This window comes from Capricornis sumatraensis, chromosome 3 (genome assembly GCF_032405125.1).
Source record: "Capricornis sumatraensis isolate serow.1 chromosome 3, serow.2, whole genome shotgun sequence".
In the NCBI taxonomy this organism is placed as follows: domain Eukaryota; kingdom Metazoa; phylum Chordata; class Mammalia; order Artiodactyla; family Bovidae; genus Capricornis; species Capricornis sumatraensis.
Genome location: NC_091071.1, coordinates 71515548 through 71659726, shown reverse-complemented (window position 1 = coordinate 71659726; position 144179 = coordinate 71515548). Strand labels below are relative to the sequence as shown.

General features: G+C 40.2%; 2 protein-coding genes across 3 annotated transcripts; one reads left to right on the top strand and one right to left on the bottom strand.

Moving 5' to 3' along the window:
* Positions 1 to 4838: 4838 nt before the first annotated feature.
* Positions 4839 to 11455, top strand: G6PC2 (glucose-6-phosphatase catalytic subunit 2). Its single transcript, XM_068969456.1, has 5 exons — positions 4839 to 5056; positions 5630 to 5739; positions 7672 to 7783; positions 9734 to 9849; positions 10944 to 11455. The coding sequence occupies exons 1-5, from the start codon at positions 4839 to 4841 to the stop codon at positions 11453 to 11455; spliced, it is 1068 nt and encodes a 355-aa protein (XP_068825557.1).
* A 14249-nt stretch (positions 11456 to 25704) lies between these two features.
* Positions 25705 to 110284, bottom strand: ABCB11 (ATP binding cassette subfamily B member 11). 2 transcript variants are annotated; one of them, XM_068967338.1, is made up of 27 exons: positions 110209 to 110284; positions 108738 to 108759; positions 105472 to 105523; positions 104455 to 104693; positions 97256 to 97343; positions 95878 to 96011; positions 92859 to 93030; positions 88506 to 88630; positions 86157 to 86331; positions 79006 to 79119; positions 75457 to 75567; positions 72745 to 72870; positions 70818 to 71021; positions 68605 to 68775; positions 67921 to 68122; positions 66626 to 66695; positions 62067 to 62169; positions 54130 to 54294; positions 46901 to 47005; positions 46652 to 46813; positions 43116 to 43319; positions 39829 to 40070; positions 36546 to 36702; positions 35225 to 35422; positions 30815 to 31025; positions 28938 to 29083; positions 25705 to 28098 (listed from the first exon to the last, which is right to left on the bottom strand). In XM_068967338.1, the coding sequence occupies exons 1-27, from the start codon at positions 110282 to 110284 to the stop codon at positions 27898 to 27900; spliced, it is 3975 nt and encodes a 1324-aa protein (XP_068823439.1). In that variant the 3' UTR covers positions 25705 to 27897. The 2 variants fall into 2 exon arrangements, with proteins under 2 accessions (XP_068823439.1, XP_068823437.1); XM_068967336.1 differs by having other exon boundaries at positions 28938 to 29084; positions 30819 to 31025.
* Between the last annotated feature and the right edge of the window lie 33895 nt (positions 110285 to 144179).

Sequence of the window (144179 nt, the reverse complement as noted above, 5' to 3'; positions counted from 1 at the left end):
TCTGATACTGCATATATTAGCCCTAGCAGAGGAATAAAATCCCTAAAAGAAAAGAGTGTCGGAGAGAAAGCACTATTACAGGAAGGAGGGAGCTGGTTGGAGAAGTCAACGCCGAGAATGTATATATAAGCTAAAATAGGAAAAGGTGAAAAATGATGAACTATGGGAAAGAAACAGATTTAGCAGTTGCTGTTGAGAGGCAAAAGAAATCAAGGTGTTTTGCTGTGGTTAATTATCCCACAGTCTACAGAAGCAGAGAGTCCTCAGGAGACAGTCTTTCTAAATTATCCACCTAAGATGAAAAGCTAATGTGCAACCAACTTCCTCACAGTCCACAGACTCTGAAGTACTAAATGAGTAAGAAGTTAAATTTTTAACTGTAAGACAAAATGTATTTGATGTCATTCACATTATAATTTAAGGAAGTTTCTGAAGAAAGAATATGATAAAATATATGGCTCAAACACATCTTAGAAAAAGAATAAAGCAAAGTAATGTCTTTCTTCATGGTTCATTAAAGAGATTATGGAAATTATAGAACCTGATTATGCAAAAACAAAAAGGCCAAGAGTACAGACCCTGATTAGTCAAGGCCGATGCCTCACAGAGTCATGATATACCTGAATAAATTGATTTGTCCTTGGCAAGCAAGCACATATCCTCATTTTAACTCAATTAATAGTAAGAATTATAGGGACTTCCCTGGGGGTCCAGTGGCTAGAACTTTGCACTCTCAATGCAGGGGGCCCAGGTTCCATCATTGCTCAAGGAACTAGATCCCACAGGATGCAACTAAGTTTGCAACTAAGAATTTCACATATCACAACTAATGATCCTCCAAACTGCAACAAAGATAGAAGATCCCAACTACCGCAACTGAGACCCAGCGCAGCCAAATAAATAAATGTTAATAAATAAGAATTATAGACTCAGAATCACAGGGAGTCCCTTATTTCTTGGTGGGATGCTGCATAAATTGCTTCTGACATATGCTTATTCAATTTGTCTTGTGAAAGACAGAGTATACAAACAGGAAATGGCCAGACCAAATATAACAACAGAACTCTGATCCACAACATCTGAAGCAAAATGTCCATAGTGCTCAGAACTTGGTCAATGACTGCCCGTTTTTTTGCCCCTGCCTTCAACTCAGGACCAACCAGAGAAAACCAAATGGTTTCCCAAACTGAGCACCTAAGATGCTCTGCTTCTAGAAGCTCATCTCCAGATTACACATGCCACCAACCACCTTTTATCAGAGCAACCCTGAGGCCTTCCTTCCTTTTTTTTAATAAAGTGTTTCCAATCCTCTGTCCACTTTTGTGTTTTTGTCAGATGCATGAGATGGTGGCTGGCCCTTGCTATAGCAAGCAGAATAAATAAGCTCCGTTTGCTCTCATCTGAGTAAATTTAATTTATTTGGTGGTGCTAGTCTTAAAGACAGAGAAGGCAATGGCATCCCACTCCAGTACTCTTGCCTGGAAAATCCCATGGACAGAGGAGCCTGGTAGGCTGTGGTCCATGGGGTCACTAAGAGTCGGACACGACTGAGCGACTTCACTTTCATGCATTGGAGAAGGAAATGGCAACCCACTCCAGTGTTCTTGCCTGGAGAATCCCAGGGATGGGGGAGCCTGGTGGGCTGCCATCTCTGGGGTCGCACAGAGTCAGACATAACTGAAGTGACTTAGCAGTCTTAAAGAACCTGCCTGGCAATGCAGGAGACATAAAAGATACAGGTTTGATTCCTGGGTCAGAAAGATCCCCTGGAGATGGAAATGGCAACCCACTCCAATATTCTTGCCTGGAGAGTCCCATGGACAGTGGAGCCTCGCAGGCTGTGGTCCACAGGGTCACAAAGAGTCAGACACAACTGAAGCAACTTAGCACAGCACAATTTATTTCCATACATGATTATTCTCAGAGAAGAAAACATATGCTGGGTCCCAGGGCCATCAGCAGCAGATGAGCATCAGAGCTCCCCATAAGCTCTGGAGGGACCCATCTTTGTCCCACTTTATATTTCCTCCAGGGAAGATGTCAGCAACTGGAAGTTAACAGTAGCCGCTGAGTACCCACAACAACTGTGTCCCTGTTGTCAAATGATGGGATGAGCCATCCAACAATTCCAAGTGGTGACTGTATCTGTGAAGTCCTCTTAGTGATCAAGCAGCTGACCAGATGTGGTTCAGTGTCAACCAATCACAATACAGGGAAACTGGAGGTCTGGGTGGTTAAAAACATTTGAAACAAGCTGTTAATCTCATCAATATTGGCCTTAAGCAGCCAAGACAAGGCTTAGATCGAGAAAAATCATTGCTCTGGAAACAAAATTTCATTTCCAAGCAGCCTCCCATACTAAAAAAATGACCTGGGCAGTTACTTGTTCATTTCCTCATCCTGAAAATGAAGACCTCGGTGAAGTTAAAATTGGTAATAAGGTGGAGTGTTTTTTTAAATTTTTTTATTAATTTGGCTGTGCCAGGTCTTAGTTGCAGCATGTGGGATCTAGTTCACTGACCAGAGATTGAACCCAGTCCCCCTGCATCAGGAGCACAGAGTCTTAGAGACTGGACCACCAGCAAAGTCCCAAGATGGAGTATTTTTAAAGGTAAATAACTGGCAGACCATAAATGCAAGACATTCTAAAGCACAACTGAGTTTTCAGCACAATTAATTTTATCCCAAACATCCCTCAGATCAGATTAGCACAGTAGTAGGAGAATGAGAGTGAATATAATTCATAGTCTGTAGTCTGCCCAAGGGGAGAGCAAAACCTGGGGAGAGCCAGTGTTGGCTGACTGCTTCCTGGCTCTCCTCCCACCGCAGTAAAAATAATATAGGAGACTGTGAGGTTCTCACCATGGACAGAGATTAATACTCATTTCCTGGAAGACATTTAAAGACACTTTCTGAGAAATGATCTGATGCCATTTGTAGTCCTACTTAGTGACTGTCAGACCCATAGAAGCCAGGCAGTATTTTAAGCTCTTTTTGGGAGAGAATCACAGAAAACTCAGTGAGCAAAGTTGCCATCACTATGCCCTATTTTATGAGAAGTGCACTTCAATTACCTCCACTGCTTTACCTCTTCTGGAGATCAGGGTTTTCTTTCATTCTAGAGATAGAGTCTCCAAAGACTTGACAACAAGATGCATCACTTAGTGCAAAAATCGAATGTAATGGGAAATCCAATTAAGCCCAATAGTTGACATATAAATGCCAGTAAAGCTTCTTTTAGGTAGACTTTTGACAGAGGGAGGGGTTTAAGGCCAAAAGGAGAACAAGCTATGTATGAATTGCTTTATATCAATGATTTCAACCTTAACTGCACATTGCAATCATTTGGAAAGTATTTTTTAAATGCTAATGCCTAACTTCCATAACCAGAAATTTAATATATCTGGGAAAGGCATAGCATTCTTTTAAAAAGCACCCCAAAAACTGGTCAGTCAAAACATTTCCTCCAAGAGAAGCAAAGAGCCTGGGGAGGTACCTATAGACACTGGATCCCCATAATAAGGTGCCATTAAATGATGGGGCCAGTCCCGTGGCCACGCTAAGTTTTCTAAATTTGCTGGTATACTGAGTGCTTATTTAACTTTTATGCAGAGTTGCTGCTGCTAATTCACTGCAGTCATGTCTGACTCTGTGCAACCCCATAGGTGGCAGCCCACCACGCTCCCCCGTCCCTAGGATTCTCCAGGCAAGAACACTGGAGTAGGTTGCCATTTCCTTCTCCAATGCATGAAAGTGAAAAGTGTTCTGGCCTGGAGAATTCCATAGACTATATAGTCCATGGGGTCGTAAAGAGTCGGACACAACTGAGCAACTTTCACTTTCACTTTTCAGATATGCAGATGACACCATCCTTATGGCAGAAAGTGAAGAGGAACTAAAGAGCCTCTTCATGAAGGTAAAAGAGGGGAGTGAAAAAGCTGGATTAAAACTCAACATTCAAAAAACTAAAATCATGGCATGCAGTCCCATCACTTCATGGCAAATAGATGGGAAAACAATGGAAACAGTGACTGACTTAATTTTCTTGGGCTCTCTCACATGAGCAACTCTCCCATGCTCTCAATTGTTTTTGCTAGCCAATAAAAATATGCCTCATTCCTAACAGTTCTACCATCTAGTAGACCTACTACTCAGTAATCTCCATATCTGCTTTCTGGCCTCACAGTCGAAAAATAACACATTTCCTTCCAGATTTCATATACTCCATGTATTTTCTTCTCTGTTCCACATCTCTCATATTATTCTCTTTGCTGATAAGGAAATACCAAAATATTTTTAACATCTGCAATCAGAAAATACTGTCATATCATATATATTTTTCATGCCTAGATATTTACTCATCCGTTTTCCTGAAAGATCCAATAAAATAGTCAAAGAGCCACAGTCTATTTTAAATTAAAATGCATTGCTTTAAGGGCTATTTGACATGCAGTAATTATTTACATAGTCTTCTAGTGAAGCACAGAAATTGCTAATGTCTCTGCCCTTGAAGGAAATGAACCGTACAAAAATTTCAAGCAAACATGATCCAACTGTTCACACAAAAGACAGACTGCATAAGAAATGCATTGTGTCTCTACCCAAATTTCCCCTCGACTTGCCACAGATCAGCATGTACTTCACCTCTTTTAGCATCAATTAAAATCATAAAGCAGAGGAACTTTTCAGCAGAGGATAGACATGCCCTCTCCACAGATGGTCAGTATCACATGTCACAGTAATGGCTGGACACGCCGAGAGAGTAACGTATAAAAATGGTAGAACTCAGAGCACTTCAGCTCCACTCACTCTGTGTTTAGAACTGCCTCTCTTTCAAGATGGATTTCCTTCATAGGAATGGAGTGCTCGCTATTCAGCATTTGCAGAAGGACTACCGAGCTTACTACAGTTTTCTAAATTTTATGTCCAGTGTTGGAGATCCCCGGAATATCTTTGCCATTTATTTTCCACTTTGGTTTCAACTTAATCAGACAGTTGGAACTAAGATGATATGGGTAGCAGTCATTGGGGATTGGTTCAATCTTATTTTTAAATGGTAAGCCTTCTGTTTTGTTTCATTCTTCATAAAGCTTCTTCTTAAATTTGTAGCTTTGGCTTAATGATCACATTTCAGATGTGTATAATTTTACTTGGAAAATCTTTCAAACATACCGGTTAACTTGAAACACCTATTCGTAAACAGAACTTACAAAAAAGCATAGGAGTCTATACTTTATCTGACTTAGAAGTAAATTCCAAAAGCCTATAACAAATATGGTATGATAAACCAAGAAGTGAGTTAAACAAATTGCACCATAATGAAAAGATTAATAATTCCAAGGACCACTTTGATATTTTCAGTCTAAGTATCCAAAGCACCGAAAGACTTTCCTTGCAAGGGAAAAAGTCCCTGTTTTTATTGGAAACTAGGATGCCAAAACTCCGTGTGACTCCTCCTCTATAATGAGAGACAGAGCAGAACTTAAATTCTTTCACAGTCTCTCAATAATGAGCTTTCCTCATCAACAGTCTGCTTGAGTCATTTTTATAGGAGAGAATAGCTAGTCTCCAATTAAGTAACAACTGTGTGCTTAAACATACATGCATATTTATATTTCTTTAAATACAGGATATTATTTGGTCATCGGCCTTACTGGTGGGTCCAAGAAACTCAGATTTACCCAAATCACTCAAGTCCATGCCTTGAACAGTTCCCCACTACATGCGAAACAGGTCCAGGTAAGCTATTAAAGCAGCCTCAGGTTTCTAAAGATATTCCAACAGATAGCCATTGTACATGATTACCACCTAATAACTGTACAATATCATAGAGGGTTTTAAAGAAAACAGCATGGGTGAGGATGCTAAAAGTTTATAAACAAAAATTGCTAGTGAAAAGGGTAAAACTTATTTATGAGTAAGAAAATTTCATTTTTTAAAAATTTGTAAAAGGATAAGTTAAGAAAATACTCCCCAAATGATTTTATTCTTGACATTTTTTTTTGGAAGAAGGTCATGGTTTGATATAGAAACAAACAAAAGACAATTAACTAGAACACATTTTTTAAAAACTATATTAAAATACTGGAAATGCTGATTTATCTGCTGCTGTGCACCTTTCAAAGTTATTACAGATCCTCTGAGAATCACATAAATGAGACAATAGACAGGGTTTCTGTAAGAAAGGTAAGGACTTCCTGGTATTACTATTGCCTGCTGAAATTCTCTCTAATTGTAGAGTTATTTCTTCCCACTTTGCTTTTTCTCTTGTGTATACAGTGTATAAGTAGACTTCTTGGTCCACTCTCTCATAAGTAAGATTTTGCATGAGTATAAAATCTTTACTATGAGAATTGAGTTTAAGACTATAAAAATTTTAAATATATATATAAAAGGTAAATTGCATATTGTTTTAATTTGTAAGATTGTGTTATATTGTACCTCCACACAGTTTGTTACATAGCATAAAATTCTTGGCATTTGACATCCTGAGACTAACTTTGAAAACAGCGAATGTGTAAGTTCCTAATAAGTTTTTGGATTTTTTTTTTTTTTTTGCTACCAAAAAAGTAGGCATCCATCTGTTAAAATACTATATAACAGTACTATATAGTACTATACTATTAGTTATTTAATATCTGACTCCTTCAATAGACTGTGCATTCCATCATGTCAGGGACAGTATGTATTTTATCTTTGTGAAAACAATGCAAGATGGATGGATGGATGGTAGTATTTGGGACAATTGAAATACTACTTTGGTTTATCCCAGAACTTCCCAGCACATGCTCTGTCTTACGAGACATTTTCTGGAAAAGAAGAAAAAAAATACTACATTTTACACTCACTCCTTGAAGTTTTCCAACACATGAAACATATAAAAAGCCCTGACAATTTCTGTTTAAGAAATCGATTTGAAAGAAAGAGATCCATAAATCATAGATCTGTCTTTATTTAACTTGGTGTTTTTCAAAGAGACTGATGTTTAAGCTCAGTGAATCTCCACTTGGTAAAAACTCAAGGAGTACATCAAAACCAAGTGATTTTTTAAAAAAAGATCTAGCGGCATGGGAAAGACATTCTGGGAGTAGAAAGGCTTCCTGTCTGCAGATTTATTCTGCCAGGATTGATGCCACTTTGTAGCTTCCCTTTTCCTTTTAATGACAAAGACTCCTAGCGCAGCAACCAGTCACAAGATGGGCATAGGGGTAGCTAGTACATAGCAGTTAGTTGGGAAATCAGACACAGCAGTGATAGCTTTAAGATGTTTGACTTTTCAGCCCAAGGAAAATAAGCTGATTCAAGATTCAATCTGAGTACTTCAATTTTGTCATCATCAGTTAAAAACAATTGCATATGAAGAATGACTAAGGATGTGGCAGATTTTTTGATGCAACAGCCTGAGTTCTTAATTAGACTTGAACATTTTGATTTCTGGACTTCAACGAACTTGGATAACCTGGGGACATTTTTTGAAATAGTATTTGACTCAATTTTGATTCAATTTTCTTTATTTCTACCCATTACTAAACATTACGTATAGACTATGTCCTATGGCTTTTTTCTGAGCTATTTGTAAAATTCATGGCTAATATGCTATTCTATTGTCCACTTCTGATGGTTGTACTCTATTAACCACCTTTCCAACGGACTGCCACTTTCTTGTTGCAGGAAGCCCATCTGGCCATGCGATGGGTTCATCATGTGTCTGGTATGTCATGGTGACAGCAGCCCTGAGCCACATCGTCAGTCAGATGGATAAGTCTTTTATCACTCTGCACAGGTCAGCTTTGCTCCAATCTCTGTGGCACTGGAACATGACAGTTTTAAACACAGAAAGTCTTTTTAAAAATTCAGTTTAGTGCATTTTTAGTTATTGAAATGTGCTTATTCAATTCTATCATAGCCAATATAGCAAAATGAATAGAAGTTAATATTTTGCTTTAAGATAATACCCTAATTAGCTCACAATGATTACCACATTACAGGGTTGGAAATGTTTAATTGATTAATGACTTTTTAAGTGTGCCTTTGGGGTTCCCATAATACTATACTCACTTTAGTAGTTCATAAATAATTCATCTAAAATTATATAAGGAAGTATTTTTGCAATTTTTGAGAAGCCTCATTCCCCTCTAATGCATTGGTTACTTTAGTATAATTATGCTTTCTTCTTTGAATAACTAATGATTTTGACATAAATAACTTACAGTCTAGCTTTAAATATTATGCAATCTTTTAATTAAAAACATCCAGAAGCAAACTTAAATTCTAATATTAGTAGATTCATAACATTCTGAAAGGCTTAGACCTTTAAATTATTCAAAATTTTTATACTTTTTCCTTCTTTTCTTCCCTGATATACTTTAACTATCATTAAAACAATTTTGAGCATCACTTCAATCATAAATCATTAGGCAGTCTGAGATAAGATTCTCCAGTTAATTGCATAAAAGATGCTATAAAATACACCATTACATGGAAGTTCTCTATAATAAAGAATTTCCAAGGTCCATCTCATATTCCACTTTTTAGAGTAATATTGGGTAATATACAAAACAAATAACCAAAGGAATTTGGGCATCTTTAAAGTTTATCCTAATGAGACTGTGACCTGTATGCCTTAAGATATTCATTATCCAATCCAAAACAACAATGGTAAAAACATGTAATTTTTAAAAATTAGCATTTTCTATCCATAAACAATTTTTCAAAGTAAGAATCTAGATAAGCCCTGCCTTTTCTCTGTAGTTCATTTTCTCCTCCAGTTCTCAAACCTGGAAAATTATTTGATTCTTCTAAAAAAAATTCTCGCTTCTTCTTTGATTCTTATAACTGCATCATTTTGTTGATCCATCAAAATGTACTGAGTGCCCACACCTTGCCTAAATATTACCACATCCTGTTGATCCTTCTTCCATGTGCATAATCCCTGCTTACTTTCTCTTAGAAAGTCTTGTTTCTCTCTATTCCTTAACTTTTCAATATCCAAAATTTAGTCCAATTATCAGGGACAAATCATTCAGAACCACGAAGGATTCCTAGAACTCATTATTGCTAATATTTTTTATTAAAATGATGAAGATTGCTTGGACTTAAATATTTTTATAAGTTTTCTGCATACTACTGCTTCTAATTCAACATATATAACCCATAGGTCACTTTCTGTTTCTTATTTTCTACGTGTCAAAAACCAAGGAACCAGGACTCTTGAGAGCTTGAGAGTCTTGAAATTAAACCCAATGAAAACGTGCCCTTGATGGAATGCCTGTGTGCTTTTCATCAGATTGGCAGCTGCCTCTTCTGTGAGTTTTCTTCAAGCAAAGAGACGTTGAGAGAGGAAAGAGGAAGCACATATGACAGGGAGTAAAAATATATATAATTTATTCTAGATCACTGTAGATATTAATAATTCCCTCAAACTTGAATCTCCCTTCATTAGAATAATTATCAGGATGCCAAGTTGGTTTCTTTTTACAGCATTTATTAAAGTTTCACAATATAGCCTAGCACTGGTTCAGTTCAATGCATCGATAAATATAGAAACATCTGTTAAAACATTTGAAATCCTATGGAGTGCAAAAAAATATTGAAAGACCCTGTAGAATTATGATGTTACATCACAGCTAGAAGATTCCTTTATGAAAGATCATCTGGTGTCAACCCCTCACCCATTTTTATGAGTGATATTATTCCTTTGCTTTTTATGCTTTTCTCTATTTTTCCATCGTAGACTGACTTGGTCATTTCTTTGGAGTCTTTTTTGGTTGATTCAAATCAGTGTCTGCATCTCCAGAGTATTCATAGCAACACATTTTCCTCATCAAGTTATTCTTGGAGTAATTGGTGGTAAATATGATCACTTACCTTTTATTGTATCATTGAAAGCTTTAGTGTCCTTTGTTTTATGTTGTCAGATTCTCCCTGCTAATTGATTTCCCCAAACTCAGGTAATTCTATCAAGCCACTGATACTTAATGCTGCCCTAGGAGCTTAAGTGGTTCTTCCTATCTCTCAAATTCTCCATACAGGCAATGGCACATTCTCACTCAAAAGCAGAAGTGCATAACCTCTTGGTGACACGGTTGGGCTTCTCTAAAGTATGACTAGTGCTGAGTCCAACTCCGGAACCACCACAAAGGACAGTGTGCTTGTGTCTTGGTTTGGGAGACTTAATAATGGCCTTCCAACCTGCACACCATGTTACTGTCTCGGAAACACCTGCAGTGATTATTACCTAACTGTGGACTTCATTCAGCAGCTGCTTTGTATTTCTACCAGCATTCTCAATGATCGAGTTTCCGCTTTTCAACTCCACATATCTTTCAAAGGCTGTCTACATGAACTGGCTGTGGCAATTGAAATATTAATTGCAAGCACCTAGATCAGTTCTCTGGAGAAGGTAATGGCAACCCACTCCAGTACTCTTGCCTGGAAAATCCCATGGGTGGAGGAGCCTGGTAGGCTGCAGTCCATGGGGTCGCTAGGAGTCGGACATGACTGAGCGACTTCACTTTCACTTTTACTTTCATGCACTGGAGAAGGAAATGGCAACCCACTCCAATGTTCTTGCCTGGAGAATCCCAGGGACGGCGGAGCCTGGTGGGCTGCCGTCTCTGGGGTCGCACAGAGTTGGACACGACTGAAGCGACTTCGCAGCAGCAGCAGCAGATCAGTGCTCTGCCTATAAAGTGGGTTGTCACTCAGTGCCCTGGACTCCTGAAAGATCCCCCCTGTGCTAATGTGGATGGGTAAAAGACCATGGGAAAAGTGAGATTTCAGTTACTGCCTTAAAAAACAGGCTTTGGAAAATGGATAGAACCTAGGTTTCTATAGCCCTTTATCATTGAAAACTGTGGCTAAATTCTTTAATGCAGAGAGGAATGATTCCTGAGAGTCTCAAAGGCACACAGTTCTGTTCAGTGTTGCTTTCCAATCCCCAGGCGTCCTGGTAGCGGAGGTCTTTGAATACACTCCAGGTATCCAAACAGCCAGCCTGAGCACATACCTGAAGACCAACCTGTTCCTCTTCTTGTTTGCACTTGGCTTTTACCTGCTTCTCAGACTTCTTGACATTGACCTGCTGTGGTCTGTGCCCGTAGCCAAGAAGTGGTGCGCCAACCCCGACTGGATCCACATTGACACCACACCTTTTGCCGGACTTGTGAGAAACCTCGGAGTCCTCTTTGGCTTGGGCTTTGCAATTAACTCAGAGATGTTCCTCAGGAGCTGTCGAGGAGAAAACGGCTACAGGCTGGGCTTCCGGCTGCTCTGTGCCCTGGCCTCGTTGACCACCCTGCAGCTCTACCATTTCATCAAGATCCCCACTGACACCGAGTATTTGTTTTACGTGCTGTCTTTCTGTAAGAGTGCGTCCATCCCACTGACTGTGGTTGCCCTGATTCCCTACTGTATTCATATGTTAATGAAACCAAGTGCAAAAAAGCTTAATTAGAATTGTGTGGAGGGCTAATGCCTGTGGCCCCAGGATGACGCTACCCCATCCTCACAGAGGACCAACAGGGCAGAGAGAAACTGGAGGCTTCCAGTTAGAGGTCACAAATGGCAGCCACAAGACCCAGTCCATTCACATATATGTTTAGTTTGGCCTTCAGAGTTTCCTGTGTTCCCCCGTCTTTTAGAGAGTATGTTAGTCAACCATTCCTGTTTGACTTTTTGTGACCCCTAGGGATGGTAGCCTGCTAGGCTCCTCTGTCCATGGAATTCTTCAGGCAAGAATACTGGAGTGGGTAGCCATTCCCTTCTCCAGGGGATCTTCCCCACCTAGGGTTTGAACCCTGGAACTCCTGCATTGCAGGCAGATTCTTTACCCCTGAGCCCCCAGAGAAGCCCTAGTTTTAGATTAGCTGCCAATATTTTAAAACCAGGATATTTGACATAAAAGTTTGAATTTCTGTATTTTCCTGAGTAATCTGACTGTGTGGTCACACAGGGCCTGCATTCCCACCTGGAGACAATCCACTGTAGCTGACTGTCACCAGAAGGAGACAGGCACTCTGCGTGCTGTTGCTGTTTTCAGTACCTTAGAGAACCACCAGCATCAGAAAACTTTATCATCTTAAAGTCAGGTTGCTTCTGGCTCCTGTGGGCATTTTAATGGCAGTCAGATCTGGTCCCCTCAGTGATTAGATAAGGAAATGGAGGTTTATTCAGGTGAAAAAACTCACTGTTATCACACCACCATCAGAACATTAGAACCCAATCTTCTGACACATATTTACATGACACTGTATTTTGTTTCTTCAAGAGGTAAAAATCTATAGGAATGAATGCTTTTACATAAGTTCTATGATGTTTGCCATGTAAGTCGGTAACTTTTCCAGAAATGACCTTAAAATATCATATCCTGTTTGACTACATCAGGTAGGCTGGGTACGGATGGGGCCAGCAGTAGCTCTAGTTATGGTTACATATCCACAGGGAAGAAAATAGGCTGGGTTACTTTCTGGACTTGAATCTCTTCTTAACTCTTGGTCTCTGTTATATGGTAGTGTTTTCCAACGTTTTAATAAACTCTTCTGAAGACTCTCTGCTTAGAACATGATTTACTCCACCCCAAAGGTTTATCTCTTCATTATGTCATCCTTATATGTTATTTTTAGGAGCTAATCTTTCAAAACCAGGGAAATTGAGTGCCTTCCTGTAGGTCATGCTCTAACCCAGGAAAATTGTGAAATGCTTATATTTATTAGTTGAGTTCTGCGTATACTGAACTGTGATGAAAATATACAGCTTTACTTTAGAAAGTTATTATTGGTGGAGTGCTAACATACTAAAAGTTTTTCAGTAAATTTCTTTCCCCTTCATTGGACCTAGTAATTCTAAACTTTAAGTTGATAACTATTTCATTTCAATCAAGTACATTCTGAGTCAGATTTTGCCACATATTGTAGTGACCTGTGATCTGCCACAATGCTTTATGTAACTCTTCTGAAGAATACCAATTTACGAATTATTTTAGATATTGTATTAAATAATCCATAAATATGTATAAAAACACCAGTTCTAGCAAGTGCTATTTGACAAAATATTAGTTGAGGCTAACAAAACCTCTCAAAATCAAAGTAATTATTTGTCCCTTTCCAAGTGTACTAAGTATAAGCTGTTACTTTTACAAAACACAATTTGTGATAGCTTTTGTTTAACAAGGTAACTGAACTTGGTTTTGGAGGTTGAGTGATTCCTAAGCAAGAAGGTGAGGATGATGAATGATTATGTTAAGAATGAAATTTTTCTCAAGTCAATGGGGGCTTTGGGTGAAAGAGAGCCATATGATAGTGAAGATGTTGCCCCTTGTTCATTAGTTCAATCACTCCCACCTCACCCTACTCTTGGTCAGTAGAAAGTCACACCAATCCTTTAATCCTTCATGAAGCACAGGTTCAATCCCTGGGTCAGTAAGATTCCCTGGAGAAGGAATTGGCAACCGACTCCAATATTCTTGCCTGGAGAATCTCATGGGCAGAGGAGCCTGGCAGACTGCAGTCCATGGGCAGCACAGAGTCAGACACGACTGAAGTGCCTAAGCACACATGCCTCATTACATACACCTCTGCACATGTCAGAGATCGCACTCCTGTCTGAGAGCCCTTTATCAAAGTTTCACTTGAAATAGTAACGTTTGTTTTGAAGAGCCACCCATCCCGACACAGCATCAGCCTGCCGTCACCAAGGCCTGAGGAAAGTGGGATGCTGAAACCCAGTGGGATTCTGCTACAATGTTTGACTCCACCATAAATCCCTTCTTGATTCTCACAGAGATGTTCTCTTCAGCCACCACATTGCAAGTCCTGTCTGTGGGGTGATGCATGATCCTCAGAAGGGGAATAGGATGAGGTATGGGCTCATTTTCTATAATTAATCCCCAACAACTCAAACCCCATCTGCCATAAAGTCCTAAAGTCCCCATGTGATAAAATTCCCCTCTTTGCTCTAGTTGAAGTCTCCTGGAGGGATTCATATGGTGGCGAGCTGCTTTTGCAAATTGAAACTGCTTAGACAGCTAGAGGAAGAGCTTTTCACTGCCTTGGAGAAAATGCCTGCCTTTAATCCTGATGGAAAAGACTCCACTGGTTCCAAATTATTTGCCAAAAGTAAGGGAAATTGAGCTCATTTGACTTACTGTAACTTAACCATATATTCAAAATGTCTACATAGCTACATATTCAGAAGAAAAGTGTCAATACGAGTTTTCAAGATGAGAAATCTAGACAGGGGACTTGAGAAACTGTCTAATCAAGCATACATTTGAAAGGAATGCAAATTAATTTATTATTGCTGAAACTAGCTACCAAGAAGAGTGTTGAATCTCTTTCCTTTGACAACCCATTGAAAGGATATCTGCCTCATAGGGTTAAGTTGGTACATTCTCTATGCCTATTTCAGTATAACAGAAGGATGATTTTTAAAATTCTTATAAGATGCCCTTGAAGCTCAAAGTTGTATCTCTCAATGCTTTATGTTTATTCATACCTTGTAAATAAATTTGGTGCATACAAAAAAAAAACACCTTGATATAAGAGAAAGTCAAAAGACTAGTTTTTTAAGAAGTTATTCATTTCTTAAGGATATGAAGTCTGTATATTCCATATTCCAGCACTTCAATTGAACTTTATACAGTAATGGAAATGTTCTATGCCTGTGCTGTCCAATGTTGTAGCCACTAGCCATGTATGGCTATTAAAATGCATTTCATTACTTTCTTGAAATGCAGCTAACACAACTGAGGAATTGCATTTTTAAATTTTATTTATTTTTAATTAAAGTTAAATAGTTGTGTGCATCTGTAGCTACTGAATTGGATAGCACAGATCAAATCACACAGTGCTTTTCCCTGAAAAAAAATTTTGTTTTCTCTTTTTATTTTTTAATTGAAGGATAGTTGCTTTACAGAATTTTGTTGTTCTCTGTCAAACCTCAGCATGAATCAGCCATAGATATAAATATATCCCCTCCCTTTTGAACCTCCCTCCCATCTCCCTCCCCAACCCATTCCTCTAGGTTGATAGAAGGTCCCTGTTTGAGTTTCCTGAGCCATACAGCAAATTCCCATTGGCTATCTATTTTATATGTGGTAATGTAAGTTTCCATGTTACTCTTTCCATAAATCTCACCCTTTCCTCCCCTCTCCCCATGTCCATAAGTCTATTCTCTATGTCTGTTTCTCCATTGCTGCCCTAGAAATAAGTTCTTCAGCACCATTCTTCTAGATTCCATATATATGTGTTAGAATATGATATTTACCTTTCTCTTTCTCACTCGCTTCATTCTGTATAATAGGTTCTAGGTTCATCCACCTCATCAGAACTGACTCAAAGGCATTCCTTTTTTTGGCCTAGTAATATTCCATTGTGTATATGTATCACAATTTCTTTATCCATTCATCTGTCGATGGACATCTAGGTTGCGTCCATGTTCTAGCTATTGTAAACAGTGCTGCAATGAACAATGGGATACATGTGTCCTTTTCAATTTTGGTTTCCTCAGGGTATACTCATAGGAGTGGGATTGCTGGGTCATATGGTGGTTTTATTCCTAGTTTTTAAAGGAATCTCCATACCATCTTCCATAGTGGCTGTATCAATTTACATTCCCACCAGCAGTGCAAGAGTGTTCCCTTTTCTCCACAGCCTCTCCAGCATTTATTGTTTGTAGACATTTTGATGATGGCTATTCTGACTGGTGTGAGGTGATATCTCATTTTGGTTTTGATTTGCCTTTCTCTAATAATGAGCGAGGTTGAGCATCTTTTCATATGTTTGTTAGCCATCTGTATGTCTTCTTTGGAAAAATGTCTGTTCAGGTCTTTTTCCCACTTTTTGATGGGTTGTTTGTTTTCCTGGCGTTGAGTTGTATGAACTGCTTGTGTATTTTGGAAATTAATCCTTTGTCAGTTGTTTCATTTGCTATTATTTTCTCCTAGTCCAAGGGTTGTCTTTTCACCTTGCTTATAGTTTCCTTTGCTGTGAAGAAGCTTTTAAGTTTAATCAGGTCCCACTTATTTACTTTTGTTTTTATTTCTGTTGCTCTAAGAGGTAGCTCATAGGGGATCTTGCTTTGATTTATGTCATCGAGAGTTCTGCCTAGGTTTTCCTCTAAGAGTTTTGTAGTTTCAGGTCTTACATTTAGGTCTTTAATCCATTCTGAGTTTATCTTTGTGTATGGTGTTGGGAAGTGTTCTAAATTCATTGTTTTACATGTAGCTGTCCAGTTTTCCCAGCACCATTTATTGAAGAGGCTGCCTTTGCCCCATTGTATATTCTTGCCTCCTTTGTCAAAAATAAGGTACCCATAGGTGCATGGGTTTATTTCTGGGCTTTCTATCTTGTTCCATTGGTCTATATTTCTGTTTTTGTGCCAGTACCATACTGTCTTGATGACTGTAGCTTTGTAGTATAATCTGAAATCAGGAAGGTTGATTCCTCTAGCTCCATTCTTCTTTCTCAGGACTACTTTGGCTATTCAGGGTCTTTTGTGTTTCCATATGAATTGTGAAATTTTTTTGTTCTAGTTCTGTGAAAGATGCCATTGGTAATTTGACAGAGATCACAATGAATCTGTAGATTGCATTTGGTAGTACAGTCATTTTCATAATATTGATTCTTCCTACCCAGGAACATGGAATATCTCTCCATCTGTTTATGTCATCTTTGATTTCTTTCATTAGTGTCTTATAATTTTCTGTGTACAGTTCTTTTGTCTCCTTAGGTAAGTTTATTCCTAGATATTTAATTTTTTTTGTTGCAATGGTGAATGGGATTAATTCCTTAACTTTTCTTTCTGATTTTTCATTGTTAGTGTATAGAAATGCAAGTGATTTCTATGTATTGATTGTGTATCCTGCAACTTTGCTAAATTCACTGATTAGCTCTAATAATTTTCTGATACTATCTTTAGGATTTTCTATGTACAGTGTCATGTCATCTGCAAACAGTGAGAGCTTTACTTCTTCTTTTCCGATTTGGATTCCTTTCATTTCTTTTTCTTCTCTGATTGCTGTATCTAGGACTTCCAAAACTATGTTGAATATTAGTGGTGAAAGTGGACACACTTGTCTTGTTCCTGATGTCAGGGGGAATGCTTTCAGTTTTTTGCCATTGAGAATAATGTTTGCTGTAGGCTTTATCATATATGGCCTTTACTATGTTGAGGTAAGTTTCTTCTTGTTTCTTTTGGCAGCACAGAAGTGACTGCCCTCAAAGAGGAAAGAAACTCAAAGATTGAGGTTATAAAGGTTAATGTAAGACCGATTAATTATTTTCTGTTTGAATTTTTTAATTTCTTCGAATCTTTTTTTGAAGATTTTGCCACAAAATTTCTGAATTTGTCTTCAGCTCAAAACCTGTGATACTTCCCCTGAAGACCACTGTGTTCTAAAGAAGCTGCTGGGGACCAGAGAGGGTAAGGAGAGAAGGGTAGCAGCTGTGTTCTGCCTACTGGTGTTTGTGGCACAGACCAGGGGCTGCCCCCAGGAGCAATCAGTACCACCCACCTCTGCCCATCTCCAGTGCTGGCGCACGTGGGAACAGCAACCTCTGCCCTGGGACAGCCTGGGCACTCTTCAGGAGGAGCAGGCTCATGTGTGTCTGGGAAAGAAACCCAAAGCTGGTTAAGATGAAGAGCTTCCTTTCTCCTCCAGCTCCCCCCTGCCTTTCATATCAAGTAGGCCAATTACACCCCAACTTCTGATCAAGGACTTGAATTCTCCTTGGATTCAGTCTGTATCTTAGGAGCAGTACAGGCCAGACTGTGATGTCGCCTCACATACCCTGCCGTTGATGGAAGAGGTTTTCTAAAGGCGCACATTGCATTCACCCATCACTGCCTTTCTCAGACACCACCATTGCCCTCAAGCTCAACAACTGTGCATTGAAAGCATCTGATCCTTGAGATCTTTTTCTTCAGAATCATTCCAAACTCTGCCTTTTTATAATTTTTTTGAGTGAAAGAAATCATAGAGGCCTTGCTGTCTTTATATTTAAAGATTGCATTGACTTAACAAGGGGGAAGTAAGTATTCCTGAGTTTATTAAATTTTTGTGTGAGTCTAACTTTTTTAGCATTGAGGTGTTGATGCCCTGCTCATGCTGGCCAATCAAAAAGTGGTACCACATATCCTTGTATAGATCCCCAAAGGTGTCAGAACTCAAGGGGGCAGGTGTTAGCAGATTCACAGACAGATATATGTACGAAAGACTTTGTGGAGCTTGGCAGCAAGTACCCTGGATCGAGTCCTTTGATAGGTTCTAACGTGTCTCTGTGTTTAACTCCTGGGATGCTGGGAGTCCTTTTAATGTTGGTGGATTCAGTTGACCAGTTTCTCAAATGAGAGACTTAAAATGGACTTAGGATGAAAGATTGCTTCTAGCTCTGAAATTCTGCAACTCTAAGGATCTAATTCCATAAAACTGGAAGAAGAGCCAATTACATTAAATGCTGTGTGTGTTATCGCTAAGTCGTATCCAACTTTTTGTGGCCCCATGGTAGTCCACCAGGCTCCTCTGTCCGTGGAATTTTCCAGGCAAGGGTACTGGAGTAGGTTGCCATTTCCTGCTCTAGGACATCTTCCCAATACAAGGATTACCTGCATCTCCTGAGTTACAGGCAGATTCTTTACCACTGAGCCACATGGGAAGCCATCACAATAAGTTTTACTTACTTGCAATGAACAAGGCTGTAAATTCTAAAGTGTGCTCCATTTTGTAATATGATACTTTAATAAAGAGGTTTAGATTTATATAATACATTCAGTTCTTTAAAACACCCTATTCCAATTAGAATCTGAATTGTATCACTATGAAAAGAGATGCATCAGTTCAGTTCAGTCGCTCAATCGTGTCCGACTCTTTACGACCCAAAGGAATCGCAGCACGCCAGGCCTCCCTGTCCATCACCAACTCCCAGAGTTCACTCAAACTCATGTCCATCGAGTCAGTGATGCCATCCAGCCATCTCATCCTCTGTCATCCCCTTCTCCTCCTGCCCCCAATCCCTCCCAGCATCAGAGTCTTTTCCAATGAGTCAACTCTTCATATGAGGTGGCCAAAGCACTGGAGTTTCAGCTTTAGCATCATTCCTTCCAAAGAAATCCCAGGGCTGACCTCCTTCAGAATGGACTGGCTGGATTGCCTTGCAGTCCAAGGGACTCTCAAGACTCTTCTCCAACACCACAGTTCAAAAGCATCAATTCTTTGGCGCTCAGCCTTCTTCACAGTCCAACTCTCACATCCATACATGACCACAGGAAAAACCATAGCCTTCAACAAACGGACCTTTGTTGGCAAAGTAATGTCTCTGCTTTTGAATATACTATTTAGGTTGGTCATAACTTTCCTTCCAAGGAGTAAGCGTCTTTTAATTTCATGGCTGCAGTCACCATCTGCAGTGATTTTGGAGCCCCAAAAGATTAAGTCTGACACTGTTTTCACTGTTTCCCCATCTATTTCCCATGAAGTGATGGGACCAGATGCCATGATCTTCATTTTCTGAATGTTGAGCTTTAAGCCAACTTTTTCACTCTCCTCTTTCACTTTCATCAAGAGCTTTTAAGTTCCTCTTCACTTTCTGCCATAAGGGTGGTGTCATCTGCATATCTGCGGTTATTGATATTTCTCCCGGCAATCTTGATTCCAGCTTGGGCTTCTTCCAGCCCAGCGTTTCTCATGATGTACTCTGCATATAAGTTAAATAAGCAGGGTGACAATATACAGCCTTGACATACTCCTTTTGCTATTTGGAACCAGTCTGTTGTTCCATGTCCAGTTCTAACTGTTGCTTCCTGACCTGCATATAGGTTTCTCAAGAGGCAGGTCAGATGGTCTGGTATTCCCATCTCTTTCAGAATTTTCCACAGTTTATTGTGATCCACGGAGAAGGCGATGGCACCCCACTCCAGTACTCTTGCCTAGAAAATCTCATGGACAGAGGAGCCTGGTGGGCTGCAGTCCATGGGGTTGCGAAGAGTCAGACACGACTGAGCGATTTCACTTTCATTTTTTACTTTCATGCATTGGAGAAGGAAATGGCAACCCACTCGAGTGTTCTTGCCTGGAGAATCCCAGGGACGGGGGAGCCTGGCGGGCTGCCGTCTATGGGGTCACACAGAGTCAGACACGACTGAAGCGACTTAGCAGCAGCAGCAGCAGCATTGTGATCCACACAGTCAAAGGCTTTGGCATAGTCAATAAAGCAGAAATAGATGTTTTTCTGGAACTCTCTTGCTTTTTCCATGATCCAGTGGATGTTGGCAATTTGATCTCTGGTTCCTCAGCCTTTTGTAAAACCATCTTGAACATCTGGAAGTTCACAGTTCACATACTGCTGAAGCCTGGCTTGGAGAATTTTGAGCATTACTTTACTAGTGTCTGAGATGAGTGCAATTGTGTGGTAGTTTGAGCATTCTTTGGCATTGCCTTTCTTTGGGATTGGAATGAAAGCTGACCTTTTCTAGTCCTGTGGCCACTGCTGAGTTTTCCAGATTTGCTGGCATATCGAGTGCAGCACTTTCACAGCATCATCTTTCAGGATCTGAAATAGCTCCACTTGAATTCCATCACCTCCACTAGCTTTGTTTGTAGTGATGCTTTCTAAGGCCCACTTGACTTCAGATTCCAGGATGTCTGGCTCTAGGTGAGTGATCACACCATCATGATTATCTTGGTCATGAAGATCTTTTTTGTACAGTTCTTCTGTGTATTCTTGCCACCTCTTCTTAGTATCTTCTGCTTCTGTTAGGTCCATACCATTTCTGTCCTTTATCGAGCCCGTCTTTGCATGAAATGTTCCCTTGGTATCTCTAATTTTCTTGAAGAGATCTCTAGTCTTTCCCATTCTGTTGTTTTCCTCTATTTCTTTGCATTGATCGTTGAGGAAGGCTTTCTTATCTCTCCTTGCTATTCTTCGGAACTCTACATTCAGATGCTTATATCTTTCCTTTTCTCCTTTGCTTTTCGCTTCTCTTCTTTTCACAGCTATTTGTAAGGCCTCCCCAGACAGCCATTTTGGTTTTTTTTTTGCATTTCTTTTCTATGAAGATGGTCTTGATCCCTGTCTCCTGTACAATGTCACAAACCTCAGTCCATAGTTCATCAGGCACTCTATCTATCAGATCTAGTCCCTTAAATCTATTTCTCACTTCCACTGTATAATCATAAGGGATTTGATTTAGGTCATACCTGAATGGTCTAGTGGTTTTCCCTACTTTCTTCAATTTGAGTCTGAATTTGGCAATAAGGAGTTCATGATCTAAGCCACAGTTAGCTCCCAGTCTTGTTTTTGCTGACTGTATAGAGCTTCTCCATCTTTGGCTGCAAAGAATGTAATCAATCTGATTTCGGTGTTGACCATCTGGTGATGTCCATGTGTAGAGTCTTCTCTTGTGTTGTTGGAAGAGGGTGTTTGCTATGACCAGTGCGTTCTCTTGGCAAAATTCTATTAGTCTTTTCCCTGCTTCATTCCATATTCCAAGGCCAAATTTTCCTGTTGCTCCAGGTGTTTCTTGACTTCCTACTTTTGCATTCCAGTCCCCTACAATGAAAAGGACATCGTTTTTGGGTGTTAGTTCTAAAAGGTCTTGTAGGTGTTCATAGAACCATTCAACTTCAGCTTCTTCAGTGTTACTGGTTGGGGCATAGACTTGGATTACTGTGATATTGAATGGTTTCCCTTGGAGACGAACAGAGATCATTCTGTCGTTTTTGAGATTGCATCCAAGTCCTGCATTTCGGACTCTTGTTGACCATGATGACGACTCCATTTCTTCTAAGGGATTCGTGCCTGCAGTAGTAGATATAATGGTCATCTGAGTTAAATTCACCCATTCCAGTCCATTTTAGTTCACTGGTTCCTAGAATATTGATGTTCACTCTTGCCGTCTCCTGTTTGACCACTTCCAATTTGCCTTGATTCATGGAGATATGAAATAATGTAACATGTTTGAGGCCAAAAATAGTCACATGAAAATTTTCACAGACTTCCTACTTGCTTATCTTACATAAGGAAGAAAGTATTAGTCTCTCAGTCCTGTCTGACTCTCTGTGACCCCATGGACTGTAACCCACCAGGCTCCTCTGTCCATGGAATTCTCCGGGCATGAATACTGGAATGGGTAGCCATTCCCTTCTCCAGGGGATCTTCCCAACCCAGGGATCAAACCTGGGTCTCCTTCATTGTAGGCAGATTTGTTACCATCTGAACCACCAGGAAAGCCCCTGTCTCTCTGTATCAACCTAGTGGGGTAGGATGGGGAGAGAGATGGGAGGGAGGGCAAAAGGGAGGGGATATATGTACACCTATGGCTGATTCATCTTGAGGTTTGACAGAAAACAACAAAATTCTGCAAAGCAATTATCCTTCAATAAAAAAAAATAGTTAATTAACAAAAAAGAAAAAAAAAAAACAAGAAAGACCCTGTCTTACAAAAGAGATTCTGTAACTAAATCACCAGTCCATTTCCCTTTCCTTAACATCCTAAAGAGGATATTCTTCTTGCTGGAAGAAATACTAATGGGATATGTATGGTAACAGGCTGACTGAGAAGAAGGGGAAAGACAAAAGTTTCCTTTGCGTGAAGAAGGCTTGGAGGTACTTAACCAACCCTGCTATATGAGGGAAGTGATTAGAACTTTGAAATAGCATTTTAGTAAGTTTGTTGTGAACTAATTACGGATCTCTCAAAGACATAACGGGCTTCCCTGGTAACTCAGCTGGTGAAAAATCCACCTGTAAAGCAGGAGACCCTGGTTTGATTCCTGGGTCAGAAAGTTTCCCTGAAGAAGGGATAGGCTACCCACTCCAGTATTCTTGGGATTCCCTGGTGGCTCAAATGGTAAAGAATCCACCTGCAATAGAGGAGGCCTGGGTTCGAACCCTGGGTTGGGAAGATCCCCTGGAGGAGGGCATGGCAACTTACCCCAGTATTCTTGCCTGGAGAATCCCCACGGACAGAGGAGCCTGGTGGGCTCCAGTCCATAGGCTGAGACCGATGACTGAGCAACTAAGAGTCAGAGGACTAAGCGACTAAGCACAGCATAAAGACATAACGATAATGTTTACTTTATAATTCTTATGGCTGTTGAAATGTACTTCTTGACTACAACACAACTCTAACATCAAATTATATGATGCCAAGACTTTTGAGGATGACCACGCTAAATTAAATTAGAGGTTCAGTTCCCCATAGCTCCAAAAATCTTCTCAGGCTCAAACAGGGCCCCTTCTGTCTTTTTTTCTTTTTTTTCCTCTCTAACTTCTCCACCCTCCCCAAACACCTGAGAAACACTTATTAAATTCCTTTCGGTGATAGAGATACAAGGTTGAGTTCAATATATCCCTTTGGTCCAGGCTCTGGATAGCCTGGATTATCTCCAGCCTGTGGGCTTGGAAGAATTGGGTTGAGACTGTCTCCAGCTGCAAATTAGCTGGTGACTTGATTCCCCATCTATTCTTCCATTCTGTTTCAAATTCATCCTCTTCTTGAATCACTTTCTTTTCAAGTCTGTCTATAACCCGCCCGTGGAAGCCAGGCCATTCCCAGTCTGGCACCAATTTTATATTAATAATGTGAGAGGATGAGAAAGCATAGTCACAAAGCACCAAGTGTTTAAGTAAATGTCTCCTTTGCTTAAAGCATAATGAAGCAGGGTACGTGAAATGCTTCTAGAAAACAACTAGAATGAGCTGCAAAGGACATCCATCCAGTGACATTTCCTTCTCATAGCAGTGACATTTGCAAAAAGACATATTAATTCTTTCTTTCACTTAATGTTTGTGGAATACCTCTGGATTTAAAGGTCATATTTTGAGGTCATCTGTGAATACATCAATATTTCAACATTGCTTTATTATCTTTATGTTTCAACATTTTTTATTAATAAAAATCTTTATCTACTGAGTGTGTTAATCTATAATTAACAACAATTACAACTGTAACAAACCACTTCAGTGCTTAAACAAGTGAAAGGTGTTTTGTATGTGTTTAACAGGATGGCTGGGGGTAGGCAGTCCAGGCTGCAATAGCTGCTCAACGGTGTCCAAGAATCAGGCTCAGTCTGTCTTCCTGCTCTGCCATCCACAGTGGATGGCTTCTGTCCAAGTGGCCACAGCATGGTCACTGTGCATCCAGGAAAGAAGAAAGGGGGAAAGCAAATGTGTTTTCTTCAACCCAGGCTTTATTCCAGAAGGGAAAGCCTCCACAGAGACTTGTGCCTGTATTTCACTGACCACAGTAGTCACATGACCTCCTCTAGCTGCAAGAGTCTGGGAAGGTATTTTACTTTCCGACCTCTGAAACAGAAGCATGCAAGGGGAGAGGGTGTAGGATTGGGTGACAACTTAACTCCTTATGTATATAACAATGAATGCAACTTAGAGCTGCCTTCCTCCTCTGCAAACTACGAAATGGTTTCACAATAAAAATTGTGACGGCAAAGTGGCTTCTAAATTATGAAATGCTTTGTGAATGTTACTACAGGGTATATTTAAATGATCCACTGAATTTTCAACTTCTAAGGAATTTTATGAAAACATTGTTCATCTGTTACTTTGATTCCATACTTGATCTATCAGAAATATATACTCTCATACCTATGCCTGATTCATGTTGATGTCTGGCAGAAATCAACAAAATTACATAAAGCAATTATCCTTCAGTTAAAAAATAAATAAGTTTTATAAGAAGAAAAGAAATATATACTCTTAACCAATAAGATAGCACAATTTTCTTTCTTGTCTATAATCATTCTTAATTATTACAGATACTCATTTTGGGTCACCTTGAGTGAACAGTTCCCTTTCTATTCCCAGCTGCTCTGTTGCCCTCACATTTATCTCTTTGTCTCTGAGAGTAGGAGCTATCCTTGTATTATAGGAAGAAAGAAATTGTCAACTCACTGTCTGGCTGTGTATTCTTCCGTTTCCTACCATGCATTCTGTCTTAGTGATGGTTTATTGAGTTTAGTAGCTGCATTCAGACAGCTACATGCCAGTCACGTGTACCCTGATTACTCATTATGAGCCTTAGGATCCCATACAACTCACTAATGAGCACATTATAATGCTGGCCAGTGCTAATTAGATGATAATCATGTGCATTGCTTTATTTACAGTCTATCCATTTAAATTAATTGGGTATTTAACTGAACACAGTGTGAAAGAAATTGGAATTGGATTTCAGTTAATTTCACCTGCCATCTCTTATAGGCAGGTGAGACTGTTCACTTGACCTGGAAATTTAAGCAATACAAATGGACATAATGCTTCTTTTATAATGGTACACATGCATATGTAAATTTATCTCAAAATAAGTTTGGAAAGAGCAGCCAAATTTGCAATTTTTTATCCCCACTAATATCCTTATTGATCTGATTGCAGAGAGATTCTACATGCATAAGACATATTAATAAATTCAACTCATTAGTTGGAAATATAACGTGGGATCCTAAAACAGACTGATGAGAAAATTCTGATATTTTCTTAGGATAGGAAACTTACCTTTAACGCATTAAAAAAATGTGTAGTGAACTATATCTAATTATGACCCTATGTATTTTCCTCTTTAAGGACATAACATCAAAATATTACTGGATTTACAGTTTTAAACGAGTGTACAGTTGCCAAAAATTGTATGTGTGACTGCATCATTAAATTCAAAGTATCTTTTTATTGAAATAATTTCCCAAGAGCACAGGTAGAATAGACCTAGAGTAACTACATGAAAAAGTGTTTCTAGACAAAAAGTTGGAGGTCAGTTCTTCTATTTTTTTTCTCAAATAGTAACATTTCTGGTTTATAGGCACCTGCTTCCACACAATTTTGAAACTCTTACACAGCAGAATTTCTTTAGGCATCTCTCATTCTTGAGAATAGTTTGCTGGGAATAAAATTCCAGAACAGAAATAATTTTTCCCTCAGAATTCTGAAGGCAAATCTTTAGGTCTTCTGACTTTCAGTGTCACAGCCAAGAGGTCCTATGTCATGCTTCTTCATTATTCATTCCCCTTCTCTTGGAAGCTTTGAGTATCTTCTCCTTTGCCTTAGTTTTCCAAAACTGCATAATGGTGTGCCCAGGTAAGATCTTTATTTATTATATTTGACAATTTGTGAACTCTTTCAAGTTGGAAATTCATATCCTTCAACTATGGGACATATTCTTGGACTATTTAATCATGTTTCCCCTCAGTTTTCTCTGAATTTTCTTTCCAGAACTGCTGTTAGCTAACTATTGCATCTCCTGAATTGTTCCTCTAAGTCTTTTTCTACTTTTCAGGTCTTTTTGTCCTACCCTCAGAAAAATTTATCTTCCAATCCTTGTATTTTTTTCTTCCACAAAGTTTTATTAACTGGGGTTATGGAAAGAGGTTGAACACAACAGAACCCATCCTGAAAACGTTAGAAATTACAGAAAGACTTGAGATAATGTCAGTCACAACAGATTAAGCAAGTCTTTCCATCACCTGAGACACAATAATGCAAAATTGTAGAAACCAAATCTTCACAAGTGGTACAGGATATAAGACAAAAATGAAGACATTGGCAGTCCCTGACATTGTAAAATAAACTTGCAACTTTATTTACTTCTGTATTTTTGAAGTTGTAATTCAAATGTTTTCCCAAATCATTTCAAACTCTCTCCAGTCAAGTTCTTCCCTCTCATCAAAAACTTTGAAGTATCTTATTTAAAAATAATTTAATCATCCAGTCTATTCCAGGAAACTGGCAGCCTCCTAGCACATAGCTTATGTTCTTCTTCTGAAACAAAAACTTAAAACAAATGGATGTTGGTCTTTCTTCTTCAGTATTACAGGATAAGCACGTGCTTCCTACAAAGCTTAATTCCTTCTTGAAGGCATCTTTATTCTGCAACTTATCCCTGCCGTTTGTCATAAGTAGAATGCTGCCCTCTACCCTCTCCCTTTCTGACTTCACAACCATCCGTTCTTCTGTTGTAACTAGTTAGCCTGCTAAACCACCTGCGTGGTTATTCACCAGGAAACACTAGACCCGAGACATAAATAATATACCTCGACATAATAGCTCAGGCTTCCTTTGTAGGCAGAATTTCTTTTGTTGGCCATGGGAAGAAAACACTTACACAAGGTAAAGTCCACTATTTTCACTTCATGCTGGGCCTTGGGGAAACAAAGGACAGCAACCCATGTGAACAGGGGTGAAGAGGAGTACAAGACCCAGGATGGAGCCCCCTGCTCCAGCCACGTGGCAGAACCTAGTCCAGTAGTTGAGGACTTCACCACCCACGTACTACACCTTGACTCTATAAATCAACATTCCTGACTGGTAAACCCTTTTTAACACCTGCCTTTTTCTGCCCCTTTCAGTCTGAGAGTGTCCAAAGTATAAGTCCTCCTTTCTCTCCTCATCCTTCGAGATGGATGAATCTGCTTTCACATGCAAGAAAACTTCAATCAGAAAACAGCCAGTCTTCAGTCCTTCTGTTCTTCTGCATATGACCTTGGTGCAGCTCAGTAGATATTTGTCAAGTGTCTAGTCTAGACCAGGCTCTGTGTACCTCAAGTGTTCAAAATGCAAGGGATGTTTCTCTGCCCCTGGTGAACTGCAAGTCTTATTTCCTCCACATCACGATGTCTCGCTAATTCCCATGGAATAACTGGGGCTGGTGAAAGCACTGGATGATGGCTGCTTAACACTGGATTCTTACTGCCGATGACCCTGGTTTCTTTCATTTTCTATATACAGACATTTAAAACTAAATTATTATTGAAGGTCAACTAGCTCAGGTCCAATGTATGTCTGTAAAAGTAAAATATCATTATTTCTGCTTAAAGAAAAACAAAAAACATAAAACAGTCCTTGGCACTCCTGTAGTTGGTGTACCATCTGTGCATGAATCTCACAAGTCAGGTCAACTGATGGGGGCGCCTGTGGTAACAAGTTTGTAATAGGCCCCTTTCTGAGCCATCAGTTCTTCATGGGTCCCCTTTTCAATCACTGTCCCCTGTGACATGACGGCAATAATATCTGAGTTCCGGATGGTGGACAAACGATGAGCAATGACAATGCAGGTTCGACCTTCTCTGGCTTTGTCCAGGGCCACTTGCACTGTCTACAAAGAGAAGATGGAAAGTTGGTGCAAAGACATATGTTTGTTCCCTAGTCTGCTATTGCCTGAGTTCTGCTTCATGCCACCTGAGTAACATCACTATATTCAGGGCTTGATACAAGAGAGAGGTCTAAAAAAATACTTGCTGAATGCAATGCATCAATGATTTAAATGGCAGTCCACAGGCTGAAAAATTTCACTGAACCTGTAATGAACCAAACTATGAGACCATGAAGTAAGTTTACATTACTCAATGGTCTAGTTCAATATTAATAAAATAAAACCAGGAAAACAATGTAAGGTAGCCGTTAGGTGGTCATTCCCTACCATTCTTCATTGAGGACAATTTAGCTGTCTCCAAAACAGAATCCTAATTTTTAAGGAGTTAATTATAAATGGTAAATTTCATAATTGTGTTTTGCCCAATTGCATTTACTTTTATGCAAAATGCATGTCAGAAACCACCTCTTTGTTTTGTATGCTTCCCATCTTCTCTGCAGCAGAACTTTAGAACTGTAAAATATGAAATGCCTAACAGATGGCCAGGATTATTTTATTTTACTTAAGATAGCTAATCATTTGCCCTTGAAAAAAATGTCACCTAACCTAAACAATTTTAAAAACAATTTTAAAAACAATTCTTATTTTAAACTTAAATTTTTTTTTATTTGAAGCAATCCTATTTTAAATTCTTTCTCTAAACTATTGTCTCTTGGTTCTGCAAAGGAGTAGCCATTTCTACTGTGAATCAGAAAATTAACAATACTATCATTTTATAAGGACAAATATTACAGCAAGAGACTAATTTACGATGGTCTAAGGCTTAGAAAATCAATAACTACCTTTTCACTTTCTGTGTCTAAGGCAGAAGTAGCTTCATCTAGCAGCAAGATTTTCGGATCCCGTACGATAGCCCGAGCAATAGCAATGCGTTGTTTCTCTCCTCGAGACAGTTGAGACCCCTGGGACCCAACATTAGTTTCATATTTCTGGAAAACATATGGTAAATTTCAGAACCAGAAGCATGCTCCTGTGCTTTATGGAGCCCCCATCAATGACTCCTCAGGATTTAAACAATTTGTTGTTTTTTGAAATTGTGAATTATTTCTATAAAGGACTTCAAATCCATCTAGGATCTTAAAAAAATATGGCATTTGTGACCTTTCATGCTGGAAAACAAGGGGACTTTGCATCCTTTTCTCTGTATTTATTTTTTGATCTCTTTCTCCTTAGTATGAGATCTTCCCTGATATAAGATTCCCTGATTTCCAATCTCCTGTCTGGAAGATCTTTCCAAGACAGAATGGTCCTAGAATGTCAGGACCTTTGGGAGATCTTCTCATCCATTTCCTTGTTGAGGTGGCATTGTTCTGGAATGCAAGCCTTCTGTGATCATGAACAAATTATTAAAATTTCTGTGAGCTGAAAACTCATCTGAAAATTCAGATATTAATAACTAGTTCACATATTTGTCATTTTTATGAAATTATGGAAGAGAATCCCTTGATGAAGGCTTGTGTAAAATAAGTTACATTCACAGAGTATTTACTGTGCATCAGGTATGGTACTAACTACTCTAGTCAGATTATCATTTAATGTTCACAGAAATAATTTCCTCCTTATTACCTATTTTTCAGTTTCTTTTTTGAAAATTTTTTAGTTTTCATGTTTTCATTTTCTTTGTGATTGAACACCAAGAAAGAGCATTGGTGGATCGAAAAATTTAGGGTCAATGTTACACTGCATTCAGACTTGGCTCTGGGAAAGTGAGACTTACTCCAAACCAAGTGCAGCTTACTCTACATGTATAATAGTTGCTGCCAAGTAATGGAATGACAATGACAGTAATAACAGAAGCAGCTTTCTTTTTTGTGGCTATTTTGTATACTCTTTCATTCTAAGTTATCTTTTACCTTTTTGTAGATGACTGAGTCTCAGAAAAGAAAAGTAGCTGTCCCAAAGTTACAGAAGTAACTTTACACTAGAAAGTGACCTCACTTGGATTCAAATCAACGTCTGCTCCAAATCTCAGGATTTTTTTTTTTTTTTCCATTATGCTAAGCTGATACTCACAGCTTCCCTAGTGGTTCAGACTGTAAAGAATCTGTCTGCAGTGCAGGAGATCTGGGTTCAATCCCTGGGTCAGAAAGATCCCCTGGAGAAGGGAACAGCCACTCACTCCAGTATTCTTGCCTGAGGAATCCCATGAACAGAGCCTGGAAGTCTACAGTCCATGGAGTCACAAAGAGCTGGACATAACCGAGTGACTAAGCACACACAGGCAAGCTGATGCTTAATGTGGTATTACTTTTTGTACAACAAGTTCTATAACATACCTTGCACTGGATAATATAATACTGTTCAAAACTAACGATTAGGGACTTTCCTGGCAATTCAGTGGTTAAGACTTCATTTTGCAATACAGAGATTGTGGGTTCGGTCAAAGTAAAAAAGCCAGAACACAAACAACAGAAGCAATATTGTAACAAATTTAATAAAGACTTTAAAAATGGTCCACATCAAAAAAAATTTTATAAAGCCCTAAAGATTATGTTGATGAAGGACATTTATTTTGCTTAAAAGGCTGAGACAATCCCAGGGCACTGGGGAATAAGTTGTGTTGCCTTTGACCTTCTCCTTGAGCTACAGTCATAATGACTTTCTGGTTGTTTTTCTGCTCTCTCCCTGTCTCCCATCAGGAACGACTCTGACTGTGCACCTACCTCTGGGAGGGACATTACAAAGTCATGCAGCTGAGCCTGCTTCGCAGCTTCTATAACCTTTTCCATAGGGATTTCTTTGGTGTTGTCTCCATACTTGATGTTGTCCATTATGCTACAGGCAAACAACACTGGTTCCTGGGAAACGATTCCAATGTTTGAGCGGAGGAACTGGATGTTTACGTTTTTGCTGTCATGCCCATCTATCATCTGCCAACAGAAACGACAACCAGAGCCCTGAGTTTTAGAATTCCAGCAGTGAGGAAAGCTCAAGTCCTAGAGTTAGTGTTATGCAAGTGCGTGCTTTGCTTAAGAGACAACAAGCTCAGGATTCTTGGAAATAAATTATGTTGCCTTTGACCTCTGGAGGTGGTGTCTGCCAGAAGCGGTGTCAAAGTTGTGATCAGACACGGTTTTGTTTGTTCGTTTCCCAAACTCTAGCTCTACAGGTGATATCAAACAAGAAAGGCACATTATCTAGTTCAGAAAACAGAAACTTCCCTTATCTTCGGGTGTAGCACATCCTCTCCAAGTACACATAATTGCTCAATTTTGAGACTCCATGGGTTATGAAATGGGGTTTCCTATGTAAAGCTATTGGACAATATAAGACTCAAACCCATTGATTTCAATGATACTAACCTCTGAATGATTGAAGATAATGAATCCCAGTAAGAAAGTATATTTATTCACTTGGTCAACCAACAGATATATACAGAATAACCTGCCACAAAGGTACCATGCTAGGCAGTCTTTGGTATAATATAGAAAAAAAAAATCTCTATTTTCTAGGAACTCATGATCTATTTTTATGATTGAATAGCATCATGGACTCAATGGACATAAACTTGGGCAAACTCCAGGAGATAATGAGGGGCAGGGAGGCCTGGTGAGCTGCAGTTCATGTGGTTGCAAAGAGTAGGACACAACCTAGTGACTGAACAACAACGACAACAACACGATTTATTTAGGCAGTTGAGCACAGGAATTCAAATATCTACCATTTGTGCTCTTTCACTTAAAAGACCTAGGACAGCAAAAGGATAGTATGTCTAACATACTACTATAAAGTATTTAGCCCCATGATTTCAGAAAAAGATTATGTTAAGTAGTATGGATATACTATATTTTAGATAATATGTTGGCAGCATAAAACACAAACACTACTAGAAAAAGTATATGGCATTCCCCAACAATTAGCCCTTGCTCCTCTTCGTTTATGCATTTTCCATAGTACTTACACACTGCAAAGCACTAATACTTAATTAAGTACTGGAACTGTTTGCTGATTGTTGTCTATATGAGAGTATTCTGAGAGTAAGCTCCCAGAAAACAGAAGACATGGTTCATGTTCCTTAGAATTTCCCACAGGAACTAATCTGGGCACATCATCAGTTCAGTTCGGTTCAGTCGCTCAGTCGTGTCTGACTCTTTGGGACCCCATGAACTGCAGCACGCCAGGCCTCCCTGTCCATCACCAACTCCCGGAGTTCAGGCAAACTCATGTCCATCGAGTCCGTGATGCCATCCAGCCATCTCATCCTGTCGTCCCCTTCTCCTCCTGCCCCCAATCCCTCCCAGCATCAGAGTCCTTTCCAATGAGTCAACTCTTCGCATGAGGTGGCCAAAGTACTGGAGCTTCAGCTTTAGCATCATTCCTTCCAAAGAACACCCAGGGCTGACCTCCTTTAGAATGGACTGGTTGGATCTCCTTGCAGTCCAAGGGACTCTCAAGAGTCTTCTCCAACACCACAGTTCAAAAGCATTAATTCTTCAGCACTCAGCTTTCTTCACAGTCCAACTCTCACATCCATACATGACCACTGGAAAAACCACAGCCTTGACTAGACAGACCTTTGTTGGCAAAGTAATGTCTCTGCTTTTCAATATGCTATCTAGCTTGGTCATAACTTTCCTTCCAAGGAGTAAGTGTCTTTTAATTTCATGGCTGCAGTCACCATCTGCAGTGATTTTGGAGCTCCAAAAAATAAAGTCTGACATGCTGCTAAGTCACTGCAGTCGTGTCCGACTCTGTGCGACCACATAGATGGCAGCCCACCAGGCTCCCCCGTCCCTGGGATTCTCCAGGCAAGAACACTGGAGTGGGTTGCCATTTCCTTCTCCAACAAATCTGACATAGGCACCCAATTAAATGCTAAAAATGTTGAATGCCTGCATTTGTTAGCTTCCATAAGAGCAAAGAGAATTTTTAAAAATTGCATTAAAGGTGGTATTTTTCTAAATGAAAAATGTCTGTAAGAAAGTTTTACAATGATGTAATAAAATACATTGTGTCTATGAAATGCAAGGAAACATACTGATATTTTTCATGGGCATTGCTTTCTATCTGTGACCAGAACATTCGCTGAGTACATTCAGAGAAATATGCTTAATATGCAAGTTAATGTTAAAGAAGTTGAACATGAAGGATGCGAATTCCTGCCTGTCATGTAGTTAGTTCACTGTCTACCCAGGTGACAGTCATGAAAGATCTGACGTTTGGTTAAACTGGATCCTCTCCTTTGGAGAGATCAGACCCCCAGTGCCATGGACTTCCTAGAGTCATCAATCACCAAATAATTTCAAACAAATAAAATCCCTATACCTAAAATTAATAAAAGAAGTGACTATAATCTTCAGAAAATCAACTCTTACTCCTTATTTTCATAATTTCCTGGATTTTACCACTATCAGTTTGCTTGTTTCCCTGTTTTGCTTTATGCAAAGGAAACTTTAGTTACCTCTTTCAAATTTCCCTTAGCATTTCTCTTCATCATGTTTTCTATCCTCATTGTAATGACAATTACATTATTCAGGGGTATCAGAAAGTCCTTTTTCAAAATATGTGGATTCAATCAGACCCACACCTCTGAATCATTTCTTAGAAAACTACTTACAGATGCACTCCAACAAAATAAGAGGGGAAACCAAAGAAAGAGGAAAATACATGAACTAGGAAATAATGGACCGAATCCAAAAGATACTGTGGGAAACTCATAGACTGACAATTGCTGAACAGATATAGGATGCAATTAGTCCAGGTTGTGGCAGAAATAAAGGAAAGAAGCAGGCTCCTCAGAATAAGTATCAATGTAGAACATGGGAAGAACCTAAAGATTTTATAAAGGCAGAGATTACAAGAAAGAAAGAAAGTCTTTCAGGAAAGCAAGAAAAGAAACTGTGATGCTAATGTACCTCACTCCTTAACTGTGAGATGAACATTTCCATAGCCATAAGAAAAGTTAATAGATTTTCAACTTTTAGAATCAGCCTAGAGGAAAAGCTGTAAATAGTATAAACAAAATGCAAGCATTTTATATTCTTGATAAAATAAAAGTGTAGCTATTAGGGATTGAGAGGCAAAAAAAAAAAAAAAAAAGGGAGGGGGAGAAAAAAGTGAAAATAGAGGTAGAATTGCTAATCTCATCTTAGAAAATGAGAATTCAAGAAATGTTATCTGCAGGTGATGGGAAAGAAACAAAACTGTATTAATTAAATTTTCAAAAAGAAGAGCTTTTAAAAGTAGTATAACCATATTGGGAGGAGGTGGGTCAAAGGAGGTGAGAGGAGGAAGGGAAGCTAAATTCCATCTCTTGCAAATAAATCAACAGAGGGTCTAAATTTGTTAAATCAAGAAATAGCAACATGAGCATATTATTTAGGGACACTGAGGTAATTGTTGGGAGATCTAAAAACATCAAGTGATTAAAAATAGTTACCTTTGAGCAGAAAAAGGGGGGTGGGGTGGAAATGGTGGAATAAAAGGCTGGTTTTGTTTTGTTTTGCTTTGTTTTTACAAATATTTCTTATTTTACTTTGTACTCCTCTGCAGATATTATTTGGAAAGATAGAAAGGAAAAAGAAAAGAAGAGAAAGAAATTCTGTAGAAAATAAGCAACAAAACAAGCCACCAATTTTTCAAATATCTTTACCAAAGATTTAAGGCACATGACTACCAATTTGAGACCCTTATATTATTTAGACTTTAGCTTCTTGAACCAGGATTGTCTCGGATTTTTCATATTAAATTCCCTTTCTTACTCATTTATCATTGTGTTTCTCATCATCCCCCACTTTTTCTGTTCCCAGTCATTAGTTTCTTGATTAGTCTGCACTTTCTGCCCCATTTACAGGTAAGTGAATGCTTCTATTAAATACATTCATCTCCAGCTTTGCAGTTTTCTTTGCCTATCTGGTCAGGAGACCATCTGGAACTGGGAAGAATGAATCTAACATTAGAAATTGTGAGGTAGAATCAGGTCAAGCAGCAAATGACTGGAACTGGAGAATATTGCCCGAGGCAAGCGCTTCAGAATGAGTCTGGTAAGGCACAACCTTGAAGACCCCCTTTAAGAAGTTGGAGATCCTCTGCAGAAAGCTAAATTTTCAAAGGCATTTGCATTGCTTACCACCTTCCCTTGGTCAGGATCATAGAAACGTTCCAACAGCTGAACGCTGGTGCTTTTACCACATCCGCTGCTCCCAACAAATGCCAGGGTTTTCCCTGGACCAACAGACACTGAAAGACCATTCAGAACTTGTACATCAGGGCGGGAAGGATATGTAAATTTACAGTCAACAAAGTCAATCTGTCCCCGGAAGTTGTCCTGTGGATGAAAAGATTAGAATTATATATTCTCCTACTAGTGTCTAGACTGTTGAGAATGCACCTGAGTTTTAAATCCTTGCTTAAGATACCTTCAACAACAAGCTGCCAAAATGCAAAGTATAAGGACAGCAACTTAATGAAACAGCATTCTATTCCCTATTTTAACAGATGTAGAATAAACGGAGGGTGGGGCATTGAGTTTAAAGATATTTGATCAGATCAAATATTCCCATTATAACCTAAGGGGACTTCCTTGTCAGTCATTCTGCATGGAAGAGAAGAAAAGAGATGATTACATCACAGAAGCCAGTAACTATGCAAACTCCTATAGTTTTGTTTCCCCAAATATTTAAAATAATAACTTTACACTTGAAATGACCTCCACAGAAAGTTACTTGAACTCTGAATTGCAAAGGTGAAAACCTTCAGTTGCACTATCTGACATGTGAACTCTAGAAAGGGATAGACATTTAATAAACCACACAGAGACTTGCCTTTTACTGAACTAAAGGAGAAATGGGGCATTTGACCAATTTTAAGACTTCTGAATTTAGTTAACTTTACTAGAGTTTAGGTTGTTTTGCTCTCTTGAACATACTGGGATATTAAAAATCAAGCAAGGAAGACCTAAAAAGACACCTGTAGGAACTATTAATCAGAAAAAGTGATATTTCATTGAGATCAAATTGATTTTCTGAGCGTCCACATGAAGGTACGTGGAACTGAGATAAACATGAAATAAGTCAGTATTACAGGACAGGAGAAACTGGTTTTTCTACATTCCATAGCAGAACATCAGTAAAATCACAGTGATTGTGCAAGTCTCAAAGACTTATAGCCTCATTCATTCTCGAATTAAGTGTGTTTTATAGTGACTGTGTATTATAAAACAAGTATTCACTGGATAGAATTGCCTTATTCAAACGCCAGCTTTATGAATAATTTTAATGCTAATGTACTTCATTCCTTTACATTAATAAATCTACTATCTGCTCATTCTGAGTGCATATGAATGCACCCATCTACTACACAATTTCAGAGCTAAGTGGTCTTAAATAAGCAGCCCCAATGCTGTCCAGCAGACACACACTGCACTCCTTACCCCCACCTCCAATACTTACCCATCTTTCACCTGCACTGCTATACACATTGATTGCGGGTCGTCGGTCCAGCAGTTGGAAAAAGCGTGCAGCTGAGATTTTAGCTTTGGCATAACTTGGTGTGTAAGAGGAGGCTCTCCCAAGAGCTGTCGCACTCAGTACAACTGAAGAGATCACCCTGCAATCAGACAGACACCCAGCTAGAAAGGGGGCAGTGTGGTTGGTGTGGTGGCCTAAGAGGCCAGAGTTTGGGGGGTCTAGCCTTGGAAAGGACTAAGCAGCCTTGAACAGGTCTCTTTAGACTTATCTGGGAATGGGAAGATGGGGAGATGAATGGTGTTTAAGTTGTGTTCTAACAAGAAAGGGTGAGGGGAGGATTGCACAAGGGAGTTCAAACTTCCAAACCCAGCTTCAAGTAGAGCAGCTTTTAAAAAAAAGTTGTTTGAGAAAAAGACTTCTTGGGGGAAAAAAAAGAGTAGTTGAAAGATCACCAGATTGCCTTGGACTTTTTTATTAGGGGCAATGAAAAAGTTCATTGGAACTTTTTCAAAGTTGTTATGGAAAAACCAAAATGAACATTTTGGTCAATCCAATACAATGTTAACATTCTATGAATCTATGATCAGTGTGTGAAAATGATTGGTGATATAAGCATCAATTCTGTGCCAAGCAAGCATGTAATTCATTCTTCAGACAGCATGAGAAAGATGTGATTGCCTGAATCCTTCTGCGCATCCCAGCTTATGCACATTGTGTGTGCTTGTGCTTAGTTGCTTAGTCGCTCAGTTGCGTCCAACTCTTTGTATGTTTTACTGCTCAGTTTATAAGCAGAAACGGTTTTAGGGCAGATCTGCAAACTCAAACATCTCTAGGATCCCAGTTCAAAGCTTAAAGCAATGATAAGCACCTGGAATAAAACAGGAAGTGATGGGAGGTCATCTTTCAGTTTTTAAAGCGAAGGCAGAAATCAGGAGTTTTCTATTGTCTCTGATTTTTACATGTTGGCAAATAATTCTTCAAAAATCTTATCTAAACTAAATAAGTCAACAGTTTGTGATTTCCAATTTGGCGTTAGTAGCTCTAAATACACAAAAATTTAGAAAAGATACTTTCTGGTGGGTGGGGGGTGTAGTGGGACAGGAGAAAAGTTTTCTTTTATTTCTAGGAGAAGATAGAAGGCAAGAAGACAGAACTGGTTCATGACTCGAGAGCAGACTTTTACTAGGACTGATTTTCCTAATGTCCTCCAGGGTTTTCTCAGACCATCTCCCCCTCATTCTTTCGAGGTCCCCCACCCCATCACATCACACTCATATGCATGTACACCCAGTTCCTTGGTACCCTGACACCCTCAGGCTCTGGAAATGTGAGAAACTGGACTCAAAGCTAATCTTCTTAGAAGAGCAGACCCCAGCTATAAGAAAGGAACATGAATCCCCTGACTGGGTCTTTGCTCTCTCTACCTAGGAAGAGTCAGCTGGAGACGTGCCTTCTTAGCAAGAAGTAGAGTTCAAATAAAGTAGATCTATGAACCGTCTTATTTTAGGCTTCTAGGCTTTCTCAGCATTAACCCATATGGTAGACTGTGAAAATGCTTAATTAATCTTATTACTCTATACACATTCCTTTGCAATGTGACTTTTTACTCCTCTGATATTGGGACTTCTAGTAAGAAATATATATTTGGTCTTCTGTCAGTTTCTGGCTTTGAGCTCCTAAACCTGTGGAATTTCCCCAATTTTGAGAGGATCAATGTGTCTTTTGTTACATTAAGGAACTGGCTTTTCTGAAAACTCTGGATAACCTAAGGATGGGTTTCCCAGGTGGCACCGGGGAAAAGAATCCACCTGCCAATGCAGGAGATGCAAAAGACGTGGGCAAGAGATTCAGGTTCGATCCCTGGGTCAGGAAAATCCCCCGGAGTAGGAAATGGCAGTACATTCCAGTATTCTTTCCAGGAAAATTCCATGGACAGAGGCACGTGACAGGATACAGCCCATGGGGTCCCAAAGAGTCAGACACGACTGAGTGACTAAGTACACACACACAACCTAAGGATGGGGCCTGGTTGCCAGGAGAGTCAACCATGTGATCAGAGACATGGAACTTCAGTCCCTTCTCAGACCTCAGGGAAGGGAACAGGCTGGATATTGACTTTGACTGATGGTCAATGATTTAACTAATCAGGTCTAACAAGATGGAGCCTCCATAAAAAACCCCAAAGACAGAGTTCATAGAGCCTCTGGTTTGGAGAAGATGTGGAGATCTTGGGAGAGTGGCGTTCCTGGAGAGAGTATGAAAGCTCCAAGCCCTTCCCACACAGCACACCCTCTGGGTCTCTTCCATCTGGCTGTTTCTGAGCTGTGTGCTGTGTGTGTTCAGTCATGTCGGACTCTTTGTGGCCCTGTGAGCCTGCCAGGCTCCTCTGTCCATGGAATTTTCTAGGCAAAAATACTGGAGTTGCATGCCATTTCCTACTCCAGGGGATCTTCCCACCTAGGTATTGAACCCACATCTCTTGCATCTTCCTGCATTGGCAGGCAGATTCTTTATGACTACGCCACCCGGGAAGCCCAATGAACTGGTAATCTAGGAAGTAAAGTGTTCCTCTGAGTTCTATGAAACACTCTAGCATATAAATCAAAGCTGAAGAGGATGTCATGGGAACCCTGGGTCTCTAGCTGGTTGGTGAGAAGCACAGGAGGTGACCTAGGCTTGCGTTGGTATGGAGGACTGAGGGAGAGGCAGTCCTGTAGCACCAAGTCCTTAACCTGCGAGAGGATCCCATGCTACCTCCAGGTAAACAGTGTCAGCATAAACTGAACTGTAGGACGTCCACCCAGTGTCAGAGCTGTGTGAGAGCAGCATGGGCAGAAAGGAGAAACATTTATCAGACCCTCTCATCAAAAGATGGGTTACATTCCTCTTTCCTTTGAATCTGGGCTTTGTCATATTGAACTTTCTTTGGCTAAAGAGATGTTAGAAAATGTGATGCATGCAGAGACTTGGCAAGCACGTGCACACTGGGGCTGGCAATCTTCTGTCTTCCAAGAGCACAAAGCAAAGAAAACAGGCTGCTAACAGGCCACATGGAGACAGAAGGCCACTCAGGAGCCTAACTGAATCAGCACAGTCCAGAACTATTACCACCCTGAAAACCCACAGAATCTTTAAGAAATAATAAATCTCAGCTGTTTAAGACACCAAGTTTGGGATGGTTTAAATGGCAGCCACTAACAAATCGGACCAGACTATTCCTCCCTTGAATGTTGATCTTTTATGATTTTAGCCAGACATTCCTCACCTGAACACATAGCTGAAATGGAGCCCTTCATTGGGAATTAAGTAACCTCCATATCTGTAGGAGGCAGAATTAGCAACAAACACGATGCACTGGGAAAAACCAAAGCAGAGTCCGTAAATATTCGCTTTTCGGAGGGCTGTCTTGTATGGCTTCTCCAGTTCTGCCTCAAACGCTTCTATAAACTGCCTCTCCTTTCCAATCCCAGCCACAGTACGGATATTACTGAGGGCTTCATTTGTAATCTGAAGAAGGAAAAAGAGCTTTAGAAATAAAAGAGCAGAGGTAACTACTTTCATGACATTTTCAGTGGTTACATGGATTAGATCCAGTGCAAATGGCAGAAGGTGATACACATCACATCTTCTGGGAACACAAAGAGGTTGCTGGAAATCAACTTGACTAGACCCTGAGACATCCTATCAGTTCAAGTTCTACTCACTACTAACAAAGGTCCGTCTAGTCAAGGCTATGGTTTTTCCTGTAGTCATGTATGAATGTGACAGTTGGACTGTGAAGAAAGCTGAGTGCCGAAGAATTGATGCTTTTGAACTGTGGTGTTGGAGAAGACTCTTGAGAGTCCCTTGGACTGCAAGGAGATCCAACCAGTCCATCCTAAAGCAGATCAGTCCTGGGTGTTCATTGGAAGGAATGATGCTGAAGCTGAAACTCCAGTACTTTGGCCACTTGATGCGAAGAGCTGACTCATTGGAAAAGACCCTGATGCTGGGACAGATTGAGTGCAGGAGGAGAAGGGGACGACAGGGGATAGGGTGGTTGGATGGCATCACCGACTCAATGGACATGGGTTTGGATAGACTCCAGCAGTTGGTGATGGACAGGGAGGCCTGGCGGGCTGTGGTTCATGGGGTCACAAAGAGTCAGACATGACTGAGTGACTGAACTGAACTGAAGAGAACATGGCTTCATTGCCTCTAATTGTTGAGGAAGAGAGGAGAGGGAGAAAAATGGTACGGAAGGCTCTCTTTATGAATTCATTTGAAATGTCCAAAATGGTTTCTTTAGATGTGTCTGAGACAGAAGATTGTTTACATAATATAAATTTGAAATATTAGATTTTATTTCTTAAAATTATCCTGACAAAATATTATGTAAGAAAAGTTAAGTATAAAGCTTATTTTTCAGTCTATACTATGAATTTGTATTTGTTTCAGTCCCTCAGTTCAGTTCAGTTGCTCAGTCGTGTCCGACTCTTTGCGACCCCAGGAATCACAGCACACCAGGCCTCCCTGGCCATCACCATCTCCTAGAGTTCACTCAAACTCATGTCCATCGAGTTGGTGATGCCATCCAGCCATCTCATCCTCTGTCGTCCCCTTCTCCTCCTGCCCCCAATCCCTCCCAGCATCAGAGTCTTTTCCGATGAGTCAACTCTTCTCATGAGGTGGCCAAAGTACTGGAGTTTCAGCTTTAGCATCATTCCTTCCAAAGAAATCCCAGGGCTGATCGCCTTCTAAATGGACTGGTTGGATCTCCTTGCAGTCCAAGGGACTCTCAAGAGTCTTCTCCAACACCACAGTTCAAAAGCAGCAATTCTTCGGGGCTCAGCTTTCTTCACAGTCCAACTCTCACATCCATACATGACCACAGGAAAAACCATAGCCTTGACTAGACGGACCTTTGTTGGCAAAGTAATGTCTCTGCTTTTGAATATGCCATCTAGGTTGGTCATAACTTTCTTTCTAAGGAGTAAGCATCTTTTAATTTCATGGCTGCAGTCACCATCTGCAGTGATTTTGGAACCCCCCAAAATAAAGTCTGACACTGTTTTCACTGTTTCCCCATCTATTTCCCATGAAGTGATGGGACCAGATGCCATGATCTTCATTTTCTGAATGTTGAGCTTTAAGCCAACTTTTTCACTCTCCTCTTTCACTTTCATCAAGAGGCTTTTAAGTTCCTCTTCACTTTCTGCCATAAGGGTGGTGTCATCTGCATATTTGAGGTTATTGATATTTCTCCCGGCAATCTTGATTCCAGTTTGTGCTTCTTCCAGCCCAGTGTTTCTCATGATGTTCTCTGCATAGAAGTTAAAAAAGCAGGGTGACAATATACAGCCTTGATGTACTCCTTTTCCTATTTTCCAGTCTGTTGTTCCATGTCCAATTCTAACTGTTGCTTCCTGACCTGCATATAGGTTTCTCAAGAGGCAGGTCAGGTGGTTTGGTATTCCCATCTCTTTCAGAATTTTCCACAGTTTAATGTGATCCACTCAATCAAAGGCTTTGGCATAGTCAATGAAGCAGAAATAGCTGTTTTTCTGGAACTCTCTTGCTTTTTCAATGATCCAGTGGATGTTGGCAATTTGATCTGTGTTTCTTCTGCCTTTTCTAAAACCAGCTTGAACATCTGGAAGTTCACGGTTCACATATTGCTGAAGCCTGGCTTGGAGAATTTTGAACATTACTTTACTAGCATGTGAGAGGAGTGCAGTTGTGCGGAAGTTTGAACATTCTTTGGCATTGCCTTTCTTTAGAATTGGAATGAAAACTCTAGGGTAAATAATTACTATTTCTGAATTAGGGTCCTATCCCAAAAAAGGTACAAAAGTGGACTACCTTCTATCACTGGCATACAAAATTCTTTTGGCTTCTGCCTACTTGGGCTATGTTAACTTTTCCTCTTCAAAGAGACAAACCTTAGTTGATAGTAAATTTATTAAAAGGGGAGGGTGTATTTATGTGTCTGTGGATGATTTCTTGTCCCTGATAAATGTCTATGCCATCATCTCTTCACTTATCTCTGATAACCAGATTTAATTAGAACAGTCTTAAAAGTGCATAGCTGCAGCCTAAGTGTACAGGATCTAAGCTGTATGTATCTCATGGTTCTCTTTGGGAAAGATATTTGCCACAAGTCTAGCAGATACTGAAGTGTGAAAGTTAAAAGTGTGTGCCAAAAAGATGGTAATTCCTTTCTGTGTTGGTAGTATGACCTGCAGAAACCATTAAGCGAAAAAAAAAAAGAAGAACAGACAATAAAGGTAACCATCCACTCCCGCAAAGGAGGATACTATGCCAAATTGGGATGTGGGGAAAGATAACTGTATGGGAGTAAACTGAACATGTAACCTCTGTGTTTGCCCCACTATTTCTCCACATCTGCTCGATCTCATAGCATCAGAGGCATATATGATAAAGGCTAATGGGAAGTTTCTAACCATGAGTGATTGCAGGCTAACAGCTTCCTTAGGCCTATTTGTACTATTCCTTAGCAGTTTGATAGCCATGCAGCCATAAGCAGCCTGAACAGTCGGTGTAGGAGATTACCTGTCCCGCTACTTCCAGGGACTCCTTGTCATGAGTGGCAAATCCCATCAACATTCTGGTCTGTATGGCTCCCGATAAAGCCAAGAAAGGGAAGAAGCACACTATAACCAGGCTTAGCTTCCAGCTAAAGAAGAAGGCAATGATCATAGCCACAGCGATGTTAGTGAAGGCATTGACCATCATCCCAATCTGAGAGCCGGTAGCCTGCAAACCAAAAGCAATCGAACAACCTCAGATATGCAGTCTCTGATTAAACATTATGAGAAGGTTGTTTTATAGCAAAAAGATAGATTGTTTAAATTATTATGATAAAATTGTAATATATAATATATATAAAACATAATGTTTATCATTTTAGCCATTCCTAAAAGTATAAACCAGTTGTATTAAATACCTTCACAATGTCATGTAACCATTACCATATTTATTCCCAAAGCGTCTTCATCGTCTAACAAAAACTGTATACCCAATCAATATTAACACCCCTTCCTCCCTCTCTCCAGCTCCTGTTAACCTCTATCCTATTTTCTGTCTCTGTGACTTCGTCAATCCTAGGTACCACATACAAATGAAACCATACAACATTTATCCCTCTATGTCTAGCTGATTTTACTAAGCATAATATTTTCAAGGTTCATCCATGTTAGAGCAGGTATCAGAATTTTATTTATTTTAAAGTTGAACAATATTCCATAGTGAGTATATTTTGTTTATTTATTGCTGTTGATAAACACTTGAGTTGCTTTCAGCTTTTGACCATAATGAATAATGGTGATATGAACATGGGTGTACAAGTATTTGTTTGTGTCCCTGCTTTCAATTCTTTCAGGTATATATACTTCAGAATGAAATCGCTGATCATATAGTAGTAGTTCTATGTTTAAAAAAGGGAGAATCTTCTACATAATGATACCCCCGTAGAGCATTTGAACGCCGGATTAATAAAAGTATTTCATCTTATTCACAGCTTCTTGGGAGCTCATCTATTGACTAATCTCATTTCATGGGTATCAGAGCTAGAGCAGTCAGTGAGAGATTAATTCTAGTGATAATGAATAACCTATAAAACTCCTTGAAGATTGAAGGTTGCAAAAATAGTAGAAATGAGCTTATGGCTTATTTATTTAGTCTAAGGTCAAGAATAAGGTGAACTAGATACCAGAAAACTCAGATGGTAGGAGTAAAATTGGTATAAACTATTTAAGCAGCAAGATAATGCATATTAAAACCTTTCAAAATGATTATACATTTTGATCCAATGATTATATTTTAAGAACTAAAAAAATAATCAAGAATATGCCAAGCCTGATGTAAAATGATATAAATTACTTACAAGGAGGAGACTTAAATGGGAAATTCTTTAAGAAATTGTGATATATAAAAATAATGAATTATATAGTCATTAAAAATTCATCATAGAAGAATGCTACTGCTGCTAAGTCACTTCAGTCGTGTCCAACTCTGTGCGACCCCATAGAGAGCAGCCAACCAGGCTCCCCCGTCCCTGGGATTCTCCAGGCAAGAACACTGGAGTGGGTTGGCATTTCCTTCTCCCATAGAAGAATATATAAGGGCAAAAATATGCTCACATTAGGTTGCTTGACAGAAAAAAAAGAAAGATTACTAAATAATACACAGAGTGTAACCCAAAGACTGTGAGAAACACATTTCCACAGAAAAAACCTATGTAAGCATGTGTTAGTCGCTCAGTCATGTTCAGCTGTTTGCAATCCCATGGCCTGTAGCCTGCCAGTCTCCTCTGTCCATGGAATTTTCCAAGCAAGGATACTGCAGTGGGTAGCCATTCCCTTCTCCAGGGAATCTTCCTGACCCAGGGATCAAACCTGGGTTTCCTGCATTTCAGACAGATTCTTTATTGTCTGAGTCACCAGGGAAGTCCCAGAGAAAAAGCCTAGAAGGATCAACACAAAAATTTTACAGGGACTTTCCTCTCAGTAAAAGGATTCTATATTCCTTTGAAAATCTCCATGTCGTTGTCCATATTGTTGGTTGAACTGGTAGGAGTTGAGAAATACATACAGTAAGGCACTGGCAATCCAGCAAGTTTTTTCTTCCAGAAAGAGCCTCACAGGCAAACCATGACTTTTTTCCTCTTTGCCTTTTTATAATGGAAAGTGAGTAGAAGTGTTGGGAGGCAAGGTGAGTTCTCACCACTTTAGTCCAAATGCTTGATTTCATAAAGGTGTAGCCTCACCTTGTACATGTGGGTACGTCTCCTGAACAAGGCAACAGGTTCTGGGGTTAAGAAACCACAGCTGAGTCTCCATTACTCAGATACACAGGCTTTGGAATGTGTCAGGATTCTAGATAGCGATCATTTCCATCTTTCCCTTGATTTCCTGAGCTGCTCAGAACAACTTCTCTTTTCCTAAAACTAATTTATAACCCCAAGCACCTGTGGAAGAAGGCTTTTACCTATACACCCTCTGGGGGGCGCTATTAAGTCCCATGGAATCCGAGCCTCTGGGCCTAAAAATAATCTGAGAAAGGAGACTTGGAAAAGTTCTCAGTTACTAAACTTGCAGGAAATCCGAAACCCTGACAGATTTCGATTCATGCTATAGCACTGATTCTCGGCACTGCTGAGGAGACAGTTTGCTTTCACTGCTGTTTGTCAGCTTTGGAAACAAGAGAAAATGTGGCTCTGGGGTACCCTAGTCCCACGAGTTCCCATTTCATATGAAATACCTACGTAATTCTAAAAGAACCTCTTGAAAGTGAAAGAGAGGGGAAAAGCTGGCTTAAAACTCAACATTCAAAAAACTAAAATCATACCATCCAGTCCCATCACTTCTTGGCAAATAGATGGGGAAAGGATGGAAACAGTGACAGACTTTATTTTCTTGGGCTCCAAAATCACTGTAGATGGTGACTACAGCCATGAAATTAAAAGATGCTTGCTCCTTGGAAGAAAAGCTATGACAAATCTTGACAGTGTATTAAAAAAACAGAGACATTACTTTGCCAGCAAAGGTTCGTATAGTCAAAGCTATGGTTTTTCCAGTAGTCGTATATGGATGTGAGAGTTGGACCATATAGAAGGCTGAGTACTGAAGAATTGATGCTTTTGAGCTGTGGTGTTGGAGAAGACTCTTCAGAGTCCCTTGGACTGCAAGAAGATCAAACTAGTCAATCCTAAGGGGAATCAGTCCTGAATATTCATTGGAAGGACTGATGCTGAAGCTGAAACTCCAGTACTTCAGCCATGTGATGCAAACAGCTGACTCATTAGAAAAGACCCTGATGCTGGGAAAGATTGAAGGTGGGAGGAGAAGGAGACCACAGAGGATGAGATGGTTGAAGGGCATCACCAACTCAATGGACATGAGTTTGAGCAAGGTCTGGGAGATGGTGAAGGACAGGAAAGCCTGGTGTGCTGCTATCCATGGGGTTGCAAAGAGTTCAGACATGACTGAGTGACTGAACAACAATTACAACGTATGTAATTATCAGAATACGCAAAGGAAAGAAAGTCTCCTCCAGTTGCGACATCCCTGGTTTCCCCCATGGCTTACCCCTTGAACTTGGGAAGCATCTGTAGCAAGCCTTGTTGTCAGGGCTCCGGGGCTATTTCTGAGGTCATCGAACCAGCCGATATCTTGCCCTAACATTGCTCTGAAACCCAATTTACGTAGCCTTTTTGTCAGAAGTTCCCCAGACTTGGCAAAAGCATATCCCTAAAACATAAAGGAATCTTTAGTGATATTTTAACTTGTAATGGCAGAAAATAGCTGAATTGCTTGCTGAAAAATAAAATTCCTTACCTGCAAAAACTGAGTGCAAAGAGAGAGACAGCCTATTGCCACAAAGAGCAGGCACACACCATGGATCTGCGATCTTTGTTCTTCTTTATCAGGAATTGAGAAAGTCTTTGCAAGACAGTAAGCAAGGGGGTCACTTTATTATTACAAACAACAGCAAAAGAAATAAATTCAAATATGTTTAAAAAAAATTTCTCTTAGGCATTGGGTTAAAAACAAGTTCACTATAAACATACTAGTATTAAACCAAAGTTAACTCTGAATATGTGTACTTTATCTGTGGCGAAGGAAGGCTGGTGAATGGAAACCACTAGTTGTGATTTAAAGAATTTTTACCTTGCTTCTTTGCCTGCTGTAGGCAGTTTTATTGACTTTTCTTTGATATAGATGAAAAATATGATGAATGCTTCAAATTCTTTACATAATAAGGTAAGGGAAAAAGAAAAGAAGAAAGGAAAGAAGTGGGGAAGTTACTTGAGAATCTAAGAATATTCTCTCCTAGTATCAGTTTTATAGTATTTATATATATATACAAATAATAGCATCATTAAAAAAGCAGCTGGCATGCACCCACACCAAAGCAACTAGCTATCAAGGCATTGACTGGGATTGGGTAGGACAGAAAAGCTTTCGTCCATCAGAGGCTGAAGTTGCTCCCTCTAAATCATCCGAAGTTGAAAACATCCCCCTCAAAAAAATACTATGGAAATTATGAGTGGCTTTTTTTCCAGTCTATAATAAGTGGCAAACTATATTCATAGGTATATTCTGAACTTAGAGGCACATGTTCATGTAACTAACAATAGCCCAAGCTGTTGCAACAAGAAAATGTGAAGAACAGCTGCATACTCTTAATAACATCGCCTTACAATAGGTTTTAGGTACAACAAAACCTTCCTAATTCAGACTACATGAGGGAGCTGTGAGAGTTCAGAAAGACTATTCATTAGAGAACTGCACAATAAATCTTTATTGATTGCTCTGCATTAATTTGAATAACTAGAACAATGCCAGCAAGCAGTTGCTCAAAGCAAACCATTTATTCAATAAATATTCGAGTGCCTGCTGTATGCCAAATAAATCTCCTGAAAGCAATGTTTACTTCTCCATTAACAAGCCCTTTTTTGTGAAGCAGAAGTAACCCATTGAAATCATCACAAATTTAGAAATGGGAGGAGGTGTTCTAAATTAATGAGATGTATTGTTTCCAGGACAGAGTTTCTGGGGCCTTTATAGCTCTTACTAATAAAAGATATATTCATTCTTAATGAATGAAGTGGGTTCACAGATGCCACAGTCATTCATCCCAGCACAGAATAACTCATGTAAGTTTATTTTACAGTTTATAAATAAAAGAACTTATATTTCAGTTTGGTTTTAAAAAACATTGTACAAATCCCCCCAAACCCTAAACTGTGATGCCATAATTCTCATTCCTCCCTAAGGTTCTCTATTATAATCATGGACTATAGCACTACAGATTAACCATTTTAACTTTTATTTTGCAGATGGGACACTAAAGCCCACAAGCTCAAGTCCTCTGTCCAGGTTTATTTGCTGCTGCTGCTGCTAAGTTGCTTCGGTTGTGTCCGACTCTGTGCGACCCCATAGACGGCAGCCCATCAGGCTCCTCTGTCCCTGGGATTCTCTAGGCAAGAACACTAGAGTGGGTTGCCATTTCCTTCTCCAACGCATGAAAGTGAAAAGTGAAAGTGAAGTCACTCAGTCGTGTCCAACTCTCAGCAGTCCCATGGACTGCAGCCTATCAGGCTCCTCCATCATGGGATTTTCCAGGCAAGAGTACTGGAGTGGCGTGCCATTGCCTTCTCAGCCAGGTTTGTTTAGCTGGTGGTTATTGCTCTGTTCTGTTCTGTTCAGTCACTGAGTCACATTCAACTCTTTGCAACCCCATGGACTGCAGCACACCAGGCTTCCCAGTCCATCACCAACTCCTGGAGCTCGTTCAAACTCATGTCAATCGAGTCAGTGATGCCATCCAACCATCTCATCCTCTGTCGTCCCCTTCTCCTCCCACCTTCAATCTTTCCCAGCATCAGGGTCTTTTCAAATGGGTCAGCCTCGAAATATTGGAGTTTCAGCTTCGGCATCAGTCCCTCCAATGAATATTTAGGACTGATCTCCTTTAGGATGGACTGGTTGAATCTCTTTGTTGTCCAAGAGACTCTCAAGAGTCTTCTCCAGCATCATAGTTCAAAAGCATCAATTCTTCAGTGCTCAGGCTTCTTTATAGTCCAACTCACATCCATACATGACCACTGGAAAAAGCATAGCTTTGACTAGATGGACCTTTGTTGGCAAAGTAATGTCTCTGCTTTTCAATATGCTGTGTAGGTTGGTCATAACTTTACTTCCAAGGAGCAAGTGTCCTTTAATTTCATGGCTGCAGTCACCATCTGCAGTGATTTTGGAGCCCCCCAAAATAGTCTCTCACTGTTTCCATTGTTTCCCCATCTATTTGCCATGAAGTGATGGGACCTGATGCCATGCTTTTAGATTTTTGAATGCTGAGTTTTAAACCAGCTTTTCACTCTCCTCTTTCACTTTCATCAAGAGGCTTTTTAGTTCTTCTTCACTGTCTACCATAAGGGTGGTGTCATCTGCATATCTGAGGTATTGATACTTCTTGCAATCTTGATTCCAGCTTGTGCTTCTTCCAGCCCAGCGTTTCTCATGATGTACTCTGCATATAAGTTAAATAAGCAGGGTGACAATATACAGCCTTGACATACTCCTTTCCCAATTTGGAACCAGTCCATTGTTCCATATCTGGTTCTAACAGTTGCTTCTTGACCTGCATACAGATTTCTCAAGAGGCAGGTCAGGTGGTCTGGTATTCCCATCTCTGTAAGAATTTTCCCCAGTTTGTTGTGATCCACACAGTCAAAGGCTTTGGCATAGTCAATAAAGCAGAAATAGATGTTTTTCTGGAACTCTCTTGCTTTTCCAATGATCCAGCAGATGTTGGCAATTTGATCTCTGGTTTCTCTACCTTTTCTAAATCCAGGTTGACCATCTGGAAGTTCACGGTTCACATACTGTTGTAGCCTGGCTTGGAGAATTTTGAGCATTACTTTGCTAGCATGTGAGATGAGTACCATTATGTGGTAGTTTGAACATTCTTTGGCATTGCCTTTCTTTGGGATTGGAATGAAAACTGACCTTTTCCAGTCCTGTGGCCACTGCTGAGTTTCCCAAACTTGTTGGCCTATTGAGTGCAGCACTTTCACAGCATCATCTTTTAAGATTTGAAATAGCTCAACTGGAATTCCATCACCTCCACTAGCTTTGTTTGTAGTGATGATTCCTAAGACCGACTTGACTTTGCATTCTAGTATGTCTGACTCTTGGTGAGTGATCAAACCATCATGGTTATCTCTGTCATGACGCCCTTTTTTGTATAGCTCTTCTGTGTATTCTTGCCACCTCTACTTAATATCTTCTGCTTCTGTTAGGTCCCTACCATTTCTTTCCTTTATTGTGCCCATCTTTACATGAAATATTACCTTGGTATCTCTAATTTTCTTGAAGAGATCTCTAGTCTTTCCCATTCTATTGTTTTCCTCTATTTCTTTGCATTGATCACTGAAGAAGACTTTCTTATTTCTCCTTGCTATTCTTTGGAACTCTGCATTCAGATGGGTTTATCTTTCTTTTTCTCCTTTGCCTTTCACTTCTCTTCTTTTTTCAGCTATTTGTAAGGTCTGCTCAGATAACCACTTTGTCTTTTTGCAGTTCTTTATCTTGGGGATAGTCTTGATCACCAGCTCCTGTACAATGTTACGAACATCCATTCATAATTCTTCAAGGCACTCTGAAGGAGATGCCTGTTTTCCAGATTCTAGTGCAATGTTTTTTTTTTTCCTGGGCACAACTCTGTTGGTTCTGGGTAATACCCATCTTCTCAGTATTAAAAAAAAGAATGTTTGGCTAATATTAAATTCAAGATTGCACATCATCTATCTGTAACCTTTACCCCTAAACTCTACTGTGTGAGTCCTTTGTACATTCTTCCTGAAAGGCACCCCAAAGGGCTGCCCATCCATAGGTTTCTCTGTTTTTAGACCAGCTATAGTTTGCACACACATCTACACCATCTTATAAGGTGAGTTTAGGGAGAAAATGAAATTTCATTAGATTCTTGCTATTTACTAGATACAAATATATTACTTAATCTACTTTAATTTAAATGAGGATTTCCTTAAAATTGAGATTCTTAAAACAACCCAGTGAGGTAGCTTTTCTTGTCCCATATTACAGCTAAGGAAACGAAGACTCATCAAGAAGAAGCCACTTGCCTAAACACACACAAACAGTACAGGACAGAGAATGCAGCAAATCCAAGGCTGGCTGACTCCAACATTCAAGCTTTTCCCCAGCATGGGTGTGTGCTGCGCGCTAAGTCGCTTCAGGTGTGTCTGACCCTCTGTGACCCTATGCAGCCTGCCAGGCTCCTCTGTCCATGGGATTCTCCAGGCAAGAATACTGGAGTGGGTTGCCATGCCCTCCCAGGGGTTCTTCCCAACCCAGGGATCAAACTCCCATCTCTTACATCTCCTACATTGGCAGGGAGATTCTTTACCATTAGCGCCATCTGGGAATCCCTTTCCCCAGCATGCTACATCCAAACGACTGTTCCAAGCCAAATAGACCCAGTGAAAGTGAACCAGAGAAAGTAAGACTTACATATACATTGAGGCTTCACAAGATTAGCAACCAGGCTCCTAATGCCCAACTTTTTTGCTGTGCCCTTGTTACAAACTATGGTCTCAGTACCAAATGTGAATATCATGCCCTTTAGATATGTCAGAATGACAATAGCACAATTAAAACCAGACTATTATCTGACTCATGATTATACCCTATGAGATGAAACATCATGAACCCACTGATGAATCTGTGATAATTATGCTAAGAGACAAAAACAACCTTGTTTATCAAAGAGGAAAAAGAATAAAGCTTTATTCGCCTAGCAAACTTAACCCTGTGAGAACATCAGTGATGAACAGATTTTGGATTTCATCTCCAATCCTTTTGGTCCTTAGGTAAAAACCTCAATTGCTTAGGCTAGGATTTTCTGGTTGTGACCCGAAGAGTCACAGAGAATATCCTCACCAGCAGTAACCAAGTGGGTGCTCTTGGAGGGCAGGTGTTATCATTTGAATCATCAAATTTTTTCTGACTTGGCCACTCAGCCCACAGGAGCTGGAGGGTATCTTACAGAGCCTCCTTGTCAATCCTTCCTTTTATAGTTAAGGAAACTGAGATATCATGAAAGAAGTAGCATGGTGTGACTCCAGGGCAGTAAAGGAGTCTCCTGGTGGGTAATCCAGGACTCTTTCCAAAGCAGCTCATACACAGGGTTTGAAGTTGAGTGAGCATATTCCTTACTCTGCATTCATGAGAAAAAGAGATGGAAAAGCGAAGGAGCTGAATCCTGGCTTTAATTTAAAAGCAAACGTCTAGGGCCTTGGGTCTTAACAGATTCAACGCCATCCCCTACACGCTCTGTGTCTACATCACTGCTGAGTGAATGCATTTCCGGAGCCTCTCTCTAGTAGACTGTTAGCTTTCTGAGAGCAGGGAGGCCTCTGGTTTTCTTGTTCCTCACTGTACTCTTAACACCAGCAACATTGTCTGGGAAACAGTAAGTGATCAGTAACTATTTTGTGAATGTGAGTGGATTTTTCAGTTTAACGTCTGTCTTCCACATAAACTGGAAACTCCATTAGGGAAGGCATCCTCACTAACATGCCAGTCCCTAGGCCAGGGGAGATAATCAACAAGTATCTGTTAAGTGAATAAAAGGACATTGCTATTATATTTAGGGTACTGTACTTCCTACATATTAAGGAATATAAATTAGTTATCAAGATGTTTTCAGCATAACCAGAAATTTAATTTACCAGAGCTGATCTCTGTGTTTTCCATTTCCCACCTTTATGGTGATTTCCGCCCTTACCACAAGGGGGCAGTGTGAAAACTGAAGCAGGGCTGGGGCGCTCCCTTTAGGATTGATTTGGTTTGGTTTGTGGACTCTACCGGTCTTTCTATATAACTCATGCCTGCTGGGACAATTTTCTGGTCAGGATCTCTGCCAGACAGACCATAAAAGTGAAAGAAAAGTAGAGGGGGAAACTGAAACTTGGGACTCTTACACATCCTTTAGGCTAGGCTTCGGAAAAGCTGGTTATAGGGCTGGTCCCACCACCTTCTGTGACCCTGTGTGACCTTGAACAAGTTCATAAGTTCTCTAGGATTCTAGGTTTTCCTCCTTGTTGATCTTATAGGATTCGTGTGTGTGTGTGAATTTCAACTAAGAAAATATGACATTTCGAGAACTGACTTCTCAACAATAAGACTTTATTGGAACTCAGCTCTGCAGTCACATTGCCTGGATTTGAATCCCAGATCCATCACTTACTCCTCTAAGTTCTTTAGTTTGCTCCTTTGTCAAATAGGAACAATAAGAATACCTACCATAGCTTGTTATTAGGAAAGTTTAGTGAACTATTATATATAAATTTCTTAGATAGTGCATAATTAATGTTTGTACTTATTATCATCAATATTATTATTATTATTTTACAGCAATAATATCAGATGGAGAATATCAAAACTCTTAGGAGATGAAAAACTGAAATAAGTTTATTCTTTGTACATGCCTTATTTCAGTTCTCTCTTCCTTTTCCTGTTTCCTCCCCCAACTGCCCATTTCAATGGTGCAATGAGCAGAAGAGCAGAGTACTATGCAACGTGCAGGAACACTTGCTATTACAAATCAAACTGTGTACCTCAGCTGATCAGCAAGATCGAAATGGCTCCCAAATCCTTTTATATCATTCAATGAACTTGCTTTGCATTCTTATTTGGCTTGCATATGGGTAAACTGTCCTCTTTTGACACTAAGTTTGCAGCCATAGTCTTTTTTTTCTTTTTCTTTTTTAACAGACACAGTGACTGTCAGAGTGTACTGCCAGTCCAAATGAGAGTCTCCCCTTTGTCTTCTCACCTCCTGTTTGATGGAGACTTGAGACATTTTTAATTCTTTAAAGATGAGAGGAGGGGAGAAAGAACTAAAAGAACAACAACAAAAAAAAAACTTTAAAAATGTTGAATACATTACAACAAAGAACCAACCTATCAAAAGTGACAGCATCCACTGATAGACAAAAGGTAGAAGGAGAATAAAGCCGGTCCAGCGGCTTGCTTACCCCAAGAATCTGGCTGAATAAAAAGGCATACATGGGTGTGACTGTCCCGTTGACGGCTGCACCCACAGACCCTACCAGCATGTAGGGCCATTCTCGAGCATTGAGTTTCAGAATCCTCCTCACTGGGGCTGGTTCAATTTCTTCTTCCACAGGAATGTTCTTGTCCTTGAGGGGAGAGGAGGTTACATTAACCATTTAAATGTTTGCACGTACTCTTTTATTATACAGTGGTCCCTTTGGCATTCATAGAGTTGAGTCATGGTTTGATTGGTTTTGAGTGACCTCGAAGACCTATAGGACATGGTGATATGATATTTTGTGAGAGATGGCTCTGAACTGCTTGCCGCCATGCTATGATTTGGGGCTCCCTGCTAGCTCAGTGGTAAAGAATCCGCCTGCCAGTGCAGGAGACACAGGTTCAACCCCTGGGTAGAGAAGAACCCCTGGAGTAGGAAATGGCAACCCGCTCCAGTATTCTTGCCTGGCTGGTCCCATGGACAGAGGAGCCTTGTGAGCTGCTATAGTCCATGGGGTCACAGAAGAGTCAGACATGATTTAGGGGCTAAACAGCAACAACGTGCTATGCCTTGGATGGGATTGATTTTAGATGTCTGCTCATCTGAAGGTGAGCTGGTAGTTCTCGTTTCACAATTGCATAGATATTAACACTTGGGGAGTAGTAAATAAGCTGGATCTATAAGAAAAATAACTCCCAATTTAAAACCATTTTTGTGCTATAGTGAGTATGTGAGTGCTATGTCGCTTCAGTTGTGTCTGACTCTTTGCAACCCTTTGTGCTATAGTGAGTGGTATTTACATATTCTAGGATTTGTGAAATTTTCAAGATATGTCCTTCATAAATGTCAAAGTTTAGTGACTGCCTCAAGCCCTAAGGCAGGCCAGTGTATCTAAACAACGCAAAATAATTTTTAAAATGTATTAACTGGGGACAATGGTTATCAGTTGTGTATTTCTGTGAAGGTTTTCTTTAATTAGTGCCCAGAAGTAAATGGTAATCAATTTGGATTTCTAAATTGTGCATGTTCTTTACAAGGAATACAAATTATTTTAAAATTTCCCCATTCCAATTTCTTTAATTGCCATTAAAGTGTCAGAGCTAGCTAATTTTTAGCCTCTTGAAGGCAAAAATTATATTCAGAACTTCATCATCTTTACCATCAGTTTTCCTTGCTAATGATATTCTTCAGTACTTGGTCGTTAGGCCCATTCTTCAATAATTTGCTAAATTTATTGTTTGCTTTGTTTGAGAAAAGATTTTAGGTGGCTTACATAGATCTGTGTTGATTTTAAAAAATTTTTTTCTATTAAAATATACTAAAAATGTCTACAGCAAATTGACTACAGAACTGTTAGTGTTCTATTTCATTAACACAGTTATTTACCCCTTAAGGAGCTGACTGTCAGGAACAGACAACAGTAAGGAACTTCAGATACTATCCTTTTGCTTCCAAAGTCAAAGATTTCATTACCAGTTTAATTGAAATAGAAGCCTGGTGTCCATATTCTAGTTGCAAGCCAAATAGGATGGAGGGAGAGCTTGCTTGGTGATGGATCTGTCAATGCCTCCATTTCAGGTTCTCTCTTGCTTGGTCTGCCCTCAGTAGTTGCTACTCACTCATGCAGCAAATCCTTCAATAATTTCATCTCTGATGTCTTACTCAACTCTAGGAAATCAATGCAGAGAGGAAGAAAGGTGCCTGTGAAAGCATGGGGGAAACGGGCATGTGGAAAGAATGTGGTTCTTGGATGAGTCCAACGTGGCCACTAGTGGAATATATCACTGAGCACTTTGGCTCTCTGGGGCTCAGTTGCCTTCTCCTCCTCAGAAGGAAAGAAATAGACAAAGTTCTCTATGGCTCTCTCGTGTTTCTGCACATCTGGTGAAAAGAGGAACTGACCACCTTTGTTGAGGCTGTTTTCTCAAGAATTTTGCAAGAATGTTGGTATAGCAAATAGCCTTGGAGGAGGGGGATAGTGCTTCCATCCTAAGACAAGGGCTTATCGTCCATTATAAAAACACCAGATTTCTCAAGCCTAGGATTCCTCTTCCCCCTTCTTTGCTGGTGTCACCTATTTCTCTTTCATCAGCTGAGAAGTCGGGGTAGGCTGGGGAGTCAGTGGAAATGCTGTGCACTGGCTCCCGCTCATGCTCTGAGTAAAGTCTTTCATCTCTGACACAGCTCTTATGTACTCTCCAGCATCCATAAAATTGTGTCAGGCTAACTTGATAGCTTCTTGGAAGAGGGTGTTTGCTATGACCAGTGCATTCTCTTGGCAAAACTCTGTTAGCCTTTGCCCTGTATGGATGTGAGAGTTGGGCCATAAAGAAGGCTAAACACTGAAAAGTCGATGCTTTTGAACTGTGGTGTTGGTGAAGACTCTTGAAAGTCCCTTGGACAGTAAGGAGAATAAACTAGCCAATCCTAAAGGAAATCACCTCTGAATATTCATTGGAAAGACTGATGTTGAAGCTGAAACTCCAATACTTTGGCCACCTGATGTGAAGAGCTGACTCATTTGAAAAGACCCTGATGCTGGGAAAGATTGAAGGCAGGAGGAGAAGGGGGTGACAGAGGATGAGATAGTTGGATGGCATCACTGACTCAATGGACATGAGTCTGAGTAACCAGTGCATTCTCTTGGCAAAACTCTGTTAGCCTTTGCCCTGCCAACTCTGGCAGTTGGTGATGGACAGGGAGGCCTGGTGTGCTGCAGTCCATGGGCTTGCAAAGAGTTGAACATGACTGAGCAACTGAACTAAAAGTAGTACAAGAACAAAAGAAAACGGAAGTCATTATATACAGAAGGGTTTTTTCCTCTGGGATTTTGCAAAGCTAAAGACAAATTAACTCATCTAAAAAAAGCTAAAAGGCTAAAGATATGTATTAAAGTGAAAGTCACTCAGTGGTGTCTGACTCTTTGCAGCCCCATGGACTACACAGTCAATGGAATTCTCCAGGCCAGAATACTAGAGTGGGTAGCTATTCTCTTCTCCAGGGGATCTTCCCAAACCAGGGATCAAACCCAGGTCTCCTGCATTACAGGTGGATTCTTTACCAGCTGAGCCACAAGGGAAACCCAAGAACACTGAAGTGGGTAGCCTATCCCTTCTCCAGCAGATCTTTCCAACCCAAGAATCAAACTGGGGTCTCCTGCATTGCAGGCGGATTCTTTACCAGATGAACTATCAGGGAAGCCCCAAAATATATATAGGTGTGTATATATATACACATAGGTAAGTATATATACATAGATATAGTAAATTCACAGCAAACCAGTAACTCACAGACAGACAAAATTATAAAAGTTTATATCCGCCTCCTCACTGCAGTTCCTTCCTCTATTGTGTCAATGATAAGTTGCACAGTGCTCACTTATTTATCACACGTAACTAGTATCCTGCCAGCAGCTCCAGTGAAGGAAGAAGGACAGTGCTCTTGCTCATCTTTGCATCCCTAAGACAATATCTGGCACTTGTTAGGTGTGCAGTCAGTGTTCATTGGATGAAAGAATGAATGAAGCTTTTATGTTCGTGGCATATAAATGTAAAAAAAAATTTATTTAAAAAAATACTGATCACTTGCTTACAAGGTAGATGGTTCAATGCTTAACAAAGGGCTTTTCCCAGCTTCCTGCCATCCATATCCTGTGTAGCTCAGGTAAAAATATAACGTCCTACTTAAATCTCATGTCCAGATTTCTATATTTTGTTACATCGATTTCTTCATGCCAGCCCATAGGCGGTCTCCTGCCTTGATGACAACTTTAAGATATGATGATAGGAAATGGTAACTATGACCAAGAAACAGGAACTTTCCAAATGATCGAATACTAGCAGTCACTTTTATAGATCTCCTGTCCTATCTCCTACGTGCGTGCATCCTCAGTCACTCAGTCATGTTAGCCTCTTTGCAACCCAATGGACCTTGCCTCCAGGCTCCTCTGCCCATGAGATTTTCCAGATTTTTTGAGTGGGTTGTCATTTACTTCTCCTGGGGATCTTCCCAACCTAGGGACTGAACTCCCATCTCCTGCATTGGCAGGTGGATTCTTTACCACTGAGCCACCTGGGAAACCCTGTCCTAGTTCCTAACCAATCCCTAAACCCTACTATAAGTTAGCTGTGATGAAGTGATGGGTTTTTAATATTTGACCTTGACATAGTCTCATACATATTCTATCTTTTAGTTCCTCTGAAAGAGGTGCCTAGATATCAGAGACTGGAAGCTTTAGCCTGCAGTTTTCCCCTAATCCTAATCTCAATTTTATTAGCATTATAACTGTGATGTGATTTATGAAAGCCAAGAGTATAGCTTGGAGACCAAGAGAAAACAGGCTATAGTCTTGGCTCTGTCACCAGCTAGCTATGAAACGTTGGGTCAGACACCCCACTTACACTTTGGAAGCACAGACTTTTGAAACCATCTCAAGTTTTCAGAGTCAAAACCCAAAGAGACCACAAGGTGGAGATAACGCCTTTATATAAGTAAACCTTTTTGCCTTGCCACACAAAATGGAACAATTCCCAAACAACAGTCAGGTTAGAGCTACTTCATCAAAATATGAAAAAAAACTTTTTTACCAGTGTTTGATCTTAAAGAATTTAGTTAGCTATCAAAATACTTTAAAATTTACTTGGGATTAAAATAACCTAAATATCTAACATACTTTAAAATTTACTCTGAATAGGAAGTCCTTATATTAAATTCTACCAATGCTGATTCTGCTGTTTCCTTTTTTAAAATATTTAATTTTTAAATCAAAAAAGTTCTAAGATAATTTTCATACAAATGACCAGTATTAATATAAGCACAAGGCCTGTTTCACTTCTGCCTTTAGCAGAATCACATTGGCTCTCTGTCACTTTTTCCCTTTTCCTCCCTTAACTAAAGAAAGAAATCAAAGTGTCATCCTTTTAAAATCACACTCTCTCTGCTCAGATGCTCTGTCACAACCAACTCTTTGCTACCCCATGGACTGTAGCCCACCAGGCTCTTCTGTCCATGGATTTTCTAGGCAGAGTATTGGAGTGGGTTGCCAATCCCTTCTCCAAGAGATTGTTCCCCCACCCAGGAACTGAAACTGGGTCTCCTTCATTGCAGGCAGATTCTTGGTTTCCATTTAATTGAGTTATTTATTATATTCTGATTGGCAATGCTGATGAGTAGAATACTTAGGGAGTAGTTTTGTTTTCTCTGAAACTACTCTCTGTATTTGATTTAGATTTCCTTTTATTTAAATAACTCCCTTCTGAGTTTTCCCTGCATCAGAAGTCTGGGAACCTGATCGTCAGATCTTCAGGAAATCTGATTGTTCTCTGCAACAGTGCTGAGCCATCTACCAGCTTCAACAATAATAAAATCGGATTTTCTTTTTCTTCCTAATTCTCTTGTATTTGTTGTCAAATATTTTCCCAGAAACTAGGGGAAAAAATAAAAATGCAAAAAATTGAATACAATTGGTGCTGTTATGTTTGAAATGTCAATGTAGTGTTTGGTTCTTTCTTCCTTGAAGCTTATTAAACTCCTTGTATAATGCCTCTTATACTTATGGGTGGCAGTACCACAGATATAAATGAAAAAACTATTTCTAGAATGAGAAGAGGTGCTGAGTCCTGAATGGCAAGATGCAGTAAGCAACCACGCTTGCTAAACATTTTCTCTCCTTGGATCCACCCTGCTGTTCCTGAGACAAAGTGTTCCTCTATGAAGTTTATTTAAACCAGCTATATTAGATACTGAGAACACTATCTATTCAGAGTCGAATACCAATTAGCGACTGAACAACTATTCAGAGGCAAACACCACTTAGCGACTGAACAACGACAACAATAACAACATTAGATAATTAAGAATGCTATTTATTATTAATATCTTAAAACCAAAAGAGAGCCTTAATAATCCTTCCATCATAGTCATAAAATCGTACGTAGTACTTTATTCCAAATTGGGCATTGTGAATCAGTGTTTATAATTACTCCCCAAAAGGATTCTCATACTGAAATGTTTTAAAGATGATTTGAAATTACATCATGCATAATGGATGTGCTTGTAATTAAAATATTCTCTGACTCATTTTCTTTGATAAATCTTGTGGTTTGGACTTTATTTTACTATAAAAAGTTAATTTTTCATCCTAGTTTTAAAAATCACTTGATGTCCTACCACGTGCAGCTCTGTAACTAAAAGATGAAAGAGTCTGTAGATTATGAGAAGGTTGGGACAGGACTCAGTTGGTTCTAGGTTTACATGTGGCAAATAAACAGAAATGTTTGCTAGGTCTCATGGTAACCAGAACTTCCCTGGTAGCTCAGACAGTAAAACATCTGCCTACAAAGTGGGAGACCCAGGTTCAATCCCTGGGTTGGGAAGATCCCCTGGAGAAGGAAATGGCAACCCACTCCCTACCCTTGCCTGCAAAATCCCATGGACCGAGGAGCCTGGTAGGCTAATGGTAACCAGATAAAGGCGTTTCCAGGCAAAGCAAGATGCCCAAGTTGATACAAACACAAATAATAGTTACTAACTTTAAGAAGCTTGTAATTTAGTAATGGGATAAGACAACATGATCTGAAATAAGCCTCAATAAGAAAATTGCCATGAAAAGACTGAAATGAAGAGTAATGGGGGATTGAAAATGAGAGGATGAGGGCTGAAGAATAAAGTTCAGTGATTAAGAAAGGCTCTGAGTAGGAGGGATGGTCGCCTTATATGAAGGTTAGACTGTGTCCACTGCAGCAGTGGACATCCTGATGAACAAAGTTGAATATTGTTGCTGCTGCTGCTGCTGCTGCTAAGTTGCTTCAGTTGTGTCTGACTCTGTGCAACCCCAAAGATGGCAGCCCACCAGGCTCCCCCGTCCCTGGGATTCTCCAGGCAAGAACACTGGAGTGGGTTGCCATTTCCTTCTCCCATGCATGAAAGTGAAAAGTGAAAGCGAAGCCGCTCAGTCATGCCCAACCCTCAGTGACCCCATGGACTGCAGCCCACCAGGCTCCTTTGCCCATGGGATTTTCCAGGAAAGAGTACTGGAGTGCGGCGCCATTATATGTGTTGATTTTTCTCCTATCTATTTCATTTTTATGTTGCTTTGAATAGTGTTAAAATTAATAGTGTTAATTTAAAATGTACCCTAAAACAATTATTATAAAATTGTATTAAGTAAACAAATGTCTCTAAAACCTAATCAGTCCCCATTAATTTAAAATTTGCAGTAACTTGTATCAAACACTTTATAATTATTATAATTATTTAAGAAGGAGATTTAAAGTTTTACAAAGTTTTCAGATAGTCTTAAGAACTTGAAAGGGATTCCTACATAATCAAATAGTCTGCTAAGTACATGTAATTATGTTTATTAGAATGGCTCACATAAGAATTATCAGTGAACTTTTAATACTTCATCTTAGTTACCATGTATTCTTAAAAATGTTTTATTATTTATGCTTCTTTTAAAATATTATGTAAAACATGATATAAAATTTAGAGCTTCATTCAGGTCTTAATGGAGCCCCCCATTTAGTTTGACTTAGTGAAACATAGGAGAAGGCAATGGCACCCCACTCTAGTGCTCTTCCCTGGGAAATCCCATGGACGGAGGAGCCTGGTGGCTGCAGTCCATGGGGTCGTGACTGAGCAATTTCACTTTCACTTTCCACTTTCACGCATTGGAGAAGGAAATGGCAACCCACTCCACTGTTCTTGTCTGGAGAATCCCAGGGACGGTGGAACCTGGTGGGCTGCTGTCTATGGGGTTGCACAGAGTCGGACATGACTGAAGCGACTTAGCAGCAGCAGTAGCAGCAGTGAAATATTACTAAATAAAGGCCTTGAAAACTCAGATTCTAAGCTTAAAGGGCATACGACAGTCCCCAGGAGAGACTTCTTCCATCCCCGCATGAGCCATTGGTGTCTGACCTTTCTGTCTTGTTCATGCGTAGACTTATGATCTACAAGTGCTAATGATGATTCATGTCCCAGGTAAGAAAGCTGAGACTTGGACCGTTGTCGGATGGAAGCTCTGTAAGTAAAAAGAAAGATGAATTAGTCTGTGGCTTGTTGGAACAGGACTCAACTGGCTCCAAGTTTACATCACCTGTGTCAGAGGCAGGAGCTTCCTGAGTGGGTTTGACAGAACTATCAGTCGGGTTGCTACCGCGCGAAGCTAAACCCTGATTCAGAGTACACACACAGAGGGAGGAAGAGAAGGGACAGAGTTGTTTCTCTAGTCCACCAAAAAAAAAGGCATCCAAGACTCAAATCTATCCCAAACCCACACGGTTCTGCTATTGCTGCAATGGCAATGGCCCATCACTATTACCTCCCTTAGGACTGTAGGATGAGTTTTGATCTCTCTCTTTCTCCCTCTCCCTGATGTTTGCTTTAGCATAATTCTGCTGCTGCCAAGTCACTTCAGTCGTGTCCGACTCTGTGCGGCCCCATAGACGGCAGCCCACCAGGCTCCCCCGTCCCTGGGATTCTCCAGGCAAGAACACTGGAGTGGGTTGCCATTTCCTTCTCCAATGCATGCAAGTGAAAAGTGAAAGTGAAGTCGCTCAGTCGTGTCCGACTCTTAGCAACCCCATGGACTGCAGCCCACCAGGCTCCTCCGTCCATGGGATTTTCCTGGACACAAATAGACTAGTAGGAGGAAACAGGGACCCTAGTGGAAATTTCTCCAGGCTACATACAGCCTTTAGGGATGGATTTAATTAACAAGTATATTATTGAAATATAATTTAGCTTGAAGTGTTCACTGATTCATTCAACAGAAGATGATTGTGCACCTACAACGTACAAATCAAAGTTAGGTGCTCTGAGGGGACACAAAGACTGGACAATTCCAGACTTCTCCCTTAAGGCGCTTAAAGTATCATAGAAGAACTATGCATGTAAGCAACCCTAATATAAGGAAGACTGTAATAAGTGCTATAAAGCAGGTTTAAATAAACAGTATGGAAATTTAAAGGATAAAAGACCATATGTCAGGCTTCATGGAGGAAGTGGCTAAGGTAGGCTGTGGGTATCTGTAGGCTAGAGGAAAGAGCATTGCTGATTGACAGAATGATATAAAGAGAAGTATGGAGATATGGTTACTAGTTACAAAAACTTAGTATAGAGCAGACATAGGAAGTGATTCAAGTCGTTTTGATTTTCCCTGAGGTTTCTGGGAAGGAGATTTCTACTCTCTTCTAGGTTAAATTTGAAAGTATGTGACACTGGAAGCTGTTGGCAATTATGTCAAGAAAAGAAGCTTCCTAAAAAAAGAATACTGAAAAAAAAGTAGAGCTGAGAAGGGAAGAAAAAGAAATTGTATGTATCTTGACCAAGTCACTGAAGCTCCAGTCTTGCCTGAAGCCAAAGCCTCTTTGAACTATTTAGTTATGTTGTTTTTCTTCCCCTTTAAAGGTTAAACCAGGTTGGCTGAGGTTTTTAGCCATTTGCAAATAGACTGCTAAGTGGTAAAGGTAATCCTGAAGACTTGAAAGGATGGAAGTTACATTCTCAAAGCACTTAGCCTGAAGAAATACCGTGTAAAGAGGGAGATTGTAGTGACGAGGAGATCTGCATCAGCTGTGGTAGTGCGATCCAGATGGTGTTATTCATAAGTCTCCTATCATCTGTATTCAGGTTGCTGCTGCTGCTGCTGCTGCTAAGTCGCTTCAGTCGTGTCCGACTCTGCGCGACCCCATAGGTGGCAGCCCACCAGGCTCTGCTGTCCCTGGGATTCTCCAGGCAAGAACACTGGAGTAGGTTGCATTTCCTTCTCCAATAAAAGTGAAAAGTGAAAATGAAGTCACTCAGTTGTGTCCGACTAGTGGCGACCCCATGGACTGCAGCCTACTAGGCTCCTCCGTCCATGAGATTTTCTAGGCAAGAGTACTGGAATGGCTTTCCATTGCCTTCTCTGGTATTCAGGTTAAGCTAGACTAGAACACCAAGGTGGCACCTGCCTATTACAGATGCTCGCCTATCCCTGAGAAGACAGCCGTGCATCAACTTCATGACCCTCACTTATTCCCACGTTCATTTGACGGCATCTTGATCCTCTTAGTCACTGGGTTCAACAGGTGCATTTCCGTCAAGTCCTCCCTCTCGCTCTTGCTCAAACTCTCATTGTGATCAGGCATGAAACCACACCCCACTCAGACTTCCTGCTACCAAACTGGCTTCTGGGACACCCAAGCCCATCCCATGTGGCCTGAAACTCTGCAGCAATAGAGTCATTTCTTTAAGTTAGGTAACTGAGGTCAAGAGCTCAACTCCTAAAGGTGTGAGGGATAGCTGTGTGTCAGCTAGAGAGAGCTGAGTGCAAGAGAGGGCTGAGACTGAAGGTTATGGGCCTAAAAAAGAAACTCAGAGCATTGGCAGACAAGCAGTATGTGGAGAAGAAGAGGGCATCAAAATATAGTTGACTACCTCCCAGTTCTGAGCAGGGAAGACATCAATCCTTATCCCCTCCACTACTTTAATCTTATGTTTCTTAAATCTCTCTTTCTCTCATTCCCTGTTGCCCATTCATCCAGCATTCTACCTGTCTAGCATAAGCTGCCCCAAGGAGAGGTGCGAGGCAGGGGCCCGACCCGCCCGCTCTGGTCTACCATAAACACCAGCATTAGAATTCTGTCACTCCCCTCTGTAGAACCTGCAATGGCTGCCCCTCCCTTCCTCAGAAGCTGTGTACCACTTCTCATGGGAAACAAAAACAGCTAATTTGGGAATATATGTTCTCACTCTCTCAACATTATTATTTAGGAAATTATTGTCATCCATGGAAATTGTTCTTGAATCTAAAATATATTACCAAAGAGAGACTTAGGCATCAAACTGAGAAAATAAGATACAAATTAACATTTCAATTAGTCCTCTTAAAAAAAAAATCTGTCAGCATACACAATAAGATATTTTTAACAGACTTTCTTACTCAGACCTATAAATCTTTCTCTGTAGGAGGTTAATAGCTACTTTCTGTGTACAGGTTGTATTTCTCGGCTTCTCTCCCTAGTCACCAAAATGTAGAATTTGTAAGAACTAATAGCCAAATAAGAAATGTTTATATTAAAACAGTTATCTGGGCCTAATAGCAAACTGTTAAGTAAACTACTTAGAATGGGAAAAATTCTGTTCGTCTGAAAAATTAAGAAACTATTTATTTTCTTTTGACCTCACCATGAGATACATTCCTCTTTGCAACCTTTAACTTAGTGATCAAAAGAGATGCCTAGTCATTTTCTGGGTTTAAGAAGTTAGTTGATATCTTCAAACTGTGATTCTGATGACCTTTATAATTTTTTTCCTTCCAATCAGAAAAAAAAATGGTGAAATAATTCATGCTAAATGTCCTTAAAAATTACCCAACAATTTTGGCAATTTTTATAGCTTTTACATTTGAACAATTGTTTATTACCTGAAAAAATTCAATGAAACTAGCATTTCTTGAAATTTTCTGAATAGACCTGTTCTTAAAAGGAAAAATAAAACCCCTAAGCATAAAACCCAGTTAACTAGTCTTTGAATATTAAAAGTAAACAAATCTGTGTTTGAACTACTTGGAGTTGTTTCTAGAATATTATATTTTAAGCCTGTTTAACCATTTTTCAATAAACAATTAGCTATCTTGAATGAGCAAGTCATAAATTGAGCCTTTGTTTAGAGCACAGCCTTGAATCAAATATCCTATAAATGATAAGGGACAAGGCAGAGAAATGTCAGTCTATTGCCTACAAATAGCCTCCGAACTTAAGGAAAAAAGATCTTGAATAACATTTTCGTAAATACACACAAATACCCCTGGGCAGAATTTTTCTTAATATGCAGACCTTTAACATTAATGGAACTATTTTTTTTTAAACTTTTAAACCAGAATGAAAGATTAAATTTACAGTCTTGCTACAGCATGCTCCAAAAATATGCTTTGGAAGTCAATACCCACAGACTGACCCAGGAAAAAAAAATTTCATGTTTAGGAAAATATGCTTTAAGTGTTAGATGACACATCTCATATTTCATCTAGTTAAAGAATGATTTGACCTTGGATGGGGAACTCTGGGAACAGAAATATTTGTAATTCAATTGCAGCTCAGTAGGTTAAAGAATGGAGCTAAAGGCATGAATTTGACTTCCATTTAAGACGGTGCTTCATACCACAGTTAACTCTGGGAGACAAGTCTAAACACAGATTTTTTAAAATCCCCTTTCTAAGCTCAATAAACAACATTTTAACTACAGAGTGTCTTTATCATGACCCCCTACCCTCAATAAAATGAGAAGCCAAATTTTGAAAACCTCTATGAGTTGGAGACAGAAATGTCAGTATGGCGACCTATGATTCATTTGCATGTTCATATTACACAGGACCTGGGGCTGTGTGTAAGGGCTTTCCAAGTGTACCTGAGATATTGCCAGAAGATCTTAGCTGCAGAGGGTTCCTGAAAGCATCTGAAAACTTTAAAATCTGCCCCGTTGCCTGAGCTTACCTTAAGCTAGCCTGGTAGCTCCCTCTGCTAAAGGTCTGTTTTCTCTCAAGTAAGGCATCTTCGGTTTCATCTTTTCCTATTCAATACAACACGAGTGATCCCTTAGTGTATACAATAAGCAGAATCAAAGCAAAATAAGATTATTTACTATATTTGCATAGCATATCGTTACTGTGTCTGATCTCAAACAACCAGTTAACTTTATTGCAATAACTAAAAGCTAACATTTGTCCAGCACATTCTAACAATAAAAAAATTAAAAATACTCAGCAGGATTGAATCTTTTGAATTATATGGCAGCCTATGTGTTATCACCACAGAAATAGATACCTATAGCTATAGCTGATATGAATGACAGAAAAATCTTGTGAGAAACCTACTGAAAAGAAAAAGTGAGAGCATTAGTTGCTCAACTGTGTCCAACTCTTTTTGACACCATGGACTGTAGCCATGGAATTCTCCAGCAAGAATACTGGAGTGGGTTGCCATTCCCTTCTTCAGGAGATCTTCCCAACCTAGGGATCAAACCCAGGCCTCTTGCATTGCAGGCAGGTTCTTTGCTGTCTGAGCCACCAAGGAAGTCTGAGAAATCCACTAGAGGTGGCAAAAAAAAAAAAAAGAAAATAGTAGATGAACCAAATTAAAAAAAAAATCTTTTCAGAATAAATCACATGTTCAATGTATACAGTCATTTTACTCAATAGTGTTAACAAATCCAGATTTGATATGGGAGAGAAAGTTTGTAATGGATGCTTAACATAGGTTTAGATAAACCACCAAATCCAGAGGTTAAGACTCCATGCTTCCACTGCAGGGGGCATGGGTTTGATCCTTTGTCAGAGAATTGGATCCTACATGTCACATGATGTGGCCAAAAGAAAAAGAAAATTCAGATTAAAAAGAAGCAAGTACATTAGGACCTGAAGCATCTACCTACACTAATGAAAATATGCATAAAACTTTTTAGTCATTGTTTAATTCACTCAACCAATAAGAAGAGAGCTCATGCTGAGTGCAGGACATTCTAGGAAGACTCTCTTATTTGCAAAGTGTGAGGGGGAAAAAGGGGATGGAATTGAAGTTTCTTCCGCAGGAGACCTGGGTTTTAGCACTATGGCTTATCAATAACTAAACCTCCTGAGTGTCTGTTCTTTCCTTTATCACCTATGTAATGTCCCCCAGGGCTTTGAGGAAAACAACTAAGACACTATATATTACAATGCATAGAAATCCAAAAACATCATATATGCTAATTATTTAACATAATGTATAAGCATAACTGAAAGGGCACTTGCCTTTTATGTCTTTTTCATTAAAGGCTTGGTCTCCTTGACTTTGCAGAGTTATTAGAGTGAAGTAAACGCCTTTCCTTTCCAACAGTTCTTCATGGGTGCCTCTTTCCACTGCTGTACCATGTTCAAAACCGATAATGACGTCAGCAGTTCTGATTGTAGATAGGCGATGAGCGACAGAAATGATTGTGTGCCCATGCTGCACCTGTGAGAATGTACAGTGCACTGAGTCAGACTGTAAGATAAAGCTGACAGTGCCATTTGGACTGTCTCAGAATCCACAAGTAAGGCAGAGGCTCGATCCCTAAGAAGATTCTTCAATAGGCTAAACAGACGTTAGAAAATATCAGCGTACTTTCTTGTGGCTAATAAGCACATCACGCGTTGCTCCAGGTGCTGCTATTAATTGACATCTTACACCCAAAATGTAAATTTTTTAAATCACATATTGTGAGTTAGACGCAACAAATTTTACATGTGCCGCCTTTAGAAGCAAATCATATGTCTTCTGTTCAACTCTGAGGAACATTGTGGTGAGCCAATATTTTCCAAAAAGATCAATGGCCCATGTAGTCCTTCTCTCACTGTCTCTCTCTGTCTCTCTTTCTCCTCTCTTCACAGAGGCCTTTCCTACAACACAAGAATTTCCACACGGACTTATGAGAGGAACTTAGACTCTCAACAAACCTTACTCAGTGCCTCTTGCACCATGGCTTCACTCTCATTGTCCAGAGCCGAGGTGGCCATGTCCAAAAGCAGGATCTTTGGGTTCCGAACAAGGGCTCTGGCGATGGCTATTCTTTGTTTCTGCCCACCACTCATCTGGCCTCCTCCTTCTCCAACAAGAGTGTCAAATTGCTAGGAAGAAGGCAACATCAACAGTATCAGTGATGAAGAGCAAGAATTTGATGGATCCTGACAGTGACCCATTCATTACAAAGCAGCATCAATGATGAAGAGCAAGAATTTGATGGATCCTGACAGTGATCCATTCATTACAAAGGTCCTTTCTAGCTTCCTCCTCAAGCAGGAGTTTTCACACATCCATCTTTCACTTAAAAAAAAAAAATCCTTTCCTGAAACAGGTTATTATCTAATCAATATTTGTGTGTAAAATAAAGATATTGATTTATTCTTTTATTCTGGATGATAAAACTGTTTCTTTTTAGCTCAACTTCAAGTAAAATGTTTCCACCACAATAAAAGTTAATCAGTATCCTGAAAATCCATCTTAGAGGATTAAAGCATATGTCAATTCCTTGTCTCTTTCTTCTAGCCAGACAACACAGAAAAACACAACACTAAAGTTGTCTATATATTATGAATGAAAGATCAAAGTAGCTTTATAATCACTACCATGAACAGCGAATAGTTACTATCTTGCATGCCCAGTATTACACTGGAATCTCACAATGGGGCAATGTGGTCAGTCTTTTATCTCACTTATATTAGCAACATGAGTTGAGAATTTACCATGTAGAAAGCGTGGATCTGAACTCTTTTTTTTTTTTTTTTAATTTTAATTTTTTATTTTTTTAATTTCAAAATCTTTAATTCTTACATGTGTTCCCAAACATGAAACCCCCTCCCACCTCCCTCCCCAGGATCTGAACTCTTTACACATATCATCTCATTTAGTCCTGACTGATATGCCATGAGGCAGGTACTGCTATTCTCCTTAACAGATAGATAAAGTAATGTTGTAGTCTAAGGTGGTAAAGTAACTTGTCCAAGCTCATAAATCTTAAAAGTGCAGAAGGTGGGATTTGTCCAGAGGTGGTCTGATTCTGAAGCTTTATATTGTTTAACCACTAGACTATGTCATACACACAGCTGGAATCCTATTCATGCAAGCATTTTGGAAGGCTGAGAAGGACATATTCTAGAGCACAGACTGTGGAACCAGGACCACCTTGGATGAGAACCTTGCCTTGAGCAAGTGATTTGACCTCTTGGAACCTCAATTCTCCATCTGTAGATGGAGATAATAATATAGCTGCCTGACAGGGTGATTGGGAGAGTTAAATGAACTAATAGATGTGAAGTGCTTAGAAAAGTGCCTGATATGCAGTAAGCACTGCTGCTGCTGCTAAGTCACGTCAGTTGTGTCCGACTCTGTGCGGCCCCATAGATGGCAGCCCACCAGGCTCCTCTGTCCCTGGGATCCTCCAGGTAAGAACACTGGAGTGGGTTGCCATTTCCTCCTCCAGTGCATGAAAGCGAAAAGTGAAAGTGAAATCGCTCAGCCGTGTCCGACTCTTTGCGCCCCCATGGACTGTAGCCCACCAGGCTCCTCCTTCCATGGGATTTTCCAGGCAAGAGTACTGGAGTGGGTTGCCATTGCCTTCTCCAGTAGTGAGCACTATATATGTGTTAAATAGTAATAATAATTCTTCTTTGATTTAGCAGACCATGGGCCAAGAAATCCATACAAGTATAATACTGAGTTGTTTTTTGTCATTGCTATTATATAAAATGAAGATAAATGAGGAAATTTTGAATATGTGAGACACAGTACTGAAGACACAGTATTAACAGCCCAAACACCAGAAAATCTGAGAACAGTAACAGTTGCAGACATCAAAAGAGCATTGTGAAAGTTACTACCACACGACAAATTTATCATCTGCTTAGACAAATGTTTAAATAGGTGGAATAAGGAAACTGTATCTATGTTAAAGCCAGCTTCTAAAAGAAGGTGCTGCAGTTTGGTAGATTTTAATGTATTAACCACAACATATTTTCAGACAAAGAGGAGAATTCAAAGTACATTTCCAGGCACAAAATGAAAACGTGACATTGATAATTTAGAATGCAAATGAAAAGCAATGCGTACTACTATGTAATTTTTTCCCTCTATGAATTCTGGGTTTCCCTCTGGAATGAGAGGCTAGGGGTACCTGTGGTAGGTCCATGATGAAGTTGTAGGCATTGGCTTCCTTGGCTGCTCGGACTATATCTTCCATCGTTGCATCTTTTCTGCCATAGCGAATGTTCTCTGCAATGGTGGTGGAAAACAGAACAGGCTCTTGCTCCACTATCCCAATCTGAGCTCTGAGCCACTGGATGTTAAGAGAGCGAATGTCATGGCCATCCAAGGTCACCTAGAGAACAAAAACCGCAACATCACTTCTCTTGGAATCCTTCAAGATTCTGAATACTACTACTGTGCTGTACTTGATCTATGAGGAGAAAAAACGAGACCCACAAGACTGTAAAACAATTCCTCTTATAATGTATTTGTTAATATAAGGATGACAATATAAGTTGAAATCAAGTATAGCTGTAGGACAATTCATTGTAGAAACACAATTAATATAAAGGTTACTCAGTTTAACTCGATTGGCCCAAGAATAGAAAAAGTTTTAATTTCTCAATGAAGAGTACAGTCAGTTATTCATCATATTTTAAATATTTCTATCTTTTGATTTGAAGCCAAAATGAACTTCAAAAGATACAAAGAAAATGACCAGTGGTCTCTATCTTGCATATATGTGTATGTTTTAGAACAAAATCTTACTTTCTGGCTTGATTCATCAAATGACACACAGGTGTTCAAATGCAATTGAAACTATAACTGGGATAAGTAAATAAACATTATGATTAACAAAAATATAAACATTTTATATAAAAAACATGATATCTATATATTCAGAGTATAATTATAGTGGTATGTAGCAAAGAATACCCAATCAGAGAGTAAAGTGTCTGTGAAAGAAGAAAACCTCATCACATTTGACATGTCACTCTGACAGTACCTGCATTATATAGAGCTCATTGCATGGAAGAAGTCATTTAATATACAGTCAAATGATTCTATCTCAAGGCATCAAGGAGATCTTAACAAGAATGATTACGAGGCAGAGTGAAAAGAGCATAGTCTTTGACATCCAACAGATCTGGGTTCAAATCTGGGGCAACTCTCAATTTCTCTGAGAGTTGCTTCCTCATTTGTAAAATGGGAATATTTATCTTTGGAAGTTGCTGTGAAAACAAGTAATGATCTCTGTAAAGTATTTGACATATAATATGTGATAAATAGCAATTATTAATATTTTTAAAATTTCAGTCTATATTTACAGTCAGACAAACACAAGGAGAAAGAGACTAAGTGGTTTGCAAAACTAATGTAATTATTTTTAGACCTAACATCTCAGAGTAACAATCAAGAGCTGTTCTCTGTTAATTCCGGCCATGTAAGCTTTCTTATACTTAATGTTTGGAGAACTTTAGGGAATAATAACAATTTTGTTATAATACAAAGAAAGAAATGGAAATTTTCCCTCACTGAAAAGGCAGCAATACCATTTTGAATGTATCTGTACATTCAGTTACATCACTGAGCAGATGGACTGATTATTCATCGAACACAACTACAATGGAGAGAAATCGTCCATTTGGTTTAGTAAAAAAAAAAATCATTAAGTCAGACTTTGATCCCTGGGAAGATCCCACATACCACAGGTTACAGCCAAAAAACCAAACCAAACAAATCATTAACTGAACTATGCAGATGTCAAAGTGCTGTCAGTGTTTGCTAGGTGTTTGTATTTGACCAATATATCACCATTTTCAATCTCCTATCCCTAGGTGGCTCATTGATAGAGAATCTGTCTGCCAATGCAGGAGAGGCAGAAGACACAGGTTCCATCCCTGGGTCAAAAAGATCCTCTGGAGTAGGAAATGGCACCCCACTCCAATATTCTTGCCTCAAAAATTCCATGCACAGAGGAGCCTGGCTAGTCCATGAGATTGCAAAGAGTTGGACACGACTGAGCATCCGTGCACACATCCCCGTGTATTAAGAAGTTTCTAGAAGATACACACCATGCCTTCAGTGGGATCATAGAATCGCTGAATGAGCTGCAGCGCTGTGCTTTTCCCAGCTCCACTGGATCCTACCACAGCTGTCATTTCCCCTGATTTAATGACTGTGCTAAGTTTATTTAAAATCTGCAGAGAAAAGAAAAGAACAATGTTCAGATCATCATCAATTAGGCTACAAGTCAGAACACTTTGTTAGGATCCTGTGTATGTGTTTACTTATGCCCTCATAGCAACAGCCATTGATTTTCACTAATAACCAGAAAAATTAGTAAACAGTGCTAGGATGTGGTTTTAGCATTTAGCACACTACCAATAGCCATAGCCAACAAATAAAATGACTTGTGGTAACACTGTTGAAGTAAATAAGCCAGGCCAACCTCGAAAACTATGTTCCAAAATCCAATTTAAAACATTTCTGACATGCCAGGTTACCTCAAGGAGACTGTCCCAATTAGCTTAGGAGAGAAAGTCACTTAGCAGTAGAAGACTTTGTTAAAGCAAACTACTGGCATTGAGAATAGAAGATAAAACAGAAATCAAATAAATGTATTTCAGTTCAACTGGTATTTGTTGAACAGCTGTCTCTGAACAGATATTATAAAGTAAGTTTTTAGCCATTTATTCAAAAATGTTTACTGAGTAAGTACTACCTTATTATTTATATTTCACTAGGCACTTTTTACATTTAATGTTTATATATGTATGTGTGTTGTAATCAAGAATATACTTCAGAAATATCAGAATATACATGTACCTATCTTATATACATATATAAGTAAGGAGATCCCACCAGTCCACTCTGAAGGAGATCCCAACAGTCCACTCTGAAGGAGATCAGCCCTGGGATTTCTTTGGAAGGAATGATGCTAAAGCTGAAACTCCAGTACTTTGGCCACCTCATGCAAAGAGTTGACTCATTGGAAAAGACTCTGATGCTGGGAGGGATTGGGGGCAGGAGGAGAAGGGGACGACAGAGGATGAGATGGCTGGATGGCATCACGGACTCGATGGACGTGAGTTTGAGTGAACTCCAGGAGTTGGTGATGGACAGGGAGGCCTGGTGTGCTGCGATTCATGGGGTCGCAAAGAGTCGGACACGACTGAGTGACTGAACTGAACTGAGATGAAGTATGTATGTATGATGTATATTTGTTTCTATGTGTATATATATAAATTTACTTATGTTACAACTATGTAGTATTAAAATTAAGTTGCATTTCCATGACCTCTGTGGGGATAATAGAAATATTAAGGAAGAGTAGCTAACTATGGAAAACAGTCAGTTTCCTCAAAATATTAAAAATGGAACTGCCAAATGATCCCAAAATTTCACTGCTGTGTATTTATCAGAAAAAAAGCAGAAACATTAATTTGAAAAGATATATGCATACCAGTGTTCATTGCAGTATTATTTACAATAGCCAAGATATGGAAGCAATCTAAATAGATCAATGGATGAATGAGTAAATAAAATGTGGTATATATACATCTTCTATACTCATTTATCTATTGATGAATATATATATACGTATATATATGCATATGTATACTCACATACACACAAAGGAATTTATTCATACATAAAAAATTAAATATTGGTGTTTGTGACAACACGGATGAATCTAAAAAGTATTATGCTAAGTGAAATATCAGACAGAGAAGGACAAATACTGTATGATCTCACTTATATGTAGAATCTAAAAAATAAAATAAGCAAACGAGCAAAACAAAATGAAAACAGACTCAGAGATACAGAGAACAAATGAGAGATTGCCAGAGGGGGAAATATGTGAGGGGGTTAAGGAGGTAGAAGCCTGAAGTTATAAAATAAATAAGGCACGTGGACATAATACACAGCATAAGGAATATGGTCAATAGTATTGTAATGATTCTGGATAGGGGCAGATGATAGCTAGACTTACCACAGTGATTATTTCATAATGTATGCAAATATCTAATTGCTATGTAGTACAGCTGAAAGCACAATATTTTGCATCAACTATTTTTCAATTAAAAGTAAATAAATGAAAAGAAAGGGTAGCTAAAGATACTCTGTTAAAAATGAGGAATAAGTCTTTCCTTCCAAAGCCAGTTCTTTTAGAGAAGTAGATTCTAAGTTTCCTGTAGGGTAAATTGCCTTTAAAGACACTTGCTCAGTAGGTGTGGGAACACTGTAAATTTTCATTACCTTGTGCCCAGAACAATTGCATAGTACAAGACAGTGATTATAAGATTACAAAATTACCTTTCCTCTAAGGACTGATCTAATGATCCTTGTAAACATGGATAGGAAGTAAAAAATTTCAGAGAGCAGCTTTCCTTTGCCACTTCATACCCCACCCATGCAGGGTTCTACCTTCTGCAGCCTCTAAAGAGATACTTGGCACAGCTGTCCTGGATTGTTCTGATTGCCTTGCAGTTTGTTTAGCTTGCTCTCACAGTGACAGGACCTGCCACTCATTTCAACAGAGTGTCACTCAGCTGACTTAACCTGAATGTGCTACCAAACTTCCTACCAAAGAGATTTGTATATTATTATTAGCACAAGGAATGTGGTTAGTGGCCTAAGGAACAAGACCTGAGGACACTTCCAGAGAAACATGCCTCTGTGCCTTTTTCCTGGAAAATGAGTCATGCTTCAGAAAAACAAATAATTTGTGGCTCTGAAAATGAATCATCAAAGAAGAAAACTGGAAAAAGATTGGCACGTACCTTCACCTCTGGTCTGGAAGGATAGTGGAAGGTCACATTATGGAATTCAATTTCACCCTTAATTCGATCCAGCTTGTAACCATCTTCTGACATACAGTCAATGAGGGGTTTCTGAAGTGGAATGTAAAAGCGATAGAGCGATAGCATGTATAACATGCATTTACTGTCCATCTCAGTTTGAATTTATTCATAACACAGAACAGTAATCAGGCTAAACATTGCCAAAGATAAGCTGCTTCTACATTAAATTGTATTAATAATAGTAATATTCACTAACACTTATTGGGAAATTAATGTTGAGATGTTTACTGTGTAATTACTATTGCTATATAATTGTATTAAACTATATTATATATTATGTATATTATGTAGATTTATATATAACCAAATTTACATAAATAATGTATAATTAATTATAATTAAAACTGCCATGATCATATAATTTGTATAAAACATTATCACATTAACTTAATTTAATTAGTATTTACTTTATATTACTATGATATATTTTATATAGTGAAAATATCACAATATAATATATGCTATTAATCTGTAATTAATATATTGGTATATAATATATTGATATTATTATGGAGTATTATAATATTGAGATACCCCAAAAGACAGTCTACAGGAGTTTTAATGTTTTTTCTTTTAGGTGATTGTCACCATTACCTAACTTGACAGATGATACACATTTGTTCATTGAGGAAGTAGAGGAGTCTCAAGTGGTCAAGACCCAACAGCACCCTACATTTGACTATTGTAGATGATGACTGACATGAACTGACTGTTCTCAAGCGGTGTCCCCAAATGCCACCAACTTTTAACTGACATGCTGAATTTCACCTCCATGTTAGTAGTGAGCCTAATTCAGACCTTAACCATGGTGGATAATCAGGCCAGAGTGAGGGTTACCTCCTGCTACCAGAACACTCAGGGTCAACTTCTTTCTTCTCTTACCCTCGTGAGAGAAACTCATCATCCTATCTCTTTCTGGGGCTACAGTGTCATCTATTTCTCCTTCTTCATTCTCTAGTAAAAATAATAATTTTTAAATGCCTTAATTTTTTGTAATAGTTTCAAGCGACTTTTAGACACCTCTTATTTGAGCATACAACAAAGCCAAGAATGAGGTAGAATTTGGATCGTTCTACAAGGTTTTCAACTATCTTTCTATAGCCCAATAAATGAAACCCCAAAATATAAAACAGATAAAGTGATGGACAGTTTCCTCAAGCAGATTCTAATCTCACCGACACTAACAATGTGGGAACCCACAATGCACATCTGGATTTCCAGGGCTTCTGACTCAGTCCTGAGCGTCTTCTCAGAGAAGATGTTCTTGGGTTTTGATCTTTCTCTCTTGACATCCAGTGTGTTCCAATAGATTAATCAGGAAAATCTTAGCTAGGCTACCAGGGTCAAAGCCTGTAGACTTTCTGTCACATTTAGAAGTTAATCTAATCTTATGAACTGGGTCTTAAAGTCCTGTATGATCTGGCTGCTTCCCATCTCTCCATCTTCTTTCTTGCTCACTCTGTTCAGTTACACTGACTTTGTTTTAGTTCCTTGCACTCATCAAGCCCTTTTCCAACCTGGAGGTCTCTCCCATGAATATGCTCCCTGCTCTTACCTCCCAGGCATCACTCCTCTCCCAAGTACTTTTTTGCATGGCTGACTCACCTGCTTTGGTTCTCAGTTCATAACTGGTGTCACTGTCACTCAATATAAAGTCTCCTTCCCCTACCCCAACTGCTATCGCAGTGACCTGTTTTACTTCCATTACTGTCTTGCTGCTGCTTCTTAGTCGTTCAGTTGCATCCAACTCTTTGCAACCACATGGACTGTTGCCCGCCAGGCTCTTCTATCCATGGAATTCTCCAGGCAAGAATACTGGAGTGGGTTGCCATGTCCTCCTACAGAGGATCTTCCCAACCCAGGATTGAACCAGGTCTCCCAAATTGCAGGTGGATTCTTTACCATCTGAGGCACCATTGTACTTATCACTGTCTAATATTATCCTATCTTTGAATATGCCAATGCCTATTTCCCATATGATATGAGAGGAGGGGCCTTATTTGCTGTATTTCACTTGCACTCCCATCTCATACTGCGGTCTGGCTCATGACAGTACTTATTAAGTATTGCTAAATTAAGGGCATATTTTATCCTCATATTTTTAACACTGAGGATAAATTCTTCATGAGTTCACCTCTCTCCCCACCCTCAACTTGCTAATGGCCTCTGCCGGGAGCCAGCACGAGGAGTCCTGCCTGTGGCAAAGGTCATGAGGTTAAGGGGCCCAACAGGCAAAGGTGAGTCGGGCCTTAAGGGAGCCTCGCTGGGTCTGCTCGTGCATCTGCCCCCAAACCAGAGTCTGCCTGCTTTACTGTGTTATGCTTTCCACCTACTCTTCTGACATTTACGGGGGGCTGTCCCCCCACCACCTTTTTCTGGAAAAAGTGAATTTAGAGCTTTTAGATAATAAGTCTCCTGGGCATAATAAGAGTGTTTCAATCCAAAAACCCCTCTGATGGCTTTCTAGCCTGCCTGCCAGACTCTTAACAGCTGCACATGTGATTGTTTGCAGCCTCCTGGCCACGAGAGCCACAGAAAGCATAAAACATCCTAGGAATGTAGGGGCTTCTGAGGAGTCAAAATCATTAGAATAGGACTGATTAAGGGTTTCATTTGTTGAGCCAATACTTGCTGCTAAATTTTCATTTGTTGATATAGTTGGCATGTAGAAAAAACAGGTAGTAGCCCTGGTATTAGCAACATTAGATCTTTGAGTTAAGTACTTTCTTTGTTATAATCCACTGCACCTTTGTGCTACAGGAATGTAACTTTATTTAGTACTTTGAGGGTGATGCAGATTAAAGAAAAAACACTTCAAGGGAAAAAGAGTTTTCTGGTTGATAGACATTTATCTAGGAAAAGAGCCATAAAAATGTTAACAGACCCCCTGGTCAGAAGATGATGTAAAACTACCTAAGACCTTTTGTATACGGGAAGGTATGCAAAAAGAAAGCCTGGTCTCAATAAGGGTCAGGACTGCTGCCCCTGCATAACTCTGCATATTCCATTATTTCTTTATGTACAACTTGGGGTATATAAGCTGCTTTTTAAAATAAAGTTGTGGGTCTGGCACCAATGCTTGGCTCCCCCATGTCGTTCTTTTCTCCCTTTTCTGGCTGAATTCCCATCTGGAGCATGGAGGCTCACCGTGTCTACTTATTTGCCCTGGCTTCTAAGACCCACGCGAGAAGAAGACCAAGGCAGGGCACCCTCTGCTATTCAAGTGGGCGCCGGTGGCCTACGTAGACGGTGGAAACTCCTTGTCTCGGAGTTTTATTGGTTTTCCGAGTAAACCAAGCTATTCAGCCTCTTTTCTCCACTAATTTTCCTACTACACTATCCTTTCCTAATCTCTCTTTATATTTCTAAATAAATAAATCTCTCCTCACTGACACCATCTCCCCTTCGAATTCCTTGGATCCACCAGGGCTGGACCCTGGCAGGCCTCTACTTTTGGCTTTTACATACCCGGTCAATTGTCTCAAAGATGCTGGCGGCTGCAGCACGCCCAGCTGCAAAGGCTTCCAAACAGGAAGAGGCATTGCCAAGATTTAAAGCTCCTACTATGACACTGAGGAAAATCTGAAATAAAAAGAGAGAAACATAGATTTCATCAGTTTGTAAATAGTGTTCATTGTCACTTGGGCTATCCATGTAAAGTCAAAATTTTCTCAGAAATATTCTTTCATGGGAGTTTTTTTTTTTTTTTTTTTTTATGGCTGTGAACAGACCACCTTAGGTCTTTGTTGGTCAGAGACATGTAGTCCTTAACACTTGGTCCTCTCCATAGGACAGCTCACAACATAGCTTTTAAAAATTTTTTATTTATTTTAATTAATTTATTTTTTGTTGCTTTTGGTCTTCATTGCTGCATGCGGGCTTTCTCTAGATGCATCTCTTTATTTTAATTTATTTTTTGTTGTTCTTGGTCTTCATTGCTGCATGCGGGCTTTCTCTAGATGCGTCTCTTCAATTTGACGTGCAGGCTTCTCGTTGCAGTGGCTTCTCTTGTAGCGCATAGGCTTTAGATGTGAGGGCTCAGTAGTTGCAGCTCCTGGGCTCTAGGGCTGGTAGTTGTGGTGCATGGGCTTAGCTGCTCCTCAACATGCGGAATCTTTCTGGACCAGGGAGCGAACCAATGTCCCCTACATTGGCAGGCGGACTCCTATTCATTGCACCACCAGGGAAGTTCCTTCTGCGGGAGTCTGAAAGCTAAATAACTCTTTGGAAACACTTGGGATATCTTCTGTACTATAAAGTATCTCCAATTTTTCTACTGTTATGATTTAAAAGAATACATTATTTTTTATTGAACATCACTATTCTACAAAGAATAACAGGATTTTAGGTCAGAAGAGGTGTAAGTAAGGCAGCATATAGACAGAGTGGGTTAGAGTCATGGTGCAAGAATTTGATTCATTATATAAACAGTCTTACAATGGTTTTCTGGTGAACGGGTTGCTGAAACAATAGAGACACTATTATTAGCTTGAATATCCTAGTGTTTGTTACGTGCAATGTGTGCTTCCTGCTACTGCTATATTCCTGCTACTAGTGAACTAATTTTTAGGATAACTACTGCTATACCTGCTTTCCCAGGTGACGCTAGTGGTAAAAAACCCACCTGCCAATGCAGGTAGACATAAGAGACGAGGGTTTGATCCCTGGGTTGGGAAGATCCCATGGAGGAGGACTCTAGTATTCTTGCCTGGAGAATTCCATGGACACAGGATCCTGGCAGACTGCAGTCCATAGGGTCGCAAAGGGTTGGACACGACTGAAGATACTTAGCACTCACGCATGCACAGTTATACCGCTACCACCAGTAATAATATCAATAATAATAAGGTATGTTTCTAAGTGCTTTACTTGTAATATTTCATTTAATCCTTAAAATAATAAAGAAGACAGAGGTGTATAGAGGCTGCCTAACTTTCTTAATGTCTCAATGTATATTAAGTGGTAGAGCACTATTTGAATAAAAGGCTTCCCTGATAGTTCAGTTGGTTAGGAATCCACCTGCAATGCAGGAGACCCCAGTTCGATTCCTGGGTTGGAAAGATTCCCTGGAGAAGGGAAAGGCTACCGACTCTAGTATTCTGGCCTGGAGAATTCCATGGAATATACAGTCCATGGGGTCACAAAAAGTCAGACATGACTGAGTGACTTTCACTTTCTCCATTCACATTTTGTCCAGCTCTCAGGCTCATCTGCTGCTACTGCACACAAATGGAGTAGCCAGCTTCCTGCGTAGAGCTGGGGAAGAGGTCCTTTGACTCACAAACCTGGCCATCTCTCTAACTTAAGGGAAGGCTACCTAATCACGATCAGTTTTTCCTAGCCAACAGCACTGTTTTCATCAGTGCTCTTTGTAAAGGAAGAGCCAATTCCTCATGCTGGCCTCTAGGATGAGCACAGGATTCTTTCTCTCTACCCTTTCAACCAAAGAATAATTGTTTGTCACGTGACTCACATGGAGGCTGTTTCCTCGGTCGCCATCTATTGAGGATTGGAGTTACTTCCTGAGCTAAAATAAAGGTTGACTCCTGCTTGAATGTAGTCTTTTTCAGGTAATAAAGTGATCCTAATCTGTGGTAGTTCCATAGCTGGACTCTTTCCATGGATTATACCACATCAGAACAAAATGCCCCCAAATTCTTTCCCGTTCTCTTTTTCCCTTTTGGCCAGGCAATGGGGCTTCTCAGAGCCTGTCAGTCATCTCCTCCCTCTCCAATATCCTCTCTATTCTATATATCATGATGCTTTGGGCCAGCTTCTTGACTTCTTCCTGAATCCCCTAGGCTATGCATGGAGACAAACGTTTTCTCTTCATCTGTTCTCCATCTGTCCATCTGTCCTTTCCCTTAATTATGGCAGGTATTCCTCCCATGGGCAGATTACTTAATCTCTCAAGCCCTGATTTCATTATTGATAACATGGGGGAAATGACTGCATATACATCAAGGAGTTTTTACAGGGATTAAATGATAATGTGTGTAGAGATGATTAAAGACAGCTATGGAAATAATAGTGATGACGGCGATGAAAGAAGTGAGATTCCACATAGGAAGTGATAAGATGAACAGACAGAACAGTACTTGTTTTTGGTTTAATTTTCCACATGTCCTAGTTCAAGAGTTGGTAAACATTTTCCATACAGGACCTGTTAGTAAAGATTTTAGGCTTTTCAGGCCATATGGGCTGAAGCAGTTATTCACCTTAATTCCTCAACTATGTAGGACAAAAGCAATCATAGACAGTAGGAAAAAAGTGTCAGTGCCTATGTTCCAATAAAATGTCATTTACAAAAACAGGCCACAGTCTCGATTTGATTTGTGGACCATTGTTTGCTGACCCTTGGTCTAGACCAATTCACTAGTGGCCTAAACTGAAGTTTGAAGTTAAACCCTTGATCAGCCTGGTTTTTGCAAGCATTACCTGAAATGAATATCTCTCTTAGGGTTCTTAGGTGAAGAGTGAGTGAGACAGACAGAAAGAAAAAGTGTTAGTTGCTCAGTTGTGTCTGACTCTTACCCCCCCCCCCCCCCCCCTCCACCCACCACCAGGCTCCTCTGTCCATGGAATTCTCCAGATGAGAATACTGGAGCTGGTTGCCACTCCCTTCTCCAGGGGATCCTCCCAGCCCAGGGATCTGGTCTGGGTCTCCTGCATCACAAGCACTAATACTATTGCAGGAGCTAGCACATCTCCTGGTAGAGCATCATCTCTCATTCCAAATATCACACTCTTTAGCCCTGTAAACATCAGTGTGGGAAGAAGCTGGGCGAAAGAAGCCTCTGAGAAACAGTGTACCTGTGGATGTGCTATGCTGGAGAGGGGATCTGTGCACAGAAAGCAAACTTGTGGTTACCAAAGGAGAGGGGAGTAGGGGAGGGATGAATTGGGAGTTTGGGACTAGCAGAGGCAAACTATGATATATAGAATGATAAACAACAAGGACCTACACAGGGAACTATCAATGTATTCAATATCTTATAATAACCTATAGCGGAAAATAATCTGAAAAAGAATATATATATATGTATAACTGAATCACTTTCCTATACACTTGAAACTAACACAACATGGTAAATCAACTGTACTTCAATTAAATAAATAAAATGAAATCTGGGGCCCTTTGGAAGAGATTCAGGAACAGGAAAACAGTGCTTAATGGGTCGGGTCCCAGAATCACAGAAATCTGGGCTCAAATCCCACCCTCTGCTACTTGGCATATAATTCTCACCTTGTGGCTCCATCTCATTTTTAAGTGGTGGCATAATGGCATCAGTTACAGAATGAAGTTGTGACTATTACACATGGTAATTATATTAAATACTTTACTCAGTGCTTGACACCTTGTATACACTAAATAATGCTCCTCTCTATTACTGCTGTTACTTTTTCATTACCGAGTCCTGAAACTTAAAAGGGGCATGAAAGAGCAGACTTCAGCATCATTCAGTTCCCTTTTATCTTTTTTTGTTAATAGATCACAGAGTGCGGTTTTTGTCCATGTACAAGTGATACTAATTACAGCCATTTATGTGAACTACTTACCATTTAGGCCCAATTACCATGCGGCCAATAATGATTTTGTGCATCACAAAATGTGTTAGATTAACCTAATTGTTAATTAGTTTAGTGGATTAAAAACACTCAGCTCATGCAAACTCAGCCTTAATAGTTCACAGCTCAGAGCATGGCCAGTAAAGTGGATGCACATGCAAGAGAAAGAAAGAGAAAGAACCAGAAAGGGAGTGCTTACCAACAGTTATACTGGTCAAGAATGTCTCTCCTCTTCCCAGAGAAAAATTTCTTAAGATATAAATGGTGGCTTATAAGGAGTAAGAGGTGAGGTTAGTAATTGATGATTGAAAGAGACATATTACATATCATGTCTGCACATAGTAAGTCCTCAAGAAGTATCAGTTGACAGAAGGAATTCTTTATAGAAGGTATACAGTAGCCTATAATCCACTGGGCAGGGTACTTGAAGGTGAAAACTTGTTAAATGATTTAAACAAGGTTGCCATTAGACTGAGGTAGCCTTAATGCCTTAGCAGATTATGTAAGCCACCAAAACCTAACCCTGAATGCCTCAAGGCTAAGAAATCAAAACCTAACTACAAAGCTAAATCACAAACAGCCAAAGAGGCTTTCCAAAATAAGACAACTACCTCCCGGAGTTAGGTAAAATTAATGTCCGTTGAGCCGGTGATGCTATCTAGTCACCTGGTATGCTGCAGTCCATGGGGTCACAAAGAGTAGGACATAGCTTAGCAACTAAAACAACAACAAAATAAGGCAATTACATCAGCTACAGCCAGCCAAATAATTTCCTGGCTTTGCTTCCTCTTCTCTTCTCTGTTTAAGTCTTTTCCCTAACTTCTATTAATAGAACCTCTCTAGCTACTCCTGGTTTGATATGCCCAACTGGAATTATTTTTGCTCAAATAAACTCCCAGAAGTTTTAATACGCCTGAATTTACCTTTTAACAAAACCATAAAACTGGATCATTTCTAGAGAGATTCACCAAGGATTTTTTTTTTTAATCCAACAGTTCCAACCAGAATTGTGTATTTTCAATTTATCATTTTCTCATTATTCCCTCTGAAACTGTTATTTGTGAACACTTCTCTCCTCTACTCAAAGTCAAGGAATCATAAGAAGAGTGTCTTTCCTCAATGAATGCCTTTCTGCAGAACGAGAAGATACAAGCTGCTGAGACTGAAGTCAACTACAGGTATTTCTGGTTTGGTAAAGTTGGAAGTTCTTAAGAGTCATTAGGTCAATAAAGAAAAAGACTTTACAATCAGATTTTAGACCTGCAGTAGTTTCACTGGCTTTTCAAATGTGCAAAGCTGTATTAAAGTTACTAAGTAAGTGCTTAAATTATAATAACAGTAACACTTTCCATCTATGCTATCCCTTTCAGGTTTACAAAACATTTTAAACAGGATTCATCATATTTAATTTTTTAAAACAAAGTTCAAGTGACGCCAACTGTTTATCTTTAAAAGAAAAACCAAAATTTATAAAGTCATTCTTAATGGCACTTCCACGGTGGTCCAGTGGCTAAGCCTCCAAGCTCCCAATGCAGGCGGCCTGGGTTCAACCCCTGGTTACGGAACTAGATCCCACATGCTGCAACTAAAAGTCCACATGCCACAATTAAAGATCCCATGTGCCACAGCTAAGACCCAGTGCAGCTAAACAATATATAAATATATTTTTTAAAAGTTATTCTTAGTGTATTATCAGGTTCTTAATGAAATAAAGTCAGTGGCTTAGAATGATTATAGCCTGGCCTCTAATAATCATTTCTATTTGCAAATAAAATTTCTATTCAACTTTCCCTGCTGCTGCTGCTAAGTCGCTTCAGGCATGTCTGACTCTGGGTGACCCCAGAGACAGCAGCCCACCAGGCTCCCCCGTCCCTGGGATTCTCCAGGCAAGAACACTGGAGTGGGGTGCCATTTCCTTCTCCAATGCATGAAAGTGAAAAGTGAAAGGGAAGTCGCCTAGCCGTGTCCGACTCTTAGCGACCCCATGGACTGCAGCCCACCAGGCTCCTCCGTCCATGGGATTTTCCAGGCAAGAGTACTGGAGTGGGGTGCCATTCCCTTCTTCAGGGGATCTTCCTGTCCTAGGGATCAAACCCAGGTCTCCTGCATTGGCAGGCAGATTCTTTACCACGGAGCCACCATGGAAGCCCCAAGAAGAGAAAAAAAAGAGAGGATGATCATGGAACACGTGACTGGGGAAGTGCCATCCAGTTAAAAATTTGAACAAGGACAGGAGCTATAAAGGTGGCAGCGGGGGCAGATTTGGGGATAGCAAGCAAGAGGAAGAGCTTTCCCTGACCCCAGCCGCACCTGGTTACCCTGCTCTTCACACTTGAGGGCCCTGTCCTCTGTAGCATGTAATACCATTCTCATTACACAGTGATGTGATTATTTAGTTATTGCTCACCTGCCCCCACTAAACTGTAAATTCCATCAGGGCAAAGATCACACTTCTTTTGCTCACTATCGAATCCTCTGCACTTCATATTAATCTGGCATATAGTAGATGTTCAATAATTAATTCTTGAAAGAACAACTGAAAAGATATTGGAAATTAAAGTAGCCAAGGCATTGGCTATAGCTTGGCCACAGTTCAAGTGAGAAATAAAATATGCCTGTATTATCTGTTCAGTTGAGGGTATTATTGTCTTCATATTTTAGTAACTCATTTTATTTCACAACTATGTCCAGCACATATCTCATGCTATTATTAAGCTCAACCACATAAACTTAATTTTTACCTGAGAGATTCGTGTCTTTCCATTTTCATGACATATTATCTTTTGGACTCAGTTAGAAAAATCATTGTTTTACAGCTATAAAATCTTCCATTGATTGAAAAGCATTGAATTGCGAATCTTATCAACTCAAATGCTCAACATCCCTTTACTATAAAAGTCATAAGTATTGCTTGTATCTGCAGATGGACTCCATCAGATCACTGAGGCTGTCCTGTCTCAGGCACTAACGGAATAAGCAAAATGCCTTCTCTGGACTTTTCCTAGATACAGGCAGGAAATGTTCTGTCTAGGTCATCAAGATGGAAGTACCTGGACAAGAACTCCTGGTGTATATTCTTCATCATCCAGGACAAGTTTGGAGCCATACCAGAAGGCCAGCGCGTAGCACAAGAAGATGAGACACCACATGAATCCAGTAAAGAATCCCATCACTATCCCTTTTCTAATTCCCCAGCGCTGGGCAAACACAAGATTTTTCTCATACCTGTGAAGAGAAAACATTTGAGTCTATTTTAGCAACAGCAGCTTAAGTTAAAATGTTTAAAACAGGCCACAATGCAGTGGGTTTAATCAACAAAAATAAAATCACTCCAAACACAGAGCAGCTGTAGGGAAAGAAGACAACAATCACATCTGTGTAGTTTCTTGAAATTTGTTTCAAGCTGGCATTGACAATGTATTGATAGATGTTGCCTAAGAAAGTCTCATAGTTGATGACTTCTTGGATGAGTACGATGGGGCGAGTTTTGCCCCCAGGAGAAAAAAACCTTCAACAAAAAGATTTGGACGTGAGAGGTCCAGTACTGTTGTTGCTGGCCAAAATCGTCACTTTATCTGCTGACTGGAACGGAATAAGAAAATACAGAGACAGTTTGGAGGAAATAGAAAGCTGCCTTTAATTCTCAGCCAGCAGAGAGAGAAACACAGTAGGCTCATGCCTCAAGAACTGTGACCCACTCCATGAAGTGTCTAGGGGCTTATATAAGATGAGGGCTTGCAGTCAGGAGCCAGTGATGAGAAACAAAGGTGTTAGGATCTTGTTCAAAAACATATGCTAGCATCAATAACCCAGTAATTGAGTTTGGCAGTTCCATGGCTCTGTGGCCTTCTTCCTGATATGTAGAAAGAAGAGCTACAAGGGGAAGTGAAAGTGAAAGTGAAAGTGAAGTCACTCAGTTGTGTCCGACTCTCTGCGACCCATGGACTGTAGCCCACCAAGCTCCTCCGTCCATGGGATTCTCCAGGCAAGAGTACTGGAGTGGGTTGCCATTTCCTTCTCCAGGGGATCTTCCCGACCCAGGGAATGAATCCAGGTCTCCCACATTGCATGCAGACGCTTTAACCTCTGCACCACAAGGGGAAGAGGCTGTTGCAAATGTAAGCAAAGGATAATAGGTGTGATATGTAACTCTTGCAGGGTAAGGGGGCAGAAAAGCAAACTTAGTTATAGATAAGCAGAGTAGGAGCAGTTAAAGTAAAAAAAAAGTAGGATTGTTCAGGTCTTCTCACTGTTCTCTTTATCTTCTTGTCCTCAGGAAAAAAAAAAAGAAAAAAAAACTCATTCCTTTTCTTTACTTTTCACTGCAACACTCTTTGAGTTTGAATTCTTTTATTAAGTCACATGGTATGAAAGATAATATCTCTCATAGTGGAGGAAATGGGCTATTGAGATTTTTTATGACAAATAAGGTAAACTTATTTTTCTACAACCAGAAGAAGCAAAAGAGAAAAAAGAAGAGAGGATAATTAGATATTGTAAGTCCTATTTTATTTTTCATTTGGTGAATTTAGCAGCAACTGAGAATGTGATCATGCCAGATCTACAACATATGAAATGAGTTTAATTAAGTTGGTGGCTATTTTATAGAATCAGTACCTAGAACCTGAAAAACACTCAATAAATACTAAAAAAATGGAAAAATAAACAAAATCAAAGTTTTAACAATTGTGTTGTTTTGGCCATTTAGGTTTTGATATTCATGAACAGTTATCGCCTAGAATGATGGTCTATAATATATCAATGTCAAATTTTGTTTGATTGAATGGAAATCTTGGACTTCAAATGAGCATACAGTAGCTAAGAAATCACATTGAATAAAATGCTATTCAATAAAAATGTGCAGAATTGCATTTTAAATCTTGTAAGCTTTTCCTTAATGGCAGAAGACAGTGGTTTAAACTGGCATGAAGTATGTGGGGGGTGTGTACACACACATCATCAGAGTTTGATGTAAGTATCCAAACTAGAATGGCTTTTTAAAAACCACCAAATACATCATCTTCAAAAACACGAAGCGAAAGGTTTGGGAGTCTTTTGTATGCGTTTCACCAATCTCATTATTTTGCTTAGCTATTTCTTGAACAAAAGTTCCCTCTGGGTACCAGAGCAAGGTGAATCTGCCACTTTATACCAAACGAGGGAAGATTCAGGGTAGTGTGCAGATCAACAAACTCCAAGGAAGTGTCAGACATTTCAATTAACTAAGGTTTTTTTTTTTCTTTCATTTCTTACTCCCCTTTATTTTATTTTTTGGCTTTGCTGCGAGTCATGTGGGATCTCAGTTCCCTGACCAGGGATAGATAGAATGCACAGCCCCAGCACTGGAAGCTCGGAGTTTTAACCACTGACTCAACAAGGAAGTCCCTCAATTAACTAACCTTTCAACCTCTTTTTTCTCACCACCAAAAGCAGCCACTGTTCGGATAGATGATATGACTTCATCAGCAACTGAGCCAGCTTTGGCATAGGCCCTTAATTCATAGTCGGTAAATCTGGACACACTCTGAAATCCAAAAGGAGAAAATAAAATGTGAAGACCAGATAATCGGGTAAGTCACCTTGTCACTCAGTGGTTCATTTAGCAGAGTAAACGTGTGGTATGGCTTAAGACGAAATAGATTCCCACTGGAACAGTGTTTACCAAAGAAAGAATTTGGTCCAAGTTTGAGCCATGTTAAGCTTCATCTGGGTTCCCCTGGTGGCTTAGTCGGTAAAGACTCCGCCTGCAATGCCAGAGACCGCCAGCAGTGCAGACCGCCAGCAATGTCAGAGACCGCCTGCAATGTCAGAGACCGCCTGCGATGCTAGAGACCGCCAGCAGTGCAGACTGCCAGTAATGTCAGAGACCGCCTGCAATGTCAGAGACCGCCTGCAATGCCAGAGACCGCCTGCGATGCCAGAGACCGCCTGCGATGCCAGAGACCGCCTGCGATGCCAGAGACCGCCAGCAATGCAGACTGCCTGCAATGCCAGAGACCGCCTGCAATGCCAGAGACCGCCTGCAATGCCAGAGACCGCCAGCAGTGCAGACCGCCAGCAATGTCAGAGACCGCCTGCAATGTCAGAGACCGCCTGCGATGCCAGAGACCGCCAGCAGTGCAGACTGCCAGCAATGTCAGAGACCGCCTGCAATGTCAGAGACCGCCTGCAATGCCAGAGACCGCCTGCGATGCCAGAGACCGCCTGCGATGCCAGAGACCACCTGCGATGCCAGAGACCGCCAGCAATGCAGACTGCCTGCAATGCCAGAGACCGCCTGCAATGCCAGAGACCACCTGCAAAGCCAGAGACCGCCAGCAATGCCAGAGACCACCTGCAATGCCAGAGACCGCCTGCAATGCCAGAGACAGCCAGCAATGCCAGAGACCGCCAGCAATGCCAGAGACCACTTGGAATGTAGGAGACTCGGGTTCAGTCCCTGTATTGGGAAGATCCTCTGGAGAAGGAAATGGCAACCCACCCCCATATTCTTGCCTGGGAAATCCCAGAAACAGAGAGCATCACAAAAGAGTCAGATAAGGCTTGGCAACTAAACCACTGCCACCACCAAGCTTCATTCATGGATGTTGACATATCAAAATTATTCCATTAAAAGTCAGCATCAAAAAACCTCTCACAGATTAAGTCCCAGATAGAGCATTTTGTGGGACCACAGCGCTTTGGTCACCATATTAATGATGTTTTCAAGTCAAATTGTCACATTTCATTACTATTGGCCAAAGGCCATGTTATAGTTTACAAATACCAGATACAAAGACCAAGGCCCATGCAGGCATCATATTGGTTAGAATGTAGAATAAGAAAGAGGTTCTGAGCAGCCAGACACGTGATATGATATGCAGAGGCAATTCCAAAGGAGAAAACTTCAGATGAATATTATACCACTTTGACTCTACTGTAGGGGATCAACTAACTAGGTTTGCTTTTCACAAAAGGAAAGAAAAAGACATTGCACTTGATATTACACAAGTTACTTCTTCTAAAATTGGACTTGAATTGAGTCCTAGTTAGAATCCACCACCAAAAGAATTCCCTGACACAGGTTAAGAAACAGGAAGGGGAGAAAGCAAATGTTGTGAAAGATTAACTGACTCAGAAATCTAAAAAATATACATAGTACCTAGACTAAGGGAGTTATATTCCAAGTTTTTCCAAACTTTTAGCAGCAAAACTCTTATCAAACAAAATCTTAGAATTTTAGCATACAAGTAGTATTTTATTCCAGTATATTTATTTCACAAGATTGAAAAGGCAACAATAAAGTGAGAATCATTTTGTCAACATTAAAATTTGAATTTGGTTAGTATGGATGCCATTGCAGTTTTTACCACAATCCTCTTCTAATGTACTTCTGAAATATATAGAGGTGGCATGTTGTTGTTGTTTAGTCGCTAAGTTGTGTCCATCTCTTTTGAGACCCCATGGACTGTAGCCTGCCATGGGATTTTCCAGGCAAGAAAAATGGATTGGGTTTCCATTTCCTTCTCCAGGGGATTTTCCCAACACAGGTATTGAACCCGTGTCTCCTGCATTGGTAGGTGGATTCTTTAACACTGAGCCACCAGAGAAGCTGATAGGTAATGAGAAAATTAAGTAGTTGCAAATGTTATCAGTTTTTATTGTAAAATGAAAAGTGAAAATGTTAGTCGCTCAGTTGTGTCCAACTCTTTGCAACCCCATGGGCTGTAGCCTACCAGGCTCCTCTGTCCATGGAATTCTCCAGGCAAAAATACTAGAGTGGGTGGCCATTCCCTTCTACAGGAGGTCTTCCCAACCCAGGGATCAAACCCTGGTCTCCTGCATTGCAGGCAGATTCTTTACCATCTGACCCACCAGGGAATCACATTAAAGAATCTCTTAATACCCCAGCTAAACTGATATAGGAGCTTAAAAGATGCATATTGGCAATATCATGTTTCCTACAGTAAATATAAAAGTCAGAAAAGGCATACAAGACCCACAATCACTTCTAATATGTCATATATTGCCCCTCCCCCTTTTTCTGTTCTGCTTTTGAATTGAGCTTTGTAAAATTGCTCACATCATTTTACACAAACATGCGCAGACCTGAATCCAAGAAGAAACCAGTGCAGAACTGCAACATTCCAAATTGGTGACACATTTACAAGAAGTTGAAATATAGACACTAAGATGACAAGAGAAACTATGCTTTGAGCCTGTTTGAGTCCAAGTAAGCCAGGCCATGTCATTGGTCTCCAACATGTTAAAATGTGACACATGAGCCATTTAAGGGTGATTATTAATCTATGGTGGGTTTGAAGTAAGAGATTAAATATATTTAGAGGGGGAAAATGCTGAATCAAATGTTTGCGGAGTCCCCAACAACCCGCTGAAAAAGTTGAGGCTTTCCCGGAGTGCCACTGGAAAGCATTTGATAGGAAAAACTGTTGTAAAGCTTGCATGATTCAGTAGACTGAGAAAAAAATAAAAGCTAATATCTCTTTAGCAATTAATTCTGTGCCTACTGCTGTGCTAAGTGCATAACATGGATAATGCCTTGAGTCATCACAATGACTTTGGGGGTTATTAACTTTATTTTAACAAGGAGGAAACTGACATTTGACAGGTTACACATATTTTTCTCGAGCCAAGTGATAGAGCCAGGTGGTGACCTACTTAAGTAGAGTGAGCTCTTTGCTATTGTCACTCTGTATTACCTGGGATGTGTTTGAGTAATATAGCCAGTGGAGGGTAGAGAATATTTTGCTAGAAAATATAGTCATGGAGATTGGTACTTGTTGCTCAGTGATGTGAATATGTGTGCAGTTTTCCACTTAAACTCTATTCTCATTTACAGCAAATTATTAGTGTACCAGATCCCATGATGTGTTATCTCATATGACTGCTCTGAAAGTAAAATGAAATAATTTCTCAATCTTTGGGAGTGTTTTTTGGGGGGATGACCCCAAGTTCCTACTCCTACACTTTTTCCTGACTTGCATACCTGGGGAATGGAAACTGACTGGGATACTTCTCTGAATGGGTCAGATACCTCTCTGAAACTGATCACATGGGATGGAGATCACAGTGTGATTGAGGAAATCTCTTGTATGTGCTTGGTACTGATCCAGGTGTATTTGCTGGGTTTTTCTGAGGGAAGCATCTAAACTTGAGAGACCATGGAAGCCATATGTACACTAGACAGTGGGTGGGGATTTGGAATCAGGTGTCCTTGAATTCGACTTCCGTTCTGTCTCTTGCTGGCTGTGCAGTTCTGTAAAAGTCCCTTTACCTCTCTGAGCCTCCGTTTCTTATATTTAAAATGGCATTAATACTTTATAAGATTGTTGCAAAATTATAGATCATGTCCATGAAGCTCCTAATAATGCCTGGCAAAATAGTAAATGTCCAGTTAATACAGTTATTATTGGAGGAGAACGTGGCAACCTACTCCAGTATTCTTGCCTGGAGAATCCACATGGACAGAGGAGCCTGGCAGACTTCAGTCCATGGGGTCACAAAGAGTTGGGCATGACTGAACGACTAAGCACATTTTTAATATTACTAATATAATAATATATGTGTTATTAAAACAGTCACCTTTAATAATGGAATGTTATTTGATACTGAGTAATAATCAAACAAAATAAATCAATGTAGTGATAATGATATTAACTTAACACTCAGGAGAAGGGAAACAAGTTTCACATTTTTGGCTGTTTCTCAGTGCAAAAGTCTTCCCATAGAGAGAAGTGAGAAGACATTCTTACCAGACCAATGATGGCTGCTCCAATCCCAATGAGAGGGCTGACAGAGATAATAACCAAGGTCAGTTTCCAACCCTGGTAAAATCCCATCAGGAACCCGAAGATGCTCGTGGTCATGCGCTGAATGAAAATACCCATTTGGTCAGCAATGGCATCATTGACCTTGTTAACATCACTAGAAACAAAAGAGGCTGTGATCACTAAAACTGAATTTGGTCAGTTCGAATCTCTTGCCCAGAAAGTTTAACCTTTTTTTTCCTAAATGCTCCCATTTCTGTATCCCATTGCCCTTGGGAAACTTCGTAGCTTCTCATGTCTTGGAAAATTTGCTGTAATGTGGAAGGTCATTAAGCCTCTCCCCTCATAGCCAAGGGAGTTTGCCTTTAATCCAATTTTACCAACTAATGTTTACTCAACCTAGGCGAAGGCTTTTGGAAACCATCTTATTTGTCTCTTTTTCTTTCTCAACATTCAAAAAACGAAGATCATGGCACCCAGTCCTATCACTTCATGGCAAATAGATGGGGAAACAATGGAAACAGTGAGAGACTATTTTCCTGAGCTCCAAAATCACTGCAGATGGTGACTGCAGCCATGAAATTAAAAGACGCTTGCTCCTTGGAAGAAAAGTTATGACCAACCTAGACAGCATATTAAAAACCAGAGACATTGCTTTCCCAATAAAGCTATGGTTTTTCCAGTAGTCATGTATGGATGTAAGAGTTGGAGTCTTAAAGAAAGGTGAGCGCCAAAGAATTGATGATTTTGAACTGTGGTGTCGGGGAAGACTCGAGAGTCCCTTGGAGTGTGAGGAGATCCAACCAATCAATCCTAAAGGAAATCAGTCCTGAATATTCACTGGAAGGACTGATGCTAAAGCTGAAACTCCAATATTTTGGGCACCTGATGCAAAGAACTGACTCATTGGAAAAGACCCTGATACTGGGAAAGATTGAAGGCAGGAGGAGAAGGGGACGACAGAGGATGAGGTGGTTGGATGGCATCGCCAACTCAATGGACATGAGTTTGAACAAGCTCCGGGAGTTGGTGATGGACAGGGAAGCCTGGCGTGCTACAGTCCATGGGGTTGCAAAGAATTGGACATGACTGAGTGACTGAACTGAACTGAACTGAAAGCTAACATCCCGGTCTGACATGAAGAACCCTTCTTTTCTTTATATATGCTAAATCTTTTCAGTCTCAAAGTTCTATTCACATACCACCTATTTCGTAAAAATTTATATAATCCTCCAGGGAGAAGTATTATAGCAATGTGATTAATCTGTGTGTGTGTGCTTAGTGGTTTAGTCATATCTGACTCTTTGTAACCCACTGAACTATTGCCCACCAGGTTCCTCTGTTCATGGGATTTTTCAGGCAAGAAATACTAGAGTGGGTTGCCATTTACTCCTGCAAGGGATCTTCCTGACCCAGGGATTTAACCTGTGTCTCCTGCGTCTCCTGCATTGCAGGCAGATTCTTTACCTGATGAGCCATCAGGGAAGCCTCCAATTAATCCATATACATGTTTTCGTGTATGCGCATGTAATTATTGCTTCCTGCTTATAGGTAGCATAGGAGAGTGGTTAACAGTCCTGACTCTGGAGCCAGACTCTGAATTTAAACACAGCTCTTCTCAGGCAAGTTACTTAATCTTTCTGTGTCTCAGTTTCCTCATCTATAAAATAGGGATAATAACAGAACCTGCCTCAATAGGTAGCAATGAGGATTCGTTAATATATGTCAAGTATGTAGAACAGTGCCTAGCATATTGTAAGCGGTCAATATATATTAGCTCTGATAATTTGCTATGTAAGTTCCTTGAGATCAGGAGTTCTGTGGTATACCTTAATGCCTTGCACAGGGTAAGTGCTCCAGAGTATTGGTTGACAATAATTACATTAAATTCATATTCCTACAAACCTTCCATAATCTCAGGTCCAGATGGAGCAAACAAGGGTCAGGACTTAATAGCAAAAGGATCTAAGATATTACATAGAGATTAGACAATTGTATTCTAACAAGGATAAGTATCTATTCAAAGTCAAAATACGTAAAGGCAGAATCAGTGCTGGAGACTAGGGATCCCAATATTCAGTCCTCTTTTATTGTCACTACACTGCTAAATGTCTTTCATGGGACCTCAAATTTCAATAAGTTTCAACAGTTCTCATTAATCAGGGCTTGGCTCATTCAAAAATTACATGGGGTTGGGGGGGGGGATGCTATTAATGACTCAAACTAATATTTAGGTAGGGCTTTGTGGGTGACTTAGTGGTAAAGAATTCGCCTGCCAATACAGGAGATACAGGTTCAATCCTTGGATCAGGGAATCCCCTGGAGAAGGGCTTGGTAACCCACTCCAGTACTTTACCTAGGAAATCCCATGGACAGAGGAGCCTGGCGGGCTGCAGTCCATGGGGGTCACTGAGAGTCAGACATGACTTAGTGACTAAACTACAACAAAGTATTTAGAAATAAACTGGATTTAAATCCAGTTTTCAGTTTAAATCTGTCTCAAATTATTTTGAATTTTTTGCTTTTGTTTTTATGTGCAGAAATTACATCAACAGACAAAGCAAGATATTAATAATTCATTCTGATTGTATTGTTTTCCTTATGGGGACATAGATTGTGACATCCCTCAGTTTCTCCTTTCAAGGCCAAATAACCCTACTTCTTTTAAACTGTCTTCTATAATACATAATAATTTGATAAACCATTACCTATGAAAAAGTCATGCTTCCTATAAAAGCCCAACTTAAGAGACAAAATGCAGCAAAAAGAACTGAAAATGTTTCTGCAATTGTCATTAATTTAGAAACAAAAGTTTCATTAGAGAAAAATCACATGTCCATTAAAACATCCTACCAGGGATTTACCTGGCAGTCCAGTGGTTAAGACTCCATGCTTCCACTGCACAGTGCATAGGTTCAATCCCTAGTCAGGGAACTGGAGCTCACATGTCCTGTGGTGCAGGCCAAAAAAAAGAAAAAGAAAAAAAATCCTACCAGCCACTTACTCAGAAAATCTTGTATTCAGCTCTCCCACTGAATTGCAGTCAAACCATCCAATTTCCATCCTCATTATGCTCCTAAAGTAAAATTTTCTCATTTTCTGTATCTGACGAGCTGCAGCAATTACCCAAAAGCATATCTGGAAGTGGAGCAAGGAATGTTTAGCATTGTGATAAGAACAGGCATTAATTCCTTCTCTTTTCATTAGAAAATACTTTCACTAGAACAGCTGAAAAAAAGAGGTAAGTAATTCACAACATGCCTCTTGTTCAGAACTAAGGTGTGAGCTCTGACATCTGCAACTGAGAGTGGAGACAGGTGGAACCCTGTGAACAGGGAAGCCAGAGACTTGGGTTTGAATCCAGCTTGACCACTTCCAGAGTTAACCTTATTAACTGTCACTCTCCTCATGTGTAGAAGGCTCATCACACCAAAAGTAAATTTTTGCTCCTAAATCACTACTTTTGATGCCACTTCCAAGTAAAGTTTTCTCCTGAGAGCCCTGCCAATAAGCATGCATACAGAGTTTTCAGCCCTGGAGGAGGGCATGGCAATCCACTCTGGTACTCTTGCCTGGAGAATCCCATGGTCAGAGGAGCCTAATGGGCTATGGCCCAAAGGGTCACAACAAGTCAGACACGCCTGAAATGACTTAACATGAATGCCTGCAGCTTTCAAGCTCTTGGACAATGATTTTCAGAAAAAAGTAAGACAAAAATTATGACATAAGCAGGGAATCTTGCCTACGGTTTCCCTCCCAAGCAAAAGAAGCCTGTCATTAAAGCTTTAGTGCCAGGATGGTGGGGATAGATGAGGATTAAGTCATTTCTCTTTATAACTAAAACTAACTTCCTAGAATTCATAAGTGAATGGAGAGTAGGAGGAATTTATTATTTTCTCTACATGAGAAGGCAAAAGATAAAATGTTTGTCTTCCTTAGTAAGAGTTAAATAACACCAAGCCCTCCCATAACTGAAATCTAGAATATGGGTTCAGTTTACAGAATTTGGGTTGGAATTCAAGAGAAAAAAGAAAGTCAAGCTTGCTTTCCTCCAATTCCCCACATCCGCTTTCCACAGGGACCCAGTCTCCTTGTATGAAAACATCTACTGCTATTTCTGAGTTTAGAAGAGAGACTGAAGCAGGGAGGGCAGGGGAGGGCAACACACTGAAGCAGAATGTCTGTTCTTTACCCTGCTATGCAAGTGCCCATATCCTCCTCCCCACCTGAGAGGAAAAATTCTTTCCATCCTCTTCATCCCCCTGAAATAAAACTGTAGTCCTTGGGGCTTCTGAATAACTTTAAAGAACACATTTTGCATTTCATTGTCATGTCTTTGAACCCAGATGTTGATCTATAAATAAAATGCAAGTGTCACTAACTTGAAAATATCCTGTGACAAGCACTCCAACAGCGACGCCAGCATAGTAACTGGCAAAGTTGACCATTTCGGATTCAATGTCCAGAAACCTTCAAAAGAGGGGAAAAACTGGTAAGACTCACAGGTACCAAAGATTACCTTTGTGCAAACAGAGGATTTTAAAATACACATATTATATATTTAAAATATACACATTGTATGTTACATACATATCGTAAATAAAATGGATAAAGCATTTTATCTGTGTAGAATTACAATCAATCCAAATCCCCAAACAGACCTCACGGTACCCATCATAGCAAACATGCCTACCTCCTTTGTGTTTACAGGTGGAGATGTGAGTGTTGTGTAGTAATTAATAGGCAGTTGAGGAAAGACAGAGGACCCTAGATGGCAGCTTAGAGCTCTGTCCACTGAGGCCCATTTCACTCGTGGTCATTACTACTGAAAGCACAGTCACAGCTGGAGAAAGATTTCAAAAAGCCAGACCAGTGTCTGCAAAGGCACTGGTAGAGAGAGGTGTGCTGTAAATCAGGAGGCTTATGTTACCTACTCTAAGTAACAACTTATGTTACTTACTCTAGGTAACAACTTTTCAACTCCTTCCTCTCAGAGTAACAGTGGGAGAAATGTGTGTGTCATCCTTCCCATTGTTTTGTTGTTGTTTAGTTGTTAAGTTGTGTCCTACTCTTTGTGACCCCATGGACTGTAGCCCACCAGGTTCTTTTGACCATGAAATTTTCCAGGCAGGAATACTGGAATGGGTTGCCACTTCCTTCTCCAAGGGATCTTCCTAACCAAGGGATTGAACCCACGTCTCCTGCGTTGGCAGGCAGATTCTTTACTGCTGAGCCACAAGGGAAGCCCCTGTCATCCCATAGAGAGAGAAAAACAATTTCTTCACCAAGTCTTTCTGCTGACCACAGCCCAGAAAACTTTGCTCTCCAGGACAATCTCTAAGGTTGAAGTCAAAGAATTTGTGAGGAAGCAAGGAAACTATACAGCATTTTCCCATCAAAGCTATCACATTGTGAAACAGGGTTTGGAATTGACAGGGGCAGGAAGGGAAGAAAAAAATGATTCTGAAATTGCTTTTGGGAAATAAGTTTTATCACTGGGAAATTAACACTTTGGTTGATGTTACATCTGAGCCACAGAGACAAGCTAGATACCCATTTCTTTAGAGAATCAGAAAGTATCCTCTTTAGCCTAGATGTTCTCATTCTACCAGCTTTCTGCTTCTATCAGCCTTCCTTTTGTGACCCAAGTTTGAATTGTTCTTTCCCTCTACTGAGTTCAGACCAAGTATTTAATTATAATTTATTTAATTCAGAACAAACTATTATTCCATGGCAGATTTTATTGCCATTTTGCACTGTTATTCAATATTTTTATTGAATATATTTATTTCGAGTACATTCGTGTTTCTCTTGCTAGTAAACTATGAGTGACTTGAGAGCAAACAATGCTTGCTTTCGCTGCCGAAGCCTGATACAATATGTTACACATAGTAGGTACTAAATGGTTTCTAGATTTTTCTTTCACTTGAAAAATACTAAAGAGGAAGGAAACAACTGCCTTAGGCTACCCTTCTGACAGTTTCCAAACCAGCTACTATGTCTGTGTTTACCACATTCCTAGTTTTTCTTGATGATTTAAGGGGACCCCTAGAGTGAACAAGATCTAGAAAATCATAAACTTATATACAAGTATCCACAATCAGAGGCCTTTTCAAAACCTAAATTCCTACAAAGATAGAGTGTATACGGTAGTATTATGAGTATTATATATATTGTCACCCTGCTTATTTAACTTATATGCAGAGTACATCATGAGAAACACTGGGCTGAAGGAAGCACAAGCTGGAATCAAGATTGCCGGGAGAAATATCAATAACCTCAGATATGCAGATGACGTCACCCTTATGACAGAAAGTGAAGAGGAACTAAAGGGCCTCTTGATGAAAGTGAAAGAGGAGAGTGGAAACGTTGGCTTAAAGCTCAACATTCAGAAAACGAAGGTCATGGCATCCGGTCCCATCACTTCATGGGAAATAGATGGGGAAACAGTAAAACAGTGTCAGACTTTATTTTTTGGGGCTCCAAAATCACTGCAGATGGTGCTTACAGCCATGAAATTAAAAGAGACTTACTCTTGGGAAAGAAAGTTATGACCAACCTAGACAACATATCAAAAAGCAGAGACGTCACTTTGTCAACAAAGGTCCATCTAGTCAAAGCTATGGTTTTTCCTGTAGTCATGTATGGATGTGAGAGTTGGACTGTGAAGAAAGCTGAGTGCCAAAGAATTGATGCTTTTGAACTGTGGTGTTGGAGAAGACTCCCTTGGACTGCAAGGAGATCCAACCAGTCCATCTTAAAGGAGATCAGTCCTGGGTGTTCATTGGAAGTACTGATGTTGAAACTGAAACTCCAATATTTTGGTCACCTGATGCGAAAAGCTGACTCATTTGAAAAGACCCTGACACTGGGAAAGATTGAGGGCAGGAGGAGAAGGGGATGACGGAGGATAAGATGGTTGGAAGGCATCACTGACTCAATGGACATGGGTTTGGGTGGACTCCAGGTGTTGATTATGGACAGGGAGGCCTGGCGTGCTGCAGTTCATGGGGTCGCAAAGAGTCGGACACAACCAAGCGACTGAACTGAACTGATAAGTAAAGATTTCTAATGTATAAATGAGTGCATGCTCTTGATTTTCTGTTTGTGAAATAAAATTTGTGTGTCCCCGAAACAGAATACTATGAGCATTTGTCAAAAAGTTTTACTTAGGTTCCTTGGAATGCATTTATTCTATAGACTATGTAAGCAGAGGTGAGAGAGTGCCTGTCATGAAAAATGCAGCTGCCAGTCATGGACGAAGGACCCATTGACTCAGCTGTGGGATTTACTGGAGCAAAGTTCAGGAAAATTGCATCACTGTTGGGGGGTGTGGATAGCAACATGTGTGGTTTGTGGTTCTTCTCACTCACGAGGCACCCCAGAGATGAATCATTAACTCAGTTTTATTTATTCTGGGAAGAATCATTAGAGTTTTAAAGACTATTTGGGAATATTTCTGGGACAACAGGGCAAGCCTATCAGAAAAACTGTTGGAAGGAAAACAGGAGATTGACTTGGATCCTTTGATTGCACATCAGACTCTTTATCATCTGCATGGTGGAAAACTATCATGATTATAAAATCCTAGAAAGTATTCTATAAAGTTTATAGGTGATTTGAGTGTCTTTCTTTTTAACAGCAAAACTGACATATGCCTACTTGAGTGAATTAAGATTGCCCTGACACATTTGTCAAAGAGAGAAGAGGGGAGAAAAATATCAATTAGAGGGAAATGGTAAAAGAGATAATATGAGGATTCTTGCCTTGCTTTTTATGAAAAATAAGATAAATAAAATTGAATCAGTCAATGATATGAGTTTGAGCAAACTCCAGGAAATAGTGAAAGATAGGGAAGCCTGATGCACTGTAGTCCATGGGGTCACAAAAAATCAGACACGACTTAGCGACTGAACAACAGCAATGTATACCGAGGTTTCAGATGTCCTAAAGCCTTAGATTTCTCATTGAAGATACCTAGGAGGTCTTTATGACAAGATGTATTGACTCACCAGAAGTTCTCCTTTCACTAGGGTTTTTATGAACTGTAGGGGTTCATAGGGGTTCTTATGCACTGTGGACTCAGTAGCATTGACACCTTAGAGCAGGTCCCCAGCCTCTGGGTCGCATACGGGTACCTCCCATTAGCTCAGTGGCAGCATTAGGTTAGAAACAAAGTGTATAATAAATGCAATGCACTTGAATCATCTTGAAACCTTCCTCCCCACACCCTATCCATGGGAAAAAAATGTCTTCCACAAAATCAGTCCCTGGTGCCAAGAAGGTTGCGGGCCATTGCATTAGAGTGAATATCAACAGCAACCCAACTGGTAGAAATGGATCCATATCCTACTTCCAAAATATCAATGGTCCATATTCCTCAATGCGTGGGACATTGACCTATGGACAAATGATTTATTACTAGGTGAAGATGCTTTATAGAATACCCTCACACTGTGCTAGCACATTGCCAGAATGGCTAATGCCATTGTGAGCGATATTACAGAGAGATTCTGCATGCCCTTTATCTAGTTTTCCCCCAGTGGTAACATCTTGCAAAACTGTTGGACATTATCACAACGAAGATGTTGACTTGGATACAATGAAGAGCAGAATATTTTCTTCATTCAAAGATTCCTTATGTCGCTCTTTGATATCTACACATATCTCCATCTTTCTCACATTTCTGGAGACCAGAAGTCTGAGATCAGCTTCACAGGATTGAAGTCAAGGTGCTGGCGGGGGTGCACGTTCTGCAAAGGCTCTAGAGGAGAATCTGTTTCTTCCTCTTCCAGCTTCAGGTAGCTACAGGCATTCCTGAGCTTGGGATCTCACTCCAGTCCCTTATAGGCACCTTTGTCTCTTTTTCTCTCTAAAGTCAGATCTCCTTCTGCCTCTTTTTAGTAACCGTCTCTTTAGTAACCATCACGAGTAAAACTACTCGTGATTGCAGTTAGGGCTCACCTGGGTAATCCAGTATAATCTCCCCAAGATATTTTAGTTAGTTATATCTGCATAGACTCTTCTTCCCATACAGGGTAACATTCACAGGAATATCGTAGATATCTTTGGGGACCATTATTCAGCCTACTGGAGCTACAGTCAGGGCTTCCCACATGGCTCAGTGGTAAAGAATCCACTTGCCAATGCAAGGAGGTACAGGAGATTCAGATTCAATCCCTGGGTCAGGAAGATCCCCTGGAGGAGGAGATGGCAACCCAACTGCAGTATCCTTGCCTGGAAATCTCGGTCCATAGGGTGGCAAAGAGTCAGACACAAGTGAGCACACATGCATGCATGGAGCTACAGTCAAGATATAGATAATAACAAGTGTTGGTGTGAGTGTGAAGAAACAGGACCCCTCACACATGTTAAGTGTTAGTCACTCAGTCATGTCCGGCTGTTTGTGACCCCATGGACTGCAGCCCACCAGGCTCCTCTGTCCGTGGAATCCATTGGGCTCCAGCCACCGCTCCTTGCTCCTCTCGGCCGCCTCCGACCTCGGGTGTGGGGTAGCTCCTCCTCTCCTTCATTCATTCTTCAGTTTATCTAATAAATATTTATGAGCACTTGTTATCTTGAATATGTCTCAAATGCCGGTCCCTCTAACATTTATTTCCAATTTTGAAGGCATTATAGGATATACTTTCAGGATCTTTCTGTTGAGTTTATTTTCACGAGTGTTATTAATTTATTGTTTTCCAGTCGCTCAGTCGTGTCTGACTCTTTGCGACCCCAGGGACTGCAGCATGTCAGGCTTCCCTCTCCTTCACTATCTCCCAGAGCTTGCTCAGACTCATGTCTATTGAGTTGATGATGCCATCCAACTATCTCATCCTTCATCACCCTCTTCTCTTCCTGCCCTCAATATTTCCTAGTATCAGGGTCTTTTCCAATGAGTCAACTCTTCTCATAGGATGGCCAAAGTTTTGGAGCTTCAGCTTCAACATCAATCCTTCCAGTGAATATTCAGGGTTGATTTCCTTTAGGATTGACTGAAGTTATTAACAACTGGGGTCTTTTTACATATGTAAGTCTGAATGGATTTTTTTTTTCCAAAGGGAGAAGTGATTAGTTCACATTTTGTAGTCATATCACTCTGTAAATATCAGTTCAAGTCTTCTGTTCTCCAACATAAATGAAAGAAAATAAAAGATTGTCATTGTGAATCCCCTGGGTGTCCAGTGGTTAAGACTCTGCAGAGGACTCAGGTTCAATCCCTGGTTGGGGAACTAAGATCTTGCAAGCCACATAGCGCACATAAAAATATTTTAAAGACTGTCATTGAAGACAGTCTCTTTTTTATACAAATTGTTATATTACTTCCAAATTTAGAAGAGAAATATACACATTTATATGTTGGAAATTTATTTCTTATGAGTAGGCTTATTTTTTAAGGATAATTCTGTGCACGGTATGTTGTCCTGTACTTTTCTGTCAAGTGCTAACCAGTTCATAACTACATATTTATCTGCATGATCATTGATTTCATGATGGTCTCACCAATGAGACGTGAGCTCCATAAAGATAAGGACCATTACTCATAAGATATCACTACTCATAAGATAAATGTGTAGCCTTTATGCTTACACATTTTCCAGGTATATAACTGGTGTTCCAAAAATTTTGGTTGAATGAGTAGATGAATGAAAGATGCTAACCACAAATATTAAGGAAGAATATCAGTAATTTAGAAGGATTTGTCATAATCTGGAGTCAAGCCTACAGAAAAATTTTTAAATGGTGGAGAATCACTTGAGGGAGCCATTCCAAGTGTCTCTCTAGCCAGGATGTGCCCTGCTCTTGATTCTTGAACCTGAGTGAGTTTATATGTGAAAATGATCTTGTTCTGGCCCTGAGGCAGCATGAGGCAGGCTGCAAAGTCCTATGACAGTGAGTCAACCCTGCGTATACTGCAGACTCACTGATTACGTGGTCAGGCTTATCACAGACAGAACAGGAGCACAGTGAGCTCTGGCTAATTCTGCATGGCTATCTTCTGTTCCTAGCACCACGTCACTCTTTCACAGCAACTCAACTGCTAGTTGAGGCCAGTGACCCCTACTCCAAGTCCGAGAGCACAGGAATGATGAAATTTCCATTGTAGAGAGAAGACTGGCGGTCAAGTGGGTCATCAGCCACAGCCACAGAAGCTGGGGGACAAAAGAGAAGAGAGGAAGGAAGGAAAGAGGGAAGGGGGGAAGAGAGAGGAAGGAAGGGAAAAGGAAGTCTCAGATATGAGAAATGACAAGCACTCAAGCAAAATTTATGAGTCACCTTCCAATGATATTAAGTATTGATAGTGTCATTCTCAAGCCTACAGTCTACAAAGTGTGACATTTGGGTACATATTTAATGAGTAATTTTCAATTCTGTATTTTGTTGCTGTTGTTGGAATTTTAAAACCCAGTGGAATAAGAACTTCAGGGCAGAGTAATTTATAGAAATATGTGTAAATATGTTTCTGTTCATTCCATGTTAGATACCACTCCAGGTCCTTCCTGTAAGGTTCTCTTTACAAATTTTGAATTACAAGCTGAGATATGAGCAAACAAAAAAGTAAAAACAAATAGCAGCCTACCCGCAGCGTGTCCCATTTGCCGTGTTCTGGTTGAGGGAGTCGTTGGTCCACACTATGGTGTTATTCACACATGCTTTTCCAGGGATACTGAGTTCTTGTAATTCCATGTCATACTCAATAAAAACATCTGTCATTGTGCCAAAAATGAGTAGCACACCTGGATAGGCTGCTCCATGGAGAAGCGCACATAAACTCCCCATGCACATCAGGCAAATGTCAGTCTTTGAAGAAAATCGAAACTTGAAAAACAAAGGATTCAGAGATCATCTATGGGTGAAAAGCAGGAGAGGTAGGAGGACTATTTAATTTTAGTTACTAGAGTCTGATAAATAGTGTTCAACACCAAGTCTTAAGGGAATCGTTTTAATTGAAATGTAGAGTTCTCACTAACACTGAAATAACGGTGCATCAATTATCCAAGTCATTAAACTCTTACGTTGTTAACTCATGTTCTTTCCTTCCTAGCCTCTAATTTATTCTCTTACGTCAAGAGCTGACTTTAGTTCTTAGCTTTTCATCCCCAACTTAGAGGGGAACAATCACTGACACTGATGCTATTGCCACATAGATGCTCCATATGGCTTATTCAGCAATAGTAGAAATCAGCTCCCAGAACTGATATTGATAATGAAGAGCATCTGCTTGTGCCCAGAAATGTCTCCATTTTGCAAATTTGAAGAAAATACCTACACTATGGAACTTCTAAAGGCATCACAAGAATAAATATGCTTAGCATGGTTACTGTGACAATTTTCCTTACTAAAATGATCATTAGGGACTTAGAGATTATCTTCTAGAACACTTTTCTGATCTACCAGATAGAATGTGTGTGTTTAATCAGCAATATATTTCTAATTACTAATCCACATGTTGTCACATAGACAAAGTTTATGACTGAAAAAAGTGATCACTATAGTTAAGCACCTGCCAATATGACTAAAAAATTAACATTTTCTCCAAGATCTGAACAACTCACAGTTGCAAAACCTATGCCATTAATCAGCATAGTTTTATTACCAATCGAAAGAAGCCAACTTGACTGCTACCACCTTTCTTCTCATCTTGTAACCTGAGGAGAAAAACACGAGGATTTACAGACCATCCTTTCCAAAGCAATGAGAAATTCTCCCTAAATTGTGATTTCATGAGTCATTCTTTAGTAAGAATGAAAGTCCCCACTGGCTGTGAAATTCTTTCCAAAACTGGTATCTTAAAAACTATTACTTTCAGATTTACCTCTTCTAGCAATTTCAGTATAGCTGTGTCTCTTGTTCAGTAGAGATTCACTGAGGGTTTTTCAGAGAGGTTTTTTCTCTCTTTGAGAGAAAGCAAAAAGTACTCTGCACCCCCAGCTGTAGGAACAAATAACTGTGGAACCTCAGCGTCGACCCTTAGTTTATATCTACCTTCATTTCCTTGTGAGTAAATTTAGGTGGTTGGATTATCTAATTTATTGCTTCTAGCTCTTAAAAAGCTTGCAACTACATCAAATAGTGCTGATATGAAAAATTCAAAAACTCCCATACTTCCCTTAAAACCATATTTACTTACTATTTCTTATTCAATTTATTGCTCAGAAAATTGTCCTTAACCCATTCTTGAACTTTCTAATGCCAAATAGGTCTAATTCACCCAAGTTATCTATTCACAAATACACCTTAGGTCTTGTTTCCACCAGGAACCGCTCTACTCCATTGGCTCTTTGGGAATACCCATGCATCTTGTTTTCTCACTTCCTTCCTCCTTCCATACCAGTTTGTCATCTCAGTTGAGACCCACAGTTCTTTGTGTGTTAGTTGCTCAGTCATGTCCAACTCTCCCACCAGGCTCCTCTATCTCTGGAATTTCCCACAGCAAGAATACTGGAGTGGGCTGCCATTTCTTCCTCCAGAGGATCTTTTCAACCCAGGGATCAAACCTGGGTCTCCTGCATTGCAGACAGATTCTTTATCATCTGAGCCACCAGGGAAGCCCAGTTTCTTAAACCCTCCATTTGCTTACAATCACTAAATACCATCAAGATTTTCCTTCCTCGGACTTGCCTGGTGACACACTGGATAAGCATCTGCCTGTCAATGCAGGGGCCAGGGGTTCAATCTCTGTCTGGGAAGATTCCGCATGCCTTGGAGCAACTAAGCCCATGCGTCACAACCACTGAGCCAGTGCTTGAGAGTCCACAAGCAGCAATTACTGAGGCCATGCACCTGGAGCTTTTGCTCTCCAACAAGGGAAACCACTGCAACGAGATGCCCAGATGGAGAGAAGCCCTGCTCTCTGCAACTAGAGAAAGCTAGAGTGAAGCAGCAAAGACCTGCCAAAACCAGAGAGAAAGTAAATTAAAAAAAAAAAAGATTCTCCTCCTTCTCCAGGCATTCCAGGTCCCATTGCCAGCCATTTGGACCATGCTCTCACCATCATCCTCAATCCTTTTTTGCAGATTCATCTTTGGAAACTCCATCTCTGCGTTCAGTCCACTGTTCCTCCTTCTCCTCCTGAAGCCAGGCTGTTAGGCCCACAGAAGACAACCTCTCCACCATCTAAACAGATACCGACACCTGCTGTGCTTAGTGCTCAGCTGCCCTAAGCTTCCCTTCCCGCTCAGGGTGGAATCACAAACCCTTGCTGATACGTCCAAAGCCCTCTGTGATCTGGCCAGTTGACTCTCTTACCTGTTTCCTCCTGCTTCACTCCACCCAAGCCGCCTGGCCTCTCTGCTGACTTTCATCTGTACCATATCTGTTCCCACCTCTGGGTGTTTGCACTTGCTATTTCCTCTCGCCAAAGTGTTCTTTCTTCAGATAATAAAATGGAGAACTCCCTCACCTCCTTCATACCTTCTCTCAAAAGCTGCCTTTTCAAGGGGGCCATCCATGGTCAAAGTCTTTAAAATTTCAACTTTCCCCCCACATCATTTCAAATCTCCATTTCCATGTTTATTGTTTTTTCTTAGAAAGGGGATGATAAACTATCATTATCTACCATGCTATATATTTTATTTATTTATGGTGTTTATTATGTCTCCCTCACTAAAGGAGAGAACTCTTCAAAGGCATGTTAAGTTCCTCAAGACAGAGATGTCTGCCTATTTTTTTTTTCTTTTCTGTATCTTCAGCGTCTAAACCAGTGCCTGATACCCAGCATGTGTGTATGTGTGTTAGTTGCTCAGTCGTGTCCGACTCTTTGCAACCCCATGGACTGTAGTCCACCAGGCTCCTCTGTTCATGGAATTCTCCAGGCAAGAGTACTGTAGTGGGTTGCCATTTCCTTCTCCAGGGAATCTTCCCAACCCAGGAATCGAACCCAGGTCTCCTGGATTGCAGGCAGATGCTTTACCAGGTAGATGATTCCCAGCAAGTCCTCAATTAAAACTTGTGAAATGAATGAATGAATATGGTCTCCAACCTCAACTCAACCCAAGGCACTATATTTCATTCCTCTACAGATTGTTCCCATTCCCCTCAGTGGCTTTATCAAACTTTCACTGTGATCTTCTCACTCCCCATTACCACATCTATGCAGATATAGGTTCATTTTCTCTAAAAACCAGAATACTCACTCAACCTTCCTGCTCATCCTCTCACTGCAGCTCATTTATCTGCATCCTCCATTTCTCTGCACCCATGCCCTTTTCTATCTGTTTCCCACCCAATGAGACAAGAGTGGTTCTTCTGTCCTCAACTGATCCTACCATTCCAAGTGAAAAGCTAGTGTTGCCACAACCACCACCTCTCTCTGTCGTGCAGTATTAACACTTAAAATGTTTTACACATCTTCAGCCTTTACCTTTCCACCACCTCCATTTCAGAAACGTTGCTGGCACCTCCTTATCTTATAAATCAGAATCCATTAATCCTGTCCTCATGGCAAATTAGGGTAAACTGATTTTTGGTTTATAAGAGAATTTCAACTCTTAAAGAGAAATATCTAGTCACTACATTTTAGGTTTCTACAATTTGCTTTTGGGAAGAATTGGGATTTTCTTCTGTAAAAAGAACCTCCTCTGCAACCATGAAACCTTACATTTCCTCTGCTTGTTTAAGTCAGAAATTCTGTGGGGTTCCTGGACATATAGGGGATATTTGAACCTAATCCAGAAGGAATATTGCCAAAGATTTTTGAAATCAAGTTATAGGATTGTTTTAAATAGAAAAGGAATGGATTATATATACCATTTTGTAGGCAGTGCAATGTATATGAAAATATTGCTTCTGCTTTGTGCCTTTTATGTGAATATTAGGGGAATTATTTTGAAAATGTGTTGCATTGTTGAAGCAGTCACTTACTTTGATTTTTTATCATTGTTATCTGTCAGGATAAAAACAATACATAAAGCAGTTAATCGTAATGACAAAATGAAACATAATCATTAACAATTTTGCTCTGGAAAAACATTTCTATGATTATTTTATTCATGGAACAACACAAAATAATTATTTGCTTTTTCACCTTTCTCTCTCTTCCTCCGTATTATAGAAGAAAACACTGTTTCACATATAGGACTGCGGCCTTGACTACATTTTCTCCAGAAAATGAAATCTTTTTTATCTTCTGAATGCTAACTAAAGACCAATATTTGTACATTAGTTACAGAAAAATCTGATTTTTTTTGAACTACCAAATAAAATGAATACTTATTTATTGTTTGGTTTTTTAGAAACATCAGAATTTATCTACTTAAAATACAGACCATAAAATACAGACAATAAGATGTCATTGACACCCCCGTGCCAGTAGAAGCCATTGAATTGAGCCACATATTACTTTCCCCAGCATAGGTCAGAGCAGATGGAAGGGAAGAGATGAAAGCGGGGGTTCAGGGTCATGGGCATAGGGAAGCCATAGTGAAAGGAACCCAGGATTTTAATGTCAGCCATCATCATGGGACAGCACATCCTGGTTCCCCTGGCATTTTCATTTCATTTCATACAGAGTAAAGAGGCATTATAGTGTAGATAAAGATTAACCTCTCATATTTGGGAGTCAGAACTGGGTTAGGGTTATGGCTCCTTTAATCAATAGTCACGCAATCTTTGTCAAGCTTAAGACAATGTATCTAAGTCTCAGTTTCCTTTTCTATAAAATGTAAAATCATAGGACTTTTGGAAATCATCTGCCCTTACCACACTCTAGGTACTTGTGCTATGGATCCCCATCCACTTTACCTCACTCTGGCCAGCAGTGTCTTTGTACCAGTCCTCTCAGAGAGCAATGCTCACTAAATGCATATTACTATAATCAATTATAGCAATATATAAATAAAGGTAATAATAATAAAAGCATTGAAAGTGTTAGTCGCTCAGTCATGTCTGACTTTTTGCAACTCCATGGACTGTAGCCCACCAGGCTCCTCTGTCCATGGAATTCTCCAGGCAAGAATACTAGAGTGGGTAGCCATGCCCTTCTCCAGGGGATCTTCTTGACCTAGGGATCAAACCCAGCTCTCCTGCATTTCAGGCAGATTCTTTACCATCTGAGCCAGTGCTGAAACAACCTCAGTCTATCCATGGAAAAAAATATTTATAGTGAGATGCTTTCACTCCCCCAGGATTTATGCATTCTTACCTAGCACTCTCAGCAGTTATATTACATGGATTCTTGGGAGAAATACCCAGGTTGTGTAAGAAGAATATGAGGTAATAGTTCTACTTATTGTTACTGAATTTTCTCTGCTCCTTGAATATCTTCACTAGTTTGTTCCACTTTTGTTTTCACCTTTTTTTGTACAAGAGACAATAAGATAAAAAGGCCACTTACATGAGCTGTCTGACTCAAAACCATGATTGTCCTCTCCAAATTTCTTCACACTGCGAAGAATTACTGAGTCAGACATAACAATTGCAGTTCACAGCGAAAAAAGAAAACAACCCTAGAAAATAAAAGAAAAGAGTGACTGCAGAGGAAGACAAGATGGCGAAGGAGTAGCCAGATGTGCAGTACATCTGTCTCCATGGATACATCAGGAATACACCTTCAGATGCAGAAGGTCTCGCAGAACACCAGCTGAGAGCAGACAGGAGTCCCTGACCACTGGAAAGGAATGTATAGATCCAAAACTCAGTAGGACAAAGGAAGGAAGGGGAAAAGAGGAGAACGAGCAGGACTGGACCTGCACCTGGGGTGAGGGGAACTGAAGCAGGGGTCAGATCCCCAGATTGAAGCAATCGTTGGAGACGCAGGGAAAGTATTTGAGGCTGTTGGAGAGTGAAGCAGCTGATCTGTGACTGTCTGAATGGAGTGAGAACCAGACAATCCTTGCTGCAGCCGTATGTACCCTGGTCAGGGACCCAAGTCTCCTGAAATACACAGCGGCTGGGAGCTGGAGCATAGGGACTGGAGAGCAATCCCAGGGTGAGGGTTGCTGTTGACTGCTGGGAGACAGCCCAACGGGACATGAGGGAGGAGATCATGGTGGAGAATGCCTTTGGAGCAATGCTGAGTAGCCCCTGAAGCAAAGCGATACTGCTGAGTCATATGCAGGGGGAGGAGCCATCTCTGTAGCTTCTCCCCGGACACACGCTAGTGCTGGCAACTGACCAATAGAGAAAGACTCCAGAGAGGGTTACCCTTTGAGTGTCTGATGCACAGAGCAATAGAGAAGGACTCTAGCCAGTGGAGACCTTTGAGTGGCTGCTGCACCAAGCAACAGAGAAGAACCAGCCAGAGAGGCCTTTTGAATGCCAGCTGCCAGAGGCTAGAAAAAGACTGTGATAGTGCCATAGCTCCTGCGCCTGAGGCCACCAGTATCTCTGCACACTTGGCACCACCACAGTCCCTGTGATCCAAGCAACTGTGCCACCTCCACTCCCGGTTCTCACTAAGGCAGACCTAAGTCTGCCAGGGCAGCCTCAGGAGCAAACTCCTGTGGATGACCCACGTGCAGAGGTGGGGATAAAACCACAACTGAACTCCAAGGGCAGTGTGGCTAAGGAAGAGGGTCAAAAACCTTTCCACCAGCTGTACAAGGTGCAGATTAAATCCATATGATCAATTAGGAAGACTGTGTCTATGGAATATATAAAAGGACAATGAGAGCTATCACAAAAGAAAACACACTAGCTCTGGTAGCTGTGGACACTGCAGGCAAGAACACGCAGGAATAGGGCCAGATTAGTCTGAGCTGTTCCCACAGCAGGTCCAGACATCAGTCCGGTATTGGAGGGCATCCTAGGGAGGCAGAGGTGGATGGTGACTCACAGCGAAGGAAAGGACACTGGCAGCTGAGATCCAAGAAAAACAATTATTATTCATACATTTTAATTTGTTCTGCAGTTGATCCTAGTTTATCTTCTTCTTTTTTTCTTTGTTGCTATGGTTGTTGATTTCATTATTACTATTAACTCTAAGTTTTTGAGAACTTTTTTTTAATCACACTTTTGATTTCCTTTATATAATTCTACCTCTTCATTGTTTTTTTGTGATTCTGTGGGGCTTTTGTCTTTTTTAAATTTTGTTTGTTTGGTTTCTTACTGTTCTTTTCCTGCTGTAGTTATTCTTTAATATATATAAATCTTTTCTTTCTTTTCTTCCTTTTCTTCGTTTATTTCATCGTGTTTGTTAGTTTGGTTTGTTTTCTTTGCTTATTCTCCAGTTGACACTCTGCTTTGGTCTTGTTTACCAATTGGTGTTTTAGTTAGTTCTGTTTTTAATAGGTTGGTATCATTTTTGGTTTCCTTTGCTTGCCAAGCCACTCTCTTGTGCTTTCTTGTCTTTGGACTATTTAGGGTTTTGTGTGTGTGTGTGTATGTGTGTTCCTTTGTTTTTGTTATTATTTGCTTGATTTTGTATTTACCATTTGTCTGGGGCTCCTCTTTTGTTTCTTATTTTGTTTTGTTTTGCTATTTTTGTGTTTTTGTTTTAATCCCCTTTAATGCCATAACAAATGACTTGTGGAGTGTCAGTTCCCCAGGCAAAGATTTGGCCTGAGCCTTTGGAGTGGAAGTTCTGAATTCAGGACAGTGGACTGCCAGACACCTACTGACGCCAGGGAGCACTGATTATTGAGAACTCCCATGAAGATCTCCACCTGTATCTAGGACCTGGAATCACCCAACTGCCAGCAGCACCCAGTGCAAGACACCTCACCCAGCCAACAAGTAAGACAAAAATACAAAACTAATCACTAGCGGAGAAGCTTGCCACAGACACCCCAAAACCTACCACCTCACACAATCCTGTCCATCAGAGGAAAAAAAAACTCACCTCCTCCTACCAGAATGCAGACACAAGTCCCTCCCAACACAAAGCCTACACAAACCACTGGACCAACCTCACCCACTGAGGGCAGTCCAAAAGAAAGAAGGTATATGACCCTAAAGCCTGGGAAAAGAAGACCTCAGACAAAGTAAGTTAGAAAAAAATGAAAAGGCAGAGGAATATTATACAAATGAAGGAACAAGGTGAAAATTCACAAGACCAAATAAACGAAGAGGAAATATGCTAACTACATGAAAAAGAATTCAAAATAATGATAGTAAAGATGACCCCAAACCTCAAAAATAGAATGGAGAAAATGCAAGGATCAATTAACACATTTAACAAAGACCTAGAAGAAATTAAGAATAAACAGAGACAAACAACACAAATGCTGAAATTAAAAATATTCTAGAAGAAATCAATAGCAGCATAACTGAGGCAGAAAAACAGATAAATGAGCTAGAAGATAGAATAGTAGAAATAACTGAAGAATAGATAAGAGGAGAATGAGAAGAATTGAGGATAGTCTCAGATACCTCTGGGACAATATTAAAGGTACTAACATTTGAATTATAGGGGTCCTAGAAGAAGATGAGAAAAACAAAGGGCCTGAGAAAATTTCTGAAAACATTATAGTTGAAAACTTCCCTAACATGGGAAAAGCAATAGTCAATCGATCCAAGAAGCACAGAGTCCCATAGAGGATAAATCCAAGGAGAAACATGCCAAGACACATACTAATCAAGCTAGCAAAGATTAAACACAGAGAAGGAATATTAAAAACAGCAAGGGAAAAGCAGCAAGTAACATACTAAAGGAACCCCATAAGATTAACAGTTGATCTTTCAGCAGACACTCTGAAGACCAGAGGAAATGGCAGGATGTATGTAAAGTACTGAAAGGGGGAAATATACAACCAAGATTACTCTACCTGACAAGGATCTCGTTCAAAGTTGATGGAAAAATCAAAAGTTTTACAGACAAACAAAAGTTGAGAGAATATAGCCCCCCTAAACCAGTTTACAACAATGTTAAAGAGACCTATAGGCAGGAACCACAAGAGAAGGAAAAGACTTACAAAAACAATTTTGAAGAATGCCAATAAGAAAGTATATATCAATAATTACTTTAAATGCAAAGGGATTACTGCTCCAACCAAAACACACAGACAGGCTAAATGGATACAAAAACAAGACCCACATATATGCTGTCTACAAGAGACCCACTTCAGACCTAGAGGCACACACAGAATGAAAGTGAGAGGATGGAAAAAGATATTCCATGTGAATGGAAATCAAAGAGAAGCCAGAGTAGCAATTTTCATATCAGACAAAATAGACCTCAAAATGAAGAAAATTAAAAGAAATAATGAAGGTCACTACATAATGATCAAGGGATCAATACAAGAAGAAGACACAACAATTGTAAGTATTTATGCACCCAACATAGGAGCACCACAATACATAAAGCAAACACTAACAGACATAAAAGGGGAAATTGACAGTAACACAATAGTAGTAGGGCACTTGACATTCCACTTGCATCAATGGAGAGATCATCAAAACAGAAAATTAATAAGAAAACACAGTGTTAAGTGACACATTAGACCAGATGGGACCTAACTGATATCTTCAGGACATTTCATCTAAAAGCAGAACAATACACTTTCTTCTCAAGTGCACATGGAATATTCTCAAGCATAGACCACCTCTTGAGTCATAAATCAAGCCTTAGTAAATTAAAAAAAAATTGAAATTGTATCAAACATCTTTTATGACCACAATGCTATGAAACTAGATATCAATTACAGGGGAAAAAAAACTGTAAAAAAGCACAAACACATGGAGATTAAACAATACATTTCTAAATAATGAACAGGTTACTGAAGAAATTAAAAAGAAAATTAAAATATTCCTAGAAACAAATGCAATGAAAACATGATGACTCAAAACCTATGGGACACAGCAAAAGCTGTTCTAAGAGGCGAGCTTATAGCAATACAATCCTACCTTAAGAAACAAGAAAAACATCAAGTAGACAACCTAATTTTACACCTAAAACAACTGGAAAAGAACAAGAACCCTCAAGGTTAATAGAAGGAAATAAATCATAAAGATCAGAGTAGAAATAAATGAAACAATAGTAAAGACTAATAAAACTGAAAGTTGGTTCTTTGAGAAGATAAACAAAATTGACAAACTATTAGTCAGACTCAACCAGGAAAAAGGGGAGAAGAATCAAATCAACAAAATTAGAGATGAAAAAGGAGAAGTTACGATTGACAATGCAGACATACAAAGGATTGTAAGAGACTATTATGAGCAACTTTATATGCCAATACAATGGACAACCTGGAAGAAATGGACAGATTCTTAGAAAAGTTCAACCTTCCAAAACTGAGCCAGGAAGAAATAGAAACTATGAATAAGCCAACTGCAAACAGTGAAATCAAAACTGTGGTCAAAAAATCTCTCAAAAAACAAAAGCACAGGGCCAATTGGCTCCACAAGTGAATTCCTTAGACATTTAGAGATGAGCTAACGCCTATCCTTCTCAAACGCTTCCAAAAAATTGCAGAAGAAAGAACACTTCCAAACTCATTCTACAAGGCCACTATCACCCTGATACCAAAACCAAATAAAGACATCACACAAAAAAATAAAATTATAGGCCAATATCACTGATAAACATATATGAAAAAATCCTCAAAAAAATTCTAGCAAACAGAATTCAACAACATATTAAAAAGGTCATACACCATTATCAAGTTGGGTTTATTCCAGGGATACAAGGCTTCTTCAATATACACAAATCAATCATTGTGATACTCTGTATTAACAAACTGAAAGATAAAAATTATATTATAATCATGATAATCTCAATAGATGCAGAAAAAGCTTTTGAATAAATTCAGCACCCATTTATGATAAAAACTCATCCAAAAATGGGCATAGATGAAACCTACCTCAACATAACAAAGGCTGTATATGATAAATCCAGTGCAAACATTATTCTCAATGGTGAAAAACTGAAAGCATTTCTTCTAAGACCAGGAATAAGACAAGGCTACCGTCCCTCACCACTATTATTCAACATAGTTTTTGAAGACCTAGCCAGGGCAATTAGAGAAAGATTATAAGGAAATAAAAGGAATCCAGATTGGAAAAGAAGAAGTAAAACTCTCACTGTTTGCAGAAGACATGATACTATACATAGAAACCCTTAAAATACTATCAGAAAATTACTAGAACTAATTAGACAATTTAGTAAAGTTGCAGGATACAAAATCAATATACAGAAATCACTTGCATTCCTATACACTAACAATGAAAAATCAGAAAGAGAAATTAAGAAATCAATCTCATTTACTCTTGCAACAAAAAGAATAAAATACCTAGGAATAAACCTACCTAAGGAGACAAAAGAACTGTACAGAAAACTATAAGACACTGATGAAAGAAGTCAAAGACAACATAAACAGATGGAGAAACAGTCCATGTTCCTGTGTTGGAAGAATCAGTATTGTGAAAATGACTATATGACTAAAAGCAATCTACAGATTCAGTGCAATCCCTGTCAAATTACCAATGGCATTTTTCACAGAACCAGAACAAGAAATTTCACAATTTGTATGGAAATACAAAAGACCCTGAATAGCTGAAGCAATCTTGAGAAAGAAGAATGAAACTGGAGGAATCAACCTGCCTGATTCAGACTATACTACAAAGCTACAGTCATTAAAACAGTATGGTACTTTCACAAAAGCAGAAATATAGAGCAATGGAATAAGAGAGCCCAGAGATAAACCCATGCATCTATGGGCACCTTATCTTTGACAAAGGAGGGAAGAATATGCAATGGAGAAAAGATGTTCTCTTCAATAAGTGCTTCTGGGAAAACTGGACAGCTACATGTTAAAGAATGAAATTAAGACACTTCCTAACACCAGACACAAAACTAAACTCAAAACGGATTAAAGACCTAAATGTAAGGTCAGAAACTCTTAGAGGAAAACAGTCTATGCCATATATCATAGCAAGATCCTCTATGACCCACTTTCCAGAGTAATGGAAATAAAAACAAAAATAAACAAATGGGACCTAATTAAACTTTAAAACTTTGTACAGTAAAAGAAACTATAAACAAGGTGAAAAGACTACCCTCAGAATGGGAGAAAATAATAGCAAATGAAACAACTGATAAAGGATTAATTTCCAAAATATACAAGCAGCTCATGCAACTCAATATCAGAAAAACAAACAACTCAATCAAAAAAGGGGCAGAAGACCTAAACATACATTTCAATGAAGAAGACATACAGATGGCTAATAAACATATGGAAAGATGCTCAACATTACTCATTATTAGAGAAATGCAAATTAAAACTGTAATGAGATATCACCTCATACCAGTCAGAATGGCCATCATCCAAAAATCTATAAATAATAAATGCTGGAGTGTGGAAAAAAGGGAACTCTCTTGCACTGTTGAAGGGAATGTAAACTGATACAGCTACTATGGAGAACAGTATGGAGATTACTTTAAAAAACTAGGAATAAAACTACCATATGACCCAACAGTCCCATCACTGGAAGACCAGTACCCTGAGAAATATACCCTGAGAAAACCACAACTGAAAAAGACACATGTATCCCAATATTCATTGCAGCACTATTTACAATAGCTAGAACAAGGAAGCAAGCTAGATGTCCATCAGCAAATGAATGGGATAAAGAAGCTGTAGTACATATATACAATGAAATATTACTCATCCATAAAAAGGAATGCATTTGAGTCATTTCTAAAAAGATGAACCTAGAGTCTATTATACAGAGTGAAGTGAGTCAGAAAGAGAAAAACAAATATCATATATCAATGCATGTATATGAAATCTAGAAAGATGGTTCTGATGAACTTCTTTGAAGGGCAGCAATAGAGACACAGACGTAGAGAACAGCTGTGGACATAGCAGTGGGGGAGGAGGGGGTGGGACAAATGGAAAGAGTAGCACGGAAGCATATACACTGCCATATGTAAATAAATAGCTGGTGTGAATTTGCTGTATGACTCAGGGAGCTCAAACCAGGGCTCTGTAAAAACCTAGAGGGCTGGGATCAGGTGGAGATGGGAGGGAACTTCAAGAGGGAGGGGACATATGTATACCTCTGGCTGATTCATGTTGATATACGGCAGAAACCAACACCATACTGTAAAGCAATTATCCTCCAATTAAAAATAAATAATTTTTTTTAAAAAAGAAGCATTGCAACTATTATTTATTTTCTCATCTTTAATCAGTGTAGCCAAACAGAAGAACAATTTGGTTCAAGAAATTTCCTTAACTAACAATCTCAGACAAAAGCAGGCTTTTTAGTTAGTTGATAATCCCATGAAAGAGTTTAATTATTAGGAAATAATAATCCCAAACCATCGACTATGGGTTTCTCTGGTTGATAGGTGGATAGCTGTTTTTTGTTCTTTCTTCTTATCTGCGTTTGCTTGTTTATTTGATTGATTTTTTTTTAAGTGAGTAAAACTAAAAACCAGTAGAAAGGCACAACCCACTGGTGACATTCTTGGGTCAGTGAAGCTGACCAATGACAGCCAAATACTGTCAAATACTGTGGGTAGGTTCAGTGCTCCTTTGTAAATGCAGCCACTAGATGCAGAATATGGCAAGTTCAGCATGGACCAGAGAAACTGCTACCTAATTCATTTTGTAACACAAGTGTAACCTTGACATCAAAACAAGAAAAAAATGTTATAAGGAAAAAAACAGAACTATAATTACTTTGAAAATAGATTTTAAAATACTAAATATATTCAGTATAATTTAGTAGTTTATAAAAAAATATAGTGAGAAATGCTGATACCAGGAATGCAATGATTTTCTAATGTAAACATTTTTGATCATTTTGATAGATGAAAAAGATATTTAATCAGAATTAATTTCCTGAAATTTAAAAGCTCATAAAATTAGAAAAAAATCATTATATTGTAATCCAATGAATAAATTTGGATACAGATCGATGACAAATACTAAAAACGCTCACTGAAATACTGGCAAAGATTAAATATCCAATAGTACAAAGCATTGGGAAGCTATAAACACATTACATTAAATTGTGAAATCTCTGTAAGCTTCTCTTAGCCATGACAACTTCTTACAAGTCTCTTGCTTTTGATGATCTTGACAGTTTTGAGACGTACTGAGGAATTGTTTTGTACAGTGTTCCTTAAATTGGGATTTATCTGCTGTTTTTCTCATGATTAGACAAGAGTTGTACGTTTTGGAGAGGAAGACCACGGAGGTAAAGTATCCTTCTCATCACATCATATCAAAAGTACTATCAAGATAATAGTACCTTTCAACATGATTTATTTAAAAAAATTTTTTTAATAAACTTGATATTAAGAAGTAGAGTGAGAAAACATTAATTATGTAGTTTATCAGGTCAGTAAAACAAATACTAAAAAAAATACCTAATTCAAAATTCTTTTATCCAACAATAAAATTTCTTTACTATAGCAATAATACATTCAGTCTGCAATGTTTGCTGGTCACACCATTTTTGAAATTTTGACCAAAAACTTTTTCAAGAGGCTAAAAAACTCTTTGATAAGGGGACAATAATAAAACTTTAACAATGGTTATAATATTTCATTTCTTAATCTTAAAATAAGATTTTTATGAAAAAATTCAGTCTCCAATGTTTTTCCTGGCTTCATTTCAAAAGATTTCTTTCCAATGGTGTGCAAATATTTGGCAGTGTTTAGAGGCCATTGGTGTAGTGTCTTGCCTGTGAACTTTGGAGTTTCTCAGATTCTGTTACTGCCTACAGCTTCACTCTGTGTTGTTGGATATGCTTTTTAACCTTTCTCTGGGCCCTGACTTCTCCACCTTTTAAGTCAGGCAATGATGGTGATGGTGGTAAAATTCACCTTGCAGGATAGGTATGAAAATGACAGGAAACTGAGTCTGTACATCAGCTGTCCCAAAAGGAGAAGGCAGAGAAAGCTCCCTTTGCCCTTCAGGCTTGGCAACCAAGTTCCCCTACCCCAGCCCCACCTGCCCTCCTCAGATCATCTACTAAGCAGAAGCTAATAAACCAACCTAGTCTCTCCCTCTCCCTCTCTATTTCCCCAGATACTCTATACATTTGGGTTCATATGAGGTCTGCTTGCCTTTTACTTCCTTCTGAATATAGTGATTTTTGTGATCTCCATTTTACAATCTGGAGATTTAATGTACAGCACAGTGGTGGCAGTCAACAATACTCTGCTGTATACTTCAAAGTTGCTAGGGGCCTAGATTTTAAATGCTCTCACCACAAAACAAATAATAATAATTATGTGATATGATAAAGTTACTGGCTAAAATATAGTGGTAATCATATTGTAATAAATATAAATGTGTCAAATTAACATGTCATTATATATATGCCTTAAACTGACATAATGGTTTATGCCAACAAATATATGCCAGCCTTAATTTTTTTAAGGCTGAGGAAGGGTGAATTTTCCCATTTGCTTTAGCTGGGACATCCAACTTTTTGTGCACTCCAATATTCGCTCTCCTGGTTCTTGGGCCTTCGGATTCCAGCTGAGACTTATGCCAACAGCTCCCTTGGCTCTTAGACCTTTAGATCTGAACTGGAACTATACCCTCGACTTCCCTGGGCCTGCATCTTGCAGACGGCAGATCAAGAACTCCTCAGCCTCTGCAGTCATGTGACTCAATCCCGCACAGTAAATCTCTTTCTGTATATAATCCTACTGTTTCTGTTACCTTAGAGCACATTGAGTAATACAGTGAGTATTCTATGAAATTATTTCTTTGTTTGGCCCTGATGCTTTTGTTTTTTAATGTTTTTTGTGTGTGTGGTAAAAAGTCACATAATATAAAACATACTATTTTAACCATAATTAACTGTACAGTTCAGAGGCAGTAAGTACATTTATAGTTTTGTGCAACTCTCACCATCATCCATCTCCTGAAACTCTATCCCCATTAAACACTAACTCCCCCTCAACAAAAGAACAAATAAAGATATGGTACATATATATAATGGAATATTATTCAGCCATAAAAAGGAACAAGGTGTGCCATTTTTAGAGACATGGATGGAATTGCCATACAGAGGGAAATAAGTCAGAAAGAGAAAAACAAATATTGTATATTAATATATATATGTGGAATCTAGAGAAATAGTACAGATGAACCTGCTTGCAAAGCAGAGGTGGAGCACATGGGATGGGCATACCAAAGGATGAGTGGGGACATTGAGATTGACATATATACACTACTTGTGTGGAAGAGATGGCTAATGAGAATACTGTGTAGCACAGAGGAAAAAAGGAAGAAGGTACAACTTGCTTGTATGACATATATAGTTAACCTTTAAAAGCATTCTGATATACATTATGTACAGAGATCGTTTATTTCTAATAAGGGAATAATACAGTTTAGCTCTGAGTTCCAGGCCAGCTACCAAATATCTGGAGCTGTTCTGTTTGTTTTCTTTCTCAGAGTTCAGTGCATCACTCTGAACTTCGGTAGTCCACTCTAAGGACCTGTATTTTAAAAGACACACACTCTCCAGTGCTACAAGACAAGCCTCAGTTGCTCAGTCAGAAATGAGAGCTAGTTGCCTTCTCTGCAGCCAGCTCTGAAATGGCCATGATGGCTTTTAAAGGTCACTGTGTTGAAAATATTAATTACTTGCGTGCATCCACAAAGACAGTGGCAGTTATCTAACACTACTTTTGGGAAAGTGCAAGGAGATATCAAAATGACTAGAAAGAATAAATGAAGGCTTTGCCCCTGGTATTTTCTGGGGAAAAAAAGGAACAATGTTTCAAAAATTAGATATTAGATGAATGGCCTCATATCATTGTAAGTGTACTCTGATGTATCATTAGACCATGTTTTTTCCCACTGATTAATTCCCTTTTTATTAGATTAGATTCTGGGAAACTCGTATAGCTGATGCTGGAGAACATCTCTGCCAGTCTCCTAAACCCTGAAAAGAGCAGGAACCTAGATTTCAGTGACAAACATTTTTTATACAGGGTGATAAGAATATGCCTCCTCCTCACCTGATTTAAGATTTATGATTTAAGAGTGCAAGCTGATATCAAGTAATCTAATTGTACTGTCTCAGCTATTATCTATAGCATCTAAGCTAACAATTGGTTCTTGAGCTTCCTGAAGTGTGGGGAAGGTACTTGGGTATCATACATTGCAGGAAGCTTTAATAAGAGTTTCTTAGTTTGTAATAACAAAAGGAACTCAGAGTTAAAATGTATCAAGCTATTTCCTTTTCACACTACCTTTTTTTTTAAAGATTTTTTTCTTTTGATGTGGGCCATTTTTAAAGTCTTTATTGAGTTTGTTACAATACAGCTTCTTTTACTTAAATTTTGGGTTTTTGGCCACAGGATATGGAGGAATCTTAGCTCCCTGACAGGATCAAACCAGTACCCCTTGCACCAGAAAGCAAAGTTTTAACCACTGGGCCACCAGGGAGGTCCCTTACTCCACCTTCTTATGTAGTAAATTATCCTCATCTCTGAAAAATCTATTTGAAAACAGACTCAGTTTTTAATGTCTTCCAGAAAAAAAATATGGTCTTCTGATAAACTTAAGAGAATCTAGATGCTCAAAGTGGGAAAGCAAGATTTCTAAGCACTGGTCAGCAGATTTTGGCCACCTAATCATGGTATCCTCCAACAATTCTGAATTGCTCATGCCAACACAAATTTCCCCCTCTGCCAAATGGCACATGGTCTATGACTCATATACTACAATGTGCTTCTGTTGAACTATTCAGGGTTGAAGTTTCTTTTTCTTTGATAAACTGTGTAATCTTATCAACACAGAAATCCACATTAGAGAACAGTCTCCTGATCTTTATTGGTAGACATAGTGTTAGTGGCTCAGTCAAGTCTGACTCTTTGCAATCCCATGGACTATAGTTTGCCTGGCTTCTATGCTCATGGGATTCTCCAGGAAAGGTGCTGGAGTGGGCTTCCATTCCTTTCTCCAAGGAATCTTCCCAACCCAGGGATCAAACCCAGGTCTCCTGCCTTGCAGGAGGATTCTCTACTGCCTGAGCCATAAGGGAAACCCTTTGGTAGACATATCAAGGATTTTTCTACCTTAGAACTTTAGCAACAACATTCTGGAAGACCACTGCCAGGGAGGAGAGAGAGTAAGCAGACAGCAGCACCTGGATGGGTCACCCGAGTGAACCTGGGACATTGACAGACCTCAGAGAGAGGGCTAAGGAAGCAGTGGACCCAGGGGTTGAGGCTGTCAAAACTGGAGGAGATCCAAGGTTCCACAGGCCATGCCAGGAGCTAATCAAAGATTCTAAGTGCCCAATGAGGCTGCTGGTGTGACTTCAAGACATCAGTCTGGAGCAACAGATGAGTGGGCTGACCTTCACCAAAGACTGGGTCAACACTAGCCACTGGCTATTGACAGTGTAGGAAAAATGGGAAAGAAAGAAGGGAAGAGGGAGGAGAGAAGAAGGCAAGAGAGAAGGGGAGAAAGAAAGGGAAGGAGCAAGGAAGGAAGGAGGGAGGGAGGGAAAAGAAATGCCAAGGTAAAAATAGTTCTCCTGGGAGCTGGAATCCTTCCAGGCTGAAGGATATGACAATAATAGAGGCCTTCAACCCACTGCCTGTTTTTATACATACAGTTTTACTGGAACTCAGTCATGACCATTTGTTTTTGCTTTGTCCTTGGCTGCTTTGGGGCTACAATGGCAGGTCAGAGCTACTGTGACAGAGATGATTCCCACCTTCCCACCGACGCCTCAAATATTCACTGTCTAGCCCTTCACAGATATATTTGCAGACCCCTGCATTATTAGGTCAGTTCAGGCCTGAAGCCTGGGGAGAAGCCTTTGAGAACCTGATTTAACCAACCTAAAAATCGAACGGAGCACAGGCCCTCCAACCTACCTGTCCTCATGGAGCTCATGTTGTGCAGGGAAGACAGATGACACGTAAGAAATAAACCCAATGACATGGAGTAAAGGAGAAGCACAGGCATCTCCAAGACCCTCAAGCAGGGCCCTGTCCCCACCTGGAGAGTTGGGGAAGGCTCTGCAGCCAGTGCTTTTAAGATGAGGCCTTGAAAATGGGGCAAGTTAGCCAAGGAAACAGGAGAAGAGGAGTTCCAGGCTCATGCAAAGGCCTGGACTTGAGCGACAATACACAAGGACCCAAGGGTGTCCAGTGAGTCTGAAGGACGGTGGATGGAACGGCTCTGGAGAACGTGGCTGCCTCATTCCTCAGGACATCAAACTCCTTAGTAATGCTGAGGACTTAGGCCTTTAATAAGGACTTTTAGGCAAAGAAAGCATATAATCATATTTATACTTTCAAAAAAACCCATAACACTCTGATAAGTCCATACTCTTAGAGTAAGAGAGCAGGTTGGGAAGGATAGAAATCCCCCAGAGCCAGCAGTGGTGCCCCCTCACTTACCAGGCCAAGAGCATACACGGGTCACCTCCCTCCCGGGCAACCCGGCCTGAGGTGGCCAAAGGAAATAGGCTGTGTGGTGGGACAGCCGAGCCAACGGGGCCCGGCTCTTGCCAATTTAGGACATGGCTTCTCAACTCTGTCACTATTCTTGGCTTTGAATTTTCTTCAGGGAGATTTGTTCTGCGTTCATTTTCTTCAGAATACTATTTTTGAAACATGTTGATCTTGCCTAGACTGAGCTCAGGAGGAAAAAGCAAAGGTTTTTCCACATTTAGGCTTCAATGGTTAGGAAGATCTAAACACGCTTGCAGCCACTGGAGAGCTGAGGCGTGGGGTGGTGGGGAGTGAGGAGATGTGAGACGTGGCCTCCTTCACCCCATATCCCAGCATGAACATGGGCCTTGGCTTTTCTCTTATAAAGTCCTCCCTTCTGTAAGACCATTCAAGGCCACTAGAACCATGATCTCCCCTGCCCTGAGCTGCTCAGAGACCAGAGCTGTTCCTGCTCCTGGTGAATTTTCAAGTCCCTTTTGAAACCACAAATTCTAATTTTTTAAAGGAGCCCTTGGAATGTCTTTCACTGCTGACACGTAGTGATGTAGGAAGGGCACCCTTTGTTATTATCAAACCCAGCCAATGATTTCTTTCCCCAAGGATCATCAGAGGAGGAAAGAAATATTGATTTATACTGAAAAGCAAGAAAAATAGAAAAATACTGTCTTGTGGATAAAAAAGTTGTGGGGTGACCGTGTGTGTCAATAAAGACACAGTCCAGGGATAATGAGACTGAGGACCTTCAGCCCTGGAGGCTACAGCCCATGGAGAAGGGAAAGAAATACACAGTGATTCTTGAGGTGCACATGGGTAGCCCTGCTTCACAGAGTCACAGTTCAGATGGAGAACTAATGAACTGCTCTTGAGGAAAATAGGATTTAGCACCAAAGTTCCTCCCAGCACTCTACATGCATAGTTCTTTCACCTTCATAAAGTAACATAACCCTAATGCTTGGTTACCGAAATGGGACTTGGCATTTTCTAGCAATTTCAAGGTCTTCTAAAACCACAAAGTGGGCAATGTTTTCTTCCTAAATTGCTTCCAATCCACTTCCAGCATTCATCGGCAAATATCGGTCACTGTCACTCTAGTAGTAGGATACGCTAATTATTCAAGGGCTTTTAACTGAGTGGGGTGGGGTGGGGAGGGGAGTATAATCCCCTAGGCAGGGAGATGGAAGCTTGAAACAGATAACTACCGGAGTGTTACAGGGCAGAGTATAAGTCTGGAGTTTGGGGGGTAGGGATGAGGGTGGATGCACACAGCAAGAACTTCTGTTAAGCATAAGCCTGTAAATAAGTCAATACTTCAAAAGTTTAATAATAACCACTATCAGTTTCCAATATTAAGAGTTCTAAGGACAATCATTATAATTTGTCTCCGAAATGTCTAGAAGGCTCTTCCCCCCTCAAAATGTTCAGAAATGCCTCACTTCATACTCAGTCTTAAAGTAAATGATATTTGATCAATGTGTTCAAATCATCAGCAACCTGTGATTTCTACTGGCTAGGGAAACTGAAAAATGGAAATTAGATTCTAGAATCCAACTTTTCCGCTTCTAGCCATGAACCCAGAGCTCAGCATCTAAATTACTGAAAACTAGGAGAATGGAGTTGGTATAGTTCTGTATTAAAGCAGCAGCAGCTTTCTGGGGTAAGATTTTGTGGTGGTCAGTGAAAAACACAACCGCATTTTCATAAAGCCAAGTTTAAAAAGTTTGCTAGCATTTATACTTTGGGCAGATTATTATCTGTTCACCTATCACATACTCCCATATACCACTCCCCAACACACCACACACACACACACACACACATTCTCAAGAGAATTGATGCATAAAAAGCATTACTATAAGCAGTACTATAAATGAGATAGAAAACAATAGTCATCTGTATCATATATATCATAGATATTATGAAATCATTAATGTATTCTGCAAGTTCCTATCCAAGCCTTGTAGCATTGTTCTTGTATAACAAGATGCCAGCCTTTATGAGTCAGAAACACAACACCCCACAAAGTAAGACTTAAAGGAAATGGACTTGCAGACATAATCTTCAAATCCTCTAGACAGTATAAGTCACTTACCTGGGAACATGAACTTGAAGAAACCAGAAGAAACAATGGACTCCACTGTAGAGGATCAAAAGGTTTTCCAACCTGTTTCAGCTCCAGTTTTCCTCATTTAAAGCCCTGAACAGAATTCAAGCTTTTTTGAGAACACTATCTATTTGCTTAAGGGTCAATGCCCCAAAGGCCAGACTGAGCAGAGTTCAGTGACACCTGAGGAAAAGTTGAATGCATTCAAAATAATAACCACAAACACAATGTTCTTGGGAAGCTCTCTGACAGTGTCAACTGGCTTTTGACTGTGTTGACTTGGCTTCAAAGGAAGGGAGCTGGAGTGCCCGGGGAGAGCACTGATTCTGGCTGTGTCCAAGTCTTCTCTTAGAGATCATTATTTTTTAAAAGTTACTTAAAAACGTAACCAGGCAGAAAAGAAAAATACCTTGAAACTTTTCCTCTTCAATTTGAAAGATCACTCTTGGAAAATCCTTGTGCAGGGCCCTGATATTACTGTCCCCCAAGCTCAGAGTTTTGTGGAAACAGATAATCTCAAAGAACACCTGAAACAGACTTTTGCTCAAAACTCTGAGTGCTCAGATGACCCTTGCACCCTGGTCTGAACAGTCAATAACCTCAGGCTCTACCTGCCAAATGAAGCCCTGTGTAAGGCTTTCTTTTTTGAAGTTTTAAACGAATGGAAAACCAAGTCAAATCAATACATATAGCTTCTCCAACAGCTTTGTGCTGCCACCCATATCTGTTCCTCTCCCTTCTTGTTGGTCCTTCCATCTTCTCAAAGGCTCTCATTTCTTCTCTCTCCCTCTCCTGAGCAAACCCTTTCCTAAACATGTCTCACTATGACCCTCAGCAATGAATAGTAACAGCCAACGCTAGTCATCCCCTTACTGAGCACCTGACTCAGTTTAAGAGTTGAAGAGCACCACCTTATTTGGACTTCTCCACAACCATAGGAGTTAGGTGCTGTCATCGGCATCCCCATTTCATAGTGGAGGAAACTAAAACTCAGAGAGATGAATAATCCACGCAAGTTCTTATAACCAGTGGCTTCAGAACCTATGCTCCTCACCCTTCTAAGCTAACCCTCTTCCACCCCATACTCTGAAGTGCTGTGGGCCAACCAGTGCTTCTCAGTTTGCAGAAAGTAAGATCAACATAAATGATAATATCAAAATTTTTACATTACAAATTTTTCTGCCATAAGGCTTGCTTTGTAATTCAGCTTCCACTACTGTTTGTCTCTACTGGATTTTATATATAAGACAGTTTGTGATTTAGCCCCAAATTCTGTGGATTATTATATTTAGGTGTTAAAGTCTCAATATATCAAGGTCAGCAAAGATGAGAAAGATTTCTTGATGTTCCCCTATCTGAACTGGTTTGAGAATCCCAGGAGTGGGTTGACTTCTGAGGCAACGAAGCTAGAATAATGTTGGGTGTGGCATCAATTCAGTTCAGTTCAATCACTCAGTCGTGTCTGACTCTTTGCGACCCCATGAATCGCAGCACGCCAGGCCTCCCTGTCCATCACCAACTCCCGGAGTTCACTCAGACTCACGTCCATCGAGTCAGTGATGCCATCCAGCCATTTCATCCTCTGTTGTCCCCTTCTCCTCCTGCCCCCAATCCCTCCCAGCATCAGAGTCTTTTCCAATGAGTCAACTCTTCGCATGAGGTGGCCAAAGTACTGGAGTTTCAGCTATAGCATCATTCCTTCCAAAGAAATCCCAAGGCTGATCTCCTTCAGAATGGACTGGTTGGATCTCCTTGCAGTCCAAGGGACTCTCAAGAGTCTTCTCCAACACCACAGTTCAAAAGCATCAATTCTTTGGCACTCAGCCTTCTTCACAGTCCAACTCTCACAACCATACATGACTACTGGAAAAACCATAGCCTTGACTAGGCGGACCTTAGTCAGGAAAGTAATGTCTCTGCTAGGACACAGGAGAAAAAACTTGACATAAAACCAAAAAGGCAGCACTGCTGTGGGATCATACTTTTGATTGGGAGAAGATTCTCAGCAGAATTTTGCTAACTTTGTTTTGGTGAAATTGTTGACAGAAGCCAAAGGATGAAAATGCTCAGGAGAAAACTGAGCAAGCTTCCCACTGGTCCCTCTGTCCTAAACTTCCCTTTGTGGGGCGTGTAGACCTGGAGGAAGATAAAGCCTGGAGTTTTAGAGCAGGAAACAAGATTGCAGACACCTCATCCAACCCCCTCATCCTGTAGATAAGAAGTAAGGACAGGACAGTGACCTGTCCAGGGCCTCTGGGAGGGCTAATGGTGTCTTCCTTTGCTCCTTCAACTCTAGCCCCTCGACTAAGTCAGCCCGGGCAGAGTGAATGCCATGTTAATCATTCCTGTTTTGTTTCAGCAGTAGGTGTGTTTTCTTTACGGTTCATGGTCTGAAGACAATAGGGTTATAGTCCCTGCTGTCCTCCAGTTAAAACATCAACTACTGTTTGAGTGCTTACTATATGCCAAACACTGTTCATTCCTCTGAGACACAGGAATGAATGAGAATCCTTGTCCTCAGGAATCTTATGGTCTGGTGTGGACAGGAGGTAGACAGTAAACAAAGAAAACATATATGTCAGGTTGTGATAAATCCTATGGAGGAAAACATTAGGAAAGGGATTTGAAAAGGAGTGTGTATGTGTGAGCATGTGCGTGTGTGTGTGTGCATGTGTGTGTGTGTGTGGCAGGTGGGAGAGGGGGCAGAGAGTGTTGTCATTTGAAATCAGGTGAATGGAAAGATGACATATAAGGAATGACCTGAGATAAGGAAGAAAGTGCAGGAGTGTCTGGGAAAACAGTAAACGCAAAAGCCCTGGAGCAGGGGAGCGTGTGGAGTAGAGCGAACAGGGGAAGCAGTAATAGACAGCATCAGTGTGCTGGAAGTACGGCAGAGCTTCTCAAGCTGCGAGGACTAGACCAGCAGCAGCAGCAGCATCCATTAGAAACAGAAAACCTGGGCTCTACTCAGGCCTACTGAGTCAGAAATTCTGGGGATGGCCCCTGGCATACTGAAGCTTGAGAATCCCTATTGTAGAGCCTCAGAAGTCACAGTAGACCAACTTGGACATTTCAAAATCATGCCTCAAACTGCCTCAAGGAAGAATTTGGCCAACGATTGTTTAAAAACTTGTGTTGCAGATGATTATGGGCACTCACTATGGAAGAAATAAAGGAAGCTGCATTGCTTTCCTTCCTTACACCATTCAAAAACAAATTATTGGGATCCCCTGGTGGTCCAGTGGTTAAGAATCTGCCTTGCAATGCAAGACACCAGTTTAATCCCTGGTCTGGGAGGATCTCACATGCTGCAGGGCAATGAAGCCAGTACACCACAACTACTGAGCCTGGGCTCTGGAGCCCACGAGCCACAACTACTGGGTCCACAGGCAGCAAATATGGAAGCTTGAGGGCCTAGAGCCCATGCTCCACAACAAGAGAAGCCACCACAACTAAAGGGCAGGCCCCAGGCTCTGCAACTAGAGAAGGTCTGCGCGCAGCAATGAAGACTCAGCACAGCCAAAAATAAATAAATAAATAATTTTTAAAAATTTATTTACGTGACACCATGTTGGGTGTTCTGCAGATTTCCAACTTGTAAACATTAACTTGGTCATCCAGGGACAACATTAAGTTGTCCCTGAGAATGTTTAAATCTTAAAAGGAAGATTAGGTTTCACGTAAAAAGCAATTAAGGAATATAAATTAAATAGCATTAAAGGTCAAATGTCCAGTGCATCTCTCAAGTATTTAAAATGTGACATCTCAGTCAGGACAGGAATCATCAGAAAAAGAGTGTTGGAAGAGGGGAAATATGAGTTGTGCCTCAAAGTAGGGGAAGGACCAGGTCAGAAATAGAGAGTGAGCAAGAGAGACCTGAATTCAATTCCTGGGTCAGAAAGATCCCCTGGAGGAGGGCCTGGCAACCCACTCCAGTATTCCTGCCTGTAGAATCCCCACGGACAGAGGAGCCCGGTGGGCTACAGTCCCATGAGGTTGCAAAGAGTCAAACACAATTGAGTGACTAACACTTTCACTTCCCCAAGGTCTTAGAACACATGCAGGCAGCATTAAGAAGGACCAGATGTCTACTGAGCGAAGAGATTAGAAAATGGTGTTTTCTTGGCAAACAGTGATATCTAGTTTAAGTAGGGAAAGACAGGTAAAGAAGGGTTTTCAGTGCTGACAGGCTGAGTTACAGCCAAGGTAAGACTGAAATTTCAGTCCAGGGGAGCTTGCACAGGTACACAAATGACGCACTCTTTTGCTTGGTCATTACCACCCTGAAAACCAATATAAACTGCAAAAAGACAACTTGAATCAGTTAACACATAATTGGCTGTGTTTTTGTGGCACAGAGATTAGCAGAGAGAAAAATGGCTAGATTAGAGCTTCCTTGGGTAGCTCTGTGTTCTTAAAGCCAGCTGTTGGGAGAATACTATTTTTTTTTTTTTTGGCCACATCATGCAGCTTGCATGATCTTGGTTCCCTGACGAGGGATCAAACCTGTGCTGCCTGCAAATAAAGCATGGAGTCCTGACCACTGGACTGCCAGGGAATTCCCCCAGAAGGGTATAATTTCTGTAGTTTGTTCATTCCAGAAGGAGGCAAAATGGTACTGTGAAAAAAGCACAGGTTAATGGAGCCACAAGACCCAAGTTAGTGTTCTGGTTCTGCTACCTACCTGCTATATGATTTAGTTAAGGTGGATCACAATAAACTGTGGAAAATTTTGAAGGAGATGGGAATACCAGACCACCTGACCTGCCTCTTGAGAAATCTGTATGCAGGTCAGGAAGCAACAGTTAGAATTGGACATGGAACAACAGACTGGTTCCAAATAGGAAAAGGAGTCCATCAAGGCTGTATATTGTCACCCTGTTTATTTAACTTATATGCAGAGTACATCATGAGAAATGCTGGGCTGGAAGAAGCACAAGCTGGAATCAAGATTGGCGGGAGAAATCTCAATAACCTCAGATATGCAGATGACACCACCCTTATGGCAGAAAGTGAAGAAGAGCCTCTTGATGAAAGTGAAAGAGGAGAGTGAAAAAGTTTGCTTAAAGCTCAACATTCAGAAAACTAAGATCATGGCATCCTGTACCATCACTTGATGGCAAATAGATGGGGAAATAGTGGAAACAGTGGCTGACTATTTTTCTGGGCTCCAAAATCACTGCAGATGGTGATTGCAGCCATGAAATTAAAAGATGCCTTCTCCTTGATAGGAAAGTTATGACCAACCTAGACAGGTTAAAAAGCAGAGACATTACTTTGTCAACAAAAGTCCATCTAGTCAAGGCTATGGTTTTTCCAGTAGTCATGTATGGATGTGAGAATTGGGCCATAAAGAAAGCTGAGCACCGAAGAACTGATGCTTTTGAACTATGGTGTCAGATAAGACTCTTGAGAGTCCCTTGGACTGCAAGGAAATCCAACCAGTCCATCCTAAAGGAAATCAGTCCTGGGTGTTCATTGGAAGGACTGATGCTGAAGCTGAAACTCCAAAAATTTGGCCCCCTGATATGAAGAGCTGACTCATTTGAAAAGACCCTGATGCTGGGAAAGATTGAAGGCAGGAGTAGGGGACAACAGAGGATGAGATGGCTGGATGGCATCACCGACTCAATGGACTTGGGTTTGGGTGGACTCTGGGAGATGGTGATGGACAGGGAGGCCTGGCGTGCTGCAGTTCATGGGGTCACAAAGAGTCGGACACGACTGAACGACTGAACTGAACTGAACTGAACTGAATGACGGCTGCTAATGATACGTGGACTCATATGAAGTCCAATAGGTTTCGAGTCAAGGAAAATTGGTGTCAGGGGAAGGTGCTCTGCTCCACAAGTCATTCAGGGCCCCAAGCTGACAAGGCACCACCATCCTCCACATGTGGATTCCAAGGTCTCCTTGTACATTGGCATCCAGCCATCACACGAAGGGAAGAGAAAATATGGAACATTATGTGTGGGCAGTCGCCATGGACAAGCCTGGAAAAGGCAGCCATCACTTCCACCACACTTCATTGGCCAGGGCTTTCTGTCACATGGCCATACCTACTGCCAGAGAGACCGGGAGATGAAGTCTAGCTGTGGGCACAGGAGATTTGGTTAAAAGCTAACCAATCTCAAGACATAGGCTTTAGAAACACAATGATTTGAGTTCACACACTAGCCGAGTGACTTTGGGCACATTATTTAATCTCTATTAACCTCAGTTCCTTCATCTGTAGAATGGGAGTGGTAATACCACCTTCATAAGATGACAAAGCCTGTCTGAACTTCCCTGTGCCATAGATCCTGAGCAAATATGCTGGACTTTGAAAAGAAAGTGTTTTGGATCTAGGGGCAGAGCAGTTTCTCCTCCAGCATGGGTACCACCAAGTTTATCTGACTCCTAGAGACTACACTTTAAGATTAGGAAATTTTAGTGTAGAGCCTGAGATGTTAATCTATCCGGCTGGCATGTGGATGTATACACCAACATCCCCCAAGCCACCAATTAGGCACCCTCCTTAATCACATCCTATAACTAGCTGTGCCGTGAAAAATATATGTTTGAAAAATTTTTAATGAAGTTTCTCAATCCTATTTTGTCTAGTCAAGGGTTCCCATGATTGATACCCAGATATGGTATTGATAGTCATGAAGTAGAAGCCCTTCCCAAGAAGTCAAGATATCCATGGCTGTGCGGGGATGATTGGAGATCAGCATGAAAGCATAACACTGTGAACCAGTAACCCATCCATTTTTCCTCTTCCACTTCTTTTATCCTATGACTCACCCCCAGGCAGGCAGTGAGGTAAAATTTGTATCTATCCAAATTAGTATATTTATAGACATATAAAAGTGACCTGAAGAAAATACAAGAAAATATAAAAGTGATTATCTGTAAGCTATAAAAATGTGAACATGGGTGAGTTTTAGATTCTGCCTTGTGCTTTTCTGTATCTTCTGAATTGTATACAATAAGAGAAAACTTCCTATTTGTAATATGCAAGTTATTATATTAAAAGAATAAACTATATGGCAAGAGGCAATCTCTAAAAGGATGTTTAATAAAATGTATACTAAGAATGATGTTTTGAAAATATATCTAGAAACTCTGGGTGCTCTCCAGATTCTAGTTGCAGTTCAGTCTTTACTTCTCTGCCCTAGAGACTCTAGCCTCTGCAGAAAAATGGGGGCCTTCATCTGGACATCACAGGCAAGCGTTCTGTGGATTTTAGGTCTTTGTCTGCATCGCAATCTTGGTTTATCCTTATGTAGACTAGCCCGTGTGGTGGTGTCCGAAGCTGTTACTCAGTGGTATGGCCTAATGCTCTTAAACCTGTAGGTAGCTCCAACCCCCTCCAGAGCTCTCACCTGGGCCCACTTCTCCCACAAGCTGGCTCTAATCTGAACAATGCTTGGCATCCCCTTTGGCTCCGTGGACAGCCTGTCCCAGCCATCTGTCACATCTGGCCTTGGCTCCTGGAACTCCTTCAGGCTCTACCTGTTTGGTCATCTAGAGTAAAACACTTGACACATACCACCCTTCAGGATGGCCTTCAAATCATGCTTCCTTTGAAATGATCATGGGAACCAAAAGCAGTGAGTTGAGTGACCTCAACATATTTCTGGATGTTTTATGCTCCTAAGCAAGTTGTAACTTACAATTATCTGAAAGAAATTCTTTGAACTCCACAGATATTTATCCTTTTCAGTACTCAGTACTTGGTCAGAATTTTTATTTTTGTTTCCCTTTCTAATGAAGAAAGCTGGCAGAAAAAAATATAGACTTCATTCATGAGCACATCTTTTTCATGCTTTTGAGTATGGTAGTTCTTGCCTTTCCCCAAAGGCTCATCATTGCACACATAGTTATAAAAATTACAAGGGGAAATCAGTAATTTGAAAAGAGAGAAGAATAGCTAAAATTAATAAAAAAGAAAAAGGGACTTCTCTGGCAGTCTAGTGGTCAAGATTCTGCCTTACAATCCAAGGAGGTACAAGTTTGATCCCTGGTTAGGGAACTAGTATCTCACATGTCAAGAGATGTGGCCAAAAATTTTTAAAAAACAAAACAACAACAAAAAACAAGCATTAAACAAGCAGGTCAATCTCAATATTCATTACATAAATGAAAACAGAGGGTTTTTTAAAAATAAAGAAGAAAGAAATCAGAAAGACTTCTGCTACAGAACAAAAATCTTAACAAGTGGCTGTGCCTTTGGTGCTGAGTAGTCACTTGAACTGTTAAATGAATGCCTTTCTCACTGGAGAGGGGCAAGACTGCCTGAAGCTTGGGTGAATTGGCTTTTCCTGTCTTGACTTTACGTGGGACAGTTCTCTTCTTAAAGTGATCTATCAGTCCTGAAAACCATTCCTTTGCTGGGATCTAAGGGGGTGGGGTTGGTAAGGCATGGGCAGTGGGTAATCATCAGTCATAGTTCACAGTAATCTATGCCAAGTGGTTATAAATAAGGTGTGAGTGGTTATATACTACTTCCTAGCTTAAAGCAAGGCAATTCATCCTTCAGGTAGCATAACTTGGCAACAAGGAACCAGTCTTACCAAATCAGTCAATCATACCTTTGGACAGCAATCCAATAGTCTCATATGACCAAGATACAGTTCTCTATATAAGCTTTTCAATCCAGGTGGATGTTGTAAACTAGCATTCTTACCAGTGAAAGAGTGAAGGCAGGAACATTATTTTTATTGTATATTGTAAATTACTGTTGAAGGCTCCCCAGTTCCATTCTTACTGACTCTAGGCAATGCCTTATGACAACAGGAAACTTAGCTTTGAAACACTTCTCTAAAACAATGAGCTATCTAGACCTGATTCACCAGTTCATGGCTTCTCGATGACACTTGTCCAGGCACATGTTCAGTTCAGTTCAGTTCAGTTCAGTCACTCAGTCGTGTCCGACTCTTTGCGACCCCATGAATCGCAGCACACCAGGCCTCCCTGTCCACCACCAACTCCCGAAGTTCACTCAAACTCATGTCCATCGAGTCAGTGATGCCATCCAGCCATCTCATCCTCTGTTGTCCCCTTCTCCTCCTGCCCCCAATCCCTCCCAGCATCAGAGACTTTTCCAGTGAGTCACCTCTTCCCGTCAGGTGGCCAAAGTATTGGAGTTACAGCTTCAGCATCAGTCCTTCCAGAGAACACCCAGGACTGATCTCCTTTAGGATGGACTGGTTGGACCTCTTTGCAGTCCAACGGACTCTCAAGAGTCTTCTCCAACACCACAGTTCAAAAGCATCAATTCTTTGGCACTCAGCTTTCTCCATAGTCCAACTCTCACATCCATACGTGACCACTGGAAAAACAATAGCCTTGACTAGACGGATCTTTGTTGGCAAAGTGATGTCTCTGCTTTTGAATATGCTATCTAGGTTGGTCATAACTTTCCTTCCAAGGAGAAGGCGTCTTTTAATTTCATGGCTGCAGTCACCATCTAGAGTGATTTTGGAGCCCCCAAATATAAAGTCAGCCACTGTTTCTGCTGTTTCCCCATCTATTTGCCATGAAGTGATGGGACCAGATGTCATGATCTTAGTTTTCTGAATGTTGAGCTTTAAGCCAACCTTTTCACTCTCCTCTTTCACTTTCATCAAGAGGCTTTTTAGTTCCTCTTCACTTTCTGCCATGGGCTTCCCTGGTGGCTCAGAGGTTAAAGCATCTACCTGCAAGGCGGGAGACCCAGGTTCAGTCCCTGGGTTGGGAAAGATTGCCTGGAGAAGGAAATGGCAACCCACTCCAGTATTCTTGCCTGGAGAATCCCATGGACAGAGGAGCCTGGTAGGTTACAGTCCATGGGGTCACAAAGAGTCAGACATGACTTCACTTTCACTTTCACTTCCACTTTTCACTTTCTGCCATAAGGGTGGTGTCATCTGCATATCTGAGGTTATTGAGATTTCTCCCAGCAATCTCGATTCCAGCTTGTGCTTATTCCAGCCCAGCGTTTCTCTGCGTATAAGTATGTACTCTACATATATGATGTATTCTGCATATAAGTTAAATAAGCAGGATGACAATATACAGCCTTGACGTACTCCTTTTCCTATTTGGAACCAGTCTGTTGTTCCATGTCCAGTTCTAACTGTTACTTCCTGACCTGCATATAGGTTTCTCAAGAGGCAGGTCAGGCGGTCTGGTATTCCCATCTCTTGAAGAATTGTCCACAGTCTATTGTGATCCATACAGTCAAAGGCTTTGGCATAGTCAATAAAGCAGAAATAGATGTTTTTCTGGAACTCTCTTGCTTTTTCCATGATTCAGTGGATGTTGGCAATTTGTTCTCTGGTTCCTCTGCCTTTTCTAAAACCAGCTTGAACATCAGGGAGTTCACGGTTCACGTATTGCTGAAGCCTGGCTTGGAGAATTTTGAGCATTACTTTCCTAGCGTGTGAGATGAATGCAATTGTGCGGTAGTTTGAGCATTCTTTGGCATTGCCTTTCTTTGGGATTGGAATGAAAACTGACCTTTTCCAGTCCTGTGGCCACTGCTGAGTTTTCCAAATTTGCTGGCATATTGAGTGCAGCACCTTCACAGCATCATCTTTCAGGATTTGAAAGAGCTCAACTGGAATTCCATCACCTCCACTAGCTTTGTTCATAGTGATGCTTTCTAAGGCCCACTTGACTTCACATTCCAAGATGTCTGGCTCTAGGTGAGTGATCACACCATCATTATTATCTTGGTCATGAAGATATTTTTTGTACAGTTCTTCTGTGTATTCTTGCCACCTCGTCTTAATATCTTCTGCTTCGGTTATGTCCATACCATTTCTGTCCTTTATCGAGCCCATCTTTGCATGGAATGTTCCCTTGGTATCTCTAATTTTCTTGAAGAGATCTCTAGTCCTTCCCATTCTGTTGTTTTCCTCTATTTCTTTGCATTGATCGCTGAGGAAGTCTTTCTTATCTCTCCTTGCTACTCTCTGGAACTATGAATGTCACAATTTTAAACAGAAATGATGAAGAGTGATTAACCAGGGGCCCCTGGTCATGATCATCAAACCTCAAACTGAGATGTGGCCAAATAGAGGACTTGCAGCCACGTTCAACTTGTAGCCAACTCTGACAGAGAAGTCGAGTCAACTGCCATCACTCTAGAGACTGTCTTCTCATCCAGCCCAAGGGTTTCAGCAGACCGTATGTCAGAGCCCATCCTGGGCTCCCAGAGCCCTCTTCTATCCTGGGCTGTAGTCAGGTGTCCTTCTCTTTAAACCACAGCCCACCCCATACTTGCTGGTTTGCCACATCCTCATTTCTTTGTCCCCTGGACTGGGAAATGGCACCCCACTCCAGTATTCTTGCTAGGAGAATCCCATGGACAGAAGAGCCTTGTGGGCTACAGTACCTGGGGTCACAAAGAGATGGACACAACTGAAATGATTGAGCATGAACTTCTTTATCGGGATCCCCACGTGGCTCAGTTGTAAAGATTCCGCCTGCCGGTGCAGGAGACGTGGGTTCGATCCCTGGATTGGGAAGGTCCCCTGGAGAAGGAAGTGGCAACTCACTCCAGTATTCTTGCCTGGGAAATCCCATGGACAGAGGAGCCTGGCAGGCTATAGTCCATGGGCTTGCAAAGAGTCAGACGTGACTGAGCGTGCACATACTTCTTTATTGGGTGTGGAAGGGTGATTGCTTGCATTCTCAGGAATTCATTTCAAGATTTCACATGTTCCTTATGGGCATATTCTAAGGACAGTCACTAGTTGTTTCCACCACCACCCCTCCATGGACTGCTCTTTAAGTCTTTATTTTTGGTATAAATGAATGTATGTGTGTGTGCCTACACACATGTATACCAAGCAGAAACAAATCTCACAATGTATCTATCATATTCTAAGTTGGAGCTTTTGCCTCTAAGTCAGAACTTAAGAAATTATATCTGGTGATCATGAGATACATGACATACTTTAAAAAAATGAAGAGTCACATGCTGGGACAACAGGGTGGAGAGATAAAGAGTCTGGGCTTTGATGACATAATTGAACCACTGAACCAACCCTGGAACCAAATACCTCCAGATTTCATGTACTGTGACATCATTGCTCTTATTATTTAAGCCACTACTACCAGGATATTCTTTCACATCCAGCTGGACACAAGCTAACAGATCCTCTTACATTCCTGGATAGCTCCAGAAATTAAATTGCATTATTATTTCTCAAGGAGATATAGGCAAATACACATAGACACAGGTATACCATTTTATACATTCTGAAGATTTGATCAGAGGGAATTCAGAAAATGGCACAAGAAAATAAGAAGAAAAAAAAAGAGGAAGAGACAGCCCAGCTAAGTGACTCTGCAATGATTCACCTCAAATCTTCATTCCAACAACGTCTCATGGCCTCTCTGAGTGAGCCCCCACCTAAATGATTACTGACTTCCCTCTCCTCCCTCAGCCCTATTCCTGACGTGTCACTGCCAGCTCAGATACACTGGCAAAACATTAAGCTCTGCTCTCCTCCACACTCCTGCTTCCTGGATCCCCTTATTCTTATCAGCCTTGTAAACTACCTATACCTAATTCAGTCAACTGTTAAAGGTGACAGTTTGTCCGTAATCTCACTGAGAAGGCTCTAGTGCTAATAAATGGTGCTATGACTTACTCAAAGCCTGGGTTAGCCACATCTTGGCCTCAGACCTTACGATGCAGCTGGCTTCTCCAACCTCTGCTGAGACTTCTACAACTACTTCAAACCTGAAAAAATCATCAGCAGTGCTCAAACTGGTCACTGCAAATAGCTCACAGTTAAGAAGACTGTGCCAAATAGTGCAGTGGCTAGTGAGGTATGGCCATGGCTTTATATAAGTGAAATCACAGGTAAGCCTGGCATGATTGGCTACAATGTTTAAGGACTGATCTTTAACATCTGATTATATTTGGTTTATTATTTGAATATTCTTGGGTCATGTGTGATCGGACTGGTATTTCAATAAAAAGATAATGTATAGAAATGGCAACCCACTCAGTATTCTTGCCAGGAAATCCCATGGAGGAGCCTGGTGGGCTACAGCCCACGGGGAAGCAAAGAGTCAGATGTGACTTAGCAACTAACAACAACTAAACAATTATTAAAAACACCTACACCCTTTCCAAGCATGAAACTCCATTTGTTTCCCCTACAATATCCTAAGTTTCATAACATTCATATTAAACTTTTATAATCAGGCTAAAATTCACAGCAATCTTAAAGTATATATATCTTTCTTCATAATTTCCAATGTTGCCTCTCAATTTTCACCTTCAAATCTTTAAGCCCCTTAACTACTTTTAGCTCCCAACAGTGAGAACCTGCTTCCTCTTTTCTTCACATTCCACTGGATTCACATTTTTAAATTTCCCCTTGGAAGGGCCTGCAGCTGTGTTTTTTGACACAGCTGTTAGATTTTACCATAACTCCAATGTCTTTTGCCCACATTTTTGTTTTATTTATATCATCATAACATTGATGAGAAATATGTCTTCATAAACTAATGTCCTTTTGAACTTCAAAGAGGAAAGATGGGGGAAGGGATAAATTAGGAGTTTGAGGTTAACACACACACTACTGAGTATAGCAGTGTGTAAGGTGGCCAACAAGGACCTACTATATAGCACAGGGAACTATACTATTTTGTAATAGCCTATAAGGGGAAAGAATCTGTAAAAGAATATATATATATACATACATACACACACACACACACATATATATATATACCTACATATACATATATATGTGTGTGTATATAAATAGAACTGAATCACTTTGCTGTGATTAACCCAACATTGTAAATCAACTTCAACTGTAAATACTTTAATAATAGAAAAAAATTTTTTTAAATCTAATGGGTTTAGCTTCTCTCCTTCTTCATTGGTAATTCCTAGTTCATCTTGAACATAAAAATTCTGCTCTTGCCCCTGGCTCATCTTGGCATTCAGTTCCTCCATCCCAGAGCAGTCCTTGAACAAGCTGGATCATACTCCTGACACATATAAGGGGGCAAAGAACAGGGGAAAAGGAGAGTTTGCTCCCATTGCTAGCATGTAGACAGGTGCCCAGGAAACACTTAATGCTGTTGCCCCTGGAAAAAATCACAATAGACTGCTTCTGATCCCAAATCTGCTCTTTCTTTCATTTATTAACTCAACAAATATTCATTTATCATCGACTATTAGCTCAGTATCATGATAGGCAGTATGGATAGAGATGACGAGCAAAATAGACATAGTCTTGTCAGGGGAAGCACACTGATTGAAACCGCCCACCCTGGCCAGGCACCATAGTAACCATTTGCATGAGTTGTTTTATGATAGGGGATCCTGATAAGGAATACGGAACTAATAAGCCACCACCAACTGGAAGAGTTCGGGAAAGGTCGAAAGGAGACACCGCGTGTCCGTCCACTTCCCAGAATCCCTCTCGCTAGCATCCATCATGGCTGAGCGATGTGTGCGCCACCAGGAAAGACTCTGAAGTAGAATGATTGGCCAAAGACCACCCAGAAACTAATCCCATCACCATAAAACTTGAGACTGCGAGCCACGTGGCACAGCTGTTCTCCTGGGTTCCCTTACCCTACTGCTCTCCACCCGGGTGCCCTTTCCCAGTAAAATCTCTTGCTTTGTCAGCACATGTGTCTCCTCGGACAATTCATTTCCGAGTGTTAGACAAGAGCCCAGTTTCGGGCCCTGGAAGGGGTCTGCCTTCCTGCAACAGTCTCATGAAATTTATAATCCAAAGGAGAACCAATAATAAATAAATAATTATACAAGTAACCATAGAAATGATGACAAATTTCATAAAGTCTATTAAGAAAATGTTCAAGAGGTTTTTGAGAAGAGGGATTTAACTTAGACTGAGGCTTTGGAGAGGCTGGCCTAAGAAAGGGAGAGAGTGGTGTGGCCTGTGGCTGGATGGGTAGGGGAAGGTTGATTGTGCAGGACCTTGAAAGCCACATTCATGAGTCTGGCCCAGCAAAGGAATAATGGGATCTAATTTTCATTTTTAAACATTTACTCATTTACTCAGGGGTCAGAGGAGTAGAGAGTAACGGTCCTGTAAGGATCAACCTTATTGGAACACTGGAAGATAAGCAAAGCTTTACAGTAACCCACTAAACATTTAAGCAGAAGAAGGCCATTAAAACATAATAAGAGAATCTGTAACATTTTAACTTAGCTTTACCCCCTCACACATGGTATTCTTCAAGATGGCAATTTGAATTCCAAGTATGAATGCAAGATATTGGAGAGAGTAGAAAAAACCTTGTTCCCAAGGATTCACACTTGTTTTGACGTGTCTGTGAGTTCCCTGAAGAACCACCACAAGGAGCTTGCCTTTGTTTCACCCGTCTTGCAATGCCCTCAGGGTGAAGGATGTTCCTCAAAAATACTGGCAGCCAAAGGAACAAGCTGCTGCCACCTGGGATGAAAATCAACAGTTGAAGGAAGCAATAAACATGATAAAAGGAAAAAAAGGCTGTGTAGTGAGATTCTGGGGAATAAAGGCTTTGAAAAATTCCTAAGGGTACCAGGGAATCTAGAAAGCCGAGCACATGCCCAGAGCAGCATCAATGCTCAGAAAAGATTTAAAGACTATAAGCTTTCACTTTTTTTTTTTTTTGGCCCTGTCAAGGCATATGGGCTCTTAGGTCCACAACCAGGGATCAAAGCCATGCCCGCTGCAGAGGAAGCCCAGAGTCCTAAACACATTAGTCCTAATCACTACAGGCTCTGCATAAGCAGGTCGGCTTCATTAACAATATTGCCATTCCCATCACGTGATGCTTTGAATTCCAATTAGTTTGTCAGCAGTTTGTTTTCAAGCTAATAATTCACATTTTAAAATAAGCAACCATCAAAATGCCAGGTTTACTTCATTGCATTCAAGCAGGACATGAACATTATATTCAGAAAAGCAGAAAGGCTAGCAAACATTTCACAGATTTCAGTCAATGTAATGGTGTCAATATATATTGCAAACGAAATGAATCCAGATGCATCTAGATGACAAAGATATTTATGTTTAAAAACAATGATTGTTCCAGACATCGCAAACTTGTTGATGGTCAAGTTTGTGTTCCATATTATTAATATTTGTATTTCCCATAACAGCTGGGAAAGCATTTTGGATAAGAAATATATGAGGCCAGATTGATTTCCTTGATTAATATCAAAAACATTTGAATTGACATTGGGTGCTGTTGGCTAGCAAATACAGGCTCAGTTCCATTATAGGGAAAGCTTTTGATGCATTTTGTAAAATAGTAATGAGCTATCTTACTTTTTAACATTATGACAAAGGAGCAGAGAAAATTTGAAATCACATTTAGAATGTAAAAAGCCTACAACAAAGCTATGCTTTCCAATAGGTGGGCAGTCTGTTCTTAACAAGATATTCATCTCAGGCACAGGTTATAAGACCAGAAGCTAATCTCAGTATGGTCCCGTTTTCTGCAATGCTTTATTTCAGTTTTGAACTTTAATTCATGGAAACACTGATAAAAGAGATATGTTATATATCTCAAAGTAAGTCTTGCTTTTTAATTTGCTTAATTTAAAACTTTGCCAAAAAACTTTATATAAATAACAAAATGTGGTTATATCATGTTTTCAACTTTTTATAATGGGATATTTCAAACATACATAAAAGTAGACAAATTAGTATCCTGAAGGCCCATGTACCCATCACTCACTCCACCATCAACTTACAACTACTGGCCCGGCCACACCCTCATTCACTCCTTCCATGGTATTTTGAAACAACTCCCAGATATCATATTATTTCATCCATTAAAATTAAGTAATTAACATAAATGATATGAGCTCCTTTATTGATAACTCTAATACAAATTTAATCTGCAAAATTAATAAAAACTATTTACCATAATCAACTATCCATTATTTAAATTTCCAACTGGTCCATAAAAATTGCCATAAATGGATTTATTGTTGTTTTAAACTGTGTTCCTTCAGGATACAAATAAGGCCTGCATACTACAGATGGTTATATCTTTTAAATCTCCTTTCATCAGTAGATTCCTTCTCCATTGTTTTGTGTGTGATTTATTTTTATTGAATAAATCAAGTTGGTTGCCCTGAGGAGTCCATCATTGGTTTATTGATTATAGCCCCCAGGATATAGTTTGACTGTTTCCTCTTTTCTCTATATTGCCTATAAATTGGTAATTGGATGTAAAGGCTCTATAAGAATCAGGGTTTTTGTGGGTTTTTTTTGGTTTTGATGTGTGGTTTTTTTTTGGTTTTGATGTTTGGTTTTGTGGGGGGGAGTAGACATATTGTTGTAGGAAGGGGGAGGCCTCCCTTCAGGGCCCCAGGAGCGGGCTCTTGTCTAACACTCAGAAAACTGTCTGAGGAGACACATGCTGACAAAGCAAGAGATTTTACTGGGAAAGGGCACCCGGGTGGAGAGCAGTAGGGTAAGGGAACCCAGGAGAACAGCTGTGCCGTGTGGCTCGCAGTCTCGGGTTTTACGGTGATGGGATTAGTTTCTGGGTGGTCTTTGGCCAATCATTCTACTTCAGAGTCTTTCCTGGTGGTGCACGCATCGCTCAGCCAAAACGGATGCTAGCGAGACGGATTCTGGGAAGTGGACAGACATGCGGTGTCTCCTTTTGACCTTTCCCGAACTCTTCCGGTTGGTGGTGGCTGATTAGTTCTGTATTCCTTACCAGGATCTCCTGTCATAAAGCAACTCGTGTAAATGGTTACTAAAGGGCCTGGCCAGGGTGGGCGGCTTCAGTCCATGTGCGTCCCCTAACAGTATGACAGGACTTTATCTTAGTCAGCACTGTGTTGAGTCAAATCATTTTCAGTCCAGTCTTTTAAAAATATCTTTCCCTGGAGGTCCAG

Coding starts and splice junctions, on each gene's coding strand:
- G6PC2 (XM_068969456.1), top strand. CDS start 4,839: ATGGATTTCCTTCATAGGAATGGAGTGCTCGCTATTCAGCATTTGCAG. Junction 5,057..5,629: donor TTCAATCTTATTTTTAAATG/GTAAGCCTTCTG, acceptor CTTTAAATACAG/GATATTATTTGGTCATCGGC. Junction 5,740..7,671: donor TACATGCGAAACAGGTCCAG/GTAAGCTATTAA, acceptor TTCTTGTTGCAG/GAAGCCCATCTGGCCATGCG.
- ABCB11 (XM_068967338.1), bottom strand. CDS start 110,284: ATGTCTGACTCAGTAATTCTTCGCAGTGTGAAGAAATTTGGAGAGGAC. Junction 71,022..72,744: donor ATGATCCCACTGAAGGCATG/GTGTGTATCTTC, acceptor TTTGTTCTCTAG/GTGACCTTGGATGGCCATGA. Junction 47,006..54,129: donor TATTCAGCCAGATTCTTGGG/GTAAGCAAGCCG, acceptor TGTCTTGCAAAG/ACTTTCTCAATTCCTGATAA.